This window comes from Talpa europaea (assembly GCF_964194135.1).
Source record: "Talpa europaea genome assembly, chromosome: 11".
In the NCBI taxonomy this organism is placed as follows: Eukaryota; Metazoa; Chordata; class Mammalia; order Eulipotyphla; family Talpidae; genus Talpa; species Talpa europaea.
In genome coordinates this window covers 1,999,073-2,141,665 of record NC_140078.1, presented here as the reverse complement: position 1 = coordinate 2,141,665, position 142,593 = coordinate 1,999,073, and the positions used below count along the sequence as shown (strand labels likewise).

At 52.2% G+C, this 142,593-nt stretch overlaps 3 protein-coding genes across 3 annotated transcripts; 1 reads left to right on the top strand and 2 right to left on the bottom strand.

The window, feature by feature from the left end:
• Positions 1-19,985: 19,985 nt before the first annotated feature.
• ANKRD60 (ankyrin repeat domain 60) lies at positions 19,986-27,698 on the bottom strand (the record flags this gene model as incomplete). The annotated part of the gene is made up of 4 exons (XM_084246604.1): positions 27,563-27,698; positions 23,313-23,443; positions 22,251-22,416; positions 19,986-20,287 (listed from the first exon to the last, which is right to left on the bottom strand). Exons 1-4 carry the CDS (start codon positions 27,675-27,677, stop codon positions 19,986-19,988), a joined length of 714 nt encoding a protein of 237 aa, XP_084102730.1. The 5' UTR covers positions 27,678-27,698.
• Positions 27,699-30,858: 3,160 nt separating this feature from the next.
• On the bottom strand, positions 30,859-91,794 carry LOC311179752 (serine/threonine-protein phosphatase 4 regulatory subunit 1-like; the record flags this gene model as incomplete). The annotated part of the gene is given in 21 exon segments (XM_084247239.1): positions 30,859-31,016; positions 31,814-31,955; positions 34,441-34,575; positions 35,383-35,503; positions 36,890-36,990; positions 37,743-37,904; positions 38,140-38,325; positions 39,141-39,236; positions 41,713-41,894; positions 43,726-44,192; positions 45,281-45,465; positions 45,912-46,070; positions 47,521-47,586; positions 48,387-48,494; positions 56,194-56,340; positions 61,398-61,540; positions 62,786-62,892; positions 69,896-70,028; positions 91,221-91,265; positions 91,409-91,535; positions 91,537-91,794. Coding segments are annotated over 21 exon segments (3,228 nt in total).
• Positions 91,793-134,588, top strand: RAB22A (RAB22A, member RAS oncogene family; the record flags this gene model as incomplete). The annotated part of the gene is made up of 7 exons (XM_084247240.1): positions 91,793-91,828; positions 92,687-92,766; positions 119,252-119,333; positions 127,879-127,950; positions 128,042-128,148; positions 128,747-128,856; positions 134,491-134,588. 7 exons carry the CDS (start codon positions 91,793-91,795, stop codon positions 134,586-134,588), a joined length of 585 nt encoding a protein of 194 aa, XP_084103366.1.
• Positions 134,589-142,593: the final 8,005 nt, after the last annotated feature.

Here is a 142,593-nt window from a genome sequence, read left to right as displayed (position 1 = left end):
CCTCCAACTCTCACCACCTCAGCCTCGCCTCCTCAGGCCCACTCTGCTCTGCTGCTAGGCACAGTCCTGAAGGCCATCATTGCAACAGCGAGGAAGGAAAATCCAGGACAAGTCACAGATAATGTCCCACCAAACCCAGGGGTCACACACGTGTTTCCTGAGGGCTCAGCAACCTGCAGTGTCCACCAGCCTGTGTGGTGCCTGGAGGCGCTTCCCACTGCCTGGTGACAGTGGGGGCCTGACATTTAAGACAGAGGACGCCTCTGAACTGAACCTGGACAAATAGCAATCACTTCTGAATCCATCCTCCAAAAGGTCACCAGACAGACACCCACAGAAAACCCGCCGCCCACCTGCAGGCCGTGCCAGCCACTGCCTCTCTGCCCCTTCTCTCACCCCCACCCCCGGCGTCTGGCTTCCAGAACCTGGCAAGGGTGGAGGCCAAAACCCAGGCCCCTAGGGCCAGAGACAGAGCCCTTGAGTCCTTCGGGAGGGGGTGGGGAGTGAGAGATGCCCCAGTCACTGTCCTCCCCCTTGGGGGACAGGAGGCTACTGGGCCCAGAATCTCCCTGCTGGCTGAGGTCTGATGGCATGGACTGGCCGTCAGGCCTTTCATTGCCCCTGCAGGAGCCCCATGCCCTGCAGAAGGAACCTCTTCAAGAAAGCTTGGCAAGCCTGGACCCTCCCCAACGGGTTCAGAGGCCCCTGTCACTACCTGGCTTTGCAGCCCCTCCCCAGTATGGACGGACAAGGCCCAGGGCTAGAGGCTGGGCCCTGCTCTGCTTCAGAGGGAGGAGGGCATTCAGAGGCCAGGACATGGACCGGGCGTCCTGCCGCCTCGCCCTCCAGAGGGAGAGGGCTCTGCCCGCTTCAGGCTGGGGCAGTGCAGACAGGAGACAAGCACCTGCCGGCTCCGCTAAGGGCCCCTCTGTGGTCAGGACATGGGCCACAAGGGCGACTCTGGCTAGGGATGCCGTCTGTCCTCCACTCCCACTGTCCTGGGCTGGGGGGTCACTGGCCCCCTGGCGAGGCCTTGGGCTAGAACTGGGAGCACCCAGAAGCGGGAGCCTGCGAGATGCTGGCGGGTGGGGTATCGGGTGCTGGGTCCCTGCTGGTGCGGGGGATATGGGTGCAGACACTTCCTGCTCCAGGCCCCAGGGGTGTGGGCCGCCGTGCCCAGGGCTGGCCGCCTCTGCCGGGGGCCACGCACCCTTCGGACCTGTGGGTCTGGAGACTCAATTCAAACCCGAAGAAAAATCGCTGCTTGCTGACATGGAGTCCAGGGCCCCTTCCCCTCAGAGCAGGGCCTGGCTGCCGGGGGTCAGGGGGCAGCGCGAGGGGCCGTCTGCGAGAAGGAGACCGCAGGGGAGGATGCCCCCGCGGGCTGTGGCTGGGAACGCGCGTGCCCACGGCGCCCCCTGCTGGGCAGATACGGACTTGCGGGAGGACCGCGCACCCCGCTTGCTGAGGGCCTGGGGGGGTGCGCGGTGAGGCCAGCGCCCAGCTGGGACACTCCTGTCCCCACTCTCGACCCCCTGCCGGCCTCTGGGGCCGCTGTTCATGCGTCAAAGGAGAGCAGGAGGTGTGTGGATGGAGGGGACCCTGCAAAGTGTACCCGCAAACCAGAAAGAACCAGGCCAGGATGGGGGCGGCCCCAGAAATGCCAACACCCCACCCGAGTGGTTGTGACCCTGGGATCTGCCCTCCCCATGGCGAGTGGGGTCCAAACTCCAAGGGCAAGCCAAGACGCCACTATAGGAGACCATGTTTTAAAACGTCAGCGTCAGTGCGCACAGACCCACGACGAAGGACCCAGCGCGGCTCACCCAGCACGGCCCGCGGGCTGAGCCCAGGTGTCTCTGAAGCTTTGATGTTTTGTTCATCCGCAGCTCTTTGTATTCATTTTGATTTTTTTAATTGCATTAAGACATCACTTGTCTGGGCACCCGGGGGGAGCAGTGCCTGCCTGGCCCCAGTCTCCCACAGCCCACCCCAGGGGTGCACCCACCACACGCAGCATGGCCCCTGGTCTCCCCACTTACACTGAAAGTGAGACCCAGATAACTCAAGCAGTTGGGCTGCGGTGGCCGGGAGGAGAGATGAGGAATCGATCCTGAAGGCCAGGAGGAGAGGCAGCGTGAGCCCCGCCTGCCGCCCCAGGGCTCTGCAACCAGGAGGGAGAGTCCTGTGGGGACAACCCGGCCCCTGGACAGCAAATACCCGAGAAGGGACAGCAGCCTGTGCTGAGTCTGCACCGTGCCTGGCCGGCTCTGCGGCTGGGACACGCGCCCTCACGGCCGGGGACCTCAGGTGCCTGGTCTGGAAATGGGGCCTCGGTGCCCCCAAGGGACACGCCGCTTAGCAGGAGGAAAAATGGACGCTGCTCCCGCCTGGCCCTGAGGAGGCCACCCTCAGCCTGCTGCCCATGGAGAGGCACCCCGAGGGAAGCAGCGGGAGGACTGGCATCCAGGCCCGCCTCCTCCCCAGAGGGTCAGCTCCCGGGCCACTGCGCCCCAGACCCCAGCACACTGACCGGACACGAGCTTTTCACACGGTCGACTGTCATCGCCGGGATTTGTGGCGACAGGAGCCAACCTCACGGACTGCGCTCCCACCTCAGTGGTTTATGAGCTCACGGATGGAATTACAGCTTTGGGGTGCGTAATTGGCCACATGGAAGCCCACATTTTATTTTTATTTATCATTATTGCTAATTATATGGGCGAGCCCTTGTCTCTTAGGGGAGCATATGAATCATCGCCAAGTCATCAGTGCTGAGCTGATCGCCACAGAAAAGAGTCCAGGAACATCTGCCCAGGAGAGGTTTTGTACACACACATGCACGTGTGTGTCACATGAGCACGCACGCACATGCATCTGTAAACAGGGGTGTAACGCAATCAACCCATGCCGGGTCGGCTCATTACCGGGTCTAGCAGCCACGCTGTCTTCATGCTCTCGCTGCTCGTCGCCGCTGGACTCGTCGCGCCCCGCCACTCTCCGCCGCTCTCCTCCGTCCACTTCCCTGCACTCCCCCATGCTCCACACCGCGCCACCACCCGGCTCACCGCTGCGCCGCCCTTATAAGCCTGGCCTCAGCCCAGGGGAGTCCCATCTACCTAGGCCCACACCCCACCCAGGTGCCGCCATCAGGTGTACACTCAGGACCGCAGGGATCTGTCATCCATCCTGATGGCGGGAGGGCAGGAAAGCCTGATGCTTTCCACCTCGCCCTGCAAGGGGTTTGTCTTTCATCTGCCACCTCCAGTCTGCCGGGATCTTGGTGCCCAGGTGCATCGGACAGGCCTTTCATGCTGCAGCGGGGGACCAGGTCCAGGCAGCCCGGCAGGGAGGCAGTAATGGGAACTCCAAGCCCCCCCCACCCCCAGCTTCTCAGCCCAGGTGACCCTATTTCTACAGGACATGCCCTGTGCTCTGGCTGCTCACCCCGTGCCCAGACCCACAGGGGCGCAGGCCCCGTGCTCACGCTCCCAAGGAACAACTCGGTATCCCGTGTGGGTATGAAACCCGGGAGGAAAACAAAGCTGGGGGGCCTGAGAACCCCACGTTCCTTCCAGCACCTCACATGTAGCTCACGCCAGCCCTCTGGTGTCTGTGTCTGGAGCCGATAATGTCCCTTGACCCCCAGTCTCAGCACAGAGGCTTGCTTGGCCCTGAGAAGCCGGGAGTGACCTCACACTCAGCACCTGTCGGTTCTGTCTCCAGCCTCTTTAGAGTCCAGCCGCAGGAGGAGGGTCTGGTCACCCACCGGGGAAGCTGACGAGGTCTGCACGAGAGCCAGGGTCTTGCCATCACCCACAAGGCAGGTCCACTGCCCATTTGGGCAAATAGAACGGTGAGTCCGGAGCCCTCGGTGGATAGTCCAGGCTTTAGCGCTCTCTCGGGGAGCCAGGTACACGGGTGCGGGGCAGGCAGGCAACCAAGCCTCAGCCCCTCCCGAGTCTCCACGCTCTCTCCCTGGGCTCCCGCAGGCGAGCTCTCTTGTGTTGTCTCGTGGGCTCGCCCCGGAGGGGTCCTCTTCACGATGCTGCCGCTGCTGCCTGGAGCCTCGCCTCTGGGCACAGGTGTGAGCATTTACTTGCGCACACCTGTGCTCTTTGGGCACAGGTGTCCAAAATTATAGGTGCATGTGCCCCGCGCCCACGCCCCCAAGCACTCCGCATAGGCTGCAGGTGGTGGCCAGAGAAGCCAGAGTGGGGAGGGGAAAAAAGCCTGACCACTCCATTTACCCCAAAACGGGGGTGTCAAGGATAGCAGGACCCACTGCCCCTTCACCCCCATCTCCCAAGGGAGCCCCTTCAAAATCCAACTCTGTCTGAGAAAGGCTGTCCCCTCCCTAGCGGGGAGGTGAAGGGAGATGACCAAGCAGCAGACATGAAAAGCAGCCAGTTCAGAAAGTCCTCGAACTTCCTCATGAAGCGAAGTGTCTCCTGAATAAAGCCTGCATGTGGACACAGGGGTGACCCGAGTGATGATAGGAAGGTGGCGCTGAATCAGTCAATACACTTAAAAAATAAATTAAAAAAAACTAAGCCGACAAGAAAAACAGTAGTTTTTACCCCTGGGAAAACAAGGTGAGCGAGAGGTGAGAGAGCTCAGAGGTGCTGCTGGCCCAGCAGGAGCGCGGTGGTGCCCCTGGGAACGCTGTAAACACGCCCGGGGACACAAGACTGTCTTAACGCAAAAGGGGGTGGGGTGGGGGCCGGCAGGGAGGAGGAGGGCAGGCGGGAGAGGGGAACCACCGCTGCCAGGGTGAGAGGAACAGCTCCATGAAGGGCCCCCGGGGGTGCCCCCTCACAGGGAACTCGCCTCAGCAGGTCCTGCTCCCCAGGCTGCTGGGATGCCTGGAGCTGGACTGGGATGAGGGAGCTGTGGAGCGGAGGGAGAAGGCGCAGAGCTTGGAGCACAGAGGGGCAGCCCCAAGAAAACCAGCCCGTGAGCGGAGGGCTACCCTGCCAGGCAAGCCCCGGAAAAGTGGCTTTTATTTTTCCTGACAACATGTGAGGAAATCTGTGGCTCTAAGTCAGCTATTATTTTTGATTAAAATATAAATCAATAAACAAGAGTCCCCCCAATTTAGTTCTAAGGAGCTATCTATGGAAATAGCAAGCACTCCATGAGCTATGCAACAAATGAATGAATATTCCATCAAAAGCCACCCAACGAGGTAACAAGGTGCTAGGGTTCAAATTTTTTTTTAAAGATTTATTTATTTATGCATACAAGAGCTGGGGCACAGGCCAGAGGTGTGGCGGGTGAGAGGATTCACCAGAGACAGAGTGGGGGGCAGAACAGGCAGACGGACTGAAATACACTGCTGAGGGGAGCAGCGGGGAGACAGGAGAGGTCTGCTGCACCATGTGGGTAGCTCCCTGGCCGGCCAGGGATCGAACTCGTGCTGCAGAGGCTGCGAATTGCTTCATAGTGTGGTGCTTAACCCCTTGCACCACCAGGGAGGCCCAGCTAGGGTTCAAATTTACACCCACAAGGAAATGCGTTCTGCCAATAACCTGAGGGACCTGGGGCCAGATCCTGCCCTGGTTGGGTGTCCAGATGAGACCCCAGATCCAGATGAGTCCAGCACACACTTGATGGCCTGTGAAACCCTAGCCGAGCAGCTGACCAGCCCCAGGCTCCTGACCTGAGAGCCGTGAGATAATAAATGGGTGTTGTTTTAAGCCACTAATTCCGTGCTAATTTGTTATATGGCGATAGAAAACCAGCTAATGAGCCTATTAAGATCACTTTAAAATGCAATAAAGTGATTGCAGGAAGAACACCATCTCCCACCTGCAGGACAAACGGGGAGACAGCCCTGACGTGCTGCAGATGGGACTCACGACCAGAGGCGGAGCGACAGCCCAGCTGGACTCACAAAGGGACCTGAAGGTGCCCCGTCCCGTCCCGACTTGGGTGATGGTGCTGAGCTCTGGGAAGCGCGTCAGGCCACAGAGGGAGGCCCCAGGGAAGCAACGCACTGACAGACCACTGAGGTGCAAAATGTGGAAGAATTAGCCATATTGCCAGAGGAATTCATGTATCATGTGCACGCTCATTAAATAAACACTAAAAGCAGGCAGCTGATGATTTCACCTACATCCCTGCCAATCTGGTCTCTGCCGTCAAATCTTACCAGAAAATTGGGGAGGCTTGTGTTCTGGGCTCCCACCCATCGAGGCATGGACGGTTCTGTTGTCGATGAAACCATGGCTGTGCATTTCTCCTGTGGGGACAGTGTCACGGAGCTCGGAAGAAGGGCAGTGGGGACATGAAACAGCCACACAAAAGCCAGACCGTCCTTTTCAGATGCCACTGGACAAACAAGTAAAGAACAAAGTTTCCGCCCTAGCGCAGAGACCACGTGCCCCGGAGCTTCCGGACCCCCATGTTCCCTAACGTGGGTGCCCCCAGCTGCTGGGGGCGGAGACACAAAGGTGTCGGCAAAATAGGTTAGAGGCAAGGTGAGAGGAAGAGCAGGTACCCATTGACGTCATCTGACTCCCTGCACCCCCCAAACCCAGCGGGCCCTGGCCCATTCCACGAGCAAGTTGGACTGATGCCGTCTGAGTTGGCTTTCTGTCCTTGCGGCCCAAATGCCCCGAGGACACAGCCTCTGGCCCCGCTTGGACTAGACAGGACGGCATCTCTGGGTGCACTGGACAAGCCAGATTCAAGGCCTCTCATTTCCCGCCCCTCCCCCAAGCCCCTGGCCCTCCGGGGTCCTCCCAGGAGGACAGGAGAGGACACACAGCCACGCATCCTATGGAATGTGGACGTGAAGGTTCGGGCACACGCCCCCACAATTAGCGACGTGAGAGGAACGTGGCGCATCAGAGAGACCGGGCCAGCTGCCAGGAGGGCGGCCTCCCTGCGTGCTCCCTGCCTGGGCCCATCCTGGGTCTGAGCTCCCCCCATGACGGGCCTGGGACGAGGCCGCTGGGGCATCCGGGTTCACCAGCAGAGGGCAGTGATGGCCAGCAGATAGCCAGTCCAGCGCGCGGGCGCTGCTGCCGCCTCGGCTGCAGGAGGGGCTTCCTGGGGCCCAGGGGACTGCAGCATGCCCCTCCCGTGCCCACGGGAAGCGCAGCCCCACCCGCGGCACTCATGGTTCCTGTCTGCAGGAGGAAGCTGGCACCTTCAGAGGCACCTCCAGAGGTTGGGAGGGGTCCCCCAGACCCCTTGGATGTACCCCCAGCAAGAGCAGCATTTGAAGCCAACCCAGACGGAGAGCCTCCGATGAGGGGACCCTTCCACCAGGTGGCAGAGGTGCAGCAGGGAGGAAGGCTGTGCCCCACTCCCCACCCCACCCCACCCCCCGACTCCAGCTCTGACCCCAAGACAGGGAAGCAGCGTGACGGGAGAGCAGTGTGCGGTCTAGACGCCCCCCTTCCTTCCTGACCTCCTTCCCCAGGGGCCTCCTTCCCTGACCTCTGCCCCGCCTCCCCCAGGCCTCTCATTTCCCCACCTCCTGTCTGGACAAGTCCGCCTGACGTCAGCTTTTCCAAGGACCAGAGGCCCAGCCCCTCCCTCAGGCCCCCTGGGCGCCGGTCCCACGGGCCTGATGCCCACATCCACGCTGAATTCACCCGCTCACCTTCCTCGCCCCTGCCTGCCGCCTGCACCCCAACTTAGCGCCTGTCACCCAGGCCTGATCGATGCAGTCCCCATTCTCCCCGCGGGGTCAGCAGGCCCACCCCGGCCCGACAGGACATTGCCCTAAATATGCACAAACCAACGCACTGCCTTTCCACAAAGCACAGCTCCCCTTCCTCGGGCTGGACGACATTTCACCGTTAAGTGTCTGCGGGGTGCCTTGGAAGCAGCCTTATTGAGATACAAGCCGCGTGCCACGAGGCCGGCCCTCTGAAGTGCGGCCAGGCCCCTCCGCATCCCCACAGGCACGAAGCTGCCGCTTGAAGCAGAAAGGGGTAGAATGAGCGCGGGTCTGGCGCAACCGCGGCCGGTCCCCGTCGGGCACCCTCTGTCCTGAGTCCTGACCAGACGGGGCAGGGTTGGGCGAAACGGGAGCCCAGCGCCTGCCGTGCTCATGTCAACGGCTTGGGGTAGTTGGCAGAATGCACACCCTGTTACCCCAACCTCGTGCCCCCAGGACCCCCCCCCCCCCAGCGCCCAGAAGCCGGGGCTGTGTTTTCTGTACTGTGCACGCTCCCTGTCCGTGAGAGCCTAGTGGGTGTGACCTTGGGCCTGGCTCCCTTCCCTTCCCACCATGTCTGGCGGCTCTGACCTGCAGACACCCCCACGAAGATACGAGCTCACGGGGCTGAGTTCGCCCCTGCGCTCTCCCCTCCGGACAGGGCAGACACGGGACAACCAACTGTGAAGCCATGAATCCTTCACTGTGGCTGTGAGGAGAAATGAGGGGTGCTCTGAGGCTGCCGGTGGGGCAGAGGGGGGTGGCCAGCCAGGAGAGGCAGGAAGGGCACCCAGGCGGGGGGAGCAGCGCTTGCCAAGGGCTGAGAAGGAAGGAATAAAGGAACCACATGCCTGACACCCGGAGGGGAGGAGCAGGGCCCAGAGTGAGATCCAGAAAGTTGGGGCAGGGGTTCGGACAGCCCGGGACAGCCCGGCACCATCCTGCGGGAGCTTTGGGAGCTTTCACGCTATCCGAGGAGCACAGGGGAGCACCGCAGCGTGGAAACAGAGACATGTCTCCATGGTTTCTTGAGGAAGATGGAGCTGATGGGGGGAGGCTCTGCAGAGCTGCCGCCAGCGGAGGGGCTGCGGAATGTGGGGGTGAGAGAAAGGAAGGGCAGGTGGGGAGCCCTTCAGAGACAGGCCTGGGGAGTGGCAACAGCCCCGGCCCCCTGGGCTGAGCACCATGGGGTGTCGGTGACCCCAACCTCATTAGCTAATGCTGCTGGGGCTGCTGGGCGGTGACCTTGCCTGCCCCACCGCCCGCCAGGCGGGTGATTTAGAAGGCGTCTGGCCCGCTCCTCTGGCCCTGCCGCCTCGCGCGGCCGTGTCACCAGCAAACGGCGCGCTGTGAAATGATGCTCGGCCCCGGCCGAGGCGTTAGACTTAAATGCTCCCTATAAGCAGCGCGCCCTGCGCCGGCTTTAATTCCAACTGATTTATCTACCCAATTTATTACCAGAGCTCGATCCAATCAATACTGGCTGGGATTCAGCCGGCAGAGGCGTCTGATTTATGCATGCAGACGCTCCGGGGGTGATTTGAGATTCCACTCCTGTGCTGCCAGGCCCCCCCCCAGCCCCCAAATTGATGGGTCTGCCTCGCCGCAGGGGACCAGCACCGGCATCCAAATGACCGACCTCCGAGGAGCCAGCCCTCCCGCCCCGGGCACCCACTTCCTCCGGGGCTGCGTCCAGGCCCCTGGGCTGCCCTGCGCTGGCCCTGACCTCAGGCCTCCCTGGGAAAGAAAAGTTTCACAGAGCGAAGGCCCTGCTCCATAAGGCAGAAACGGGCTCTGGGAAGAGGGGAAACGTGGCCTGTGTGAACTATCGCTTATTCCCGCGGATAGGGTCGAGATGAGATCCTTATCTTTCGCCCTGGACATATAAAAACAGGATGTCGGGGCTTCTTGTTCCCAAGGATTTAGCAAAAACTTTTGCTGGAAAAAAAAGAGGAAAAATAGAAAAAGATGCCAGACAGATTTTTTTTCCTCCAAAAAGGAGGGTCTTGAGGTCTTGCACCGCACGAGGGAGGTCAAGGTCTCCCCTCCTGAACTGGCTCTGGCAGGAGTTCAGCAGAATCACATCCTCCGGTTCTAATCCCGAACTTCCCGGAGGAGGGGCAGCGGGGGGGCTGCTCGATCTATAGCCTTTCTCAAAATAAATCACTGGCAGGTCATGGCAGCAGGGCGTATTAACTATTAAACTCTTGGGATCCTCCATGTTTTTCCCTCCCCCTCTCTGGAAACAGACTTGGAAATGCGCTTCGGCAGAAGAAACCCTTTGAAGAGCGTGAGCCAGTCACCTACTGCTAAATGCCTCAGGGACCAGGTGGCCTCTGTAGATGGTGGCAGGACTGGGTGGAAGGGGCAATAGGGAGTGGTAGGGGCTGAGGCAAGCTGAGGACCGGGGCACGTGCCACTCCACGTCAGTCAAACATCACCTGGAAAGGGGAACTCCAAATTCCAGGGTTCTTGGCCTTCCCAAGGATCTAGTTAGCACGCATAGGCCCATGGGTGTCACGGCCTGTGTCGTGGAAGGACAAGCGTCTGGGTCCAAACTGGTGTCTGATCGATGACTTCAGTGTCACGCCTGAAAGAGGCAGAGTCCATGAGGCCAACCAAAGCTCACTGACCACGAACCCACAGGGAAGAGGCTCTCGGGCCAAATTCAATTTGCATCAAGGTGATTTTTTTCCTTCGTTCTTTTCCCTCGCGGCCCTTCTGGGGGGAACCAAGCCTTTATAGCCTTTCTCCTGTGAGGAGCCGGGGCTCAGGAAGCAGAGCACAACCTGAGCCAATCATGCCTTTGGGGCTTCAGTCTCTTCCTAAGAGGAGGGGAGAGAGCCCAGAGGACGGGGCCGGGAGAGGAAAGGCCTGGAAGAGCAGGGCTGGGAAATGTTTCCGTGAGGAATACAAGTCCCCCCCCCGGGACTCCTGGTGCTTCTCTGCCTAGGAGCAAACATCCCCTTGAAATGGGAGGCCCACATTCTCAGGCCGGAAGGCGGTGGACGTCATAGGACCAGCCTGCACACGGACCAAAACGCGAGAGACCTTTTCAATACAGGGTCATGCAAACTACACCTTGTTTTCCAGGGGCCACACCACACTGGCCAAATGGGCATTTATTGGAGCATCAGTAGCAATAAAAGCCACACGGGGCTGCAACATGTTGGTGTGGCTGCAACATGTTGGCCGTGTGAGCTCCGAGCCCAGCTCCAGGCCTCCCGGGGCCGACCTCCACCTGCCTCGGGAGTGGAACTCACCGCCCAGGCCACCCCCCACCAAGGTCCTCGTTCAGTGCTTCTCCGGCCAGCCCTAGCTCTGCACAGCCATCCCTGCCTCCGGTTCCCAGACATCTCCATCGCTCCCGCGGAGACCCTGGACCACCAGACGCCGGCCGCTCACCCCAGCCCCGCGCCCGACAGCCGGGGATCTTCCCACCCTGTCCCCTACGTGGGGCGCCCGCGGCTGGGGTCATGCTGTCGAGGCTCGGCCAAGCCGCAGCGGGTCTGGGGGAAAGAACACGCCACGTGCCGTTTGTCCCTCATCCCCACTACCCCGCACCCTCCCCCTCGGGCTGTTTTGAGGTCGCTGCTGCAAGCGAGAGTGGGCTGCGTGCCACGTGTCTGGTTCTCCCGGCGGCGGAGCCCGGGTTACTCAGAGCCAGTTACTCTGGCCAAACAGAGCCACAGAGGAAGCAAATACGGCCCAAGTCAGCGTCCCTCGGAGCTAACGGACGTGTTGGACAGGATGAAACTCAGAGTCTCGCTGAGGGGAAAGTGTCGCCCGATCTGAGAATTTGGGCCTGGGCGAGCAGGAGGGGCTGGGCCTGGCCCCACTAGCCGATGGCAGAGCCGGGGACACCAAGCCCACGCGAGGCAGCCCCTCCGGCAGGGTCCGCAAGGACCGGCCCTTCCCGGCCCCTCCACAGGCCTTTCCCCAGAGCCAGCCCCTCTCCCACTGCCTGGTGCCGTCTCCCGGGACAACGACCAGGGCTGCTCTGGAGGGTGGACACGTGGGAGGCTGGGGAAGGGCGGGCGCCCTCTTGAAGGACACCGAGCGGTGAGGGGTCAGGGAGCAGGTGGGGAGGGTCTCCGGGGACCGGCAGGTAAACGCCACGTGAGGGCTCCAAGGGGTCTGCAAACACTCAGGGCCAGACACAGGGCTTTCGCAGCCAGGGGCAAGCCCCGGACACCCCTCGACCTTGTCCCGCACCCCAGCCCCCTGAGGCAGCAGGAGGAGCCGGGCAGGTGGAGGGGAGGAGGACACAGAGGACAGGCCATGCCCGGGGCCACCGACCGCAGGGTCAGCCGTGGGCTGGGGCAGGGGCCGCTGTGGAGATTCACGGCAGCTTTCACGGGGTCTGGTGGACTTGAACTTGCAGAAGTGGCAGCCGCTTGATGCTGGCGAACAGCCAGTGCGAGGGGGCGAGGGTGGCAGGTGAGGGGCAACAGCGGGATGTGATGAAACCGTTTCCCGCCCGCCCCCTGGGCCCCAATGGAGGAAGCCCAGGGCCTGGAGGGGCCCTGGAGCTCGGAGGGCTGGCCCCACACTTGCGGGATGCACGGTGGGGGCGGGAGGCCCCGGCCCCGGGACACGCGTCTGTCAGGGCTCCAAGCTCCAGGCCGGGTTCCTGCTCACAGCAAGCTGGCTGACTCCCCCAACGCCCGTCTCCACCTGGGGGCAGGAATAATAAAACCTCTCGGGGTCCTTACAGGAAGCCGATGAGATATTTTATTACCTTGGCCAAACCGAATCTGATACATTTTTTCCCCCATTATTTAAATACAGCTCTTCACCCTGCGGGAGATCAACCAGGCACAAAATGCACGGCCGTTTGCCCGCAGGTGGACGTAAATCATCCCGTCTTTGAGGTGTAATTTGGTAAAATAGTCACTCCGGTGTGTGTTCATCCCAGCGCCGCCCCTCTGCAGGGCAACGCTGCTGGGGGAGGCACCGCGGGGGGCACGGGGTTCACCAGCCCTGGCCTGGGTGACTCCTGGCTGGGCTGGCCGCAGCGGCCCTGTCTGGGCGACAAGGTCGCCCATGAGCTCTGGACTTGGGAGCGAGGCCCTTGATTTTCCCTCCCCCTTGGGGGTGGGGGGGAGTCAAAAAATGCAATTTGGGTCTCCCCGGTGGCGCAGCGGCTGAGCGCTGGGTTGCGAAGCTGCCCGCGGCCTCTGCGGCGCCGGTTCGATCCCCGGCTGCTCCCCGGCCCCCGGAGGAGGGTCCCACATGGCGCGCAGACCTCTCCTGCCGCCCGCTGCTCCCCTCAGCAGTGTACTTCGGTCCTTCTGCCTGCTCTGCTCCCCGCTCTGGCTCTGGTGAATTCTCTCACCCTCCCGCGCTTCTGACTGTACCCAGTGGTTGCATCAATCAATCAATCAATCAATCTTGTATAAATAAATAAATAAATCTCTTTTAAAAAATGCAATTTATCTGTAAAGCTGCCTGGGGCTTCCCCCCGGCCCTGAAGCCATGCTCCTGAAAGCCCGGGGGACGCCCCTGCGCCAGAGGCCCGCGTTCCCTCCCGCACTGTCCACATCGAGTCCCGTTTGCGACGGTCCACGCTGCGCAGGGACCAGACGGTCTCGGAGATGGCAGGGGAGCCCTCGGGCGGCGCAGTCTGGAAGGGGGAGAAGAAGACTGCACCAAGCAACAGCAGCTGCAGATTGGACCCCCTCCCCGCTTCACCCCGGCACCCCGGGCCGGAGGCGCGAGCGCATCTGCGGTCTCCGGCGGCACCTGGTGGCCGCGCGCCCGAGCACCTGCGGCCGCCGCGCAGCAGCGCCACCTGGCGGGGGCCGCGGAGCCGGCCCGGGAGGCCTGCGGGGGGCGAGGGGGGGGTTCTGCACCCCCGGGGCGCGTGGACGATGGGGCTGGGGGCCCTGATAGGGGCCCAGAGGAGAAAAGGAGTCCGTGGGGAGCGACTGCCTGCTCCTCCTGCATTCCGCACACCTGGCGGCGCCAACATTTTCTGCTTGGCAGGCAGGGGAAGGGGCTTTGGAGAAGTAACAAGGTCACTGCCTCCGGGAAGCCCTCCCAGGCAGGCCGTGCTGCCCTGAGAAGGGAGCGTGCTCGGTAGCACCAGTGCCCGCCAGCTGCACCAAGGCAGGCGCCTCTCTCTCCCCCCCCGAGGCGCTGGGTGACCCCAGCTAGTTGCTGCCCTGTGCTGAGCCTCAGCTTCCTCAGTGAAAAAATGGGGCTTGAACTAGAACATGTTCGGCAACCCTGGGGGAAGGGGGGAGACACCGGGGTCCTGGGTGGCCCCCAAACTTACTGATTCCAGGACCTCTGGAGGTGAACCCCGGATCTAAGCCCTCCCTGGGGCTGGGGCCCACCTGCGTGCACACCCCTGACTTCAGAATCGCTGCAAAGACTAAGTGAGGCCCTCCACGGCCGCTGCTGACCATCGTGGCAGATTTCAGACTCTGGGGAGCTCGGGCGGGGGCTCTTTTCCCTTCTCCTTTCTCGTGTGTGTGTTTTTTAAGAAAAACAAAGCAAAACACCCACAACCGGCCGTTATGGTCCCTGCGCCCTTTCTCCCCACCCCACCTTGGCCACGGGTAACTTCAATTCCGCTATCTCTGCCCACTAGTTTGCTGGTAGTTCTCTTCGTCAACTCGTCTCCCTGGTTTCCTGACATTACGCAGGACGCAGAGCCATCCCACAGTCATCTTCCTGCCCGCGCAGCCCCTCCATCTCGTGCCCGGGCACTCAGCGGGCACTCGGGCGCCCACTCAGCGGGCACTCGGGCGCCTCCGTGGCCTGGCTGCTGTAAATGCCGCTGCACCGCATCTGGTTTTTAAACTGCACACACAAGGCACGCTGGTGAGCAGATCACCTCACGCAGCAGCAGTTCCCCCGGGGATAGACCCCCAAGGGCTGACAGCTGGACTCAAATCCCCACACCCTTGTCCGCAGCTGCAGTACCCACAAGAGCCCGAAGGTGGCGACAACCCCAAGGCCCCTGCTGCCGGGCAGGGGAGTGCCACAGCCCAAGGGGGAAGAAGCACCCAGGGCCCCAGGCTGCAGCCTGGACACACTGCCCAGGGGCAGACGGCCACATGTCGTGTGACTCCGTCCACAGAAATATCCAGAATGGGCAAGTGTGTAGGGACCGGGAGCAGGCTGGCGGCTGTCCAGGCGGAGGAGCAAGAGGACTGGGAGGGGGTGTCAGTGGGCCCCAGGGTTCCTTTAGGGGTGACAGACATGCTCTGACCGGACGGTGGTGACGGGCACGTGACTGCTCACTGGCATCCACCGTGGGTTGTAGACTGTGTGTGTCTTACCACAATTAGGAAGACACGGCGGCGGCAACCACTTGGGGTGTCCGCAGAGACCCCGCCACCCTGACATGAGCACTGCTGAGGGTTCCGGGACCTTTGCGCTCCTTCTTTGGGTTCAAGGGAACTTGATTGCACACTTACAGGATGTGCCTCTTTTTTTAAATCGCAAGTCAGTGAGCCCACACACGTTCCCCGGGCAACTGCTGCTTTTCACTCTCTGACACATCACTGACACCCCCATGGCCAGCCCCGGGCCCGGACAGACAAATTAAGTCATTTTGTCATAGCTGCTAACTGTGCCGCCGGCAGCGTCCCCGGGGGCGCTGAGCACTCCGGCCCTGCCCGAGAACAGCCACCGCGACCCTGCTCGCTCACGTCTCCGTCTGCACCGGGGCTTCGGCTCCACCGCAGGGATTAGCTAAAGTGGGGGAGCAGGGCCGCGTCAGGGCGTCTTGAATCCACGTTGATGGATCATGATCCTGCAGGGGCACAGGGAGGCACAGGGTCCCCTCTGGGGGGGAATCAATCACCACTGTCCCCCACACCCCCACATACATACAAACACGCATGCACACACACACGCGCACACACTCGGGCGCTCATGTGTGGCAACACCAGATGTTAACAGTATTTCTCATTTTTCCATCTGCAAGTTCCCAGTGCACACCAACCCAAGAGGCCATCACACAGACACCCCGATTTGATATGGCCAGAGGGGTGGGTGCCTGGCTGGGCTCTGTGCCTGGCTAGGGAACAGGGCAGGAGTCTGTAGACACCCCCCGCCCCCTGCCCCAGGACGTGGAGAGGGCTCTGGAAACACGTGTGTTTGCACATGCAAGCTGGCAGACAATTTCAAGGGTTCAGGCAGAAAACCCTGTTGGGAGCCCTGAACCCCGAAAGCTGTTCTTGGGTTTCCAGCATGGCGCAGACTGCGGCAGAGCTGACATTTCCAAGGAGCACAAACAGCCGTGTTTTTCTAAATGTTAATGGGTTTCTGTGCCCTCTGCCGGCTGCCGCTGTAGCTCGGTGGCGCTGCAGAGGCCCAGCCCAGCCACTGGAATTTTCCTCTGGCCTCAGAGCTTTCTCTCCCTCTCCTGCAGAACTGGCCCTAGTGTTGGAGGCTCAGAATGACTTTCTGGAGGTTGCTGAGGAAGCCCTCTCCTGAACACCCCAATCAGCAATTTCAGGGAAATTATTTATCTCCCACTTTGGGAATTATTACTTCTGGATGGAGCCTCTTATTGTATAAGGTTTGCTGAAAATATATGAGGTTCTCTGCAAACCGGGGTTGTATCGATTCCTGGCGAGTAAACATTTTAAGCAAATTAAGTGGTGGTAGTAATAACAATAATAATGGCTGCTGGTTTCCAAGTGTCTGCTCTGTGCCAGGCACTTCACACTCCGATGATGACAGGCCAGGCTTCACTGCCCGAGTGCAACGGATAAGAACCTGGGCCCAAGAAACAGCTCGTCGCCCAGCCCCCGGCCGCAAGGCGGCTCAGAGGGGAGTCTCACTGGACTGCCGGGCTGGCCACCGGCCTGGGGTCCTGTGGACACCCAGCACCTCGGTCATCTTTCACCCACAGAACTTGGTTGGATGAAGATGGGGGGACACCAAGTGATGGGGGAAGGAGCTGAGACCCTTGAGGGTGGCAATTTACCCCAAGGTCACAGAACTAGCAAGGAGAAAGGAGCAGCATCCCGGCCTACGAATCCACCACAGACGGGACGACGTTATCAAATCCTAGCAAAATGCCGGTGCCTCCGAAGCCGGCTTGCCCGTGTGTTTTTAAAAGGGAGGTTGTCGAGGTCAAGGAGGTGTTAAGCTATCCTGGGCTAAAGGAGAGGTTTCCCTGTGGGGTGAGAACAAGCAGGAGCCCCTGGAGGAGGAGGAATCACCCCATGATTCCAGGTCATGCAGCGCCAGGGGCCACCGAGGGCCCCAAGAGTCACAGTGGGGTAAACAGGCAGGGGCCTTCGGGTCTGAGGTGGAGAAAGAGGCGGGGGCAGGATCCCAGGTGAGCAGCTAAAACGCAGCAGCTAAAACTCCCAGGTGCTTGGAGAAAAGGCCAAGCACCAAAGGCCTGTGGTTGTGGTCAGCGGGGTCCACAGCGGGTCATTCCGAGTTTCCAGTGAGACACACGGGCAAGACAGTTCGGCCTTTTACAGAAAGAGGTGATAATAATTCATTCCAAGAAGACAAAGGGCACGGGGAGGGGTGGGTGTTGGTCCCAGCAGGGGGTGCCCTTGCCTGGGAGTCTCCTGGCAGCCAAAGTGAGCAGCCAAGGGCCCGCCCCCGCAGGGGTCAGCCTCTGCCCACAGGGAGCTGTCCCGCTCCCCAGAAACCCCCAGTTTCCCAGGACTAGCTTCCAGGCTGACATCAGGCGCCCTGGGGAGCAATGTCCCCGAGGCCCATGGGATGCCATGGCCCAGAGAACTCCAAGGACACCAGCAGCCTTTTCACGAGGTTGCTGAGCTCCAAGGGCCAGGCCACCAGGCTCTCAGTGACCAGACCTGAGGAGACCACAAGAAAGACACCCAAGCATTCTCCCAGGTGCCCACCTCACAAATAGCAATGATGTTAGCCCCTAACATGGCCAAAATGTTCCAGCCAAGCTCCCAGATGAGGAGTCTGGGCAGCCCCTGGGTATGAGGTCCTGCCTCCTGGGTCCTGAGCCCCCGCGGGGCCTCCACCCCACTCTCTCGAGCACTCTCAGCTGCGAGCAGAGAACATGCCCACGGCCACAGGGCAGCGCTGGCCAGTTGCCCTCTGGGGTCTCCACGCTACGCCAGCCACTCTTCCATGCGGGCGCGCGAGAGCACAGCCCCGGGGTGCGCATGAGGCGCGGCCCCGGGAGCTGGACAGCACCCAGCACACTGTCCAGAGCGCGCTTCTGAGAAGCCATCACCGCTGGACCATCGCTGGACTCAGCTAGTTCTTCAAGAACGACCATCGCCAGTCCCTGGACTTGATGTCCCACAAAAGGGTCTGAGAGCACGTGTTTCGAAGCGAGCGCCACCAGCTTGACGCCATTTGTTTTCTGATGGCTCCAAAGTATGACCAAGAAAACCTTCACAATAAATGTTTAATAAAACTTCTACAAGGGGGACCGGGCACGCCAGGGCAGACCCTGTTCTCCTGCTGTGGGCGGCCTGAGGCGGGATGCCACGGCGGAGATGATGGTCAACCAAGAGCCAGGACCCGGGAGTGTCCGCGTGGGCCAGCTGCAGCCGGGACAGTGTCACACGGAGCAAGTGGGTGGCCCAGCCTCTGGCCAGGAGTTTCACTGAATTGAAGACAGGGTGGGGGTGTGCTGGCCCCCAAAACTGGGGGGCGGGTGTCAGGAGGTGGGGCGTCCCTCACAATAAGGACAACTTAGCAATTTTCCTGGCCAACTCTGGACTTTGAGTAATGTCACTTGTTAAGTTAAAAGGGTCCCTCCCCCACATACCTCATTAGCTAAATGAATTGACCCGTTGGATGCGGTTATTTAATGTCTGTTATTGACTTTGGGCGACGTCTGCCAAAAACAAGATCTCGGTTTTGACGGAGTTGAAGTCGAGCTACGTCTTTCCCTGACTATTATTTGTCAAGCAGACTGCTGAGCTGGGCACAGCCACGTCGCGCGAGCGTGAAGGCACATCACCGGCACAGATCTCCTCGCTATGACAGCAGGAAATGCGGCCAATTAATTTAAAAGCCAAATCCTGTTCCTGAGATGTAAGTCGGAAAGAAGGGCAGCCAGGGTACAGTACCACTTCCCATCACTTAAGGAGCGGGCTCCGGAAGTTGTGTCAGCATATAGGGCGTCAGCAAGCAATGGGTCGTGGGGGCTGGAATGGCCCATCCCTATGCAGGCCGGTGAGACCCGCATGGCCTCAGAGTCCTGTGAGACTCAGCTTATGTCTTCACTTTCCTTGTGAAAGGAAGGAAAAGAGTCTGACAATGACAGGCAGTCCCCAGCTGTGCCTCAACCCTCCCCGCTCCTTTTTGCACCAGACCACAATATTAAAAACTTCTGACCAGCACTTAAAAATCAGAGGTTACATAAAAAAGCCAGATTTTTCACTCTGGAAAGCCCTGGAAACATGTAGCAGCTGGCATTCGGCTAGTGGACTTCAGACAGGGCTGTGCACATCTGTTTGCTCCAGTCCCCACCCCTCCCTCTTGTCTCTCGCACTCTCCTCACTCACCTGCTGTAAGGCAGGCCTGGCCCTGAGGATCTGCAGCTTTGGTGAGGTTCAGAGCTATAAGTGGGCACAGACTCGGCCCAAGAGGAAAGACAATGGCTCCCCTAGTTCTAGCAGGAAAAGGTAGAAGCCGGGAGAGGGGGCTGTTTAGACCACTGTGGATGGGACCAAAGCACAGAAGGGGCAGGTGACGCCCTCTTCTGCAAGCTCATTATCATCTTTTACTCCATCTCCTCCAAACCCAGCACCCTACTCCTCACCTTTCCACAAGAGCAACAAACACTCATGTTTGGAGAAGCAAACTTCTCCCCTACTCCTCACCCCAACTCAAGAAGCAGGCCCTTCAAAGGCGGCTCCAGAAAACTTCTGGAACTCACCAGCCGGAGCTTTTAGTTCCATGAGTTTCACAAACAGATCCACAGCCCACACTGCTCACTGCTCACAACCTCCTGGCACCTGCTGGCCCCCACTGCACGTCACAAGGGCGCCATTCCCATCACCACCTGGATTCCAGTGCAGCAGCCGGGCCCCAGAAGGGAGCGCGGGGCCAGGCTCCCTTACCCCAGCAGCATTATTGGGTGCAACACACAAGAGCCCAGATCTCAAGGCTGGCTTGGAGGCCCGCTTGGTCCGTAATGCAGCTAAAGGAACACACACACCTCCTTCCATCCACACCCTCCAAAGCCACTTGCAAACAGGACAGATAATTCAGTATCTGAGTCAGATTCATAGCTGTGTTTTCCTGCCTCCCCACCCACCCAGGGACCGTGGGTTTGAACCCTGAAAAGTTACCCACATGAGCTCTCACATGCAGACACCCCGAGCGGGAGCTAAGTTTTGAGCTTCTTGATGCTGAGCCCAGACTTGGCTTTCTGGAACTCGGTGTCCCTGAGCAGCTGCGACAGGTCCCTCCCCGCCATCTTGGCCTTCCAGTGGAAGAGAAACATGCTGCGCTCGCTGTGCTTGCGGTCCAGCCGGCGGGCCAGGGACAAGGGGCTCTCACCCCTGGCGTCCTTGATGCTGGTGGAGGCCCCGTAGCTGAGCAGCAGGGTGATGCAGTCCAGCCGGCCCATGGCCGCGGCCACGTGCAAGGGCGTCCTGCCCACGGGGGTCTTGCCCAGACAGTTGGCTCCTGTGAGATAAAAGAGCTGGCTGAGGGCAGGCCACCCACCTGGCTGCCAGTCTCAACTGCAGAAACGCGTCCAGGAAGAGAGGCGGGGAGGGGTGTGGGCCGAGAGACGACGGCCTGGGAGAACTGCCACCTGCTCCCCATTCCCTGCACAAGCATGGGGTGGGGGGGATCTCAGACGTCAGCACCCAGCACCACCTGCTGCCGGGAGGGCTGACTCCCCGATGGTGGTCAGGGTCTTTCGAAAATGCCCATCTCACTCCCCCACTGGGGGCCATGTGTTAGGTCTCCCTGCTCTTCATCCCACCTCCCCAGCATCACCCCTCAGACTGCCCCGCCTTGCTCTAATTCTACCAGCCTTCTCTCTTTATCAGCCCTCCATCTGCCTTGCTCCCACATCCTGCCCCAGGCCCTTTGCACACGCTGCTCCTGCAGCTAACCACGCTCTCATAGCTCCCCCCGCCCCCGCCAGGCTCACTTTCTCCTTCCTCAGGTTTGTCCCCCCCACCCCATAGCGGCTCCGCAGACAACGCGTCTGTAGAACATGCTCCACACCGTTGACTGTGCAATCAATGATTGGCGATCACTTCTGACTTCCCTTCATAAACTCCACAGGGCAGAAAGCACTTGCTTGGACGGCTGCTGTTTTCATCCCCAGCACGTAGCACGGAGCCTGCAGAAGACAGGCACTCGGGAAATGACAGACGGCGGGCGGCCTGACTCATGGACAGACATCGCTTCGATTGAATTCCCCCCTGCCTCCTGCAGATGGATGGGCTAATGACAGGTGTCCAATACAGACTTGTTGAATTGAATCAAATTCTGGGTAACAAATATCATGACACAGAAAACAAGGCAATTCAATTACAGGCAGCTGACATTTCGGTAGCCAGTTTTTATGAGCGATGGCTGGTCGGTGAGGGAAAGTTTTAAATAGGTTCTCCTTAGGCCCAGCCGCGGCCCCGGCGCCTCCTCGCAGTGCCTGTCTGCAGAGGACAGAAAACTTGGCAAAGCCAGCTGTAATTTTTTAACGGGTGCTTTCAAATACATCACAGTTCCATCAGAGTGAAAATGACTTTTTATGAGCTTAAAGGACTTCTGGGCTGTGCAAAGCCCATATTTCATCTCACAACAGGCAGGGTGCAGGAATGGCGGGCAGGAAGAAGGAGACAGTCGGGACACCTCTCCCCATCAGGGCAGTGCAGCCGGGGCCCCACCGTGGCGGGGGGGGGGCGCCGTGTGGCAGCCCACGTGTCCTGAGTCGGGTTGGGGTCCAGGTGCAGGTGGGGAAGAGCGGGGTGAACGCAGGAGGCCCGTTGGACTGGGAGATAAGGCCCCGAGGAGCCCCCGAACTATGGGTCTAACCCCATAACACGTTCTTGCTTTTCAGGAGGAGGCTGGGGTCTGGGCTGCGTGAGGCCCGTGGGACCTGACTGGCTTCCCCGTCAGGGAGCCTGCCCCGGGGGTGGGTGCGCACCACAGAGCCCCACTCCTGTGCTCATAGCCCTGGCTGCAGCCTCTGCCTCTGATGACGGGGAGAGAGGTAGAAAGAGCAGAGAGAGGCGGAGAGAGGCCACTCAGCGCGGGAGGTGAAGACGGCTCAGGGTGAGGGTCTCCCGAGGGAAATTCCTAATGCTGGCAGGAGACTGGGGGTCCCGGGGGCGCTGCCAGCTGGGCTCAGGACCCCCACAGACCCTGCGGAGACCCTCCTCCAGCAGTGCTGGCGTGAACAGGTAACCTGGACTATCCCCGGCAGCCAGTGTGCTCAGAAAGATCCAGCCGGGAAGTCCCCCCGGCTGCTCCTGGCCTCATGTCCTGACCAAGTTCTTCTTGAGGTCCAGTCACGAGGGGACAGGGCACCGGCCAGCCGCTTCTCGCACATGCACCCACCCGGGCCTACGGGGCCCTGGGCTGTCCCCAAAGATGCCCCAACTCCTCAGCGGACGCCACAGGCTCGCAGAATTACCCTTTTCTAGAAGGTACTGCACAGTTTCCAAGTGGCCTCTGTGGGAAGAGACGTACAAGGCCACGAAGGCTCGCTGGGCTATCCATCTGCGCCACTGGCCCTCTTCAAAGTGCCGTGAGTTGGCCGTTCGGAAATAGGAGCCCTCGACCACACCAAGCCCGCAGAGCTGGGGAGACATGAGGCGGGGGTGAGCGTGTCTCAGATGCAGGCCCACCTGAGCGGCTGCATCCTCCCCAGGGGTCTGCCCCCCCTCCAAGGCCAGTGCCGGGCACACACCCCGGCCACCACCAGCCCCCCAGGAGGGCAGGGAGGACACTGCAAGCTCAAACACGTCCAGGAAACATGGATTTACAGCAGCAGCCTCAGCGGCAGGAAGCTCTTCCTGCCCTTGTTTTGAAGCGAGAAGAGCTTTTCTGGGTGTCAGAGGAAGATGGTGGTGGCTGCTAAGGAAGACACCAGCCCCCCGACACGGCCTCCCCGTGGGGAGTTCGCTGTTGTGGAGACCTGACGGGCTCTGACCTTCCGATCTATTTCTGTGCCCATTGTCTCTGTCAACTTTGGAACCCGCCAGACTCGGCTGACGGACGAACGACCGTCATCTGGCGCTGAGGAAGGCTCCGCGTCCGAGCCTGGGGACGGGGGCGTCCAGAAGCCGGACGGCCACTGCGGGGGCAGCGGGGAGCAGCACAGTCAGGGGCCCGGTCAGGAGGCCCCTGTCCAGAGTGGAGGGCCAGACACTCCCGACTCACAGCTCCTCACTCACGGTTAAATCGGAAGCTGAGTTTCCAACTTTATAAAACAGACACGTGGTCGATGCCCATCCTCAGGCAGGGGTGAGTGGGCGCCAGTTACGGGCAAGGGAGCTCAGCGAAACCTTGACCCCAAAGCAGGTGTGAAGCTAGCCCCACGCCTGACCACAGGGCAGAAGTCCTTGTGTCTTTTTCCCTGCTCTGAAACTTTTACTCAAATTTTTGCACAAAAGACTAAGTGAGCCCCCCCAAGCTGCCACCACCATTTACAGTTGCTCCGTGAAGCAGGGGTCCACTCTGAGAAATGTGAGACCTTAGCAGGATCCCCTTCCACGGCCGCCATGACCAGCTCTGTCCATCCATCATAGTGCCAGACGCACAGAGAGATAACTCCGCCAGGAACCACGTCATGAAACTTGAGCGTAGTGTCATCCATCAATATTCCTAGGGGGGATAATTGTTTTCTTTAGAACAATGGGCATCGAAGATAAACCAGTACAATGGGTAAGTTAAGCGAGCCCCTGGCCTTGGCATCCTCCACCAAGACCATTTTGGAACATGGAGTGCTGACCCCCGCGGGGGGCTCTGCTAGTGTCCGTGTGGAGCTGCGAGTGCTCTTTAGAAAATGAATTTGGCCGCACTCGCAGAGAAGCTGAACCGCCCCCCTCAAACATGGCAACCATTTGTAAAGCTCTGCAATTATAACTTCTCCCGCTGCGAAAAATTACATGACTCAGTAAAGTCATTTTATGAGGCAAACTCTAGAAACAGAGCTACCTCAACCCTGCAGCCACCATTCATCAGACATGCACACGTCGGCGTCAAGCTCAAACACTGACTCTAGTTCTGCTGTCGTCACTTGGCTAAAGAAGTGACAACGACAAACATGCACTGGACCCTTCCAAATCAGCGTTGGTCCCCCTGGGCACCCTTGACCCTGGGACTGGAAAGTTCTGGGCATTCTCGGAGGTTGAAGGTGGCCCTGCTCCCCGCCCGCAGCTGCCAGAGGACCTGAACCTAGGGATGCCCGTCACGAATGTCCCCAGGCATTGTCAGCTGGTTCTGGGGACAGGCTCCCCCCAGGTGAGCATCTGGTGCAGGTGTAACCGCCACAACCTTGACATTATCTGTGAGTGGGCCTTGGGGTGTTGGGACGCCTCTGGCTATCCGCCGATCTCGGGAGAGGTTAGCTCTCCGGGGAAGGCCGTCAGGACCAGATGGGGTCAGAGGACATTTTAAGGAGAGGAAGTTGTGATATTTAGTTTCCCCTCCTGAACACGCACCCATTTTATTGCTCGCTCACCCGTCCTCTTGCTCAAGAACAACTGAATAATTTGCGGCCTCCTCAAGCAAAACACCGTGGGAAGCCTCGGCTTGCCCAGGTTGGATGATCGAACTGCCTGGGTTTCCGGAGTGGGTTTCTGGAGCTTTCTGGTTTCACGAGGAGTGACCTCTGCCTGGCTGGACCTGACCCCCCCTCTGGGCTCCACGGCCCCCTGGGTGATCAGAATCTGCGGGTGGGGACGCCAGCAGGGGACAGCGATTCCCTCGCAGACCCATCAACCAGGGCGGAACACAGAGGATAGTGGGTCGGGGTGTAAGTGCGACCACTCGGCGTCCCTGCAGGTGCCAGGGAACCTTCCCGCAACGGCCCGGGGCTTGGACAAACGTCATCCTCACCAGCACCTGGATGGCTGGGGCTGACGCCGGACAAGCTCGGCAAGCTTCACACACATTCTCGGGGGGCGCCTCCCCGGCCAGCCTGGCGGTGGGGAGGGCGACAGCGCTGATGATTTGTAGGCAGAAGCCCACGTCCCCTCCGCGTGGCCGCTCCTGTGCCAGCGGCGGGCGCGAGGCCGCACCTGCCGGGCGCTAAGTGCTGCGGAGCGATGGTGACATCGGTGTGGAGTCGCCCGCCGCTTCCTTTCCCACTTAGCTTTCTTGGATTTATTGCTCAGCCACAGCTCATCAGTGAAAATAAATGAACAGACGGGGTGCCAGACCACTGTCGCTCGGGAGAAGTAATTTTCAAATGACTCCTTTTGGAACTCACCCCGCCCTCGCCGGCTCAGCTCGGCTTTTAAACTTGGTAACTACACAGCGGGCGCGAGATGCCTCTTTCCCAGCAAAGTCTCAACATGCACACCCGGCCCCCACCCCAGCAGCTTTCAGAGGCTCCTCAGAGCAAAAGCAGCGTGTCAGGGAAGAGCTGAACCCCGTTCTGAGACGGCCTCCGCCGGCAGCTCCCCCGGGCGCCGCTGTCTCGGGGTGGTGCCGAGGTCCAGAGCGCACCGCTGGAGGAGCGGGGACACCCCGCCAGACCTCTGGCTGCGCTCAGCCCTGCGGCCATCCGCAGCGCCCCTGCAGTGGCGTAGCTCACACGCCCCGCTGCAACCCACAGAGCTTATCCCAGCTTCCTTTGCTCCGAGTGTTTTTGTGTTGATTTCAAGCGGGTGGGGACAGGCTGGAGCCCAGGGCTCTGATCCCGTCCTTATATCCTCAATAGTGTAGGGCTCGCAGGGATGGGGCCGACAGCCCGGTGCTCAGGCTGGGGGAGGAGAGGGGTGGAGAGCCCAGACTGGCTCTAGTCCTGCCCTCCCTGGGGTGCCTGCCACGTGGGTTTGGTCTGGATAGGGGGCCCCGGGGCCCTGACCAAGCCCTAGTGAGCTCTGGGTGCTGGGCTCCAACTCCAGCTGGGCTAGCACTGAGTTCCTGGCATGGACAAGGACACAGCCTGAGATTCGGGGTTCTGATACGGACTGGGTTAGTGCCAACATTCGGGGTTCAAGTGTGGATAGGATTTGCTTTGAGATGTGAGGTCCTGACAAAGGCAGTTTGCTTTGGATTTGGGGTTCTGATGAAGGCAAGGTTTGCTTTCTGTTTGGGAGTCCTGGTATGGGAAGGGTCTGTTCTGGGGGGTGGAGTCCTTGTGTGGGCAGGACTTGTTTGGGGGTTTGGGATTCTGTGTGGCCCTAGGTAGTGTGGCACCCGGGGCTGAGGAATTGAACAGATCTGTCCTAGGATTTGGGGTCTTGATGGGAATAGATTTTGCCCCAAGATTTGGGGTCCCAATATAGGCAGAGTTTGGTCTAGAATTTGGGGTTCCAGTGTAAGTTTGGCCAAAAGATTGGGGTTTCAAATACAAGGAAAGTTGGCTTTGAGTTCTGGGGTCCTCATGTAGGCTAATTTTAAACTTTGGCTTCCTTACATGGGTACAGTCAGCTGAAACCTTGCAGTGCTGATGTAAACGCAGTTTCTATGGAGATCTAGGGTTTGGATATGGAGAGATTTGACTTGCATTTTGGGGTCAAGCTGTGGGCAGATTTTATCTCAAGCTTTGGAGCCCTTCTGAGGACTTTGCGTGGGGCTCGGGCTCAGGTGTCGTCATGGTGAGCTTGGAAACTGGCTTTCAGGTGTGGGAACCGAGTTGGCTTTGAATTTTGGGGTCCAGATGCAAGAAGAATTCATTATGGGGTCTGACATCCTCATGTAGACAGAGTTGGCTGAAGAATTGGGTACAAATACACAAGTAGCTAGAGATTGGGGGCTCAAAATTGGGCACGTCTGCTCTAGAATTTATGGTCCATAGCTGGGCAGGGTCTGCTCTGGGAGCTGGGGTTCGGATCTGGGCAGGGTCTGCTGGGAGCCGGGATTCTGTTGCCAGCAGAGTCAGGTCGGGGATTTGAGGTTCAGCTGGGCATGGTTTGCATAGAGACATGAGGGGGGCAGGGCAGTGTGTTTCCTGCTTTAGTGTCTGGAGTGGAAACAATGGCAGGTAGATCTGGGGTTCTGATGGTCACAAGGTTAGCCTGGGGATTTGGGGTTCAGTCCTTGGGGGCCAGAGCTTGGTCTGGGTCATGAAGTGGGCAGGTATATTCTGGACACAGTTGCTGACAGACGGGGGCATCTGAGGGAGTCAGAGTGAGCCCGGGGACCTGTGGTCAGTCTCCGGCAGGCAGGTGGGACCTGGGTGGGCAGAGTCCACGTGGGGCACGGGTGTCCTTGTGTGGACGTGGCAGGTGGAGGACAGGAGCTTCTGCTGTCCAGCGCAGCATGGGGGTTGATGTGTGCTCTGAGTTGGGGGCCCTAAGGAAGGCAAGGAGGCCGGCCCCCCGTTGTGGGTTTCTGCTGAGCACAGGCTGGTTTCGGGCTTGCAGTCTTGTGGGGACACTGCTGGCTCGGGAACTGGTTCCCGAAGCAGACTTTGGGGGGCAGGGGTTCTGGGCTTCCGGGTGTCCTGCTGCGGCAGTCCTGGGATTTGGTCTCCTGACAGGATTTTCAGGCTGGCCAGCCCCGTGTGGAGCTGACTCTGCGACCCCACACCCTACTGTGGCAGGATTTGTTTCGGTTGGGGACCGGCTGTGGACGGGGGTTGCCTGGAGATTGGAGGACTCGCGTGAACCCCTTTTGTCTGGGGCTGGGAAGTCCCTACATGGCCAGGGTTTGCTTTCCCCTCCGGGGTTCCCAGGGGCTTGGGGCTTGACATCTGGGGGTCCTCCTGCGAGCTGGCGTCCCTGGGGGGGCCAAGGGCCAGGTGGGGAGGGCGGGCGGGGCAGGGGCCACCTTGGTCCAGGTACTGGAGCCTCTGCAGGTTGGAGGGGATGCCCGCGAGCAGGTCCAGCTCCTCCTTGAGCTCCCGCACGGTCATGTCCCGGCGGCAGTCGGTCACTCGGAACATCTCGCCGGTGTCCTCCAGCAGCACCCGCACGGGGAACGCCCGGGGGGCCCAGTCGGGCGCCAGGCTCCCCGCCGGCGGGGCTCCGGCCGCCCGCAGGTCCCGGTCGCCGGCCCGGGCCGGGGTCCGCTCGGGCCCGGGCCGAGGTTCCTGCGCGCTGGGCCGGGCCGCGGGGTCAGCGCCCGCCCGCCGCTCCGCGCGCCGCATGGGCTCGGCTCGGCCCGCGTCCCGGGGGGCCCCCCCAGCCCCCCGCCTGCGTCATCGTCCCCGCCCCCCCGGGAACAAAGGCCAGAGGCCAGGGGAGCCGCAGCGAGGGGCCGAGGGGCAGGGCCGGCGCTGCTGGAAACAAGCGGAGATTGACGGCCCCGCCGCCCCCCAGCGCCCCCCCAGCGCCCGCAGAGGCCGCCCCCCACCCCGCGGGCGCCCCCCCCGACCCCCCGCCCGCAGCCCCTCCGCGGAGCCGCCTCCCCGCGTGGGCGCCGGCCGCGACCCCCTCTGGTCACCCCGGGGCGCAGCCCCCGAACCCCGGGCGAGGCTCGGCGACCCCTCGCGGCTTCGTCTTCGGGGCGCCACGATGTGCGGCCCGGGGCCGGGCTAGAGCCGTGTTCGTAGCGGGAGTGAAAGAACCAGCCCCGCGGGAGGCGACCCCCCCAGCCCTGGGCCCCCCACGCGGGCTCGGGGGCCGGACCCCGAGGACGTGCCGCGCGTGCAAGGCCCGCGGCTGTGACTCAGGGGGAGCGCGGGGCGTCAACCCCCGCGGCGGGGCGGGTGTCCGTGTGGTCCACGGTCAGGTCCCCTTTCCGGGGGGCTCTGGGGACACCCCGAGGGGCAGCCCGTGTCAGAGCGCCGCCAGCGCCGGCTCCGGGGGCGCACAGGTGGGGGGCGGGCGGGGGGGCGCCCCGCGGGCTCGGGGCACGCTGAGCTGCGGACACGCCGCGGGGCCAGACCCGCCCCTGCCGGGCAGACGCCGCGTCGGGCGGACACCTGAGCTGAGATGATGCACCGGGGCCTGAGCTGAGATGATGCACCGGGGCCTGGGCTGAGATGATGCACCGGGGCCTGAGCTGAGATGATGCACCGGGGCCTGGGCTGAGATGATGCACCGGGGCCTGAGCTGAGATGATGCACCCGGGCCTGAGCTGAGATGATGCACCGGGGCCTGAGCTGAGATGATGCACCGGGGCCTGAGCTGAGATGATGCACCCGGGCCTGAGCTGAGATGATGCACCGGGGCCTGAGCTGAGATGATGCACCGGGGCCTGAGCTGAGATGATGCACCGGGGCCTGAGCTGAGATGATGCACCGGGGCTGAGATGATGCACCGGGGCTGAGATGATGCACCGGGGCCTGAGCTGAGATGATGCACCGGGGCCTCGCGGGCGTCCACGGCAAGTTGGCTCCACCACGCGGACGCGGACGCGGACCCGCCCCAGGAGGGACAGACGCGGGTATTTTTCCCTCAATGGAGAATGAAGCGCTGCCCAGCACAGGGGCCCCGCTGGGAGCTGCTGCTTTGCTGCCGGACCAAGACCTTAACAACGTGCTCATCTCAGTGTGCGGGCAAAAAAAATTTTTTTTCAATGCTTGTTCCTGAAGCAAAACAGTAACCCCATCCAGTCACCTCAGGCAAGCGCTGAAGACAAGCTGGACTGATTTTTTTTTTTTTTTTTAATTATGTTGCCGCAATTGATGAAGTGGCTCTGCGCTGAAGTTCCCGAAACGCGACTCTGGGTCCCAAGTTACAGTTTCTCACACATGGACCTTATTTTCTTTGGCACGGTGCGGATTCCTTCCTTTCTTTTTAAAGAACCAGCTCAGTGGAATCTGGGGGAGGGGAAACATCCTGTATACCAGGAAATTCAATATATAGCTCAGAAATTTTATTTTTTAAAAAAAGAAAGAAAAAACTGAGAAGAAAAAGCTCCAAGGGAAGAATGGACGCCCCGACGTGCCCTTTGCGACGGGCCCGCGGGCCCCAACCCGCTGCTCCTTCCTTCCCCGGCCCCTGCCACGGGGGTATAAAAAAAAGAAACGGGAAAAATAACATGAGCAGGCGTGCGTGTGCAGAATTTAATCCAATATTTATAGAGCCTTGAAGTATTCATTAATGAAAAAACCTGTTTACATTCTAGAACCTCTTAGTCGAAATTCTGAAAGCACAAAATCTAATTTGTGTCCCCAAGTCAGCCCGAAGGGTACTGTAACCACCCCCAAACCCCAGGGCTGTGGGGGCAGGTGTGCAGGCAGATTAGGGGGACGGTCTCCGTCTTCTGCTACAATCCTAACACATCAGGGACGGTCGCGCACCCCTCGCATCTCCCTCCATCTCCCTCCCAAGCTCGGCAACGCGCGACACCCGCACAAGAGTGAAAATGCTCCCGGCTTCACGCCTGCGTCCCCGTCAGCACACATCCATCGTCGTGCACACAGCCCCGCGGGGAGTGGGGGGGTCGCGTGCCCCAGGGAACGTTCCGAGTACGGCTCATAACAAAAGTACAATATTAGAAAGACCGCCATAAATCATTCTTTAGTAGATTTCTTTGACTATCACATTTTTCAAAAGTAAACAAATCCAGCTCTATTTGCAGCCACTCAAAGGAGAGCATAAATTTAAATGATGTATTTGTTCTGTTCACTGATAGGAGGCTAATATTACATTAATATATTTTCTTCCTGTCAAGAGTTATTTACACATGTACAGTATTTCAGTTAAAAATAAAATATAATGCCATAAACTATATTTTATCAGAAAGTATAAGGGAAGCCAAAGATGCAAGTCTATTAAAGACTTAACGCTTCTAATAAACTACTTTATTGCGGGAGAGGCTAACGAATATCGTCTGTAATAGAAAACAAACTTCCCGAGGGCCCCTGCGGCTCGAGGGGCACCCATCCGCGGGCAGCCCTCCCCAGCCACACCCTGCACAGGCTCCCGGGCGCACCCGCTGGCTCTGGGGGCAGCAGCGGGAGCAGGAAGCGCAGCACAGGCCGGCCCTGGCACTGCTGCCGGGGCCCCGGCTGCCTGCACGACGAGGGAAGGGGACCTGGGGTACACGGAACGACGGTTCAGCGAGCCTGAGGTCCGTCCCCCCTCTGCGGGCATGATGGCAATCAGCCCCTCTGGCTGTGGCAGACAAGAGGCGGCCAGCACGAAATGACCAGATGGTGAGTGACCGCACGGCGGTTAATGCTGTTTTTCTAGCACAGCAGTGTCCGTCGTATTCCGCCGTTTGGGTTCTAGGGTGGCAAAAAATGAAACGTCTTGGTCCCGGTCTGACTGCAGAGCTAAGACGGTCTCTTCAACGACTTCAAGATGAGGGTTCCCGGCATTTCTAAAATACGCTGAAGGGAGAAAACACATTTCAATCCCATGTGCCACGCACTGTGCTCCAAATCGTAACTTGAGTTGTTGGGTTTTTTACACCACGTCGCAGGACAACAGATCATTTCTCATAGCATAACCAAATACACAAGGCCTTTGAAATGATAAAATTGCCTTCATCAAGGGTAGTTTCTAAATCTGAAAGAGAGACTCTCGAGAAACTATGAATATTTTTCAGAATTAAGAAGCTATTAACATAATCTTTTCTTCTCTTTGGTACAAAAGGACTGGCAAGGTGTGGGACATGGGGTGGCAAGAGCAAGTGGCAAAAAAAATGTGCACGGCTCTTCAGGGCCCGGGGCGAGTGTTGTCCGCACTTGGGGGTACACACCAGCGAGCCGAGGGGCACGTCTGCAGGAAGTCCTGTGTGCGCTCCCAGTAATTGTCTGGGTTGGGTTATACGTGTTTTCTTACTGACTACAAAGTAATAGGACTAACTTCTAATCCGAATTAGGGCTTAAAGCTGCTTATGTCATAGCTCAAAATCTACAAAAGTTTCCTTCGTTTCTAGAAGACTAAGTAATATTTGGCATTAAAGTATGTTTATTAAATGTAAGAACTGAACTACATTCATTTCCTGAGCTATTTTTACATAATATAAAATATGCATAAAAGCGAATCTATCGATTTCTGTACCAAACCTTAAGTGTGCTCTCCCACAACGTGCGTTCCCCGAACCAAAAGAATGAGCAGTGCTGCCTTCAGTGAGTGAGGTTTACAGGTACAAGTTCAGAAAAACGGCCACATGGCCACATACCCTTTTCCAGGAGCGTCTGCCTCAGAGCCTTGGCGAGCAGAACCCTGACGTTTGGGACGGGGTCCGACGCCAGGCTCAGAAGGTTGGGGAGTAAGTGTTCGACAAACTGGCTCACGGGGATGCACTCGGCGCTCACCACCGCCTGCGGAGAGGAAGCCACAGCCAAAGAATTGACACCGTCAGCAGGCAGTAGCGTGTTTTTCTTAAACTGACACTTCTGTCACTCCTAAGAAATCATTTCAGGATGCGCTGGTCTGAGGTAGAGGGGTGTGTGTGTGTGTGTGTGAATTTCAAACTCTGAATCACTGAATTGAATCAGCACAGCTAATGCTTTATGATTCATTAGGATGCTCTGGGCTACCAGGGGGGCCTTGATGGTGGAGGAAGCAGAGGTGCAGGTCTAGGTTTGAAAAGCTGGCCTCTGAGAAGTGGCGCCTCCTCTCTGGGTCTCAGTGTCCTGGTGTGTCCAGTGGAGAAGTGTCGGGGACGGCAGGTCACTTAGGCAGTCTAGTTAGCGCCTGCTGAGAATAGGAGCCCTCATCTCCATGACCCTCAGGCTCTGGGGGCAGGGGCCACGCCTGCTACATCTCAGCCCCAGCCCTGTGAACACCTGTAGCACCCCAGCCTTTGCCCCGCGCTCCTGTCCCAGTCACCAGAATTCTCTCAGTTAACCCTCGCAGCTGCTCTTGCCGTCGGGATTAGCCTCATTTCACGGAGAAGGAAGTGCTGGTCTTGAGACCAGCAAGCAGCACCATGGAGAGGCCAAGTCAGGCCCATGGGCCCTAAATCCCAGCTCCCTGCTGCGGATAACAACTGCAGAGGCAATTTAGAAGGCATGTCCCGGCAATTTGCAGCAACATGGATGGCGCTGGAAGGGATCATGCTCAGCGACATAAGCCAAAAAGAAAAAGAAAAATACCGGCTGGTCTCACTCATAGCAGGAATCTAGAAAACTTAAATAAGGGACCAGGAAAATGAATAACTATAAGAAAGTGAAAATCAGAATCAACAAAAAACTATGAACCAGAGACACTTTTGGGGGGGGTGGGGGACGGGAGGGGAGGGATTGGGATCAGAATGGGGTTTGCAATTATATGGGGAATATAAAAATAAAATTTATTATTAAAAAAAAAAAAATAGAAGGCATGTCCCGGTGCCCTGCGAGGTGACCTGGGTGAGTCAGCCCACGAAGGCCTCGGGCACAGAAGCCAGGCACGTGACTCGGAGGAGGCGTGGCGCCGGGGCCTCCAGGAGGCAGCAGGATCGGCCATGCGTGGAGAGGGCCAGTCTCCCAGGCTGGCTATGTGAATAATCAGCAGCGTGACCCCAAGGCTGTCCTCCTGGCTGAGTAGCCTCTCCTTTTGTGTTACGGTGGGCTTTCTAAATCTCTAACAATTAATTAGTGAAAGCCAAAAGCTGTAAAAACGCAATGATTTTTCTTCAACAAAATTAGTTGGTATCTTTTCCTTTAGTTGCATCATGGATTTTCTAAATCTCGGATAAATAATGAAAAAATAAAAGCAAAATCATTTCATTGACTCTTTCTCCACAAAATGAGGTGAATGGTACATTGGCTTCTTCAGAAAACGCTGCAGCCTGGGCCTGTGGCTTGAGAGTGGGGTTCTCTGGCTGCCAGAGCTGCACTTCTCAGACTGGGTAGCCAAAGCACCCCTGTGATGCCCCTCCTGCCCTACAGGGGGCGCTGGTGAACGCTCTGTGAGGACCAGTTATTAGGGAGCAGGGAGCGTAAAGGGGCTTTGGAGCCTGGAGCCAGCTGATGTCTAATCCTGGCTTTCAGTGCTGTTGGCACAGCTGGGTGGGGTTCGGGGGGATTCACTATCCCAACCCCTCCACCTTTGTATACACTTGGAGAGATGCACAATGAAAAGTGAAAACCTTTCAAGAAGCACACTAGCAGCAAAAAAAAAAAAAAAAAAAAGTATGGCTTTACATTTCCTGTGCGATCTCAGCAAGACACTTCACCTTTCTGAGCTTCAACAGCTTCATCTTTAAAAAAAAGCCTGACCTAGAAGTCGATGGGTCCGCCAAGCACAATCAGTGGAGGGTCCTATTACTGAGGACAAGATGTACGAGGAGATGCCTGGCACACAGAAGTTTCAGGAGACAGCAGCTGTCACCCCCAGGCCCACACGTCCTCCATGTGAAGGTGGTGCACAGGCAAGGAGACCCAAGGAGCTGCAGGGGCTGCCACGGACTTCACTCGGAGGAGACCGGGTAGCCCCCCCAACCCACTGCTCTGTTCTTCACCCACCTTCCCTCCAAAACGGCAGGCTGTGGGGAAGGAGGGGCGGCGGGGGGGGGGGGGGGGAGGGGAGTAAACGGACCCCTGGAGAGGGTGTGAGGGCTGCAGGACTCCAGGCCTGGCCACCCGCCCTCACCAGGCAGAAGAGCTTGCTCACTCAGGCTCCGGAGCCCAGAGCATGCTGGGCACACAGCAGCAGGAGCTTAGTCAGTATCTAAGGGGGGACTCAGTCCAGGCAAGTCATTTCGCCCCACGGGCTTGGCCACAACCTCCCCAAGTTCCTGCAAGTCCCCAGGGGGTGCACCGGCCACCGACACCTGGAACATGTCCGCCACGGGGGCAAGGCCCCACAGGTCATGCTAACCTGACAAATGAAAGCGAAGGCTTGTCTTCCAACCCACTTGGAGCAGTGCCGGAAGCGCAGGATGAGCTCATTGATGCAGTCCAAGCCCAGGGCACTCTCGCGGTGGGAAGAGAACTTCTGCAGAATCGCCACGACCTGTGAAAACATCAAGAGCGCCACGGAAGAGCCGCCATCTATTTGAATTATGAACACGGCTCTACACGGCAACTAGACATTTTTATGCACCTTCCACCTTTAAAATGAATTTATAAGGAGGAGAGAAGTAATTTTTGTCATGGTAATCATTAGAACACAGAGAAAAAGGATGTTTAAAAATATGGCCATACCCATACACATACACTCACATAAAACCCTTCATAAAAATGAAATTTTAAAAGGGACTGACATTAGAAAAATACATTATTAATCTTAAGGTTCCAAAGTTTAGAGAATGTCCCTTTGCCTAATAACTAAATCATTACCTTTCAGAACATGTCATTTTCATAAAATTTTAATACCATCAGAGCACCTCAGTAAATCAATATTTTCCAATGAGATCCCCCCTGCAGGATTCAGCCGGCACAAGCCCACATCAATCCGGATCAGCTTGTCCAGGCTGGCGCTTCTGCGCATCAAACACTTCTCCACAAAACCAAGCTGTGGAGTAAATCCAACCCGTTTAAGACGAAACACTAAGGTGCTGCTGAAAGGGTCCATGCAGGGGGGATTTATGCACACCCTCCTCCAACCACACGGCCTTCTACATCCAGAATAGATGCATAAATACATAACCATCAGCTGCAGCGGTTACCTGGGTCCTGATTGCAAAATTTAAGAGCCGGTTTCAGGGGTAAACTGACAAATTCAGTCCCCCCCAAAAAACAATATCACAGGACTGAACATGGAAGACACATAAATACCCCTGTTTCCAAAACTCACAAAGCGAGACGGCGCGGGCCTTACTAGTCTGGCGGCGACCCCGCGGACCTGGGACACCCTGTCCGCGCACAGCGTCAGCGCGATCTGCATCAAATGCTCGTGGACGTCGCCGGGGTCGTAGAGCTCCAGGAGCAGGATCAGCTGTCTGCGGCGGGAAATCAGAAACTGGTTTTGGGGGGCACCACACCGTGTTCACCTCTCTTCGCCCTCACCTCGGGGCCCGGACAGCAGCCGGCTGGGGCGCGGCCGGGCACCTGGGGGGCTGCGCGGCGGGTGGGGCGAGCCCCCAGTCCTCATCCCACGCACACATCAAACAAGAAGGAAATAAATTAAACTTTGTAAAGCAGGCCGAGGAATTTATGGACGGGGATTTAATACTTTCCTCCGGCCGCGAGCTGGAAAGGACACGCACCCCGCAGCCGGGTGGGGGGGGCCGGGCCCGGGGCCGCTGGAGCTGCAAATTGGATTTTCCGCGTTCGCGGGCGGCCTCGGGGCGCCGGCCCGGGGGACCCCGCGGGGCCCAGCCGGGTGGGGCGACGCGCCGGGCCTCCCCTTCCCTCCCCCCCGCCCCGCGGGGCCCCCAAGGCGCGGGCAGGGCGCGGGGGAGAGCGGCCGGTGGCACCGGCACGGGGAGGGGAGAGGAGATTGGGGGGCGGCCGGGGGGGGGGGTGACTCGGTGCCGCGGCGCGGGCTCAGCGGCCCCGGCCCCGTAACCGCGGCCGGCGGGAGACAGCCGGCCCGGCCCGGCCCGGCCCGGCCCGATCCCGCCGGGCCCAGCCCGTCCCGCCGGGCCGCGGGCCGCTAGAGGGCGCGCCGAGCGCGCGGGAGACGCGTCCGGCCCGCGCCCGGGTCTCCGGCAGCGCCGGGGTCAGACCGAGCCGCGGCCACCTTTCGGGGCGCCCGCACCCGCCCCAGTCTCGCCCGCACGGCGCGAGGCCCGGGGGCCGGTCTCGGCGAGGCTCCTCGGGGAGCCGCGGAAAGTGAGCCCCAGCCGCGCGGGCGTGCGTCCCGCGGGTGAAACCCGAGACCCCTGCGCCCCGCGCGCCCTGCAGGTGGGGCGCGAGGCCCTGCGGGGGCCGGGTCGGGCGCGGCCACCCCGGGGCGCTCTCCTCGGACAGCCGCGGGGGAGACCTTTTGTCTCTCCCCGGGGCGCGATTTCCCGCGGACCCCGCGCCCGCGAGCAGGCCGTGCGCAGAGGGCTCCGGGGAGCTGCGGCAACCGATTGAAAGGGAAATATTGAAGCGCGGGTGATTCATCTTTTATCTGGTTCGAATAAATCAGCTCTCGGAACAGCAGCCACTCCGGTTCCGAGTGCCTCCAGCCCGCCTCCACCGAAACCGAGTGTCTCCCGGGGACTGTGGTGTTTGTGCTTAGGGCTTTGGAATTCCCTTTATCCCTTAATAAAAACATGATCTCTTCATCCAAAAGAACACTATTACTGCTGGCCCTAGAAATCAATTATAAGGCAGGGAAATTAAAAATTATTCCCTCTGAATTTGCCTTCTCATTTCCCCAAACAGGTTCTACTTACTCTGCTAGTTCATACCGAAACCTCCAGTTCCTGCTGTTATCGGTCACTACAAATTCTTGAAGCTGATAAAGATATTCTCTCCTCTGGTCTTCATGAAGCAACTATTTTTCAAAAAATGTATATATAAATATCAATGTAGCACCCCCCACCCCCAACGCTCCCACACACTCGCTGTTTCAGGCCCGACACCGTGGCAGGCAGAGGGGCTGCTCCCCCGACCCCCACGGCCACCGCGGTGCCCTTGACTGACACCCAGTGCGACCCTGAACGCCCGCCACCGCGTCCCTGGCTAGCACATGCGCTGGTATACTTCTAGATGCCCTCTGGCTCTTGCTTCTTTCATAATTTCCTGCCTTAAATAAAGCAAAAACAAGTCTGTGTGTGCTCAGAAGATGAAGCCACCGCTGCTTCCCCGGAGAGGCACAGCCCCGGGGCCCTGGGGGCAGCAGGCCGTGGGCGCCCCCCCCCCCAGTGTCAGTGCGAATGACTGGTATCTCTAGGTCAATGTGAAGCTCTCATGTTTACTAATTATTTAGGAGGAAAAAAGGCAAGAAGGGAAGCAGCAGCACCTTGCAGAGGAGACCCCTTCCCGCAGGGCTCCCCCGGCGGGCCCACAGCCACACCAGAGGCCTGGGCTACGGCCTCCCCCACCCCCAGAACCTGGATTCTAAGAGTGGCGGCTCGGGAGGGGAGCTACCAAAACATTTACCCACCATGGGGAGACCCCCCCGGGAGTGCCCGGACCGCACGTGTCCACTGGGCAAACCCAGCCGGGCCCTTTTTTGCCCCCACCGATACTTCTCTCCAGGGTTTTAAGAAATTGCCTGGTTTTGCTTTTAATCCTTTTTCCTACCTTTAGGAAATCATACAGGTGCTTAAGAACCCCTATTCGCACTTCATCCAGGTCCTTTAAAAATCCGTTGAAGATGGGTACCAGGTCAGCGGCTGTTAACTGATCCCCGAGAATCACGGCCAGCTCGTGGATGGAGAAGGCAAGGGTCCGACGCACCTTCCACTGGGGGCACACAGCACACATGTCACATGCAGCAATGCAAGTCCACATCAGCAAGAGTGCAAGAGGCCTTTCTAGAGCAGACTGGGCACGCAGGTGCTGGCCACTGAAAGCCTGATCTCATCAGAGACCAGAGACCAGCATCCACGCCGGACAGCCGTCAAGCTTCGCCGCTGCTTCCTGCGCCTTCCTGATTGGGAGACCCACCTCCCTGTGCACGTCTGGAAAGTCCACATACCTGCACATCGGAAGCCAGCGTCTCATACGTGTCTTTCAAGCAGTGCCAATTCTGCCTGCCCAGCGTGAGCGCCACCCCCGGGAGGCTGTAGGCACAGTGCTTGGCTATGTCTGTGTCCACGGTCTGGGCGCGCGCAGGATCGGTCATGGACACGTACTGGTCCAGCAGGGGCTGAGGAATGACGTCCTGTGGCATGGGGGGAGAAACAGGCTGTCACGCAGTAGGGGTGGAGGCCGCTCAGGGCAAACCGGGGGGAACAGCAGAGCAGAATGCTCAGCGGCACGGGAGACCCTCCAGAAGCTATAGGCTTCCTATTGGCAGGCACCTGATTATCCAGGAAGTGAGCTTTCAGCGGGGACTGGAGGTAAAGCAACGCTCATGCTCATCTTTCGTAAGTCTGTCCTACCCGTGATGTCCTAGAGAACAGTCTGGAATCAAAGGCTGACCAGTCTAGGCAGAGGGCCCTTAAGAACAGGCACTGCCTTCTCTGGTCTCACAAGCAGCCTGGCCCCTAACTTGGACTGTTACCACCGTTTCCCAACTGATGGACTGCTTACTCTGCTTCCTAAGACAGCCCGCTCCCTGTACCTCAGTAAGGTCAAAGGGGCACAATCATTTGATGGTTTAAGGAAATGTGGGTAGCACAAGGAGCCAATCCGTGAGGCGGGGCAAAGCCAAACGTGGCTCAATGAAAGACCAAAAACCTTCCAGGGGAAAAAAGCAAAATGACTTGCATACATGTTAACACAGAGATGTCAAATTCTCTCATTTGATTTGCTTTATTAAAATACTATTCTAGATTGTTCAGAAAACTCTAGAGACTATTTTAGACTGCACTTTAAGTTAGAGAGGAAACATTAGTAACCCAGATTGTGAACTAAGATATGTCATAAATATTGATGGAAGAAAAATATTTGATTTTCAATGGCCATTCTTAAATTTAATTCCAGAAAATGTACAGTTTGGAGCTGCTTTTTTTTTTCCCCCCCCAAGAAACAAACCTGCAATTTGGATTTATTCTCCTCAATCAGGATGGGGTCAGGTCCCTGCGTGGTCTCCACACAGCCACTGGGGCCGCCTCGGGGCTGGCCTGGATCCTGCAGAGGGGGTCGGGCAGGTCACTGACTTGCCGCAGAGGAGTGAGCTGAGCCACCACCCCCACTGCTCCCCACTCCTGAGAACCCGCTTCAAGGCCAGAGGTGATCCAGGGACCAAGAGAAGAGCTTCCCTCCCAGTCCACTGCGCCTCCCCAGACACTACAGCATACATCTGCACAGCTAATGTGGCGCTGTCTAGGCCAGTCATTGTGAGAGCCAGAGCCACCGTGTAATTCCAAGATGGCGGGAGGAACTTCCACAAGGATGAGGCTCAGGTGAGGAGCACCGCCCACTAGGCTCTGCAGTCACTGTTCTGACTGGCCCCAAGCTCAGTCAGGACCGGCACTCCCAGGTGGTCTCCAGCTGGAGGCAGAGCACTCCAGAAGGCAGGGTGTGGCTTGCATGGAATAGTGACAAACCCCGCTTTTCCTGGGAACCGGAGGTTGCAGCAATGCTGGGTGGAGGGAGGGTGGAGAGGCAGGCGGAAGACCCATTTAATTTGAGTGAAGAGATGCAGCTGACACAGAAGTGTTTACTCAGAAAGCTGATTCTCAGTTTTCACTTGTGCAAACACTAGTAATGTCTGCTGATGAACTCTCCATTAGGTTAACAATTAAAATGAGCGAGAACATTCAGCGGTGACATATTGGTCTCTGATCATTGATTAGCATTAGCTGAGATGGACCTGACCTTCTTCTTCAACCATAACATGGATTTCCGACTTGCACTGGAAATGTCACACTGTCTGCCAGCTCAATGGATCCTGACAAATCAGCTCAATAGATGATCCGGGAAAGTCGATTAATACACCAATAGATGCTTGGCTGCCCCGAGACACACCACCAGAACCTTCAATTCCCAGCCCTTTCCCTGAAATGTGCTGCTTATTTTAATAGAGAACATAATAAAACAGAAATATTTTGGTATGATAACCTAAGACCTCAATTTCTCTGAGTTAATAAATTCCCATGTATTAATAAATAATAAATCATCAATATTTTTGCAGGAATTACTTTAGTTCAAAAGTCTTCAGTGCAGTGGGGATGGGCAGCACTTACCCCAGCCTTATTAAGGCTCAAGTCAAGCACCCCAAGTCAAGGTCACCCCAGCCAGCACAGTGAGGTCACCTGGAAAAGCCACCTGGCAGGAACAGGTGCTCCTTCCACGGGGCGTTTCGGGACTAAGACAGCCGAGCCTGCGTGCCAGGGTCAAGGCCAAGGCCAAGTGCACCCCCAGCCTCCCACCTCTGTCCTCATCCAGAGAGAGGACAACGCCTTGGGTTTGAGTTTTTTGACTTTCCTTTCCTCCTCCTTCTTGTGCACCTGGACACATCCTGACCCACCCCGCTGGGACGTGAGGAATGGGCTGTGCATTCAAGTGCCTGCGCCCGGGTCAGCACCCAACGGCGGAGCCGAGTCCCTCAGCCCCATCATTCTAGGAGCCGGCACCAAGGCATGGGCTCTCCTGTGTTTTTCCCTCTCACGTCTGTTATAGGACAAGGCAGCCCCGTAGGGCCGCAGCACCGGCTGAGCCAGCAGCACAGTCCAGGTAGCGGGCAAGGATGTGAGTTTTCTTGCTAATATTTTCAAAACCGGCAACTAGGACATCATCTTGTGTCTTACTAATCAAAGGCAGCATTACCAAACTCACACACTTTACCGCCAGACCCTGACCATCTTTGCTTTATTTTGCTACATTGGAACAGGCCAAAGTAGCAGAGGAAGTGACAAATTAGTTCGACTGGTAAAATCAAGTTAGAGACTGTGTGACTGGAGCAAGTGCTGGCCTGCGAGCTGAGGATGAGGAGCTGAAGAGACCGTTCCCCGGGGCACCGGGAAAGGAGCCGGCCCATGCCCTCAACGTCAGGCTCACGGGCCTCTCCCAGAGTCTGCGTCTCTACTAAGGCGCCCGTAAAAAGCTCCAGCCCAACTCAGCCCAAGCACAAGTTCAGCAGAAATGAGGAAGGCCGGGAAGCCTCAACCACCAAAAAGCTAGAAAGCTTTGGAGAGACTGGAAGGGAGGGAGAAGTCAGGGCCCGCCCAGACTGCGGGGTCTAGACCGCAGAACAGAAAGAGGTGAGCACCACAGGAGACGCCGTGGAAAGGGGCTCTGCCATGGGGGCTGGAGGCCGGGAGCACCCCGAGGCCTCTGCCAAACCCCTCCCCGTGCTCTTCAGAGCGGGAAACAGCTATGAGCAGGGCGCGGAGGGTTACGGGGCTGACCCCCAGCTCCCGTCCTCTTAGGGGAACAGGGAGGAGGGAAGGCACTTTTTGGTCTCCCCACTCCCGTTTTTGTGGAGGAGAATCAGGGTTATCAATCACCTGATTGATTGGTTGTCTAGTTATCCAAAACATGACCTTAAGAATAAAATTAAATTCACCATTTATCATCTCTGCCGGGATATATTAATAAAAGAAAAGGCAGCCTGGTGATTTCTGTCACGTCCTCGGTGGCTGAGGGACAGGCACACACTTACTGTGCTTTGCAATGCCCTGGCCCCGGAGAGCCCGTCCAGGGAGGGTGCGGCCATGGGCCCGTCGGGGCTAGGGCTGGGGTCCGAGGCGCTGGCTCCGCGGGGCCCTCCCGGCGTGCACACGGGCTCGCTCACAGAGTCCAGCTGGGCAGCTCTCAGGGCAGCTGACAATACCTGGACTTGAGCTGCCAGAAGAGAAGTTCAGGAATGTTAATGACTCACTTGGCTGGAGGGGATTCAGTGTAGGGGCCCCCCAACAGGACAGCCAGCCGGGGGCTCAGGGAACAGTGCTCACAGCTCGCGTTCTAGGCCCCAGAGCCAGCTCTCCGTGAGGAGGGGACATTCCCGGCCATTAACTTGAAGTAATCCCTAGTCGTGCACAGAGCTGCAAACCGGAACTCAAAAGCCACCCTCAGCAACTTGACGCCATCGTGTGTCACAGGAAGACAAGGCCGTGGCCTTGAAGGATGCCACGCAGGGGGCCATTGCCTGGGTGAGGGGCTGATGCTCCCTTCACACAGCAGGGCCACCCTCGGGCGCACGCATAGGCGAGGACCGAGCCATCCATATGCACAAGATGAGTGAGGCTCCGCCGAGCCCCAAGGACGGCTCATCCTTTCTGCCCCCGGCACGAATGTTTGAGACCCTCCCAACAGCAAAGACGACATATTTCACATGCCCTTCTGGAAAAACAGATTGATGCTTCCCTGTCTTCAACCTCCCCGCACACACGCGCACACACACCTTCCTGCATCCCGTTTTCTGAGTTCAATTTAACAGGCCCGGGGACTCAGTAAGTCCAGAACGCATAGGGGTTTCTCTACTGCCCAGGGCCAGGGTCCACCCCACAGTGAAGCAACCAGGCCCTTCCAGACACATCCAGTCCACAAATACCTGATGTGACTCTCCTGGGGGCCCAGATCCCCTGGGCCTGGTAAAAGCTGTGGGGCCTCCTCACAGAGAAATGGTCACCCATGCAGATGCAGATGTCACCAAGCCTGGCCTCCGCACACACCACTGTGTTCCCTCACGGTCTTCAGATACCAGGCCAAGTGTCCCCTGCTCTGCAAGGTCCCCTCACAGACATTTCCTCCATGCCCAGGAAGGACTGGTTTCCTGCCCTGTGCTTCCAAGGCTGGCCATGCCCACGATGACGCCAGCCCTTGCCACGCCAGACACTGGGGTCCGCAGCCCCCTCAACCAGACGCTGAGGGCCTCACGCCCCAGTCTAGGTCCCTGCCTGGAGGCCAGTCCAGCTTCAGAAGCGCTTCCCCACGCAGACTCTGTCTGCGGCCATTAGGAGCGACATGTTGCGCGCACTCACTCCCCCACAAACACCGACTTAATTGCCTTTATAAATTTAAAGACAAAGCATAATCGCAGGGCTAACTGGATTTTCACATCTCCTTTCCCGAAAGCTTCACAAATCTTTGCCCAGCAACAGCAGCCAGTGGTGTTTTTTCCAATTTTCCCCAACTAAAGGATGAATACAAATAGAGCGCTGTTTAGAGAAAGCAGCGGCGTGATAATGGGTATGGATCGCAGGGCCCAGCTCCCAGATCAGCTGCTCAGTGGGCGCCCTAGTCATAAAATGACAAATACCCCCAAGAATAAGTTGTACTTTTCCTTGCTGTATGAAGACAGGAACCTTAAAGTTTAGCTAAGGGCAGAGTTAATAGGGCCCACAAGGAGCACCATTACCCTGACTGTCCGTGCGCAAAGAGGGCATAATGATGTGGGATGATGGAACTGTCCACAGAGCTAATCAGATCCCCACTGCTACAGATAAGCCCACAAACTAGCAGCTCTTATGAGAACTGACTTCAGAGCTGCAAAACCAGAGGCAGAGTCCTGGCAGGCACCTCACCGCCAACTCCCTGCTGGTCTGGCTACAGGGAAGCCTGGGGGCGGTGGGTGTGTGTGTGGGGCGGAGGGGTGAGTCCCCACAGGTGCCCAGCATAACATAGGTGAGCACACACCTGCAGCACAGCTCAGGCCTGCCCAATGGGCATTTACCTTGAACGTCCGGGTTGTTGATAATATGCTCCTGCAAACTCTCCAGGACTTTCTGAATCTCTCTCCTGGCCACACAGTGACTGTGCACAGCTTCGGGTCGGCCAGCACTCTCCTCCTGCGGCCCGGCCTCGCTCAGCAACAGCTCTAAGTCCTTGCTTATATCAGGGAGAGGAGTTCGCCAATAAAGGAAATTATTGAATGTATCCTCTGGCCCCCCTGGGCAGGCGCAGGAATCTGGCCCAGGCTGGCTTTCGACGGGGAGATTTTTAAGATGAATGTCAGGAAGCTGTGAGATGGCACTGGCCTCTGGGGACAGCCTGGTCAACCCAGCTCCTGCCAGGACAGAGTCTGCCACTGGATTTTCCGGTAGGCCGAGAGAGGAGCTGCTGATGGGCAGGACAGAGCTGGTTTTGGCCGAGGCACCTTCTGCGGACAGGCCCGGCTCTGTGTGCACTGGTTTTGGTGAACTAGGTTAAATTGAGGAAAGTAAACTTTTAGCACCATGGATAAGACTGGAAATCGGATGGTAAACATGAGGCCCACATCCGGCAAAGCCTGGTCCTCCTCATCCCATGGCCCCCGACCTCGGGCCTCCCCTCTGTGTGTCTCCCAGGGCCAGAAGGTAATGACCTCATAGGAGGATAAGAGCCCCAATCAAGTCCCCTCTGCCCCACTGGGAGTATTATGTGCACTGAAAATAGCACAGTAAAAGTTCAGCCAATCGCTCCATTCTATTCAAGTGGTGAATTAGCCCAGGCTTCTGCTGAGACACCTTCAGTACAAAGACTTCCTGCACTTACTGCTCGTTAGCACCTCCACCAGGGGGCAGGCATTAGAAAATAAATGGTGCCAAGGCTGGAAGTGCTGGCTAGTTGTTAACCACTTGATGAGGTAGGTGGGTGCACACTGGTCGGAAGTATGGCAGAAACTCAATGAATTTGGATGGAAAATGATGGCGGGAAGGAGGCACCAATCTTTAAAAGGATTTGTATTATCTGGGATGTAAATGACTCACGCTCCCAGCCCTGAACAATATTAACGATGGAGAAACACTTAGAAACTACTCCAATCGGTCTGCTGAGTATGGGCCATCATCCTCAGAGAAAAGATGTGAAAAAATACCCAAGACTGATCACTAGAATGTACTAGAAAAACGGCAGGGTCTACTAAAAGTGGGTGAGGACTCAGCCTCTGTGTGCTTGAAAGAGTCCATGTAACTGGGAGACTTCACATTTTTCCCTAAGTAAATGATCCAAAGAACTTCATTAATCAAAAGTAAGAGAAAAATTTCTTTATAGGTTATTTAATCACTACTCTCTGAATATTTTATCTGAATTTAGGAGACACAGTAGCTTCATTATTTATAACCCAGTCATCATGTTTCAAAATCATTATTGCAATTACTTTTTGCTTCTTTACATAATTAAAGCTCTAATATTCCATCTTGCCCAGAAGGTCACTGTTACTAAAAGTCCAGACAAGATAATTGCTAGAATGTTCGGCAGATGCTTGAGGTGACACGGGGATCCTGGTAATTATCCTGGCCAGGGCTTACCGGGTTGAGGCAGAGTTACCACTCTGGCCCGCACGGGGTGACCGGCGGGAGAAGTCGGCCTCCAGATCCCGAGCGGGCGGGCGAATGCTCAGGGTGCCGTCTTCTCGAACGTACAGGCCAGCCCTGGAGGGGTTTGCAAAGGTGGAAATGAAGGGGCCAAGGGACTGGAAGGCAGCTTGGCGCACCTGAAACCAGAGAGAAGAGCGCTGAGCAGGGCTGGGCCGGGCGGGACCCCAGGCTGAACACCGCGCCAGCTGGCAGCCGCGCAGCGTTTCCTCACGTCCAGAGAAACGGGTCTCCACAGAAAAAGGGGAACTCTGGCACCATCATGCTGTTTTCCTCTCCCAGAATATTAACTAATTCCACACAAGAATTCCCGACCTTGCGGAGCATCTGAACAGACTCCTTGGTGGCCCCAGGCATGTTATGACAGTACCAGAAAAGGGAGCAATCCACAGTCAGTTTCTTCCGTGTGGATTCTCATTTTTACAGTGTTCAGTCACCACAATGCCAGAGCCGAGCCACTTGCCTAAGACACACCAAGGCTGCTGAGATTCAGGGGCCCCAGCCCCCAGGTGGAAAGACAAGACCAGTCACCAGCCCCGACGCCAGCCCCGGCCTCCGCGCTTACCCATCGACAGGGGTCGCCGATGAGTCTGATGAAGAGAGGCGACAGCTGGCTTCTGCGCACCTCGGGGGACGTGCTGTAGGACACGGCCATGAAGCACTCGGCACAGGCCTTGCGCATCCCCCAGACATTGTCCGAACAGAGCTCAAAAAACTTTGGGATCTGCCAAAGCAAACAAAATCATGCTACTCAAACTCGGGTGCCCGGAGGAAGGGCAGAATCTGCTCCAGTGACACGAAGGCACAGCTGCGAGTGATCAAGTGTGAGTTCACGTTTCATGTGTTACTTGGTATGACTGGTAGGTTATTTGGGGGCCTGGGACACTCAGATATTTTCCATATGAATGAACGGTAATGGCTCCCTCGCTTTACGCCACTCTGGCTTACGAACCATTTCGGCAGAAGTTCCTCTTTCAGATAGCGGGGGAGGAACCTGTACTGAATCATCGTGCTGTTCACCTGACACTGATATACAGTTATATATCAATTATACTTCAGTGATGTTTTTTAATAAGGCTTTTTATATCCTTACGTAAAACAGTCAGCCTAAAATGTCCCACAGATGAGGATCGATGGCCATGGAAATATCCACTCCAGAAAGCTGAGTGTGCTGGTCACCGTCATTCTTCCTTCAAATACCTTATGTAGAAGATGCCATTCACCATGTGTTCAAAGCGACAGCCCGTTATAGATTATTTTGGGTTCAGAACTACCTTGACTCGGCTTATATCTTAAATAAAGTGAACATCTGAACTGAAATTAAAAAATCGATATAAAGATTATACTTCTGTAGGTCAAGTCTCAGCCACATAAGGAGTCCAGCCTGCAGAACAGAGCAGCTAGCGGGTGGCTAGTGCGCACCACTGGCCCACGCCCAGGGCTGGGTGGCCTGGGAACCAAGCAGGGCCAGTGGGGTAAAGAGGCTGTGGGGCCTGGGGAGGGGCGGGCTCACTCCCGTGGGCGCAGGAAGAGCCTGCCAGAGGTAGAGTTGAGCTGGGTCTCCAGGGGGAGTTGGAACCCCCGGGTTGTGAAGACCCCAAGAAAGGAGCAGTGAAGTCACAAGGGGCAGAAGAAAGGTGTTGCTTGCACGAGGGGAGGCTCTCGCCTGCTGGACCCCAGGATCACCAGGGGGTCTGTCAGAAATACAGAGTGCAGCCCCCCAGAGGGCCTGCCCCCAGTGATTCAGATGCCTGGTCAAAGGGGAGACCCACCCAGGCCAGAATTCGAGGAAAGGGAAGGATGTGGCAAGGCCAAGAAAGGTCTGGATTTTTATCCTGCAAACCAAGAAAAAAAATCCCTCTGGTTTTAGAGCCCACACGTGAGGTGACAGAGCAGTATGGCTAGCAGTATCCTTAGAGAGAATGGCTTAGCCCAAGAGAGGGGCAGGGCAACTTGACTCTGAAGATCAACAGCAAACGCCTGCAGGAGGCTTCTCGTCCACTCCACAGGTCTGTGCCGGACACCCGGGGAAATCCTTAGCTTCACAAGCCAGGAAATTTGAAATCGATGCATGCAATATTGAGCAGCAGACTCACAAGCACAACATTTTACACTGGTTTTACAAGCACACTAAGAGGTGCATCAGCAATGACAACTGGCAGAGCCGTACGTACCAAAAATTTTTCTGTGGCTTCTTGTCCAACGGCGTGACAGATATCTCCAAAATTTGTAGCACACACCTTAAAATGGCAAAAGGCATAGCCATTATTCTCAGCTTTCTCTGTCTCTTAACAAACTGTGAACTCTAGCAAGGGGGGAACTGGAGAGTGATCACCCCAGTCAGGCAGCTAACAAACACGGACCAGGCCCCACCACCCAGGAGCCCCCCCTGCATCGGGAACAAAAGATTTGCAACAGGGCACCCGACTCTAGGAGCGTCTGGCTCCTAACCGATCTCAGTACGTATTACATTCGGTGAGCAGTGGAGCAAAAGGGACCATTAACTTCCTCTGCGTGGTAAGTAAGACCCTTTCCGCCCGAGCGTCAGGAGGACAGAGCAGAGGGAAGCTGGTGGTTACCCAGCAAGGGGGAAGCGGGGGATGTCTAGGGAGGGGGTCTGACTGCCCCCAAAAGGAAGGATCTGACAACCAAATGACCAGCAACTTTAAAAGGAAAGGGCGTGGCGCTGGAAGGTGCAGTAAAGATGCGAGGTTTCTGGAGCAAATCACCCCAGATAATGAAAGACTCTGCTCATCTCATCAACGGCATCTAAGCTCAAGCCAGCGCGGCCCCATCAGTTGCCTCCTGCACCTGAGAGCAACAGGTGTGTTCGCACGGGGCCTCATCTCCAGGTCTCTCTCTGTTCATCTCCTAATCGCAGCAAGACGGGCAACACCATCCACACACTTTCCTCACACAGTGCACGTGGGCACATTTTTCTCTCAGGCTGTGTCTACTGAGAAAGTCCAGACACCTTAACAGAATCGACTCTGAATTTAAGCCCTTGCATTTGTTAAGTTTTGAAACTCGATGCTCCCACCTTCCGAACTTGAAAGAGCTTCCCGTCCACACACAGCTCACAGAATCGCGGGAGGAGCAGGCGCTCGACTGTGCCCTCACTCAGCACGGAAGCCAGTCTGCAGATTATCTACAAGGAACAAGAAACTCAGGGTCACTCACGAGACCAAACCGTGAGTCTCACGCACCAGCTAGATTCCAAAACCCAACATTCAAAATATTGCCAAAATACCCAAGAAGCAAAAAAAGAGAGAAGGTCTTCTTTTGAGTTTTGGCAGGTTATACAACAGAAGGCCAGCATTTCTCAAGTTCTACTCGGACGGTCCACGCAAACCTTAGGATTCACCATGCACCAGGTACTGCGTGCACCCAATACATAAACAGTTTATGCACATGAACCCCACTGCACTCTCCCCAAACCCTATGACAGGGGGATTATACAGCCTCACTTTTCTAGGTGAAGAAACTAACACTCGAGTAGGGTAGGTGGTGTGACTGCAACCATGTAGGAATGCAACAAGACACACAGGGATAGCTGGACAAAATGCACAAAGTGACTTGCAGGCGCTGGGAGTCATCACGCGCTGGCAAAAATGATGGGGAACAGACGCTTGAGAGAAGGGAACCTCAAAGGGTAAGTGCACACTGCCGGTGCTCGTTTGCCCAAGGGCACCCGCCACTCTGCGTGGCTGAGCAGCCCAGTGAGGCCTCAAGCATGAGTTGGAGAAGCCAGAGGACTGAGGCTGAGGCCCCGAGCAGCAGGAGAGAAGGGTGCAGAAACCCTAGCAAGAAAGGAGGGAGCCAAGGAAGGGACAGCCGCAAGTCTCTGATTACTCCAGCTCCGCTCCGCAGCTGACCTCTGAACAGTGCAAGCACCAGGAGATGGTGAGAGCCTCCGAGAAAAGACTGAAGGAACCTAGTGGCTTCAGGGCTGACTACTGCAGGGGAAACAGAAGCTGAACAGCTGGTCAGCTCAGAGGAACATAACAGAACCCAGAAGCTCTACAGCGTTTCATCAAGAAGATACACTAAACAATAAAAAAAGCACAGACATAAGAAGGAATAGGAAAATGTGACCCACATTCAAGAAAAACACCAGCAATGGAAATAAAACCACAGAAGAGATGGAGATTGAAATTAGCAGACTTTAAAAGGACTTTAAAGCAGTTATTATAAATACCCTCAAGAACTGAAAGGAAAATGGGTCATAATGAATAAACAAATAGAACTCACCAAAAAAAAAACAAAAAGGAAATTATAGAAAAGAACCAAGATTTCAGGTAACAGCTCAGTAGCTTGGTGAGATTTACCTTCTTGCAGATAACAAATTATAGAATCTTGAGAGAAAAATATAAAAAACCAGTTGAGAGGACTGGCGTGCAATCGAAAGGCAGGAACTGGCGGGAAGGTTCTCCTTAACAGACAGGCCGCAATGGAAGAGATTTGCAAGAAAGGTCCAAGATCTGTTTAGATCTGTGGCTGACAGCTAAACTATACTCGTGGGGGCTGAAGGGGGAGGGACCTCAGGGGATCCAGCAAGAAAGCACTGCCAGAAGCTTTAAACAAGCTGAGCAGAGGAATAAGGTGCCAACTGCCAGGAAGGAGAAGCTAGCAGTCAGAGATCAGGCAAGATAACTGCTAAGTCACTTTAGAGAAATGTAACAGAATCTAGTGCCTCTGCCATGTGCAAATGATGTTTGGTGTTCAATCAAAGTTAACTATAGATTTGTTAACAGGAAAGGGGGCGGGGGGGAGGGAACCAGTCAGTGGGATAAACACTAAGATGATCCAAATATTGAGCCTACAGACACTTTAAAAGGAGTAATCACAAATATATTGAGGAAAATCTCTGCATAAAATAGAACATATAGGGAAGTTCTGTATCATGGAGATATAGAAGCCTTTAAAAAAATGTCATCTGTAAATTCTAGAGCTGCAAAGCTTAAAAACTGGGGAAAAAAACGATGTTAAGGCCCAACAACAGATAAGAGATGACCAAAAGTCATTGAACTTATAGATCAATAAAAATTATCAAATCTGAACCTCAGAGAGAAAAAGATTAAAAAAAAAATTAACAAGCAGGACCTCAAGGACCTGAGGGACAACACTGGGTGCCCCACGTAAGCATAAAGACAGCCATGTGCTCCGCACCCAGGCAGAAAGGGAAGAACAGGATGGAAAACAGTGCCCAAAGGCACAGCAGTCAGGAGTTGAGCGAGCACCGGGGTGGGGGTGGAATGATGAGGATGGCCTGCAGGAAATGCCTGGACAGCAGTTGGAGAAGCCACAGACTTCCCTGGGAGGGAGCAGAAGCACTGCTGGTTTCTCAAGGGAAAACGAGGAGGACCGAAGCCTTCGGGAGCACCTTTCCAGTGCCGCAAGAACAAGCAAATCTATCAGTTCCCAATTCTGATTCCACTAAAACTACCCCTCAGAAAGGATGGCAAAAATACAGACATTTTCAGACAAACAAACAGGAGAGATTCTGTCATCAACAACCACGTGACAAAAAGTTCAGCAGGAAATTCTTCAGGCTGAGGATGGAAAGGCAGCCAGGAAAGGAGGACTAGAGAGCAAAAAGGTAAAAATGGGGGCACAGAAAGCTGCATGTTTTCCCTTAACTTCTTCAAAAGATATTGCTCAAATCAAAATTAGAGGGCTATTATTGGCAGGTTCCCATGAGTGGCTGTGAATGGAAATGCATTGTCGCAAGGTGCTGTATTTTTAAAACTCTTCAACGGTGGTATTAAAATGTACTACTAAGAAATACTCAGGCCAAAAGAAGGCAAGACAGAATTCAAAGAGGTACCTAAACAGATGAGACCAAAGGAAAACAATAAAAGGGCAAAATCCCAATATGTCAATAATTGCATTAAATATAAATGGACTAAACAATCCAATTAAAAGGCAGCAAATGCTAGGTTGCATACAGCAGCAAGAACAAGGTTACGGTAGCAAAAGCAAGTGCACTTTGAGCGTAAAGACATGAAAGGTTGAGAGTGAAAGGACATAAGCAAATGGGTGACGGCACACAGCAAGCAGAAGAGCACAGGCGGCCAGGAGACTCAGATTATAGCCAGAGATAAAGAAAGTCAACTCTTAATAAATGTGTCAATACATCACAAAGACACAGACACCAAATGTGAGCCTTAAATGCTTAAAATGGAAAGGAGGTAGGCGTAAAGATATTAAACTTCCTCTTTAAGAAGCCAGGAAAACACAAGTCAATTGAATTCAACAGAAGGAAGGAAATAATAAACAGCAGAAATCCATGGAAAAGAAAATAAGCAATAAAGAATCAACAAAGCCAAAAATTGGTTCTTCGAAAATATTAATAAAACGGGTAACTCCTTAGCAAGACTGATGAACAAAGGGAAAGAAAAAAACACAAATTACCAATTCTTAGGGGCATTAAAGGGATAAGGGAATACTGTAAACAACTTTATTGTGAGAAATTAATGTAAATGAAATTAATAAATTCCCTAAAATACATAATTTACCCAGTGACGCAGATGAAAGGACAAATTTGAACCACCTCATATCTGAATTGAATCTACTCTCAAAAACTATCTTATAAAGAAAACTCTAAGACAAGAGGCTTTACTGGTGAGTTCCAACAAATATTTAAGGGAAAAATAACACCAATCTTAAACAAAATCTTTCAGAAAATAGAAAAGCAGGGAATACTACCCAACTCATTTTTGAGACCAGAATAACCCTGATTCTAAAACCTGACAAAAACATAATAGAAAAAGAAAATTGCCTACAATAGTCCTCTTGAATATAGATGTGAAAATCTTCAACATAAACCTTACCAGGTGAAGGGGCTCTACACAGCACAGGGCTGACAAGCCCCGCGCGCGCTGTGGGGCCTGCAGGGAGCATGCTGACAAGTGTACTTACATTGTGTCAGAGTAGAGCCCCCTTTATACTTCGGGGCGAGGGTGGGGGGGAACCTGACAGACACCCCCTCCATCTACCAAGTCGCAGCTGCCAGAGAGAACCGGAGCAGGGCCAGGACAGACAGAAGTGATGGCCTCCGAGGACACGCGAGGACAGAGCACCACCCACGCGGATTTTGCAAGAAATGCAGAACAGCTATCTCCAACAGGCCCCGGGACATCCAGAATGAACTAGCCTAGAACATGTCAGCCTCACAAAAATCAAAGAGAGGCCCAGGCCTGAGAGACCTGCAGCTGGTGGTCCCAGGTAGGACCTCGGACAAACGACAATATTTGAGCAGGAACTGGGGATGAGATGGTTAGTATAAAATCAGTGTTAAATTTCTTGATTCTGATCAATGTACTGTGGTTGTTTAAGAGAGAGATTCCTTTTTTCTAGAACTATACACGGAAGTATTTAGGAGTGAAGAGCACATTGTCTCCAATTGGCTCAGGAAGAATACACATGGATGTGTACGTACATGTGCGCATGCACACACGCACACATGCGGGGACAGGAAGATGGGCGTGTGGTGCTAAACCACATACACTACTGACGCAGCACGGTACACTGGAGTTCATATTCCTCTTCCTGCAACTTTCCTGCAAGTTTGAAATGAAAACAAAATGAAAAATTACCCAACAAGGTTATTTCTGCTCCTCCCACGACACTGCCTCTTACAACAGAGGAAGGTCCCGCCTCAGCAGCCCACGGCTGTGCTGTCTGGACTCTGCACGCAGCAGACAAGGGGAATGAATCCCACCTGGAAATGGGGGGCGGGGAGGAGGTCACCCCACACAAATGAAGAGAAGGCCATGTTTTCCAAACCGAGGGAGGGACACATATTTCTGCCTAGCAGAGTCGCCCAGAGCGACAGTGACAATAAATGAGGGCATGAGGCTTCTGTATCCAGGGTAACAGGCGACTGAGGGGTTCCCAGCATCTCCATGCATCCTCTCCAGCTGCAGACCCGCACGACCTCACGACTGCCCGCATGAAACAAGCCCACGCTCATTAGGAGCCGGCACACCGAGGGTCCAGGCTACGCTCCCGGGGGCCGACGCGCCCATGCAGGGACTATCTTCCCTCAGTTGCTGAGAGTCAACTCTTCTCTTTAACCATGGCTTCTTAAATAAATGCACAAATAAAAATGAGCTTAAAAAAAAGGAATGACGACAAAAAATGAGGAAGCCTTAACGTGCAAACGTGTTTGGAGAGAAAAACAGGCTTCTGACAATTAATTATATTCTCAGAAGGCTAATGGCCTTTCTGTGAACAAGAGGAATTATAATTGGTCTCCAGTGGCCTGTTTACACTGTCCAGATATAATTATGGGGTACAGCTCTTCCAGTTTTTACCGATTCATTCATTCAACAGCTAACATTTATTTAGTGCTGACTCTGGGCCTGGTATTATGCTGGGTGTCCAGGGCACAGACACCGCAGCCCGGGGGTCAGATGCACCCCATCTTCTAGGGCAGGTGAACAAAGTTCCCAATTCAACTGCTAAGTGACAGAAGCTAGATGTGACCCGGCCCGCAAGGAGAGGGCCACCAAAACTGCCCGGCACGTGGAGAAAGACTCCCCGAACATAACGTGTGTGGATGTGTGTGAAAAAGCGAGACATGAGACATGTGGGGGAAGGGGCCGCATGTGATGTGCCCTAATAGTCAAGTACAATGCCAGGCCAGGCCTAGATGGTGCTCTCTGATTTTCCTCATTGTGTGTGCACCAGGGTCCAGCCCCGAGTCAACCAATGTTACCTTCCAGAGAGAATCAGAAGTCTGGTGGACAGTCCCCCTCCTGTCTGAGGAGGCGCCTCCTCAGGTGTCCCGAGAGCTGTGTGCAGGCGCAGGGTGGTGGGGCGGGGTCTCGGCCCATGCTGCGAGGAGGACCCCAAACACAGGGGCACATCCCAGTTTGCGTCTGTCCTCCATCACCTCCTCCCAAAGACAAGCTGTTTTGGGTGTCGCTCACACCCAGCTAAGCAGGGACCCTGCCCTCCTTGTGGAGTCTGCTAAGTTACACGTGGCCTTTTCCTTGAATGAAATCCACTGTCCACTCACACTGCCATTTCCCAACTAAAAAGAAAACTGGCCGGGGGACCTAGGGAGAGGGCCCAGGCACCCGGTCTCCACCTCCAGGGGAGGAAGACCCGACAGCTCCTGAGTTGGACCACAGCACACGTGGGCCAGACAAACACCTCACATCTGGCTCCCAGCAATGCTCCCTGGAAAAAGAAGTGCAGCTCCTCACCACCCTGTTAATGCGGATGTACGTGGAGGGGAGGGCCACTTCTGTTCTTTGCAGCCACCTTTAAAGCTTATACACTCGAGTGATGGGACAAGCAACTCACTTTGAATGAAAAATATAATTTATGTGAACTAATTTGTTCTGCAAGTGATTTGTGGAGACAGCTTTCTGAAGGCTGGTTATATTTTCCAAATATTTTTAACAACAACAACTGAAAAAAAAAAAAAAAGCCACACACAAAAGAAGAATGTTGCCGACAAGAATGGAATGGTTGGAAACCAAACAAAATAGAAAGCATACCAACATGTCTCTAGCATTATTTTTCACCGTATTATCAGTCTGTAGGGAGAAGATATTTGGTTGTCAGTTGTAACCCTGGAAACTCGCCTAACCAACTTTCAAACAAAAAGAGCTCGTTGGCCAAGTCCACTGCTCCATTGCCAAATACCCGGCTAAATGAGATTACCCGGGTTCATTCTGCAAAATAGATTTAAATTTTTATAGGAAACCTGAAATTCATAAAAGAACCCTGGAGAATTTGAATTTTAATGAGCAATTATTCTTCGGCCTGATTCATCTTATAAACATATGGAATATGCAAAAATTAAATTCGTTTGAAAAGCTAGACCTTTAACTCATAGTTAAGGAAAACTCTGACATCTAAGCAGAATAATTGCCAAATGTTCCGGTGCAGCAATACAGCTTTTTAGCTCCGTGTGTATGATGCTTCCACACTTTAAAAAAGAAAAGAATTCCTTCCCCGAATGTTGTTCTTTCCCAGCCAAGAAACAACTACCATCCACATCTTCTGTGCTCACGGCGAGGCTCATGGTTGAGGGCAGCCCCGTGCGTGGGAGGTGGCGCCAGGGTGAGTAGGAGGCCGGGGTCTGCGGGCAGCACTGGCAGCTGCACTGGCTGGTCCACAACAGCCTGGGAGACAGGATTCCAGGAACAAGGAGAAGGCCTTGTTTTACAATCAACTCACAGAGGGCACAGAAGCTCAAAAACACGAGGACCCGCAATATTGGCCACCGAAGACAGAAGCGCTCTAGCACGAATGCAGGTCCCCTGATGGTGGGCCTCGTGCCGATGTCAGCACAGACGCGTGGACACAGGATTTCCCAAGCCGCTGTCCACATTTGGGCCACATTTGTATTCTGAAGGGCAATCGTTATCTAAGTGACTCTCATTTGCTTACTCGTCTGCTTAAGTCTTGTCCTAATCAATAAACACACATCTAGCTTCTTTTTGATTTTCCAATTACCCCCTAAAATCACTGTATCAGATTAATCTGGTATCAGACTAAGCTCATCACTTTGGAAATAAAGCCTGTGATCCAAGCAGGTTCAAGAACTTATCCACAAGTCAGCACCACACCCAGAGGGCGTCTTGGCTGCCTCAGCTCTGCCCAATCTGATTGCCCAGGCTTTGCCTCTTCCAGGTGCTGGGATCTAAGGACAATCCCGTAGAAAGTGCACTCGGCGCAGGCATGGACTTCCATGGGCCACACCACCGGCTTCCTTGTTTATGGGAACAGTGCTGGCCGAGGCTGAGCACACGTGGGACTCTGGATCCTGCCCACACCACCTGGGGACAGTCCCCCAGGCGTGGGTATCATCCCCTACACAGACTTACGTTCACGGCTTCTGCTTTATATTCATCATCACTGTCGGGGGCAGAGAGTGCCAGCAGGATCGGACATATTTTATTTTCAATATCATGCTGGAAAATTAGATCCTGTTCCAGAAGAACCAAGAGCACTTCCTGACTCGATTTTCTAACCTAAAAAGGAAAAAAGGCAGCAGGTGGAATATAGAATGAATGAAGGGCCCTCGCTATCAAGAGCAAATCCCCGCAGCACACTGGCTGGGGCCTGCCCACCTCCCCATGGGCAGCCGGGACACACAGGTCGGTCTGCTGGTCCTGGGATTCCTCTTTCTCAGAGGCCTCAGAGCAGGCCCCTCCCCCTGCTCACTCACCTCCCATGGTTCCTCTCTCCTCCCTGAACCCCAATAAGGTCAGGTACCCATCTGTACCTAACTGGGCCCCACGATTTACTTCACAACCCACATCCAGATGTGCGCGAGCACACACCTGCATTTAGGAACTTTGCTCCGTGTGACTGCATACTACATTCTGTTTCCCCACTGCGGGGAGGAAATGTGGAGCGCAGGGGCCAGGTCTGATTTGTCCTTTGCCCCCCAGGTCACCCTCAGCTTGGGCGCCACTGTGTGTCACACCCTGTGTGACGCTCTGCTAGGACCTGTGGAGGAGTGGGTGACAGGGTGGGCATGTGCCCTCCACACGCAAGGCACTGGGCAGCTCGGGCTTAGCAGACCCCCACACCTGAGGCTCAGAGAATTCTGGTGGCAGTGCAGGCACCCAGAGCAGAGCCTGAGGCACGACCCTGCAAGGACAACGAAGTTGCAGGAGTAGGGCCCGCTGTTTCCTAAGAACACAGAGAGTGGCACCCCAAAAGCTGAATAGAGAACATTTGGGGGGAGATGAAAGCACAAGAACTCCCAAAGCAGGGAGCGACGCAGTTGTCACTGTGGTAGTGAGGCCCAGGAGCAGCGGCCCGGAAGCCGTGAAGCTGGTGGCGGGCGGAAGGCAAGTCAGCAGAGGCCAGGAGGAGGCCCCCATTCAAGTTTCCCAACAGGCAACAGGATGGAAACAGCACTTCAGAAACACCATGGGGCAGGGAGTGAGCCGCAGGCAGGTCAGCAAGGACGGCTGCAGGGGCCCTGCGGAGGCACCAGGGCAGGCACGGGGGTGGGCGTGGAGGCTGACGAGGAGTCAGGCCCTCGCCGAGGGCCCCACTCACAGCACCTGGTGGTGAGGAGAGGAAGACGGTGCCCGGGAGCAGAAGGGAGGCCCTGGCGGCGCCACTCCCACATGCAACTTTGCCCAAAGGAGGAATCTTCACTCATCGGGGACCCCCGGGCACCTCCAGCCACCTACCCCGCAGGTGTCTGGCCAGCGAGGCCGAGAGTGACAGGAAGAACAGGAGAGGAGAGGCCACGAGACAGAGCGGAGGCCCCGCTCGGGCGAGAGGGGCCAGCTAAGGCTGCGGTGGGCGTGACGGGGACAGCGGCCCAGGAAGGACAGAGGCTGTGCCTGGGTTTGAAGAACGCCCAGTCAGACGTGACTTCACTCAGTTCCATGTTCAAAGAGGAGAGCAATGGAGAAGGAGCAGACTCAAGACGCTCGTGTGTGTCACAGAAAAAAAGGCAACAGGCCTGAGCCTCCCGGGTGGCGGAGGTGGGAGGAGGAGGGTGTCGACGGCTCCCAGGCGGTGGCTCTGGGACGGGCGTGAGGAAGGCTGAGACAGGATGAAGATTGAAGGCCTCTATTTTCTCTGGGAAGTAGAAGGCAAGGTCACCTGCGTGGTGCGAGGCAGAGCGAGGTGAAGAGGCTTGATGAAAGCGGCGAAGGTCTAAAAGAACTGCCAAGGATAATGTGAAAAGCAGCTGATGAGGGACAAGTAAAAGGATTGCCAAGCAGCGCTGCAAGTCGCGCTGTGATTGGAATCCATAAATTTGCAATGGCACCAATCAATGCCTGGTGGGTCCCCCCACCGCCCCGCAGGCCCAGGATGGAGGAGGCCAGCAGGCGGCCAGGCGCGCGGAGCCCGCAAGGCAGAAGCACTGTCAAAGGGGCAGGGATGGGCCTGAACAGGTGGGAGGAGCAAGGGAGCAGCCAGGAGGCCCGATGGGCACAGACCGTGGGCACAGGGCTCTCATAGCCTCCAGGCAGGCTCAGGGCTGCAGGAGACACAGAAGGCAAGTGGGGTGAGAGCAGGGAAGGCTATCTTTGGGACAGAGGGGCAGCGTGGTTCTGAAGACACCTGGGCAGGTGCAGGGTCCAGGTAGGGGTGGCTGCCCCAGAAGCAGCTTGGGCTAAGGGGGCAGGGTGGCGGCCACACAGGCCAGCCCTCGGCAGCACGGGCCAAGCCTCAGGCACCGAGCAAGGACTGCGATCAAAACCAGAGCGCCCACCCCCGCCTTCCTGGGACCAGGTGGATGGCAATGACCGTGGCAAAGCTAAGGGAGGGTAAACCCCCTGACACAGGGCATCTCCTTTTCAAGACCGTGTCCAAAAGAAATAGAAAAAGCAGCTGCATCTGGTCTGACGCTGGCTGCTCCACCGCGCAGAAGTGTGGAGAGCGGCCCGAGCACCCACACAATGGAACCCATGGAGACCGAGCGGGTGAAGTGTCTGCGGCACGCAGATGAGCCTTCTGGAGCAGAAAATCCACCCCACTCATCTCTTTATCCCTAGCACAAGCACCGTGCTTGGCTCGCCGCGGCGGGCACTCAGAAGCTGTCGGAATAAATGAACGAACGGGAGAAATTACACCTCGAGATAATTAGACCGACACGGGGGGAGGGGTGTGAGCACCTCAAAAGCAAGATGTAAAAATAATCAGAGGATGATGTCAGGAGAGTGGAGACAGGGTGGCTTTTTCCTTTATTGGATCCTGTCACACTAACAGTTAAAAAGGACATCTGCTCCTTTAAAGCTTGGGTTAAGAGGAAGAGAAGCCAACATTTTAGAGTTTCTTAAAAATAACAGTAAAGAAAAACATGGTACACCATGAAAAAGGACAGAGCCATTTACTTTAGTGAAAACCCATCTCCAAATAAACTGAGGCACGGCTGTTGGCCGCAACAGTGCTAAAGTGGCAAATAGCAATAACTTAAGTGCCCCCCCCACGAGGGACGCCACATCTCCCCAGAGAGTGCTGGGTCGCTGGACGCGCCCCTGGATGGCTCTGGACGACCCGGGCACCCCGGGCAGCGGGTCAAGCAGGGCATGGAGCAGCAGGGAGGGTGGGGTGCCACCTGCTCCATCCCCCTAGAGTTGTGTGAAGTGTGTGGCCCTTCCAAAGGTCAGACGAACCCAAACCAACAAAAACCAGTTTCCTATGTGTGTGTGGGGGGGTGGAAGTGTGGAAATCAGACCTCTCAAATGCACTTTCACAGATTTGACTTTGGAATCAAGTAATAACTTTTTAAATAGCTCTAAGTCTAAATTAAATCAAAATGCAAATGCTAAAGTCATTCATAAAAACAAAACACAACGAGCCTGACTGTGTATCAAGTTGGCAGCTGAGCCAGAGAGAGAAGGGTCGACGCGAGTGGCTTCAGAGCACAGTAATACCAAGGAGACAGCGCCTCAGCGGGAGCGAGCCCCAAGGAGGGACTGCGAAGAAATCTGGACGATACTAAGCAGCCCCCACACCATTAGTAGTAACACTGATGTTTTAATGTGGACATACACACAACACACACCAACGTTATTAAGAAGCAAGACTTGTCTCGTGTAATAAAAAATACATCTATAAACTCAAATAAGTAAAAGCCTCATCATCTGAAATTTCAGTTGAAAATATCAACATAAACTCACAGGGAATTTTTATTGTTTTAAGACAAAAAATTGCTGTCACCAGAGCAATGGCTCTCCAGGTGGCAATGGGTACCCCTAGAACCACGTCCTTGTGCCCGCATAAAGGAAACCGGCTGACCAGGGAGAGGCGAGCCGGCAGAGCCATCCAGGCGGGTGGGAAGACTCAGGAGCCACCCTGAAGGGCTCCCAGGGCGAGAGCGGGGACGGTCTGCTCAGCAGAAGGAATGATGATGACTGGGGATTAAAATGTACCCAATGGGTGAAAATCCAGTAGTTCATAATAATACTCATAATAAGCAAGTTTTTAAACCGAATTGGCAATCTTTGCAGATTATAGCAAGGTCACCAACTCGGTATTCGGGAAATTGGCGAACGGGAGAAGGGGGAGTATCTGTCCTGTCTTTCCTACTCCGCCAGCAGGCTTTCAAGGGGGACCAAGGAGCCGAAGGGAAGTTCTTCATAGAATTCCAGCTGCCAAGCTAACGAGGAGTGACAGGGTCAGCGTGTCACAGTCTGCAGCCCATGAGGCCATCCTGGGGGTGGACAGACAGCGGCCGTCCACGGAGGCACACAGGCTGAACGGGCGAGACTGAGGAGACTTGGGCCAGTGGCCAAACCGCGGGGTCCCCCAACGGCCACGGCAGGAAAGGACAGTCCCACTGAGAAGTATTCCCCGAAGATACCACAATCTACGTGTCACGGGGCCTCCAGACCCGACACCCGTGCGGAGGGAACAGAGAGACCCGCCAGGGACGCCGCGGGGCCCCATCAGCCAGATCTAAGTGTGGGAAGTTCTGAAAGACGAACCCGGTGTCCTCGACAAGCAGCCAGGAGGAGCGAAAGCCATAGTTAAAAGGAAGAGAGAGTGAAAAGGCAGAGCAACCGAACGTAAGGTGAGGGTCTGTGAGGACTCTGGTGTGACCAGACGGTCTGCAAAACACCAGGCTGTTGGGAAAGCAGACAATGGTCAGCTCCAAAGGGACGTAAAGGACGTGCTACCCGCTGGGGCACACGCGACGCCAGGCCTCCTGTAGTGGGCGCGTTTCTCAGAGAGCAACACTGAAGCGTTCGCAGCTGACATGAGCAGAGTCTGGGAACCGCTCTCACCTGGGAAGGCGAACGAAAGAGGACGGTCAGACGTCCATGGCGCAGAAGCTGCGCGAAGACCACTGGCCGTGCGTTCAAATAGTCTCTCTACTGCCATGTGTGTGTGAAAATTTCCATAATAAACAGTTTAAAAAAAGAGACAAACAGCTCAAGACAATAAGGACAAGGGGTGTGTGTCTCCCTACAGTGAGCGGAGGAACTGGGGACAGAGGCCTTTTGTTCTCGAATAAATGAACTCAAAGGACCGGCCCTGAATCACGGACACCGGCTAGCGTGTGACCGGAGGGATCTGCATGGAGAGCTCAAGAGCCCGGTCTCCAGACCTGATTGTTTGGGTCCGCGAGGCAGCGTACAACAATAGGCGTGAGGTGCTCGGACAGCAGCAGCGGAAAATCTGATCTGTTTTCTTGTAAAAAGATGGCGACAGGAGGGATCTGCTCCACCAGCTCAGTCCGCACCGTGGGCTCTGCAGTGGCGGAAAATAAAAAAGAATTACATTAAGGCTAAGTCGAGCATCTGATATAGTTTACACGGATAGTTTCTAGCTTTTCTCACTAAAATACTTCATCAAGGAAATTAGACAAATGCAGTTTAAAAATCATTTCCCATTTAGAGTATTTATGCTACAGACAGGTTTAAAAAGCTAATAAGCTATACAGCAATATAAAAACATGGAAAGAAGAGCGGATGACAAGTCTATTACAACAAGCCATATATAAATCGAGGCGGGAGCAGGAGTCTGCGTGCTGGGCCAGCGTCCAAAAGCCATTACAACTAATGGCATATATGCCAGACCTATGGGTTGGGCTTATTTCAATTCTAGCCAGAACATATACATTATAAATAATGCTTTCATAAATGCACTCCCCCGCAATCCACGCATCCCAATTATTTCTAAGAAGGCAAAGCATTAAACAAAAGAGCGGCTCTAACTCCAATATACCACATTAAATTTAACACAAATATATAATTGCTTCAGCACTGTAAATGGTGGCTCATCTACAAAGAGAATCCATTTAAGGACTCAAAACATCCACTTGGGCCTTTTTAAAAGCGTTGTGTCATATTCATACGAATGTTTTAAACTAATATAAGAGCTATATGGAAGGCTCATTTTTACATTTTCATTTTAAAATGATCAAGCCCTACAGCAAACCTAAGATTTCCAAAACTTTCCAAAGCTGCTGACCAGTCATTATAAACGCGGGGCGGGGGGGGGGGGTGCACAGCAGCCAGTACTGCACCCCCGTCCACCCTGAGGGGGAGGGGGGCAGCGTCACAGCATCTACCGTGACCGCAGTATGCGTTCCTTCCAGAACAGCAATCAAGGAGGAGGAGAAAGAGAAAGGAAAATCAAGAGTAGCCCACAAAGATCACAGGTGAGGGAAACTGATGCCTGGGGCTGTTCTGACCGGAGGCCCTCTTCTGATTCGGTGTCTCTTAGCAACAAGGTCCGACAACACTCGCGACACACAACAGGCCTAACTGCCAGGGCAAACGGCATCCACGCCACTCTGGCGTGGCCACTCTGACTTTCCCAAAACAAGGATAACTGGATGCCAAAAGAGACGCCCATTCTTCATGACGATCTTCATGAAGATATATCGATTAATAAATGGGCATTTTTCACATTTAGTAAAATCACAGGTCACAGGCGCTGTCTTGAACACACACAAGTAAGACAACGAAAGCATGCGCTCCTTTGGCAAACCTGGATCTTCAGACAGTCTGAGCACGATCTCCATGACCGTCAGGAAGTCCTCCTCGCTGTGGCTGAAGTCCCGGAAGATGTCCAGGAGGCCACGGGCGATGATCTGGCTGTGGAGACAAGAAGAGGCCTGTGCAGCGACGGGCAGCAGGGACAGCCGCCAGGCGCTGCCAGGAACCGGGGACACGACCTGAAGCAAGGGGCATCGGTGGCTGCTGTCGAGGGGTAGAGACCGCCCCACAAGGCCCAGGGGTGGACATTCCAATGGGGCCAGGATCCTACAGGAATGGGGCCTGTCCTCCAGCCCGGCTGTCCAGGGAGGTCAAACATACACTCCAGACGAGGCGACGGAAACCCTTTCCCTCTCTGAAGGATTCTTCAGGCTGAGAGACTGAGAAGAGTGGCCCCCTGACCGTGTGTGGGGGGCGGAATTAAGTGACCCTTCCCTGCAAGAGAGCCCCAAAGGGGCATCTCAATGACGGAATGACTGCCCCCACCAGGTGACAAGAGCAGCTCTCTGGCTGCTTACCCACCCCATAACGTGACACCCCAAATATCCCCAGACATCCCTGGAGGTCCACTGGGGGCAGGTCTCCCCTGGTGGAGAACCACTACCCAGAGGATACTAGAGGGAGGCGGAGGGGACTCCACAATCTCTGCAACTCAGTCGCACATCTAAGAAGTCACATGGAGGAACCGTGCTAGAAAAGCTAAAGCTATGATACCCCGTGCTGCCAAGACAGGAGAACAAAACCCACATCACTGGAGGGAACACAAAACAGGGCAAGGGATTTGGGAAACAAGTTGGCAGTTTCTTGATAAAGCTGAACAGCAATTCCCTCGTAGGTATTTACCCAAATGAAATGAAAACGTATGTCCACACACAGACCTGGACACGCATGCTCACATTACCCCAGTCACAACAGCCACAAAACGCTAAACCCCCGTGGGGGAACACACAGAGAGAACACGGAAAATCCAGCTCGTGGAATACTACTCAGCCACAAAAAAGAATGAACTATGGTAACAAGGAACAAAGTCCAAATGCATTCTTCTAAGTAGAAAAAGTTAGGCTGCAAAGACTATATACAATTCTAAAAAAGGCAAACCCTCAGCATCAAGGCTGCCTGGGGTGGGGGGAGGGAGGCACTGACCACAGGGGGCAAGCGAGGACCTCGTTGGGGTGATGGAAATGCTCAAACCCAATGGAGGGGCGGCTGCGTGCCTTCAGTCACCCAAACTACACTCACTAGCCAGACACTAAGTGGGTGAATCTTACCGCATAAACTACACTTCATAAAGCCATTTTCATCAGAGATGCTGCTGGAGGGAACAGCAGCCCACCACGGAGGGGCTACGGGGGTCTGGGGCCCCAGCGTGCGCACAGGCTGGCGCTCCCGGAAAGCCCCTTGGAGCGATGGCAAGGAGCCCTGCCCACTGCCTGGCCCCGCTGGGTAGCTGACAGCCAGCAGCAGCACACGTCGCTTCTGGGGCGGCAGCAGAACGGCCAACACCGAACCCTGCCCAGATACATGGAAAGGAAGGTTAGAAATGTGGGGTTCAAAGAGGCGGTCTGTTGCCCCAGCACACGATGGGAAGAAATCCATCAACTCCACTCACTCCAAGGCCTGTCCCAGAGAGCCCTACCCCACCCCCGGCATGAAAGCTCCTGGTCTGGCAGCCAGGAGGTTTGGGGAAGTCGAAACAGACGCTGCAGAGACCCTGATTACATTTCGCCTGACCACATTCCTGTTCAGCCTCCCCTGGGAAATCAAGCAACTACAATCCCCAATCTGCTTCTAGGGCCACAGAACAGAGACAGATCTGCGTCCACTCAAGTGGTCCCCCAGGGCCCTGCCCCATTAGGGGAAGCGAGGAAAAGGCTGTGGGGAAAGGCTCTGAGCCGAAACAAGTCCACCGCAGTGAACTGGGAACAGGCAGGAGCTGCATCCTAACACACATGCTGTCTGTGCAGGGAAACACACAGCCCTGTTAGAGACGCACGGCGCAAACGCACACATGCTTTGGAGCAGCATTTTGGGAAGCCTGGCCGCTTCCTTGGCATGAGCCGGAGCGGTCAGAAAGGCTGAGGCCGGGACAGTGTGGGCCTTGACTGCACGCCTGGGCTGTGTCACCCCCACAAGAGCAGAGAACAAGGGGCTGCCTTGGAGAGGCGTGAGGAGGAGGAAGCCGGGCCCGGTACTCCAAGCCCCAGCACACGGTCACCGGTGCTCCCATGTAAGCGGAGGGTTACCCCGGCCACCCACAGCCCATGGGAGAGCGACACCTAGTAACTGCAGACACACCACATGCTGGCACACGATAAGAGCCTCGCCACAGCTTCTGAGTTTGAAAGATGCCCACGACACATTAAACTAAAAAACAGGTTGCAGAATTTTATATACAGCATGAGCCCATTTCTTAACACAAATCATATCATCATGTGCACGCACGTGCAGGAGAGGCACACGCGAACAGTCATGGGCACAGGGACTCGGGAAAGTCTGGAAATGTGCACTGCTCCGACGTGCAACCAAGACTGAGAAGAGGGGAAGGACACTCACTACTGAATTCCCGAAACTGCTAAGCACTGTGATAAGAATGTGTTACCTTTGTGAAGTGTTTAAAACAGGAAGACAGAGCAGGGCTCTACGTTGCACGCCCGTGTTCCCCAGAAATGTAGCCAGAGAGCAAGGCCTTGGGTCCCCGCACGCTCGTGTGGCGCAGAGCTCCAGCCCAGGGCAGCAGCTGGGACAGAGATGAGCGAGCTCCAGGCCCTGCCCTGGCAGAGCTCGCAGCCCAGGAACCGGCCCCAACGAGGACGCACAGCGACAGGCCCTCGTGCTTTAAAGAGGTATGTGGAGAAGCCAGCCAGGACGACGGGCATGAACATGAGGGAAGCAGGCGAGGCAGGAGCTGTGAGGACAGTACTCCTGCAGCCAGGACCGTCATCAGGATTCAAAGTAAGTGTGACGGAAGAATCTTCTGTAAGGGCCAGGCGTGCAAGGGGAGGGAAGGGATACGGCAGCTCCACTTGCTGCTCCGTTTATCCGTCAGCCTCAAAAACAAAAGTCTATCGATGAAAAGTGATGTGAAGAAAAGTGATGTGAAAATAAAAGTGATGTGAAGACTTTTCGGCCAAAGGAAAGCTGTGCGGACTGCTGCAAGAGGTCTTGTACTAACACATACTGTTAAAGGAGGTTCCTGGAAGCAACAGGGTGCCTGACGAAAACAGGTGTTTTACAGAAAGAGGTGAAACAGCACGTTAATGGTGAAGATGGTGGAAAATATGTTTCTTTTTTTTTTTTTTTAAAGATTTATTTATTTATGCATACAAGAGCTGGGGTACAGGCCAGAGATGCAGGGGGTGAGAAGATCCACCAGTGACAGAGAGGGGAACAGAACGGGCAGACTGACTGAAATATGCTGCTGAGAGGATCAGTGGGCAAGACAGGAGAGGTCCGCCTCACCATGTGGGTTTCTCCCTGGCTGGCTGGGGATCGAACTCGGGCTGCAGAGGCTGTGGATTGCTTCATAGTGCGGTGCTCAATCCCTTGCGCCACCAGGGAGGCCCAGAAAATATGTTTCTTAATTCTAATTACATGAAAAGGCAGTTGACTAACACAAATGCAGCAGCCTTCTCTGTCCTGCACAATCTGCAAAGTGGAATCATTCTGGAACACACTGTGTTAAAGAAGTATTTTATAATCCTTAGAAGTATTTTATAATCCTGAGAATAACCAGTAAAAACTTCTAGAAAGGTGTGCAACTAATATGCTAATAGCAAGTGGAGAGCAAAATTACCTTTAAAGTTCACTTAATTTTTCCTAAAAAGTCAGGAAAAAAAGGAAATCAACAAGAAGAGTTGACACAAACAGAAAACAAGAAGCAAGATGGTGCTTATATCAAACCACAGCAGCAGCAGCTGCTAATGTACCTGTGCGAAACATTCAAATGAAAAGACAAGAATGTCAAACTGGAGGAGAAAGCAAGATCCAATTAAATGCCCTCAACAACAAACACGCTTTCACTATAAGACAGACATCGGCTAAAAAACAAAAGCACCAGCAAAAATACACCATATAAACACCAACCAAAAGAAAGCTGCGCACATACAACATCAGAAAAAGGAATACTACCTCTTTAGAAAAAAGGGATAAAGAGGGACATTACACGGCGACAAAGAGATCGATTTATTCCGGACAGAACAATATTAAATGTGCAGGCAGCCAGCAACACAGCTTCAAGAGACAAAGAAATAACTGAACTAGAAAACAACTGAACAGAACTGCAAGGAAGAGAGATCCAGAATTACAGTTGCAGAGTCCACATTCCTCTCTCGGTAATTGACAGAACACGTCTGCAGAAGATAAATTAGGATATGGAGGACCTGAGCGATGCTTTCAGCTGGTCCTAATTGACATTTATAAGCTCCACTGGAGAGCACATTCTCTTCAGGCACGCATGGAAGAGTACCCAAGTCAGAGCAGACTCGGAGCCATAAAACCAATCTCATCAAGTTGATAACAGGAAAAATAATAAAAGCTATGTTCTCTGACCACAGAAGACTCGCACTAAGACTCAAACAACAGAGAGATACTGGAAAATCTTCACATATTTGTAAATTGAACAACACATTTCTAAATAACTCACTGTTCAAAGAAGAAACTGCTATAGAGGTTAAAAATAATTTACATTAAAGGAAATAAAAACATTACATATCAAAACCTGAGGATACAGAGACTATAATACTTAGGTACCTACAGTACTTTCTAATTCTTTTTTTTTTAAAGATTTATTTATTGGGGCCTCCCCTGGTGGTGCAGCAGGTTGAGCACAGCGCTGTGAAGCTGTCTGCAGCCTCTGCAGTGCTGGTTTGATCCCGGCCGGCAGGCGAGAATCCCACATGGCACAGCAGACCTTTCCTGTCTCCCCTGCTGCTTCCCCTCAGAGGTGTATTTCAGTCAGTCTGCCTGTTCTGTTCCCCACTCTGTCTCTGGTGAATCCTTTCACCCTCCCGCGCATCTGGCCTGTACCCTGGTTCTTGTATGCATGAATAAATAAAATCTAAAAAAAGAAGAGATTTATTTATGCATGCAAGAGCAGGAGGTGGTGTGTGTGTGGGGGGGGGGGGAGTGAGAGGATTCACCAGAGACAGAGTGGGGAGCAGAACAGGCAGATTGACCGAAATACACTGCTGAGGGGAGCAGCGGGCGAGGCGGGAGAGGTCTGCTGCGCCATGTGGACAGCTCCCTGGCCGGGGATCGAATTCATGCTGCAGTGGCTGCCAATGCGTCATAATGCTGTGACTTAACCCCTTGCGCCACCAGGGAAGCCCACTTTCTAATTCTTAATAGCAATCTTACAGGGGAAAATGCAGATGCTATGAAAGAAAGTGAAAAAAATAAAGAATTAAACATTCCTTAAAGGAAACAAGAAAAAGAAGAGCAATTAAAGTCCCCCAAAAAAGTTTCAAGGAAGAAAACACTACCAGTTAGAACAGAAATAACTGAACTGGAAAACACGTAATAAGAAAGTAAGTTAAAACTTGACTCCCCAAAATAACAAATAAACTTGGTGATACACTGGTAAGAATTATCTAGTGGGGGGAAAAGCAATAATAACCAATAACAAGGTGGAAATGGTGCCATACTACACATTTCACAGACAACAGAAAGAAAAATTCCATTCTCCAACACACGATTAAGTAGCGGATCTGAGCGATGCTTGCCCGACTGCCAAAACTATTAGAATGCAAGCTGGCGAGGATTTTACAATGACAGAGTCCAATGCCCGAGCCCGCTTAACAAATCCACTCAGTGGTCACATCTCTTAAAGCAGGACAAGCTTCCTGATACTGCTTCCTGACGTTGTGTGATAAACAGCACAGAAAACAACATAAGAAGTATGGTCAAAATAAAAAGTAAAGCAGAATCTAATCAAGCCTCCAACTCTGAATCATTAGGTAGCTACCTAATGAAGTGTGTGAACTCTGCATGATGATTCAAAGTTTAGAAGCACTTCAGGGCCTCCCTGGTGGCACAAGGGATTAAGACGCAGATATGAAGCTGTCCACAGACACTGCAGCACGATTTCAATCCCCGGGCAGGGAGCTTCCCACATGGCGCAGCAGACCTCTCCTGTCTCCCCGCTGCTCCCCTCAGCAGTGGATTTCAGTCAGTCTGCCTGTTCTGTTCCCCACTCTGTCTCTGGTGGGTCCTCTCACCTTCCACACCTCTGGCCTGTACCTCAGCTCTTGTATGCATAAATAAATAATCTTTAAAAAAAAAATAAACAGGCACTTCACAAAAGGAAGCACAGGGGTCCAGCAGCATAGGGGAAGGTGTACAAGTTCGTAAATGAGGAAAATGTAAATCAAGCCACAAAACAGCAGCGTCATGCCAGTGGCGCTGCACCACCAGACTGGCTAACACCCTCAAATCCAACAATACCAGCTGACAGGGAAGATGTAGGGCAGTGGGGGACGTTCAGAGGCCAGGCCAGAGACGGTGGGTTCATGGGCGATAAGGCACAGCTGACAGCCGGGGTGAGAGAGGGAGCACCCAAGCCCCAGGCCAGGGCAAGGAGGAAGACTCCCTCCTGCTACGGAGGGAAGGATGCTTCCAGGCTCAGCTAAGTTTGGGCAGGGCAGAGACTGAAAGTGGTGCTTCAGTTTCTGCTTTTTTCATGAAATAGGAGTCAAGGTCGTCCCTGGAAGCAGGGCGCACAGTGTGAGCTGAGCCGAGTCCTGCCAGCACCATCAGGCGCGACCGTGGCATGGGGCTGGGCACAGCCCAGAGCCAAGCTGAGCGGGCGCGGCCCAGTTAAGTGATGCGTTTTACTTCCCTGCGTGCTGCAAGGGCAAGAAAGCCAGTTAGCCACCCTAATTATTTAAACACCATTAAACTTCATCACCATTTCCTTCCCGGCTTGCCAGGTGGTCAGTAAAACGGTAACAAGAATTATGGAGCAGCCCCATAAAACGGTGCTGCGCCGACAGCATCCCAGCCTCCTGGAGACAGCCTGTCCCCAAGTCAGCCCCGAGCCCTCGAAGCTGTCACAGAGAAGTGGCTCCAGGTCAGCCTGCTCAGGAGGGAGGTCTGGCGCGCTTACCGGTTGAAGATGTTGTCGCTGAAAGCGTACTTTTCCAGGCGACTGAGTGGAGACAGGTTTTCCTGGCCCGGAATGTCCAAGAAGGCCGTAACCCTCATGCTGTCGCAATCTGGACCGTAGTCTTCAAATCCATCTAAAGGGAAGAGGGGGTCACACTCATAAACGTGCATCACCTGCAACCACCCACACGGGCAAAGGTGCAGCCTGCACAGCTTTCCAGCCCTTTCAGCCGATGCCCCGGAACACCGCCCGCCAGACAACTCATCTGACACGCGGAGGCAGGTTTGACGCCCAAGAGAAAGGCTGCCAAGGCCCGAGTCACGCAGAAGAGCCGAATGACCTCCTGGGAGTGCCGTCTGTCTGGGGCGCGAGCCCCCTCTAACCACGGTGGCTGGAGTGCCATCCTCAGGAGCGGCCAACAAAGCAGCTCACCCTTGGAAGAGGCTGTGGAGTTCTGGTCAAACAGGCTTAAAGTGGTCACAAGGAAACTAAGTTGGACAGCACCAGCAAGACCCTGACAGTCAGTGGTCCGTATCTTGTCCTGAGTCCTGCAGCTTCATCTATCCCCCGACATCCCCTCCTGTTGACCCCCCCACACCACACACACCCACAGCAACCCCCAACACCTCCTCCACGGGACGCCCAACACCTCCTCCACGGGACGCCCAACAGGCTCCTCCATACTCACTCAGGTCCAAAGTGAGCCAGCTGCTTCCTCCGAGAGGCAGCTCCCCCATGGAGAAGGGCAGGCACCGCGGCCCCCTCTGCACAGGGGAGCTGAGCACCAGAGCTGAGTCCAACACCCCAATGGAATAAATCCCCCAACTATTACTTTCCAGCTGTGTGACTAAAGAAAGTGACTTATCCTGTCTGCACGTCCATTTTCCCATATGTGGGGTGGTACTAAAGCCCCCCTAACCCTCAGGACTCTGGGACGAGCGGGCTTGGGCATGTCAAAACCTGCAGGGTCAGTCCTTGACCCGGCCAACCCTCTCCCTGGCCACCACCCTGCACATTTGGGCTGCGGGGTGCGGACGCCTCTCTGTCCCTGGCACTGAAGTAGCTGGGCAAAGAGCACGGCGCGTGTGCACAGGCTGGCTGGCAGGAAAACCAGCGTTCACTGGGGCGGCCGTCAGTGAGGGTTTAAAGGAAGAGATGCCAAGTTTGTGTCTAGGTGGTTGTTACTCTTTGAAATGCTAACCACTTTATTTTCTCAATTCTTTTAAGTTAGTAATTAGAGTTTATTAAAAATTTACACCATGTAAGAGTTACTCCAAGAGGTTTCATAAAGCATGACGACACACTGGGGAGGACAGGTGAGACAGCTAAACCCCTCCCTTCGCTGCAGGACCCTGGTGGGAAGCAAGCAGCCACCTGCACCTCAGCTGAGCCCCAGCCGCTCTCCCCGGGCAGCTCAGGCCCAAAGGCACCCGCAGCCGCCAAGCCCTGGATATTCACGGGCACCGCGGACCTGGCCTGGGGTTGATTTCAAAATACAAGGCTTAAAGCAGTGGTTTCTGGGCCTCCCCAGGGGCGCAGTGGTAGAGCTTTGGGTTGCGAAACTGCCCGCATCTCACTGGTTCGATCCCGGCCACTGGCGAGGGTTCCACATGGCGCGCAGACCTCTCCTGCCGCCCGCTGCTCCCCTCAGCAGTGTATTTCGTCAGTCTTCCTGCTCTGCTCTCCCCTCTGGCTCTGGTGAGTCCTCTCACCCTCCCGCGCTTCTGACTGTACCCAGTGCTGGTACAAATAAATAAATAAATCTTAAAAAAAAAATAAAATAAAGCAGTGGTTCCTATATTTTGGCAGGGGGGGGGTGCACAAGGGAGGTGTCACAGGCAGCTCTGGAGTTGAAGATGCACGCGCGTGCACACACACACACACAGCAGATCCAAAGGAAATACCAGACACCCTTCAAAAACTCGGTTTATCAGAGAACTAAGGAACTTAGCAATTAGTTCTACGAAAGATAAGTTATTATTGGGAAATATTAATGATTCTGTTCCACTAACCATATAAAACTATGCTACCACATACAAGGAAATAAAAGCTATTAGTCATAAAATATTGAAAAATAGCTCATCCTTACTGGTTACTTCCTATAAGCCAAGAACTGTACTATGAGCTTTCTGTAGCAGAAGTTCATTAACTCTTGACAAAAACCTTATTATTTCCACACTTCTGTTAAGGAAAGTGAAGTTTGGAGAGATTAAGAAAGTTGCCTGAGGTCATAGGGCTGGGGGAGACGGTCTGAGCTGAGCACGGCCCCCCGACATGGCACAGGCTGCCCTGCAGAGGGGACATGCTCTGGTGTCATCTTCAAAGACATCCCACCCACCGCCCTGTCTGGGCCCTGGGCCTCACTGTGGCCCTCACTTGGTGCTTCAAATGCACCCAAATCCTCATCTCACTGATAGCGAGTGCTGTTCCCAGCGTGGGGAAGGAAGACTATGGCGTGGGGAGAAATGGAAAGGTGACGTTGCACCAACAAAGAAAAAGGGTCGGGACCAACCAAAAGATGGGTAAATATAAATAACCTTCCTTTCCTCCTTTTATGAAAGCTCTTTAAAATACCTGGTTACTAAAGCAAAAACTATGACTATGTGCTATTGAGTTTATGGCCTATACAGAAGGAAAATAGCAATAAGGCAAGAAAATAAAAGGCATAACAGATTAGAAAGGAAAAACTTGTCTTTACTCACAAACAGGGTTAGACGATCCTAACAAAACTACCAAGAATCCACTAGAACTGAGTGAGTTGTGCAAGATCACAGGCTACATACAGGTAAAGATAAAAAAGCAGTTGTAGCATATTAGTAACACACAACTGGGTGATAAAATTTTTACAATGCCATTTCTGATAGCATCAAAAATATGAAATACTTAGGGTTAAATTTAACAAAATATGTGCAAATTCTGCAATGAGAGAAAGCTTTAAAGAAATTTAAACACAGAATTATAGCAAGGGACACTGAAAGGGAGGCTATATACTGTGGAGGCCCAGGGTATGTGGGAAATCTCTGTGCCTGCCACTCAGTTTTGCCTGGAACCTAAAACTGCTCTACAAAACTAAAATCTATTTTTTAAGAGATAATAAGAACTATTATTTATTGAATTCTTTTTTTTTGGAATTTTTTCTTATTTTATGTATTTTTTACATCATTTTTCATTTTTGCACAATGTATGCATTTTCATCATGGTTATAGTCCCCATACAATCCTCACCCCCCTTGTTTTCATCCTGCTCCCTCCCCCATCCCCATATTGTATCTCTGGTTTTTAGTTGCTTGTTGATTTTGATTTTGACTTTATTATAATTAGGTTTTTTCCCAGTCCCTTATTTAGGTTTTCAAAATTCCTGCTATGAATGAGACCATCTGATATTTTTCTTTTTCTTTCTGGCTTATTTCACTAAGTATAAAGTCTATTTTTAAGAAATAGTTATACCATTTTCATGGATCAGCAGACTGAATATTGTTAAGGCACTGATTCTTGCCAAAATTGCCTTTTAATTCAATGTAATCCCAATCAAAGCCCCAGCAATTAATTCTTTAGAAATCAATAGGCTGGCTCTAAATTTATCTGGAAATGCCGAGGTCTTAGAAGAGCCAAAACAACTTGGAAAAAGAAAGCAAAGTGGGATGACTCACGACTTCAAGATTTACTATCAAGACTCTGTGATAGTGGCTTCAGGACAAACACATAGATTAATGGAACATGAGAGAGAATCCATAAATAGATCCACAAATCTAAGGCCAATTAATTTTTTACAAAGGCACCAAGGTAATTCAATTCAGCAAACGGAGCAAGGATAACTGAATAAACACGTAGGGGAAATGAACCTTGGTCCTTACTGCATATAAAATAATTAACTCCAAATAGATTATAGACATAAATTCACAACACAAAATGACAAAACTTCTAGAAGAAAATATAGGAGAAAAATCTTTGTGCTCTTTGGTTAGGCAGAGATTCCTTAGAAAGCACAAAAAGCATGTGGCCCAAGAGGAAATACTGATGAATCAAACCACCAAAATGGAGAACTTGGGTTCTGCAAAATGCATTCTTGAGAAAATGGAACACTGAGGCACAGCCTGGAGAGATAATATTTGCTAAATACATATTTGATAAAGGATCTGTATCCAGGATGTATCCAGGATGAAGAAGTGCTACAGCTCATTATTAAACATGGGCAAAAGGCCCCCATAGATGCTCACCAAACAAAGTACATGAATGACCCACTCAAAGGAAAGGGTGTGGCTGTCGTTAGTGATGGACAGGGAGCCCGGCAACGTCCACTAAAGCCACAGGGGAAAGTGCCAGTGCCCACGAGGATGAGGAACCTTTTAACCTACCACTACTCGCCCCATGGACATGATCCAAGTGGAGCTCATTCCTGACTGGTGGAAATGAGAATGGCACAGCTACTAATGTGGCCTGGCAGTTTCCTAAAAAATAAATACACACTTAACCATCTGACCAGCCATCCCGCTCTGGGGCACTTACCCAAGAGAAACGCAAGCTTGTTGTTATTCCTCAGCTCCCATTTTCATGCTCATAGCAGCTTGACTCACAACAGCCCCCAACTGGAAATAACCAAAATATCTACTAACTGCTGAGGGGATAAGCCTAATGCTGCACACAACGGCTGCTTCTCAACAATGACAAGGAGCTAACTGCTGACACGCAACAACTAGAGGCATCTCAGAAGTTTCCGCCAAGTGAGAGAAGCTGACGGTGATTCTGTGAGCTGGAGTCATGAGAGGTTTCATTCTGCATTACTGTGCTCATGTGACATTCTAGAAAAGACAAAAAGCACAATAAGTTACACAGGCCAGGGGCTGCCTGGGATCAAGAGCGGAGACCGTGGGTTGGCCAGTGAGTGTGACTTTGGTGTGGGAAATAGTCTTCTCCCTTGCCTGGGGTCACAAACACTACACACTTGTTAAAAGTGGGGAATTTTATTGTATATAAATGACATTTCAATAAAGGTGACTTTAAGAAAAAGTAAGATGAGAAGCCAATCGTCCAGTCTTTTGAAGACTCTTCCCAAACAAGGACTTGCAAAGGCTAGAAATCTACTGGGCAAGATACTAGCAATGCCCTGAGGAAAAAATCCCTTAAGATTATAGAATCCCTTGGCTCTGACTGATTCCACATTTATGGGGTGACCTTGTGATCTTTGCAAACTCCAATTCGGACACAGAGAATGCGGCACACCGATGAGGCCTCAGGGAGATGGATGGTCTAAAAGGTATGCAAGAATGGGTGTGAAAATGGCCAGGCCACGTAATGCTTGTTGGCGCAGCCCTAGCTGCCCCTGAATGGTGTGGAAAAAACCCTACAAGTACTTACTCCAGGCTTAGTGCAAAGAGAAGCGACTGCTCTTTGAACCGGGACATCTTAGCCTTCCAGGCCAATGTTCCTCTCACTGTAACAAATACCCTGACATTCTGATGTCTACTCCAACATCAGTCCCCATTCTCCATCCCCACCATTACACCCTGACCTTGTGTCACACAGAGAGGAGTACAGGCTTGCACAGCTGCGCCCAAACCCTAGTGCTGGGGTTTCCAACAGCTTATGGTGGAGCGGAAGAGAAAGGAGCCCTCTCCCACCAAGAACAACAAAAGTAGGTAAAACAATTTAAAACACAGACGACAGGAAGGACATACCGATCTCAGAAGACAGAACTCAAGTGAGAGCAGTCAGCAGAGGTCACGCCTATGGTGAACATTTCACACACCGATGCAGGGCGAGGGCCCAGATTTCTGATGCCCACGTGGAGATGAAAGATACGGGCAATAAATGTGAAACCAAGCCCCGATACAGGGCAGTAGGGGCGTGGACTAAGGTCATGGTGCGGGGTCGGGGGGGAGGGCAAGGGCGGTTCGTCTTGAGAAGGCAACACCCCGGCCTGCACAACCCGCTCTCGAAGAGTCCAGGCTGACAACGCCTGTGACGAGCAGGGGCCCGGCTGCTCACTGACAGGATGCTTGCTGTCTTTCCCGGCATCCCAGCAGACGCAGACAAGAAGAGACCTCCTCGACGTGCCACTTCCTAGAACAATCCCTGCTGATAAGAAGGCAGTTAAAAAAAAAACTCAGACTATACGTGGTGGGTGACAGGTCACCATGAGGAAGATTAGCTGACTCAACAAATGAGAATTACTATCCCATGATTAGAAATAAAAGTCTGAAATAGACTATCAAATAATTACGCAATGAGTTGGATTTAAAAAATAGCTACAATAGTGAAAGACAGTGGGGTGGGAAGAACAGGCACAAGGCACACTTGAAAAGGAACCAAGTATAAGTGAAAAATAAAAATAATTTAATTAAAAATATAGTACTCATGACTCAACAAAAACAAAATAAATAATCCAGTCAAGAAACGGGCAGAAAAACTTAAAAGACATTTGTCCAAAGAGGAAATGCAAATGGCCAACAGGCATATGAAAAAATGTTCAACATCCCTTTTAATCAGGGAAATGCAAATCAAAACCACACTGAGATACCATCTTACACCAGTGAGAATGGCACATATCAAAAAAACAAGCAACAACAAATGTTGGTGAGGATGTGGTGAAAAAGGAACTCTCCTGCACTGCTGGTGGGAGTGCAAACTGGTCCAACCACTGTGGAAAGCTGTCTGGAGGTTCCTCAGTCTACTAAAAATGGAGCTACCATATGACCCAGCAATTCCACTACTAAGGATCTACTCAAAGGACGTAGAAACATTGATTCCAAAGAACACCTGTACCCTATGTTTATTGCAGCACTGTTTACAATAGGGAAAACCTGGAAACAGCCCAAATGCCCAAAAACAGAGGTCTGGATCAAGATGTGGTACATGTACACAATGGAATGTTACTCAGCAATCAAAAAAGATAAACTCATGCCATTCGCAGCAATGTGGATGGAGCCAGAAGGAATGATGCTCAGTGAAATAAGCCAGAAGGAAAAAGAAAAATAGCGGATGGTTTCACTTATAGCAGGAATATAGGGGAACCCAATAAGACATCAGTGTAAAAAAATAGTAACAATACAAAACACAGCAAAGCAAAAATGGACAATGATAAACCAGAGACGTCCTGCAGGGGAGGAGGAGGGAGAGGGATCAGAGGGAGGCAGGGAGGAGCACAGGGGACCGAGGTGATGGTGCACGGGGGCCTTGGGGAAGGAAACTCTATGGGGACTGCACCTGACCGGGGCGGTGGGGGAAGCAAATATTGTTTAAAAATGAACAATGATGTAAAAAAATAAAAAATAAATAAAAATTTTGAAAAATATATATAGTACTGACTTAAATCGCACTGTGGCCCCAGCTCAGGACAGAGCCGGTGAGCTGAAGACCGACCTGACAAATCACAAAGAACAGACACGCTAGGAGCTGGAAAACACTGCGCAGCACTGCAGGCAGATGAGGAATGGAATGGTGAGTTCTGAGATGAGTCCGCGAGGAATTCCAGAAGGAAGGATTAGCGAAAAAGGGATGAGGCACTATTCAATGAGACAATGGCTCACAATTTTTCAAAGTGAGAAAAAAAATGAATATTCAATTCAAAGAAGTACAAATCCTCAAACAAGTGACTGAGGGATTTGAACCAGGTGCCTTGAACACCAGGGGCAAAGAAAAGCATCCAGAGGAAAACTAGAGACCAAATCCCAGGTCTCTCAGCGCATAATTGCCAACCGGGCAGGCGGGCGGGTGCCTGGGTAGGAACACCTGATCTAACACCCGCAGCACCCCTACAAGGCTGTGAAGTATGTAACTGTGGGCAAGGATCACACCTCAGTGATTCTGTTGCTCCGCTGAAAAAGGGCCATTGCTGTAGTGTAGACGACAGGATGTCAGATACTCGCACTGGCAGTCACGCAGCACCCAACTCACAGGAGCATTTTGAACACTGCCGCTGTTGTCGTTACCATTAACCGAGCAGCTGATATCCCCAATATTGCATATGTTCCTATCACCACAGCCACTAGAAGCGAAGTGGGGGGCCCCTGAAGGGGGTCCCCAGGAAGGAAACCATGGAGAAGAGCCTCTGGATTAGACTTACCCACACTCCGGCATGTGGGACAAACTCCTCAGCACTGCGCGGGCGGGAGAGGGTGAGACTAAGATGGGGACCCCATCCATGGCAAGGGGCAGAGGGGAGAGGCGTGGGCTTGACCTCAGTCAACTTAAATGCTACCAAAATAAAACAAAACAAAGAAATCAACACTGTCTGGAGGCAGGGAGCAGAACCCAGAGATTTATAGATTCATAAGATCCAGGCCACATTCAATGTCACCAAGTAAATGAAGAGACAGGAATGAGCTGAGGGAGGAAATCAAAACAGATTGATTCAAGGGAGGGAGGCGGGCAGGGGCAGTGCTGGAATTACAGACAAGGATTTTAAGGCAATTGTTAAAAAATGTTTGTGGCTGCAAAGGAAAAATAACCTGCAGTGAACGGTTAATAGAAGGGACCTCAGGCAAAGAAAATGGCGCCAAAAATCTAGATCTGACACCATCTCTGAAATTCAGAAATTCACCGAGAAGACTAAACACAATGGAGAAGATAAAATAATGGTCCAAATCCCCCAAACCTGCTGGGAGGAATGCATGCCCATAATGCAGGGCCCTGCAGGCCCCAGGAAACACACAGAGAACCACCCCACGCCCTGGTTTCTCTTTGGATCATATAAATCTTTCGCCTTTTACTAAAGAAGACCACACCCAGGTCACATCACAGCCAAGGTGCCGATAAGCAAAGATGACAATCTGGAGAGCAGCAGAGAGAAGCAAACCCACCACACACACACACCCTGTCCCCCAAAACACAGCAGACACCCCCAGCCTCGGCTAAGAGAAGAAACGTCCGTGGGACTCGACCTCCAGTCGCAGCCTTCAGAAACAAAGACGAAGTAAGGATGTGTGAGCTGAAGAAAAACAAAGCCCTAGGAACTTGTGTCTCACAGGCCCTGCTGAGCACAGCAAACCAAGGACCACCACGGGAAATGCTGCAAGTTCTGCGGCCGCAGAGGGAAGGTGCCGTTCCTTCAGAGGAGTCAAGAGCAGTGGACGAGGAGAACATGCGAGTGAATTGCTCAAAAAACATCTCTTAATGTCCTCAAAGAATATCTGATGGTCTAGAGCAGGACACAGCAAAAGCTCCAGCTTTGCGTAGTGGCGTTTACAATTCGACCAGATACACCTGATATAAAATTTTAACAATATAAGAAGGTAGAGTTTCTGCATTTCAAAGGGAGGGGTGCACAGGAGACAGGGTGACCTTGTCTCTGCCTCTGCGGCCGGAGGCAGGGCCAGGTAGGCGCCCGCTGCAGAGATCAGGCCCCTGAGAATCTGGTCTCAGTACCAGGGCTGAATGCGTGAGCATCCAGCAGGCCTCATCTTCCTCTTTAATACAGAGCAGGTCTCACGTTCAGAATCTTCTGCAGACCATGTCTATCTAGAATTTAATAATGTTATTTTCTGTCTTATGATACTTCGGTTAAGTTTCATTTTGATCAACTGACACAAGTTTTCCAAAACGTGCTTAAGTAAAAGTTATTTAATGTAAGAAAAAATACAGGCACTATTCAGATGAAGCAAAGATAGGAAAAGTCACATGCAAATAGGTGACTTCTGAAAAACACTGGTCTGGTGTAATCCAAGGAAAACAGCATCATGTCCACATGCGGAAAATAGTGCTTTTGTTCAAGTACTGAAAATCTGGTATTTTGACACACACACCTTTCCCTCTGGATGAACGTGCTGGTCCCTTCAAAATTAGAAAAACCCTGCTTGAATACCGACATTGTTCCTATTTACCTGTGAAGGATGGATTCAATTTTGTGAAGTCGGAAAAACACCAGCGTTCACTACAACGAACAGGCACAGGAGTCCGGCTCCCCATTCCACAGCGTGAGCAGAACAGCCAGCGTCGGCAGCCGTGTCAAACGTGAAGGTGTCTGACCCGTCCCGTGATTGATCGCTTCTTCCCATGACACTTTAATGGGTTTTTTTACGAAGTCTTCAAAGACAAGCTAAATCAGCCAACAGCTGAACTGCGCCAGGCCCAGCTCTCCCCAGCTCTGCACCACCAAGGCGTTCACGCTGCTGTGGGCACCATGCTGGCAGCTGGTCCAGCCCTGGCCTCTACCCACCCAATGCCAGGAGGACCCTCTCCCCAAGCTCCCACAAACTTCTCCAGAAATTGTCATGTGTCCCTGGTCAATAAGCTCCGAAAAACTGAAAGTCAGATCAGGTGGTGTCACGTGAGCAGCTGGGAGGGAGAGGGTTCGGGTCACAGCATGGGGCACGCTCGCCTCCCCTCCATCATGGCTGTCACTTCCCCAACCAGCTCAGGCAGCGGCATCCCATGGGCTTCCACCTGCCTCCAACTCTCCTCCCAGGACATCCCTGGTCATGAGGAGTCCTCTCCTTTCCTCCCTAAACCCTCTGCCAATTCATCCTCTCAAGAGGTCCCCCTGGAACACCTGACTTTGAAACTGCAAGCCCCCACCTGCACCCCACCTTACCCTGACCTGTGTCTCGTTTCCCCAGAGAACTTAGCGCTTTCTAACATACTCCTTACTGCCTGTGCTCACCACATATCAGCTGGTCTGCGTCCCCACCCCCACCACAACATCGAGGGCAGAAACCCTCAACGGGCTCATTCCCCTGCCCGGTACATGGCAGGTGCGCCGCAGGAGCTGCCGCGGGAGAGAGGGAGAGGGAGCAGACAATAAAGATCTGCCAAGCTAGCTTGCTGTGCCCAGCAGTGGGAGTAACATAAAAAATGACTCCTGCTCTCAAAAAGAATTTTCTAGAATTGACGTTTCTAGACTGCTGGGAAGGAATGTTGCCCAGCGAATTCCCAGGAAGGAGGTGATGAGTCTTATGCGGTGACATCCCCAGCAGTCACCCTTCCTGAGACACAAGTCCAGGCCACACGTGAACAGCAGGAACCTAAGTGTTCAAGTCAGAAATGATTCATAAAATAGCACAGACATAATTAATCCTTGTTGAAATTTTTTCCATTGCCTATCCTTAAAACTGGAAAAAAAAAAAATCACCAATTCCATTCACAACAGCTTAGTATAACACAAAAACTAGCCTTCTTGGCTCAATTCAAAACATAAAACCACCCTGGATAGAGACTGACTTCACTTGCTGTCTGCGCCATGGGGAGCTCCTGGGCTGCAGTGGCTCCCAAGAGTGTGCCACACGTCGTAGGTCCACCTGCGAGGCATGCAGGACATCACTCACATGTCAGCAAAATGATTATTTAAAGCTGGCAAAGCGCAGTGGGGAGGGTCTGGGAGAAATGCTGGGTAGAGTTACAGGCTGGTGGCCTCTCCCACTTCCCTTAGGCCCACGGCTGCCCGGAGCTACACACCCAAGTGCCACCGCACTTCCTAGAACTGCAAGCCTGTACCTGCAGCTCTGCTGCATGACAGTCAAGTCCACACACTCAGTTTACAAGCCACAGCTGACAAGCCCACAAATCCAAGCTTACAAGCCCAGCTGATCAGCAAAAAGATGCACAGCTCATGCCTACCATTCACCCGGACCAGAGCCTCCAAAAAGCAGCAGCCCTGAGCTCACACAAATGGGGCTGGTCCTCCTTGCTAAGGTCCTGCTCAGTTCCCACAGTATCAACAGAAGCTTCCTACCCTTAGACCCCATGCTTATGACTACGCAAAAAATAAAAACAACAAAAAACACTAGAAACCTTCCGTATTGAAAGGCCTGCTAGAGAAAACATTTCTGGAAGGTACAACTCCAAGAAACAAAGGATGTGTCCTCCTCTCTGCTAACCAGCCCCTGGTGGGTTACCTGCCAAAGACCACCAACATGGCCAGCACGTCGGCCCCTTAACACCGATCGGGGCGCAGCACCTACTGCCCTTACCCGCAGCCCATGCGTCCATCCCCAGGTCAGGATTGGGCTTCAAGCAGGCTAAGCATGCACTCACGTTTAAGTGCAATGTGGGTGAATGTGTTTACAGATTTCAAATACAGTAGATAAAATAAATAAAATGAGAGAAAGAAACTGCAGAGGTCATTTCACATCAAGAAAAGGACCAGGGGGCCTCCCCGGTGGCGCAGCGGTTGAGCGCTGGGTTGCAAAGCTGCCCACAGCCTCTGCGGCGCCGGTTCGATCCCCGGCTGCTCCCCGGCCACAGGAGGAGGGTCCCACATGGCGCGCAGACCTCTCCTGCCGCCCGCTGCTCCCCTCAGCAGTGGACTTCGGTCCTTCTGCCTGCTCTGCTCCCCACTCTGGCTCTGGTGAATTCTCTCACCCTCCCACGCTTCTGACTGTACCCAGTGCATGTATAAACAAAAAACAAACAAACAAATAAATAAAAACATGCCTCTATAAAAAAAAAAAATTCTAAAAAAAAAAAAAGAAAAGAAAAGGACCAGGGCCTCCCTGGTGGCGCAGCGGGTTGAGCGCCGCATTATGAAGCTGTCCGCAGCCTCCGCAGCGTGGGTTCGATCCCGGATCCCGGCCGGCCAGGGAGAAACCCACATGGCGCAGCAGACCTCTCCTATCTCGCCCGCTGCTCCCCTCAGCAGTGTATTTTCGTCAGTCTGCCTGTTCTGTTCCCCACTCTGTCTCTGGTGAGTCCTCTCACCCCCGCATCTCTGGCCTGTACCCCAGCTCTTGTATGCATAAATAAATCTTGAAAGAAAAAAAAAAAAAAGGACCAAAAGACTTTGTGTAAAAACAGAAGGCCAGGTACCAGCATGCCCCACACAGGCTCCCTCCCTGCGTGAGGACGATTCAGTGTTCACCAGAGTACTGGCAGCTCAAAGATGAGAGAGACCAGGCTCCTGGATGTCAACACCTCCCAAGGGACAAAGATGCCACAGGCAGAGCCACTCATAATACCCTGGAGGCAAGAACCACAGACTCCAGGTGCCAACCGCCCTGGGAGGACAACAGTTCTGCTGGGAAGAAAAGAGATGCTTCCCTGGAGCAGTGACCCTCTGGGCAGGGGGCGAAGACCCAGCAGGAGCTAACTCACCACCTAGGAAGAGAGAGAGGGTCTGGGAAGGGGAAATGAATGTTCCAGAACACAGGGACAGTAGACACTGAGTGTCTGCTGCCTTCAAGTGGATCTGAGAAGCCAGAAATTTCACACGAAGCCACCAAATCCCGACTGAGTGGCCACACTAGAATTAGTTTTAAGTGTAAAGGTGAGAAAAAATAAACACAATAAAACATACCCAATGAGACCCCTTTATTGGCCCAGACATGAACAGAGGTAGCGATGGAGGCAGAATGTTACAGCACGTCTACCCAGGCAAGCATTTTCATCAAGAATCCCTTCTCCAGGCACTGCCAGTATTTACGACTCTCCATTCGACATGTCATCCTGTCACTATAACTCTAGGTGAGATACACCACCCTGGGCCAGCCCAATTATCCACACCATCCAATACTCTGGCTCCGGCACTAGGGACACTGCCCTGCAGAACACGGCAGACGTGCCCCGCCGAGTCCCACGGCCTCGGGGGCTTCAGGAGAGGGGCTGACGGTGCCCGAGGAGCTCAGCCTGACTCACGAAATGTGCACTTCACAAACAAATCCAGAAGAATGAATTCATGGAGAACCGGCGTAATTGATCATTTTTCAGAGTTTCCATTAGCCACTCTTCAATGAACAACAACTAAGTTTGTGTAAGGCCTTACACGATTTGGGGAGAACCACAGCCAACCATCCATGGGCGTATTATTTAAAGTGGTTTCATTCTTCTTGCTAATGGGCTCAGAGTCCTAAGGCACATTCCTAAGTCAGGACTATTTCTAACAGCTAGACCAAACCCTCCACCCGTCTGAAACGGAACGGATTCTTCGCTGGCTTCTGGGGGAGGGAGGGGCACTGGCCCCCCACACACTGCAGGTCCTTGTTGACTTAACTAAATTTCAACAGCAAGCCGCACGGGCAGACTTTCTCTCTATAAATGCCACTCCGGAACAAGACCCGTGCTGATTTATGAGCTCGAGTATGCACGGCCCGGCCAATGCATAATGTTTCATATTGCAAATCTTTGAGGGCTACTGATGGTTATTACTTGCACTGCGCAATGGGTTGGTTGAAAAGACCCACTTAATTCATGAGCAGCCGTCTTTTCTACACCATGCATACATGGAAATTCCTCTGTGATTTGTGGCTTTAATCACAGGCTCCAAAACCTGTCATTATTTATGACACTGACTTTCACACTGACGGTCAACAGGAAACATTTACTTGGGTTGCCCGGTGGGGGAGAAGAGCTGCGGCCCAGAGCCACCCAGCACTCTCTTCCACAGCACGGTCTCCATTTCCCGAGACCCACCGGCTGGAGACAGACTTGGAGCAGGTGAGGGTGAGCAAGAGTCTGTCTACACGGTCGTCAGAAATGGAACTGTAACACTTGAAACACAGTGACTTCTGCAGTCAGACTTGAGGTAGATTCAAAAGAAAACCAACAGTCTTGGGGTGACTTCACGTTTGTGGGGGGGTCTCTGCTTTCCTACTGTTGAAAACCTTTGAGATGACCAAGCAATGCTGACCAGCACAACGGTGGCCCCCCTCCTTCTGGGAGAAGCTCCGGCCACGCCCCAGACCGCACCCCACAGCCAGCACGTGCCTGGAATGCAGTGGCGACCCCACGGATGACCACGAGGCACTCGGCCACAGGCCACCCGCCTTGCAGGGCTTTCCCAGCCCATGCAGGCCAGGTCTGCTCAGGGGCTGTCTTCAGACTGTTCCCATGAGGTGACCGAAGACCCCCTAAGTACCAAAGCCCCACAGACCAGCTTCAGTCCTCCCCTCTATGGCAAGTGGCACAAATAAGCACCCCAAACAAAACCCTGTGTGTTCCGCAAGCTCATGCTGCCCAGGAATCCCTCACCTTTACTTCCTTTTTCTGACACCCTCTCCTGCTGCGTCATCCACTCCCCCATCACTCAGGACTCCGAAATCAAATCCGGTCAGAACCCTGCTCGAGAGCCCCCCAGAGACTGCTCCTGGCGTTTTGGATTATGCCACCAGGACCCTGTTAGCACCTCGAAAATAACCTCCTAAGGAACCACAAGTCCCCCCGTCTTCCTCACCCTGGAGAGCAAGCGGTTCCCCCTTCTACTGTGCCAGCCATGGTGACCCTTGGGAGGGTGAGCCCCCACCTCACGCCGTGCCTCAGGGCAGATCACACCCACCTGGGAGACGGCCTCACCTCCAGCCACACCTGAACTGGTCTCCCTCGCTCTGCTGACTTGCTGAAGGTCTCCGCAGCCCCCTGACACTGAGCCTTCCGCTGAGGGTGCCACGAGAGCAGAAATGGGTTGTTTTCATCACCTCTGTCTACGGGCCTCGTGCAGTGCCTGGGACTTAGGAGGCCCTTAATATCTATACGTGGATGAGGAGACAAGTCCTCACAATGGCTCAGGGCATGACTTCTGCACCTCTGCCACCCAATCTCTTATTGTGTGGGCAAGTTCCTGAGCCTTTCTGTGCCCCTTGAGAGCCTCACGCAGCAATAAAATAGAGTAAAAAATAACTGCCTCTCGGGTTAAGTCTAATCCTGCAGTCTGAGCCCCCCCCTCCACACACACAGCACCCTCATCTCTAGTGTCACTCAAGTGTACCTGGGAGCACATTGGCCCGCCTGGAATTTGCACGGTCTTCCTCGGGCTGACCTTACCCAGCAGCGCCTCCCCTCCTACTCCTGGCTACAGGAGTCTCCATCTTCTGCCTAAGCCCCCAGTTCTGTGCCATCTCTAAGCATCACCACCACCACCACCACCACACCCCCCCACCCCCGCAGACAGCATGGCTGGGTGGAGGCCCAGGCACACTCGTTCCTCCGGCCCCAGCCCCTCCCGCAAGCTGGCCCCTCAAAGGAGCTGGAGAAGCGTCTGTTCTCCACGGGTGAATGACTTTCCAAGGTGGAAAGTCTCGCCCTCATCTTATTCCCACCCTCCATCAACAGCCCCCCCCCCCCCCAACACAGAGGGTTAAGACTACGTGGCTTTAAAGTCAAAACTACTTTCTCTTTCATGAGCTAGATCTTGTTGCACAATTTCTGTTTATGAGATATAAGCAACTTCACATTCTCTTTTTAAACAGACAATTTCAGGGACTCGCTGACGTTCACCTGTTTGTTTCCCAGGAGATGGAAAACTCCAAGCAACAAAGGTAAACCGCGTTAGGACAAACAGGGCGGGAGGTGGGGGGGAGCAGCTGATTCGACTTGCACTGCTCTGACTCAAGGTCCTGCCACCCTCATCCTCCGGAAGGAAAGAGGCACAAGTTGTTTGGTTTGGGGGCTTTTTTAATATTTTTTTTTTAAATGAAGTACTTTTTTCTTCCATCGTTGTTATTCTGGGCCAGTACATGACTTCACCACTCAGGTGCGGTCCCCGTAGCTCTCCCAGCACCAAAGCACCCAGTCTATTGCCACAGTCCCTTCAGGCACCAGTTTTTATCCCAACACACCAACAAAAAAGACCTGAAGATCGAGTGCATTGTCAAGGGTGAGTCAACAGAGCAGAGGTGATGCTAGCGAACAGCGCCGCTCCCAAACCAAACCTGGAGTGAAAGACAGCACGTCGGCTGGGCTCGGCCAACGGCCACTCACAGGCGCTGGGGAATGAAACCGGGCTCCGTTCACACGCTGCCTGTGTTCTGTGGACCCAGCTGCCCCAGGCCTGCCCGGAAGGGCTGCAAAGGCAGAGGCGGCGGCGGAGCCGGAGACCTCCTGGGCCACAAGCCTAAAATATTTACTATCCGATCGGTGACAGGAGAAAAGTGCCCATGTCTGTCTCAGAGACCAGCTTGACATCGGGATGCTACTCTGCTTCCCGGGAGGAGTATGCCCAAGGAGTGCCTGGCCCTGTGCAAACTTTTTCACTCGGCAGGCAGGTTTTTATGCTTTTATTTAATTGAAAGCCTTTGATTCAAGTTTACATGATTGTTCAGAGAAAAAGTTCAATGGTGTAGTTTACAGATCAAATTATTAGATTCTCTGCTTTGGAGACACACTGGTTAGACTCGCGTCCTTGAACAAAACACTTTTTACAAACCTGGAACCAAGTGGCAGGTGACATGAATGCTTGTGCTCTGGAGGGTGTCTTTTATTCAAGCTTGAACACCCCTACGCCTCCAGCATTCCAACGTGAAGAGTCTGTCTATGGTCCTGGCTTAGCGAATCCTATTTTCAACAACAGTCCAGACACCATCTGTTGGCCCTTATCTTTGATCATCAATAGAAGAACACCCTCTTCTAACTTCTCTCTGAATACCTCCTCAAAACTAAACATCTGAAAGGCAATACACTGCTCCCCAGATACTAATGGAGTCTATGAGTCAGAGTTTTCAAAGCTAAATTAATCTTACAATAACTTTGCATCCAACTTCAGAATTGAAATCTAACTTTCCAACTCTTGGGCAGACACTGGGTGATACATGAAACCTCTGTCTCAATTTTTTAAAACTTAGTCTTATGGGTATTTTTGAACATATGCAACATAAAACCCCACGTTCCCAGGAACCAGCTTTAACAAGGGTCAATTTCCATCTATCTGCCATTTTCTATCTACCCTCCCCTTCCCAACTCTGTGTTTGTTTATTGTTTGTTATAGTATTTAGCAGGCCTCACATGTCAAATACCTTCACCTATAAATACTTGTTTCTGTTCGACAGGGCCCTTCTCCTTCCCACAAAACTGTGACACCACTATCATATCCAACAAAACTAATAATAATTCTTAATATAATCTAATATGCAGTCCAAGTTCAATTCTCCCCAACTGTCTCAATAATGTCTTTTCATAGCTGGTTTGTTCAGCTAAGGATTCAAATATGACCACATATTGTATTTTGTAGCCAGGTCGCTTAGGTCTTTTTATATCTGCAGCAGATTCTTTTTTTTTTTAACCTACCGCTGGCATGCATTTAAATTCAAATTGGCTAAGCATGCTTTGCCAAGAGGAATACCTCTTCAACCTCCACAGGCTGTAAGCAAATCCAGACCTTTGAGATCCTGCAAGTCCCAGTGGCACAGACTCATCCAGCCCCCGCACATTCCACCTGCACAGGGACCAATGTGCCAGGTGGTCGCACACATGATCTGCTGTCAAGAGAAAGAATTTCGATTGCTTCAGCAGGCTAATTCTCTAAAATTAAATCTCGTCTGTGCTGTGATGGCCTGAGGACTCTTAAATGATTTTAAAAACAAGGCATCCATTCATTATGGCTTCTTTTTGAAGTTAGCCAAATTTAATCAAGAATCACAAAGTAAATCACACAAGCCTCGTAATCCATTAGTGTTACCAGTAACAACATTAATTGAGCACCTAGATCATGCAGGGCATTGAGTTATAAAAAGGTGACCCATGTCCCTACCCATGCGAGTTGCAGGCTAAATGGAGTGGGAATTGCAGGCTAGATGGAGTGGTTGTCGTGTCATGGAGACGCGCCAACCTAAGGGGAACAAAGACACAAAGAGCCACCCAAACCAGTCTCCATGCTCCAGACATTGGAATAAGAATATTTGTGAGGTTGATGTGGGGGGCACGGGAGTATAAGAAGAGTCAGCAGGAGCAGAGTTTGACTGCCATCTCCATCCTTCATGAGCTGTGCCAAAATGGCTAAATTATTTAACCTCTCTGAGTCTAAGTTTCATCATTTGTAAATAAGGAATAATCCAACCTACCTCTCAGAGCAGCAGCTGTTAACACTGAATCAAAAGATCTTTCATGAGAGCCTAGCAATGAAGATGATGAAAATCACAGTAATAAAATCACTGGCTATGGGCCTCCCTTGTGGCAGAGAGAGTAAGTCTCAGTGCTATCACTGCTGAGGCTTGAGTTTGATCCCCAGCCAAAGAGCTACCCACAGGGCGCAGCAGACCTCTCCTGTCTTTCCACTGCCCCCCTCAGCAGTACATTTCAGTAGATCCACCTGTTCTGTTCCCCACTCTGTCTCTGGTGAATCCTCTCACCCCTCCCAATCACCTCTGGCCTGCACCCCAGTTCCTGTATGCATAAATAAGAATAAATCTTTAAAAGACAAATCATTGACTATATAGTACTACACCAAACATATCTTTGTGTATTACCTTATTTAACCCTCACATCAGTCCTACGAGGTATCTTCCATTCTCATGCTGTTTTCCAGATGAAGAAACTGACTGATTGATCTGGTCAAGCTGACACAGATCAAGGCAGGAAGTGGGTTACAGGACCTTAGAGTTCTGGCTGTCAATCATGGCATGTCTCTCATACACCACCACAGAAAGGGGGAAAGTTGGGGCCCAAGGGCGGGCGGACAGGCTCTCCTATTAAGGACATTGAATGAATTCTTTTGTAAAGTCATTAGCCTCCACCCCATCAAAACAGGAAGCCCCAGAAGGATCCCAAAGTTGCCTGCCCCAGGCATGAGTATGTTTGGAGTGATGATGGCAGCTGACTTCTTTACTGGGGCAAGCCCTCAGCCATTTGCAAAAGAGTACATAAGGCCTTCCTTCTGTGTTACAAGTCTAAAACACCCAACACTCGCTCATATAGGGCCCAAGTGACATCACTATTTTTTCCTACGTAATCTCTTACCTCTCTTTTGTACTTATACACAGAACAGACCATTAAGAAGCTTGCCCCCAGGAAAGAGGTCCGAATGTCTGTGGCCATGAAGCATTGAGAAGCCCAGCCTGGCCCAGTGGGAAAGGCACGTGGATGAGAACCAGGACCTGGCCAGAAACCCGCATCCCTGCCACCCACATGAGCAGAGCCATTCTGGGCCTTCCTGCTTCCCCAGAGTTCAACTGATAAGACAATAAGCTTCTGTATCACCTAGTCCACCCACAGAATTCTTAGAAAGAATAAAATGCTAATGGCTTCAGTCAGTGAGTTTTGGGGTGGTTTGCCGGATAACTGTTACCAGTCAGAAATCAGCTTTTCTAGTCAGGTGAAACATGAAATCTAGAATGAGAGGCACCTTCACTGTTGTCTGACAAGAGAAAGGTTACATTCCTTCCTTTCCAGCATGCCCGCTGGCTCAGCCAGTCTGGGAAGTGGGGCCCACGCTGTACCTGGCTCAGCAGAATAAATATTAATGATCATATTAACAGTGACAACAGTAGCAGCTAACATTTACCAAATGTTTACTATGTATGAAGATTTGCACTAAACTTTTCATTTATTTACGTTCACTAAAGTCTCCTGGAGGGAAAAAAATGCCTTTTGAGGTGAGCCACTATTATGCCCACTTCATGCCACTACTGAGGAGGCCGCTGAGGCTCCTGGTAGCTCAGTGTCTTGGCCAGGCTCACTCAGCCAGGAGATAGTGCACAGGGCTTCACCTTCTGGACACTGGATTCCAGAACCCACGTTCCTAGCCACCAGCTTGCACTGTCCCTTCACCGGTCATCCACTTGCATTAAGTTGTCTCCCTCTAGAAGAGCTGGCCTGGAAAGGATTTAAAACTGTGCCCAAACCATGGTTAGTTTTCAATAAACACCAACTCTTGATTATCAGGAAACTTGTAGATGGGGAAGGCAAGAGCATTGACCTTAATGTGAGTGTCCAACAAGTACCCCTGGGTCTGCTGGTTTTCTGTTTACACATCTGAGTCCCTGGGAGGTGAGTGCCAGGGCAGCTGTGTCTGCTTCTAGCCCATGTTTGCAGGTCCAGGGTTTTGCACATCGCCTGGTCCAGCACAAACAGGTGCTCAAGAAAGGTTTGCTGTATGGAAAGGAAACGCTTCATTTCCAGGATGACATCTGCCCCGCCATCACCCCTTAATGTGATTCCAACCAAAAGGAGAAGGCCAAAAGGGACAAGAGGCCCACCCATGAAAGCCGAGCACCCAGGGGCTCCTCGGGATAAGACATGGAGCTCGGACAACTGAGATGTCTGTGCAACTCTATGGCAAGCCACAGGCAGAGCAGGGACGCCCAACTTCCCAGCAACCTGAAAAGTCCCACGGAGAGGTGGGAGCTCCCCCCCAAAGTGGCCTCCCCTCCTCCCACCCCAAACACGGACTATCCCTCCAGCCCTCTCGTCCCACGATAGTCTGAAGAGGATGAAGAGAAAGAAAATGACAGGGAGTCCCAAGTTTCCCAACAACAACAAAAATCTACACACACACCCCCCAAATCTGTGCTCCCCATCCTCAGCCAGCCCCGCCCCAGAGGAGGGACCGCCACGAGTGACGATGGCAGTTGAGGGGACCGCTCTTCTGGCCCCAACTTGGAGGACCGAGCCTGTAGCTCCCCATTCACGTTCCGTGGACCCCTCACTGACTGGGAGGCCCCAGGGAGGGGCGGGGCGCCCCAACTGTTACTTACAGTCGTCTAAGTCATCCTGCAAGTCCACAAAGTACAGGGGGATCTCTGAAAACCAAGAGACACACCGAGTTACGGGGGGCCGAGGCGGGCGGGCTCGATGGCGGGCCGGGGTCCCCCGCCTCGCGGGGTGGTCCCGGCGGGGGGAGGGGGAGGGGACGCCCGGACCCCGGGGGCCCGGCCCCACTCACCCGCCATCTTGGGATGGGCCTGGAGGCGGGGCCGCGCGCGGGGGCGGGGCCTGGGCGGGGCCTCGGGCGCCAGGCCCCGCCCCGAGGCGAAGGTGGCGGCCGAGGTGGGCGGGGAGGTCAGGTGACCCGGCCGGCGTCTCAAGATGGCGGCGGCGGCGGCGCCTGGGAGGCCGCGGCCGCGTACCGGCTGCTGAGGCGGGCCCCGCGCGGCTGGCGGCCGACGAGCCGGGCCGAGAGCCGGCGAGCGGGCGGCCGCCGCGTCTGTGCGCCCCGCAGCCGGGGCCGGGCCGAGCGGCGGCGGCGCCGGGGGATGCTCGTGCTGGGCCCGGCCTCTCCCTCCTCAACTTAGGGCGGCGGCGGGCCCGCGCCCCCGGCTCCCGGGCCATGGCGCTGAGGGAGCTCAAAGTGTGTCTGCTGGGGGTGAGTGACGGACGTGAGGGGCCGCGGGAGGGGGGCGGGCCGACGACCCGGGCGCCCCGGCCCCCGAGCGGGACGGCGCCCCCCCTCCCGCCGACCCCCGCCCGCCGGGCCGGGGCACCCCGCGCTCCCTGCGGACGGGCCGGCGCGCGCGGGACCCCCTCCCTGCCCCCTCCCTGGCGCCCGGGGGGCTTCCCGCCCCTCAGTCTCCCCGCGTCGGGGCTGAGAGTCGCCCTTAAATAGTTTCCGCCCAACTTCCCGGGGTACCACTCGGAGCTGGCCGAGTCTTCGAGGGGAGGGAGCCAGGCGCGGGGTCGCGCGGGCCCCGCCGGGGGTCTGAGCCGCTGGGGCCGCCCGCCAGCTCCTCGCGGAGTTGCTCTGCAAAGTAACTTTTCCGGGGGGTGCGGGGGGACCTCGGGTCGGGAAGCGCCTCAGGCCAGCTTGAAGCTACAGCTCCCTGTCTTGAGGCGCAGCCCTGCGCTTCGAGCCTGGCCTCCTGCTCGGCTGCCGCTTTTGGGACCGCAGGGGATCCCGCAGCTGGTCTCCCCAGGTGGGGTGGAGCCGGCCGGGGTGCGGGAGGGACCGCCCGAAGCCGAGCCAGAGTGCAGAGTTAGCTGGTGCTGGTTAAAAAGCAAGTGGGTTCCTCACTTTTCACACTAAGCAGAGACTTGGAGGCTTTCAGAATGTCCTGAAAGAAGTTTCCCCATTACCCCCACCGAGTTTTGTGAAAACTTCCTTTGCATCCTTTACCTTCTAAAATGTATCGATGTCGGGAGTTTTCTAAAGTCCTGAACTTTTGCTGTAGGTAGTTTGTGTCTCTCAGCGGGAAAACCTTCTCTTACCCACCTCATTCTCTTTCAGGATACAGGTGTAGGGAAATCGAGTATCGTGTGGCGTTTCGTGGAAGACAGTTTTGATCCAAACATCAACCCAACCATAGGGTAAGAGATTAAGTTTGTTGAATTTACATCTCAAGGTGCATTGAAAGTTCTTCCAAGTCAGGAGTGTGTTACAGGCCTTGGCGACTCCATTTTACACAGTCATGGATTCCGAGAGGCTGGTTCCCATCATCTCTGGAAAGACTTGAAAAAGTACAGTGAGGATTGGTGGCTTGGTGGGAACTTTAGCTTTTAATTTGTAAGGAGCAAAAATTCAAAATGAAAATGTGGATTCAAGTTGTATTTACTATAAGAACATACACAGAACCTTTAATCTATAAACAACAGCAATTACACCTTGAAATAAGACCAAAGAACACATCCTAATAACATCCTTTCAGTCACAGCAACTAAAAAAAAAATGCATGGATTGTTTTAGTTCTTCATGAAATCTTGCCGTTCTAACATTTTGAACCCTTTTCACACATTCCCACACTGGTAGTAATAATGGGTTAATTAATGTTGAAGTGTAAGATTTTTTTCGGCTGTTTCCTTGGATAAGTGAAATTGGCTATAAGCTTTTGATTCAGTGAGAAAACTTTTCAGGGCATTAAATCTCATAAATACAAATACTTTCGTGTGAGAAATTAGTTTTATAGGCTTCATACTATGTTACACTTGTAAAACTAAATGGCTGCTATGCTGTTTTTATTGCAAACTTCCAATCAAATGGTTTCTTCCACTTAAAAAAAAATTCTCTTCTGCCTAGCAGAGAAGTATTTTGTAACATGCACATACTCCTTTCAAAGTGTAGAGATGAAGCCACTATTCCTCTCTGAAATTCAAATGCTTTTCACTGTCCTCCAGGAAAGAACTAGGTATGTCCACATGTTGAAAGAGTGACCTCATCCTCAGGGCCTGCCTGTCGGTACCTCTGTGGGAAAGTGAAGAGACAGGAAAGGATAGCTAGTGTGCTGGTGACTCAGTGAGTGACACAATTCACCCTGAATCAGAGCCCAGGGCCCAGCGGCACCTCAGTTAGAAGTGTTGTCTCAGAGTAAAAGAGAGAAAAGCAGCGGGCCTACCTCCGAGGCCTGCCCATCCTGCCAGATTCTGCCCTCCTCAGCCTGATCTCTTCACTAGTAGTCTTGGTTCTCATCTCACAGGGCAGGCTACAAGGACTTCCACTTACTTCCTAACTTTCACCTTTACTTGTTTCTTTTTCTACCTCAGCAAGTTTCTTCCTTCGTGAGCAACTCCCACCCCTACCTCTGGTACTCCCCTTTCTGCCCTAGCCCTGTTGTCTTGTCATAGCACACATGCTCCTGAGTACCTACCCCATTAAGACAGTAATGTTCCCCATGCTAGCCTTGGCAATCATGGAACTCTCGAAAGAGAAGTTAGCACTTCCTCAATTGCTGCTCTCTCTTCAACCCACAGTTGTCTCAGTTTCACACCCACCATCTCACCAAAGCTGCCTTCCCTAGGAACCCACTTCCATCTAATTGCTAAAACCTTTGCTGTTCTTTCATTGAGTGCCTACCATGTGCTAGGGTCTAGACAAGGAGCTGGTGATTTAGACCAAGGGTCAGCCAACTGTGATTCTTTGGCCCACCTCCTGTTTTTGTAAATAAAGTTTTATCGAAACAGTCATTACTGTCTCAGCTGCTTTGGGGCTGCAGTGACAGAGTTGAATAGTTCTATGGCCTGATAAGCCTACAAAGCCACTTCGGCCCTTTTCAAAAAAAGTTTGCTAAGTCACTCCCTACCGTCATGAACCTTACCTACAAGAAAAGATGTTGTCTATCCTTGATGTACAGGGAATGCTTTATTTGACTGTGTTCAAAGGAGAACTGTGGAGTGCTGTGAGCATGTACTAGGGACCTGACCTAGACCTAAGGGAATGATTGATTCTTAAGGGAATCAATGGAGGTGTGAAAAAGCACTTAGTGGCCCTGGCATTTAAATATTGAGAGTGAGTGAGTCATACTTCAATAAGAAGTTTAATAAAAAAAGGTAAGTTTTTAAGGAGTAGAGGTCTGGAGGGCCTGGACTAGCACAAGGACCTGGGGAATGGCACGGAGGGGACAGGGCGTGCTGGAGGAGCTGTCAGAGGCTGGAGTGTATGGAGGACCAAGAGCAAAGTGGGAGGGTGCCCAGGTGCCTGGTCAGGCAGTAGGACCACGGCCTGGAGATCAGGGCAGGCTCTGACCCCACTTAGCAGACGCCGTCATCTTCCCTCACACACTCATGTTGGTGACCATACTGTCTCACTGATCTCTCCTGGCCTCCCTGTTCAACTGCGTGTCCTCACCAAGCTGTGTCCTAGCTCCGTGTCCTGTCTTCCCTCCCGCAGCCCAACTGGACCCAGGGACGGGAGACTCAGCCAGTTCTCCAGCCTTTCTCCTCAGGGCCAGATGCAGGTTTCCAGCCTGTGATTTAGACCACCTGCCTGGCAGAGCTCGTGTTTCTCCCTACTTGGCCCGTGTTATGGTAGGGGGAGGGATACACGCATGGACTTAACTCAAGGCCTTGACCGTCTGCTGCCTGAGAGATGACTGAGCCCCTGGGCGGGGAGCTCTTGGGTGCACTCGCCTCCTGGGGCTGCTGGGAGGATCGGCGACAAGGATGTGCACAGGAAGTGTGCGGTTTAGGCGGTTGGTGCTCCCGTGATGACTACCTGCCACTTGTCATTACACCCTCTCCACCTCCTGCCCCACTCCCTCAGCCCTGATGGCATCCATTCTGCCCAGTCCCTGCGACTAGGGCCCTCTTCCTCCCCACCCCATAGCTCTAAGCCTCACCCTGGCTTCCCCGTCTGTTGCATCAGTTTCATAGCCGATCACCCTGCTGCCTTCCCCCCACTTTAATCAGGTCCTGGTGCTGCAGCTGGAGCTGTAAAGATGAGCCTGCCGCCTTGCGGAAGCCCATGGCAGAGAAGACCTTTCCAGTCTAAATCTGCCTCCTCTCGCCCTGCTCCCTCCAGCCTGCCCTGCTCCAGTCTCACTCCTTCCCTGCAGCATGTCCACCCACTCCCCGTCCTGGGAGCTTCACTCCTGCTGCTCCTCGTAGGAGGCCTTTCTCGTCCTTGTCCCCTGGGGAGTTCCTGTTTGCGTGTCAAAACTCATGTATCCTGTTAGCCCCTCTGGAAGCTGCAAGTGCCAGTGCAGACGGGCCAGGCAAGAGCGTAAGCAGGGGAGCGGCGCAGGTGGAAACGTGGGCTCTTGGGTGAGCACGGCCCCGTGTCCTGCCTTCCCGCACCTGACGCCCCTTTCGCTCGCCTCTTGGCACTTGCCTTCAGTCTCCATCTGGTTCCTTACCCCTTGACTTCCCTTTTATGCTCGTACCAGCTTTATTCTCTTCCATATTGTCTGCGCTTGGCTCCAGTCACACGTGGCCTCAGGAGGCATTTAGAGCAGGGACGGCATACCTGTGGCCCTACCCCCACAGCACTCGTACTCTGGAGCACACTTGGCCCCCGCCCAGTCCCCACTGCAGTGAGCCGTGGGCACCAGTGGGCGCACACCCTAGTCCTCAAGTGTGCTGGGTAAAAAAGACTCATCAATTATATGTAAGTCCCCACCTCTAGCGCCAGGTTCTCACCAAGCTCCTGATCCGTGGATTCCGTGAACAGCAAGACCTATACCTGGGAGGGCTCCTGGGACTCTGTGTGTGGCGACTGAGCTCCTGAGTGCCTCCAGAAACTTGACCTTGGCTGCCCTTCCACAGACCCTGAGGGAAAGCCATGAACTAGAACGCCCTCAGTTACTTGGGCCAGCAGCCTGCTACCCTTCTCACATCCCTCTGGCCCTCCTCTCCCTGGTCCAGTGGAGTTGCTATCCCCTGTCCAGCCCTCTTCAGCAGCCCTTTGTCCCCATCGTGGTTGTTGGCTCCTGGCTGTTCATCTCCCCAGCGGCGGTACAGATACAGATTTTGCCTCCTACCAGCTCATTCGCTCCATCCTGTCCCCTCATCACCAGTGCCAGGCAGGGCAGCTCCACATCGTCAGGAAAATTTCAGGAAATAATGTGATTAAAATGCTTAACACAGTGTCAGGAAGACTAGGGCTCAATACAGGGTAGTTCCTAGTCTTTCAAAATATTTTAAAAAAAAATTTAATGTCTTAAAATTATTTTTCTCAAAATAATTTGTATGTGGTTTTCAAAACACGGAAAAGTGTTCCCAGGCTTATGTAGCAAGGTTAACGGTCCCTGGTCCACTGTGCCCCATGAGGCCGCCACTGTTGACCGGCGCCTGGCCTGCCTGTTTCTTCCTGCAGGCCCACACTGCTCGTTCTCTGCCCCCCTCGTTCCCGCCCCAGCGTGAGGCACTCGGTGGTCTTTGGAGAATGGAGACTTCACCTTCCTCCCCCGTTGCTCTGGGCGCAGGTCCCGAGCCTCCCCTTAGTGTCCCAGAGTGTCTGTGTGAATGCGGCTTTCCAGCACATGGGCGCCACATCCAGGCCCTGGCACCCGGTTGCTCTGTGGCCCGGAGCACGTTACTCAAACTCTGTCACTGCTTTGGCACATTTGGCATTTATTAGTTCATCTAATTATAGAGTTGTGAGAACTGAGTTAAAACATGTACACGTCACTGGAATGATACTGGGCATGTGGTGCACATTTGTTACTTCCTAGCAATGCTTGTAAACTCATGTTTATAACTTTGTGTAGATGGCATTGGGCAGCATGTGCCGCTTTGTACCTGCTCTCTTCAGTCAGACATTGTGAGGTTCAGCCGTTTTGGTGAAATTGTTAGGAGAAAAGGATGTCCTGAGCAAACTCCATACAGGCTTTGTGGACTCCACTCCCACTCCATGAATACACTGGGAACTACAAATCCCATGATCACCAAAGGGAGGGTTGCGAGGACCTGAGGGTGGAGTTAAGCAGCCATGTTCTCTGTTTGGGTATTTAACCAGCCATGTGAGCAGGAGTGGGCCTCTTGGCCACACAGCGCTTGGTCTTGGTGGGTCATTGGGATTCTAAGTCAGCCGAACAGGTAGGATGCATTTATGAATTTATCTCCCTCTTTTTCTCCCTGAGTTATTCATTTCTTCATTTCCCCTTCCCTTGTAAGTAAACCTTTTATTAACCTTTTGTGTGTGCCTGCAGTTTAGCATTAATAAGTCCCTTTTAAGCGTGTGGGTGAGGACCCAGTCAGGCAACCCATTTCATATCAGGGTTGCTCTGTAACAAAATTAGCCATCCGTCCTCTCCCAGTGGCCCACTGGGGGCCCCCCTCGGCATGCTCACCCTTTGTGCAGGGCATTGCTCATAGTTTGGGCTGTTGATAGTCACCCTCTGCGTGCATTCTCATGACCGAGCATGCACACTTTTCTGGGGGGGTGTGTTTATCTCCGGCAGTGGAGTTCCTGGTTCAGAGAAAATATGCTTCTTCAACTGAGCGGAGCCCATGTGGGGCCTCCTCGCCACGGGGGAGCCCCACCGCATCTCTTCTCGGGGTGTGCTGCCCGTCTTTCCTTGCGCCCAGTGAGAAAATGCCGCATCGGGTGCGGACACTTTTTCATGTTTATTGACCATTTGGAGATCAGCTTTTATAAAGTTGCCAGTTTAAAAATCTTGTTCTTTTTTTCTAGGCGGTACTGGTCTTATAGCGGGCGGACGTGTGATTTCTTGGTTGGTTCTCAGTGGTGAGATATTTTCTCCCACTCTGTGGCCAGCCTTTTCATTCCCTGAAAGGGTCTTTTAGTGAACACTTGTTACTTTCGATGTGATCCATTTGATCAATTTTTTCCCAGTGGTGAGTGCTTTTTACCACTGTGTTTAAGAAATTTTGATTGAAGTCATGGAAACATTTTCCTGTTATCTTACAGAAACTGTTTTGCTTTTCAGATTTAGAGCTAATATTTAACTGGAAGTCATTTATAAAACAGAGATGAAGCTGTTGGTTTTTTGGGGTTTGTTATTATTTCCAAGAACCTTATCCAGTAGTCCTGGCCCCTTTTAAGACCACCCCTACCCTACTACTCAGTCCTCAAGCATCGTTGTCAGCAATTGAGCTTCTGTATTTAGGAAGCATCTGTGGACGTTTTCTTATACTCCATTAGTCTGTGTTTCTGACTGCCTGTCCTGAAGCACAGTGTCCATGCAGTAACACTCACCCGGTCTCTACGCCTTTTCTTTCTTCGCTTGCCAGTGCTGTGTGGAGAAGTAGGAAGAGCAGACACCTCATCCCTAGTCTGAGCGGGGCAGCAAAGGCTGTCAGTGGCGAGGCCCCCTGTGTTTATAGGGACCCATTATTAGGGTGAGAATTTACTTATCAGTCGGGTTTTCTTTTTCTTAAATCAGAAATTATGTTGAATTCTGTCAGGTAGATTTTTAAAACTTGAGCTGTTCATTTGCTTTTGCTTTTTCAGTCCTAAAATAATGAGTTATGACAAGTGACACTAAAATAGTAAACCAATGTTGTGTTCCTAGGATAAACTTCACGTGGTTATTATGCCTTTTTTAGTACATTATTGGACTTCACTTGCTAGCATTTGCTAAGAGTTTTGTGCTTATAGTTTCCTGTGATATCTGTCTCTACCTTTGCTACTGAGGCCTCATCAAATGAGTTGGGAAGTGTCTTCTCTTCGGCAAGACTTTGCATAGAATTGGTATTATTTCTTCCCTAGAGGTTTGGTATAATTCACAAGTGAAACCATCTGAGCATGGAGTGTTCATCAAAAAATCACAATTACAGATTCAGTTTCCTTAGTAGGCAAAGGTCTGCCTGCTTCTCCCGAGGGTACTTGGGTGGTTTGTGTCTCTCAAGGAGCTTGTCTTTGTGTCCCTGTTTTCAGTGAGTTGGTGTAAAGTTTCTAATGTGCTGTTACAGCCCTTTTAAGGTGTTAGGTCTGTCCAGCTATATGTTGATGGATTTTAATGTTTTCTAGAGATCAGGGTGTTTTTTTTTTATCTCAATATTTGTTTTCTATGTCTATGGCTTTTGCTTTTATCTCCAGTGTTTCCCTTCCTTTGCTTAGTCTGTTCTTTTCTTTTTAGCTTTTTAAGGTGGAGATTTAGTTTATTGATTTTTCCAGAAATTTTTTTCCTTTCCAGTTTAAATCTCATTGTGTCCAAGAACATATGCCCTGTTATTCCAAACCTTCTCTGCCTGGCATTTGTTTTCCCTCCAAGAATATGGTCTTTATGAGTGTCCCGTGCACAGACTGTGCCATGCTGCTGCCGTGTGGCTCCCGCATAGGAGCTCAGTCAGCTTGGTCAGTAGCACTGCGCGTGTCTTCTGTGCCTTCCTGTTTTTCTTTCTCGTTTATACTGAAGAGTATTTGAAATCTGCCCCCCTTTAAAGATGTGCCTGTTTAGTTTCTCTGTTTAGTTCAATCAGTTTTTGCTTCATGTATTTTGAAACTTGTCCTGTTGAGTATCTGCCCGTCGCGTTACACGTCGGCTCGATCGCAGTCCCCTGTCACCTTCATGGGTGTTTCTCTTTTCCTGGCAAGAGGCCTTTTCTCAGTGCGGGCTCCTCAGCGCTCTGCTGGTTGTGCTTGCCTCCTTCCCCACTTTTCCGTTTCCCTGCTTCTGTCATGTTTAAAGCAGCTTCTTGTCGACATCACTGAGTCCTGCTTTCACAGCGAACCTGACCATCTGCATCTGAGTTGGAGGGTTAGAGGTGCAGCGCAGTTACTCCTCACACGTGTGGTTTCGTTTCAATCTTAGTTGAAATGTGAAGTTCACTTCCTCAGTCACACTAGTCATCCTTCAGGCCTCATCATAGATAGTTCTGGTGTAAAACATTTGATGTACAAAAACTGTCAGTGAGGTTTGGGTTGAATCCCCCATCTTGCTCCACCTCCACTGTTGGTTATAGCACCAACAAACCACCTGTTTGTTTTATTATTTTAGTGGTGGCTCTATGGTTTGCACAGACATTGTCAGTTTATCAGCCCAATGACAAATAATGTCTTACTTCTGTACCTTATAAAATCCACAGTGCACTTACTATTTTTTGCCTTAACAATGGTTTTTTAAATTAACTATTAGTCTTTTTTCTCTGTCCTTGCTCCAGTATCATAGTGCCGTCATGTCTGTGTGTGGGTCCCGTTTCTTACTGCCCAGTGCTGAGTCTGTGTCACTGGTCCAGACCGTGTTGGCCGTCCATGATGCGTCCCCTCTCCACCTAAGTACGAGCGGCCGTCACCCTCGGACTGGCCTGGAGACAGTCGGCAGCTTTTGGGTGTTGAATCTTCTGCTGCGTGAGCGCGGTTCCTCTTGCGCTGACCGGGCTGCTCTTTCCTGGTGATGTTCTGCTCGGTGGGGTGCGCAGCTTTCCTTCCAGTTTATTCAGGAGGTTTGATGTTTTAATGTAGTTTTATGCTACTCATCTGCTAAATGGCATTGCTTTGAAATGTTTTTATTCCTACTCCTTAGACTTTTTATTTCTTACTTTATTGAGTCGAGCAGACTCCGCTAGTGTTTAGACCAGCGACACTAGGCGATCTTACTCTGATCTTCGCAGCAGCGCTTTCACTATCATTTCATTAGCAATAGGTTTTTGTACAAACCCTAGCACATTGCAGGAGTAGCCTTTTATTGTTTTCTGGCATCATTTTTCACATGGCTTAGCAGCAGGTTTTCAAAAATCTACCTGCATCTTGTGGATTGATCCCGTAATTATTCTCCTTTTTATTCTTCACATGGTAAGTTACATTGTTGGAGTCAATCAACGTAGGTTGTAATAGGTTATTCTTTTAATTTATCGCTGACTTTAGGTTGCTGTTATTTTGTAGGGTTTTGGTGTATATTTGTGAGATTGCCATGTAATACTCTCTTACACATGTCGAGTTCAGTATCAAGTACAATGTCTTATAAAACTAATTGGGAAAATGTTCCTGTCAATGAATCTGTGAAATTGCTCCTGTTTATTCCTGAAGTGAGTAGTAAAATTCATGAGTGACACCATCTGGGCTTCACATTGTCCTTGGGAAGAGTTTGAGGAATCAGTTTCTTCCATAGTTGTAAGATTATTTGTATTAAGATTTTCTATTTTTTTCTTGCCTTGTTTTGATAGATTGGGTTTTGTGTATTCTTAAAAGGACCGTGAGGCCTTCCTATACCTCTTCCAGCCTACTGACACAAGGAGGCTGGGCCCCTCTCAGCATCCCTCCTGCATTTGCCTTGGGGGCCTGACACTGTGTCTGCCCAGCTTCCGGCTTCTGCTCCTCAGACCAGTGCGTGTTCTCTTTCTGACTCCTTAAGGCAGGTGATTATTCCACTGATTTTCAGTCTTTCACTTCGGTTGCATTCCTTCTGTTTTATAAGACCTGAGCCATGACTTGATCCAATGAGGTTTATAGATCACAACTCCATTATCGTTCTATTCACAATACCTTCTACTGTGGCTTCCTCTTTGATGCACGTGTCGTTTAGATGTGTTCCTTAGCTTCCAGACATAGAGGAATTTCTCGTTAACGTTTTGTGAATAATCACTGGCATCACTGTGCTCAGGTAGGAACACACTTTGTGTGATTGAAGTCCTTTCGCACCTCATACCATTTGCTGTGTGACTCAGCCCATGCTGGTTTTGGTAAATATTGCATCTGTACTGGAAGAGAAGCTCAGCAGATGTCTGGGAGTGGAATTAGAGCAGGGTTATTAATCATGTAGTTCCCTTCCACGGTCACCCTTGCTGGTGTCCCTCTCCTCCTGGAACCCAGTTACTAAGAGAAGCGAGTTAAAATCTCCCACTAGGGCTATGTATTCGGCTGCTTATCCATTTCTCCTGTCAGTTTTGCTTTCCTGTTTTGCAGCTACGTTAAGCACCTACAAATGTAGAATTTCTTTCACCTTGCTGATAATGCAAACCTTCTAACATTCTGGAATCCACTTGTTAGCTCGGGCTGCATTTTGCCTTGAAGTCTATAATTTGTCTTCCCGCTAGAACAACAGTTTCCTTTGCTCAGTATTTTACAGCGTGTCTTTTTCTCATTCTTCGTTTTTGTTTTTTTAACTTTTCTGTCTCTATATTTTAGATGGTTTCTTGTAACTAGCTTACAAATTAATTTTGATAAAGTATATACTCCATAACATACAGTCCCCACCCTAACCAAGATCCAGAAATTTCCATCATCTCAGAAGTTGCCTTCTGTGAGTCCTACTCCTCAAGCAACTGTGGCCGTCTCAGCCACTACAGACTGATTTGCCTGTCCTTGACCTTCCCGTGAATGAAGTAATACAGGACTTATTCTCTAGGCCCGGTTTCCTGGAGAGTCACCCTCATGTTGCCTCCATCATTGTCCTCTTGCCCCCTTTTTTTATGGTGACTCATTGTCTCCTACATGAATAGACCATCATGTGTCCCTTCTGGCTAGACATGGGTTGTTTTCTGTTTTTGTCAATTAGCAATAGAGGTACTAGGAATATTCTTTTACAACTCTGTGAATGTAGGTTTTCATACCCTTCGGATAACTAGTCAAGAACAGAATTTCTCATTCATGGGATAGGTGCAGACTTACTTTCAAATGCTTCAGAATAAACTCTATACATGTAACTTATCTCTAAATTGAAAAGTGTTTCAAGTTTATTTTAAAAAGTTAGCACTTCAGTGTAAAGAAAGACATTAAAAGACAAATGGCTTCCTGCCCCCCCACCCCATGTCATTAAAAGACAACTGGCTGTTCGATATAAAACATGTCACCCCTGCTTAGGCTCTAAGAGCCCGGCCACCTCCCTCTCCCATTGGGAACCCATTACTTAGGTCAGCTTCTGGGCCTCCTGCCCCTCCCCCGTGAATACCCACCTGCTGGGCCTACCTAGTAGCAGCTTTGACATTAATTATTCACAGCAGGAATAATGAAGAACAAAAGTAATTTCTTTTACACATATTTACCATTTTCCTTGTTCTTCATTCCTTCCTATAGAATTGAGTTTTTGCCTGATGTAATTTTTCTTCTTCTCAGACTTTTTTTAGCATTTCATGTGCTCGGCACTAATAACGACAATCCTCAGTTTTTATCTGAAATGTCTGTATTGAATCCTTACTCTCTTGAAGGATATGTTTGCTAGATAGAGATTTCTGGGTTGCTTTCTTCTCCTCTCCCCAACCCCGCCTCTTTGCGAATGATGATTCGGTATTTGTACATTTGGTGACACGATCACCATATAAGTCTAGTTAACATCTTTCACCACATATAGTCACAGAATTCTTTTATGAGAGCTTATGAGAGCTACACTCTTAGCAACTTTCAAATGTACAAGAGAGTGTTATTAGCTGTAGTCAACGTGCGGTACATGACATGGGTGAAATGGGTGACGATGGCCAAAACATACAAACTTGCAGTCATATATAAGTCCTCACAGTATGACAGTTGACTTTCTTTCAGCTTTTTATTTTTTTAAATTTTTTTTAAAGACTTTATTTATTTTTATACAAGAACCGGGGTACAGGACAGATGCGCGGGAGGGTGAGAGGATTTACCAGAGACAGAGCAGGGAACAGAACAGGCAGATGGCCCGAAATACACTGCCGAGGGGAGCAGCGGGCAGGACAGGAGAGGTCTGCTTCGCCATGTAGGATTCTCACCAGCTGGCCAGGATCGAACCCGCGCTGCAGAGGCTGCGGACAGCTTCATAGTGCGGCGCTCAACCGCCTGCGCCACCAGGGAGGCCCTCTTTCAGCTTTTTAAAATATATTATTCTGTTGTGTTCTGGCCTCCATGGTATCTGCGGAGTAGCCTGTCACATCCTTAATGTTGGTCCCCTGTCGTTAATGTATCTCTTTGTTATCTGACTGCTTCTAAGGTCTATTCTTTATCTTTTGATTTAAGTAATTTACTGTGATATGCGAGGTGACTAATATGCTTTTGGTTCACTGAGTTTCAGAATGCAACTCCTTTGGACATTTTCTGCTATTATTTCTTTACATATGTTTTTCTGCCCCACCCCTTGCTCCACCTGTGGGATTCCAGTCACACTGTCAAATATGTTTCACCGGTGACTGATGGAGGCCTGAGCTCTTTTTCCATCTTATTTTCTCTGTTCTTAGGAACATTTTATTTCTATTGATCTGTCTTTACATTTATTCGATCCCTTCTCCTACTATCTGCTCAGCACATCCAGTCTATTTTTTATGCTTTATAGATATATATGTGTGTGTGTGTGTGTGTATAATGTGTATGTAATACATATACATAGCATGTGCAGAAACATGACAGAAAACAAAGGGGACAGGCTGGGATATGTTTTATGAAAATACCTACTTTCAGAAAGATGACTGAACAGAAAAGTAATAACTTGCTTTGATGGCGGGGCTGGGTATCATTGTTTATTGATTCTAGACCTGCAGTTGTTGCATTGTGGAGTTCCATTTCAACTTTTTTAATTTTAATTTGTTTTAATATACCATTATCATCTAATTTATTTTTTTTCATTTCATATGTATCCTTAATTCTGGAATTTGCTTTTGGTTCCTTTTTATATTTTATATGCTCAGATTCCCCATCTGTTTGCTCAGTATAACTTTCTCTTAAAATTCTGCTTGTATTCATAATAGCTACTTTTAAAGTTCATGTCTGCTAATTCCAACATCTAGATCTACTCAGGATCAGTTGCTACTGATTTACTCTTTTTCCTCTTCAGTCATATTTCTTTGCCTATCTAGTGATATTTTTATTGTATCCTGGACACTGGGATGTGTGGCCAAGATAGTAGATTGTCTTATCTTCTGCTGAGGAGTGCTGAGTTTTGTTTTAGCAGGAAGTTAAGTTATGGACTAATCACCTAGATCTTAAGGACACTTGATTTTACATTCGATTAGGGGGTTTTGTGGCAGTGTTGCCTTTAGCCTGGTGGCACATCCTTACTCCTGGATATAAGCTCTCCTTGTAAGGTGTGACCAGTCTGGATTTTCACTGTAGCTGGCGGGATTCCACCTCCCACCGCTCAACCCTGTGGTTGTGGCTCCCGCATCTCCGCTCTCCCTCCGTACTGCTGCCCTTGGAGTCCCCTGGGACCAAAGCAGTGTGGGGGTCAACTGCACAGCTGCCTCTATAGTGCCTGCCTTCCCTGCACATCTCCTGCGGCTCCTGCTGCCAGCCACGCAGGGAGCGGTAGACCTGTCCCCACCAGCAGCACTAGTTTTCTGTGGACAAGGCGGCGAGGGCGTTGCCCTGCAAGCTGCTAGGACCACTCATTACCGATGTGTGTATGTTTAAACCTACAATTTTACACTTTGCTTTTTATTTACCCTGTCCTATGTTTTTTGGATTGGACTTTGTTTTTAACGCATGTTTCCCTTTGTTGTCTGGGTAATTACACATTCCTTTATTATTACTTAAGTGTTTACTATAGAAATTACCTTATGCATCTTGACTTGTGTCTAATATCAATTACTTTCATCCAGCAATGCAGGGATCTTGGATCCGATGTCTCTGCCCTCTGCCAGCTTTGCTTAGAGTGCGCTCTAGCCCACTGCGTTCGCCCTTACAGACACGTTCTCCTGCGTCGTCAGCGCCCTTCGGGCTCCTCCCCACGCCACTCCTTCCGTGGCTTCCTGTCCCTCCCCATCCTCTGACTCGCCAGCTGGGCGTGGTTATTAAATACTTTTGTATTTCCTTTCATATACTCTACTATAGTTGGGATGTCTGAAAAGAGAACATTTTTCCTCTGTTTTTTAATTGACCTTTTGTTTACTTACAATAAAATGTGTAGTTCAATGAATTCTTCCCTTGTACTTGCATATGCCTCGTCAGTAGTTTTTCCATTACCTCTGAAAGCTCCCTTCCTAGTGTCGCCGTCCCTACCACACCGACAGGTGTTCTGGCACCTGGAACCATAGAGTAGATCTGTTTGTTTCTAAACTTCATGTAACTGGAAGGGAAAAGTGATTCTTTAAGGAATTAATGTAAATGGAATCATATGTCTGTAGTTTCTTCTTATGGCTCGGTAGGATCTGTGGTATGACTGTAACGTTTTGTTCATCCAGTCGCATGATAGTGGACACGTAAAGGGAGTCTGGCTTTGAGCTAGTAAAGGCAAAGCTCCCGTGGAGGTCTTTACGCAGCTAGCTGAGGTGGAATGTCCGGAGAGCAGGCATATCTTAGCACACACCGATTCCCTGGGTCAGAAGTTCAGGAGCAGCTTAGTTGGTCATGCTGGCCCCTACCACAGGGACCGCGCCCCAGGGCTGCTGGAACCTGGGAACCATCTGCCTCATTCTGAGCAGTCCCTGCGGGGCCCATGAGGAAAGAAAGCCACGGTGTCCTGGGGACCTCCCCCCGCGTGACAGGTGATGTCCCCTGGCTTCATTGCAGGAGGGCCTGCGCAGGGACATAATCTGGGAGTGAGCACCCATGGGCCATCCTGGTGCCTGATGGCACCATCGCTCTGAGGCCCCTGTGACTTGTGAGCGGCGGCCCTTTTCCAGAACGGCCGCATCCTCTTTCCCAGCCACCAGCAGTACTTTACAGGCCTGTTTGCACCACATATTCACCAAGAGCTGTTTCTAATTTTAGCTATTTAGGCGGGTCCTAATCTTTTTCAAAGTCTAATGTCATTGTATAGAGAATCCTATTGTCTGACTTTGAAAATATTCATCCCATTTTCTCAGGCTGCACGTGTGTTTTCATGGAGTCAGGTGACGGTCTGGTCGCGGTCTTGCCATTAATGCGTCATTTTCCCTCTAACTGCCTTCATTTCCTTTTTAGTCTTTGGATTTTAGTATTCTTACTTTGATGTGTATAGGTGAGGTTTTCATTATATTTATCCTGCTTGGGTTCAGAGTATTTCTTTAAACTGTGGTTTGATGTCTTTCAAGTTGGAAAATTCTCAACCATTATCTCTTCAATGTTACTTTAGCTCCATTTTCTCTCTTTACATTCTCAGACTACTGTTACTTGGAGTTTGGAATTCTTTTTCATTTTTTTCTAGGTCTCAACTCTTCCATATTTCCCCTCAATTATTTCCCCTCCGTGCTTCAGTCCAGGCATTTTCTTCCAGCCCTTCATCCAGTTTTTGAATTGTTCTCCAAGCAATTCTCATACTGATTTTAAAGCTGTCCAAGTTCTGCCTTCAGTGATCTTTCTGAAGTTCAAGTATCCAGTTGGTTTTGTTTTGCCTGCCTTTTCTCTGCTGAAATTGTTAGTTTTGTTTTTATTTTCTTAAACTTACTAAGCAGAATTTTAAGCAGAGCGTTAGAAGTTCGTGTCCAGTGATAGAATTGGCTGTTCTCCACGCGGGGCGCTGATTCTGCCTGTGTGTGTAAGAACTCTCAGTGTGAGCTGAGAGAGAAAGGTGTCTGCCGACAGGTCCTTTCTCTGGGTCACCCATGTCTCTTTCCGTCGCGCTTTATCTTGAGTGTGGTCGCGTTGTTATATGCACATCCTTGTGTGTGTGTGTTGTAATCACATACCGTTGCTTATTAAAATTTCACAAATAACGCGGAGGGTCAAGATCAGGGTCAGCAAACCTGTAACCCAAGAGCCAGCGCTGGTTGCGGGAGTCCACACGCGCGTTGTGTGTGAGCGCCGCAGCAGAAGCCACCACCCGCTCGACTGTCCTCGCTCACTCGTGGCCCTTTCCAGGAAGTGTTTGCCAACTCCTGCTCTGCGCACTTTCCTCCAAACACGCAATCCTGTCCCCACTGCAGCCTCTTCCTTGCTGGTGAGGGAAAGTTCAGACTACGGCGGCCCCATCCCAGCAGGCCCGCCTCCTTCCTCCCGACCCTCATCCCGCACCTGGAACTCTGGCCCCGGGTCATGGCCTGCCGCCCTCCACCCTCTCCACGGGCTTACAGTTCTGGTCTTTTCTGAGGCGCACACGACTGCAGACTGTGCCTGCTCACGTCCACCCTGGCAGCGGAGATCAGTCATACTGTGTCCTCCTTCTGGAAGCCCTTCCTGAATAGAGTGAACTTTGTTCTCTTTTTTTTGCCAGCTAGCCGTGACTGTACTCTAGTTTCTAACTTCAGAGCCTCCTCTTCCAGGGCTCCACCCCATTCCACCACACAATTTTTGGAAATTTTAGCATCAGTTCATGAATGGCCAAATATAATCCGTGCCTTTTCCTGTTGTGTTTGTCCTCCCTTTGCAGGTCCCTGCCGTTATCTTGACAGCTTCCTGCAGAGCCTCTTGTTTCCTGGATAAGTTCCAAAAGTTCTGCCTCTCCCACAACCGCCCCTTAGGCTGTCCTCCTTTTTCTCTTGCCCAGCCCAGGTCTCCACCTGTAAAATCTTAAAGCAGAGAGGCTTTCTTCCACAGTCCTGTCTCTTCCTCGGTGTTTTCATTCACACTGTAGCCTGCAGGGCCACCTGTCTCCAGTGACTCCATGGGGACACCTGCCACCGAACTCCTCTTCCCACCCGCCATCCCCAAAGACTTTCTCCTGCTTGTCAGTGAGGGGACAGTCAGCAGCACGTTCCTCCCAGCGTGAACTGGTGCAGCCGCTGCGAGGGGTAAGCGGTGCCGATGATGTGCCTGTTGTAGACTTCGTGTGATAATCCTTAAAGCAACCCTGTGTGCTTTCCAGTTCAGATATAAAAAGTCACAAGAGACTGTTACTCTCATTCCCAAAACAAAGCAAGCAAGATACGTCTTTAGAAGCCTGCGAAACAGCGGAACTCACCGAGTGACCTGAGAGCGCTAGATCTCGGAGGGGCTCCCCGCAGGAACCCTGCCTTCAGGGCCACAGGGTGTCAGCAGCCGCGTCTCAGGACCCAGGAGTGAAACTGGAAAGCAAAGAGAATTCCTCAAAGTCATGGTCGCATTTATTGATTTCCCCCTTGGCCTCTAGTCAGCTGTTAAGCGCCTCTGCTAAGGTCAGCAGAAGGAATCCAGACTGAAGCGGAAAGGGGAGAAGAGTTGATGCGAGGATGACAGCTCTGTCTGCAGTCTGCACGGTCTCACTGTGCCCTGTCTGTGCACACGGTTCTCCTGCACCGTGTGTGTGGGCTTTTCCCACACCAGCACCATTGCTCTCCAGCTCTCCAGACCCCTTCTGGGTATCCTTCAGTTCAGCTCAGCTCTGACACTTGCTCCCCAGTGACATAGGACTCCCTAAGTTCAAGGTTCCAGCCCACAAAACACCTACACTTCAGGTGCCAGTCGCCAGCAGTAAACACCCAAGGTACCCAAACTTCTGTCTGACTTGCACACGTATGCGCACGCACACACACCGCTTTCAGGTTGGTGATTTGCTAGAACACCTCACAACTCAGGAACATACTTTACTAATATTGAGTGGTTTACTAAGAAGGATCTTACAAATGAACAGCCAGATGAACAGATACAGGGGGTGAAGTCTAGAAGGCTCTCAAATGTAGGAACTTGGGATGTGCCAGAAGCTCTCTGAAGCCCATCCTTAAGGTATTTTTATGGAAGTTTAATTACTGGGCATGGCTGATTGAATTACTGGATTTTGCCCTAAGGATCTTCCAAGAGTCACCTCATTTAGCAGAGGACACACCTATCACTAGAAAATTCCAAGAGATAAAGGACTCTGTCAGGACCCAACAACAGAGTCCAAATATGTTTTTATTAATGCCACACTCACACATACATGATCGGCATCCCAGAAAAACAAGAGAAAGAGAATAGAACAAAAAATAATACCAAAGATAAAACGCCAGGAGCTTTGCAAAACTGACAGGAGTGATCAATACACAAGTCGGCGACGTCCTCAGACTTAGGCTGCGTTTAGAGCCCTCCACGGCCACTGGTGCTCTAGTCAGACTGCTGTAAGCAAAGATCAAGTCAGGTCTGCAGAGCAGTCTGCGGGGGTAGAAAAGTCACACGTGTGTGCCAGAGTGATAGTGACTAAATGCCACATGGCTACTGTCACCGTGTCCTGCGAAGGCAGGGTTCCTGCAGCAGCCCTCGCCGCTCCCTGCCAGCCCCTGCTGGTCCTGGTGACAGCGAGTGCCCCCTCTACCTGGGGCAGGCCCCGCCCTATTCCTGCAGACAGCACAGGCAAGGATGCTGCTTTCTTGCCAGTGGCTCATGCCCTCTAAGGTCCCGCTCACGTAGCCAGTGAGAATACTGGCTTCTCCACAAGCCACAGAGGTCAGAGGGCAGTGATGAGGGGAGGAGGGTCTACCTGCCAGCAAGAATTCTTAGCCAGCAAAACTTTCTTCAAAAGCAGAGGTAAAATAAAGACACTCCCAGGCAGATAAAAGCTGAGAGAGTTTGCCTCCAGCAGATCCAGGTCATAAATACACAAAGGACTATTAGTTCTTAAAACAGTTGTTTGTATTATTGTGTCCATAACATGCATAAGTTAAATTCAAGCCAACAAGAGCACAGTGGGTGGAAGAGGGCACATGAAATTAGACTGTTATTTGGTCTTACATTGTTGGTGAAATGATACCATGTTACATAAAAATAGACCAAAATTTAAAGATTCCTGTGGTAATCTCTAAGGCAGCCATTGAAAATTGCATGCACACACACACAAAGAAGTGCAGCTCATAATTAAATACAGGATTTCAGACAGAATTTAAAAAATTGTGATTTATTCCAAAGAGGTCAAGAAAAGGAAGAGCAGAGAAGCAAGCAAATACCAAATTGGAAAATTTAAAACCAAGCATATCACTCATTACCCTGAAGGTCCGCTCTCATTTTCAGCATTTACATTTTTCATAGTCTCCACAGGGCACGCTGCATCTCTCCTTTCAGCCTGCGATGTCTGTGAGAGTGACCTGTGGGGCAGTCTTGCTGGCTCCCCATCTCTGTGCTGTCCCCTGTTGCGCTGGGCACATGCTCCCGGGCAGTGTTGAATAGCTCTGCTAAGAGAGGACACCCTGCTTTGCTCCTCGGGCCAAGATTGAAGAATGACAGCCAGAACGCTGGCGAGAAGGTGGAACTGCTAGAACTGCATATGCTTCTGCGGGGCATGTAGATGGTGTGGCTGCTTAGAGGGGTCTTCTGTTTCCTATCAAGTTAACCGTGCATCCACCCTGTGACCCAGCAATTCAGACATTAGGAATCCACGATACAGTAATAAGAATTAGCTACTAAATAATACTGATGAATTTAAAGAACATTGTTAAATGAAAGAAGCTAGATGCACTATTTTATGATTCCTTTCACATGAAATCCAACAACAATGAAAACTAACCTATGAAATATAAGTAGAAAATGGTTGACCTGGAGTACTTGCAAGAATTAACCAGAAATGGGGATGAGGGGGCTTTGTGGAGTTACGGGAATGGCCAGCCTTGTTTGGAGCAGTAGCTACACACGACTTTAAAGTCAAAACTCAGAGAATTGAAAACCTAGGCTCCGCATTTTATTGTATGTTTGTTAATTATTCTATAATAAAGATTATGAGATTTGTTAAAGCCCTTTGTTATAGATACTGAGTTATTCCTAGAATCCAGATGAGAGAACTGAGTCAAGAGAAGGTGAAGACTCGCCCCGTGTACACAGTTGGTGACAGAACTAATCAGCAGACCTGGGGAGTGTAGCCCAGCCCGCAGCTCAGCCCGCGGCCATGGCCTTTTCCCTGCGGCCCCACAGATAACTCCCATACGTCTCAGTCAACAGGGTCAGTTGTGCAAGGTTATTAATTGCAGCATTGCTGACGAGTAGGAGTCTAGGATATAAATTACAGTACAGTCGTGTAATACGGCGGGGAAAGCCAGATGAGGAAACTGTATATGCTGGTGTTGGGTGATCTCTGGGTGCAGGGGAGTGGGAAGTCAGAGCTGTGCAGTGCGTGCGAGCCTCTGGGCCACAGTGAGTAAAGGAGGGTGCGGGGGGGAGCTGAGCGTGCCTGTGGAGGCCCGAGCTGCAGGTTTTGCCAGCGGAGACCTAAGAAGCGGATGAGAGCGGGTCCCAGGGAGAGGACAGGAGTGGCTGGGAGCACGGGCAGGAGGCAGCTGCTTCCGCGTGTGCCTGTTGTGTGCATTTTGGGTAATGAAGCGTGTGAATGTCTTACCTACTGGAGAAATTAATGAATACAATTACAATTTGGAAATGACTGAAATAACTCATCGCACACATAGTCGCCTGTGCCGCCGGAAGTTGCAGCGGACTTCCAGAGCTCTCCTGCTCCCCCACACCAGCTAGGCCCCTGCAGTTGGGCGTGTCAGCCTCCAAGGGTCCCTCTCCGTATGTCCAGCCCACCCTGCCTCCCTCCAAGAGGGCTTCAGGTCGTTTCAGGCCTTGCTTGCCTTGTGTCCCTCCATCGCGTCCGTGTTCCTGCAGTCCTCAGTGCACCCCGGTTTTTGCCTGCACGCCCATTTCCACTTCTGCCCTGGAAGGTTCTCACGAAAGGAGAGCTGTGTCGCTCATGCAGGGTTTCTCAGGGGACTGGTATCTGGCAGAGGGACCCCAAAGTCTTTTTGCCTGCTTCCAGAACGCGCCTCTGAAACCGGGCTGGTGACAGCATCCCTGCCTTTTCCCCACCCCGAGTTGCCTTTCCCGAAACATCGCCTGTGAGATGACGGGATGGCGCAGACAGTCCAAGTTCGTATTATTCAGCTTCTTCTCATCTCTGAGGAGAAATAAAACCAGTCCGTGAAACCTGGGGGCGGGGGGGGCAGTTATTTTACCAATATGGTCGCTCAGACCAGTCTATTTAAAAGTTTATAGGTGCGTGAATTTTTACAGCAGTCGGAAGCAGTGCAGGTGGGACACAGGTCTGGCAGAAACGGTGACAGTGGAGCCCTGGCCACTGGGGAGGTGCTGACTTACAGGAAATGGGGCCTCCACAGAGCAGATGGAGCGTTCGGGCAGCGACTCTTCCCTGCCTGCCTGGCGCTTCCCTGCTTCTCGCTCTACCCTGTCTACGCTGGCAGAGCCACCCGACTCCTCTGCGTGCCCCCAACCTGGCCTTGTTCCTGCTGTTTCTCTTTAGGGACCGTGACCCCGTCATGGGCCCTGTGCCCTTCTGCTGGGCAGAACCCGCTTTAACATCTGGACTCAGCTCTGGCTTCCCCTCTTCCCTGAAGTCCTCCTGGTGTGCAGGTTCCCCGGGTGCTGGACCTGTCACATGCGCTTGTGGCCCACGGAGGGAAGGAAGGCTGGTTACTTCACAGCTCCCTCCGTCAGAAGCTGGGAATCAGGGGCTGGCCCAGCTGGTTTCTTCCAGTCGCTGTGAGGGGCCATCCATTTCCTTTTTCACACTTGGAGACGGCCTTGACTTGCCCCGACTTTCCCGCCTGCAGGGCACAGCACAGCCTCCCCTTCTACCTGGGGGTCACCTTTTTCCCTCACACCTCCTGGCCCTCTCACAAGGACCCTCGGGGTGACATTGGGCCCTCCCAGATAATCCAGGACCCTGTCAAAAGATTCTTAACCTTATCATACCTGCAAGGTCCCTTTGGCCATGAAAGGTAACTTCCTCACGGGCTTTGGGCTTAGGAGTGTACCCCTCTGTGGCCCCTGAGCTCCCCATTCCTCTGGGCGCCAAGTGTTGGCTCTCCCTCTGTGCCTCGCCCACTGTCCACTGTGCCGTGGGCATTGCACGTCTGCCTGACCATGTCTGCTCACCTCCCCCCACGAGCCTCCCTGAAGCGGGGATGGGGCCGCGCTCGTCCTGCAGGTGATGTCTTGCAGAGGCAGTGGCCAGGTGTTTGAGGGGTGGGACATGGCACAGCTGTGCTTTCAGGGATGGGCTCTGGGCCGTGGGAGTGGGCAGCACTATCTCTGCCCCTGCTCTGCCTTGTCGGCAAAAAGGTGAAGAATCGGGCCCGCCCTGAGGTTCACGGGATGGGCTGAACAGGGCCACACGTGTGGCGCTAAGACAGTCACAAGCCTGACAGCCACAAACACTTGCAGTGCATTTGCTTTCATGGTGATGTGCGCAGTGGTATGTTATGTAAGATTAGTAAGCTATTTACTACCTTTTTTTTATTTTTCATGTGTGAGGAGATGTTTTTCTTGATTTCAAATCTTTTCCCAAACGTTCTTGAATAACATTACTATAGAGAATACCTATGGGATTGCTTGTGAGGAACCTGGACCTGTGGAGCCAAGTTGTGTCGTGTGCCCCTGTGGCTTCAGTGGGTGCTGGCTGCGTGGGAAAAAGTACCCTTTGAATCGCTGGCCTGAGAGATGGTAGAGCCGAGGCAAGGGGTGGAGATGCGTGTGACTCTGGAGACCGGGAGTAGCTGCGTGTGCAGAGACACGCCAGACTTCTGGATCTTGGAATCCGTGGTAAAACAGGACAGGCTTGCCTCTCTAGCTCTCCTGAGCCCACCCTCAGCTCACCCGAAGGCCCGCAGTAGCTTTCCTGCGCCTTCGGTGCCCATCTCTCGCCCGGGTGCTGTCCCGTGTGTAACCTGAGGCCCGCGCGTGTGTGGACTGAGTGGAATGGCGGTCCTTCCTTTTAAAACATGGCGAGCTGTTCATCCTCAAGAGGCACCACACACCAGGGAAGGCATCCCTGCCCACAAGCCACTCCAGGGAAGGGGCTTGAAGCCAGGAGAGGTGCAGGAATGCAGCGCCAGGGCGCGCCCGCGTCGAGACAGGAGCAGGGCCTGTGCGGCCAAGGAAGTGAGACTCGGAACAACTGGCTGCAGGTGTTTTCATTGGGAACACGTACCCTGGCCAGAGATCGTGACTACTTGGCGTGCATGAAAGTCATATTTTTAGGATGTCATGAGAAATGGAGAAGTATATGAAAGGCATTCTAGCTTTAGGAAATAATGCTAGTAGGGATTTTAGATTAAAGAGGTAATAAGATCTGCCTAGCAGAGTGAAGAGAGATGGTTTAGCAGTGAAAAATAAGGTTATCAGACAAGTAAATGGCAGCCTGGAAAATAAAAATGTATCATTTGGATGGCAAGAAGCCACTGCCTGTTTTTCAAAAACCAAGATATTGAAGTCATCACCCCCTCCACATCATTTAGCTGGACCGTAAAAGAGCCATCCTGGAATTCCCGTGACCGGGGGCGGCGGGGGGATGGCAGGCGTCCTGCTCAGAGATTAGGGTCCAATTTATGGATATACTGCAGAGGGTGAGGTTCAAGTGTAGATTAAATACAAAATGAAGCACCAGACAGCTCTGCAAAATTGGAAGCAAGTAACAGAGGGCAAAGGATAGTGGTGACTGACTCGTCGATGTCCCGTCGAGGGGCGTGGCCCTGCTGCAGCCCTGGAACTGAGGCTGTGGTGAGATGAACCTGTCCTCGCCCTGTGACATGTGAGGTGGTAACAGAGCAGCTAGATGTGTGGTTAAGCTAACCCCGCTGAGCTTTAGAAAAACTGCAGTCCTCAGCAGATAAAAAGATGGAAGGAAAAAAACGTGCAGCTGTGGGGAGGAATTCGTTCAGGAGAGCCCTGCAGGAGGCCTCCACCCCAGGACTGGCCCAGAACGCCCTGCAGACCACTTGGGAGAGACTGTGGGTAACGCCCCCCGGGTGTGGTGTCAACCACTGCCGGCCCAACTGAAGGCTGGTGCTGAGGGGAGGAAATGGCGCTTACAGGTGTGGTAGGCCAAGATGCCAGGCTCGTGAAAGTCAGCAGAGACACCAGTAGGACCAAGAGCCCTGGGGGGTCGGGGCTTGGGGGGCAGAGGTGAGGGGTGCGGTCACATTAGCACAGCCCCCGCAGTGGGGCCTGGGGGTGGGGAAGTGCCGCTTCGAAAAATCCATGACGCACCCCAAGTTGTTCCTTAGGCAGAATTCCAAAAGTGTGAGGGAGGGGACATGGTGATGGTTCGCGGCAGCTCCTGGGCCCCTGAGCCTGTGGACCCGCATTGGGGTGGGAGCTGGGGACTGAACTGTGCTACAAGGGGGCACCCCCGTGCTCCCTGCCCTTCAGTAGCGGTGTTAACTTTATGCTTGGGGAAGGGTGACACGAGCACACCCTGGAAGTCACAGAAAGCAGAGTAGCTTGTGGGCAACACAGTGAATGCCTTGTCAGAATTCTAGGATAGCAAGGCGGAAGGCGAGATGGACCTTCTAACAGAGGAGGAAGCATAGCCAGGCCCTCGAGCTCCGCTTCTCAACAGGTAGTTTTTTTAACCCATAAATAAGCCATTCAGTCATTACGCAGATGTGGGAATGGGTGGCGGCAGGACAAAATGGGGTAGTGTGCGTGTTGTGGACAGAAGTCGGGGTGGGGTACTGCCTGGCCTGGGTAAACCATGCTGGTTTCTGTGGCCCTTGGCAATTGATCTATGGCTTGAAAAATAAGGATGATTTCGCCATGAGAAAGCCAGTGGGATGGCATTCGGTGGGGAGGTACGGTCACTACGAAGGCAGGAACAGGAATGAGTAGAAGGTTTTGCGACTGGGAGGAAGAGACCAGTTTCAGATGGCAGCAGCCCAGGCCTGAGGGAAGGAGAAACCAGTGTGACTCAAAGTTTTTTTCTCAAGTTGGAGGGTTGGCTGGTGAACACGTCGGGTGTGGGGGGGTGTTTTTCCTAAGAGGGTAAAACAAGCTGTTGTGCAAAAAGCGAGGGCAGCAGGAAGGACAGGGAGCTGGGCCTGACCATGAGCCTGGGGTCCCTGCTGGCGCTGGGCTGGACGGGCAGGCCCACCAAGGTAGGCATCGCCACACGGCCCCGCTGTCCAAGAGACAGCGGGGATTTCTCTGGGTGGTGAGCTGGAAGGACAGACGCAGGCACAGACGGCGTGCAGTGTGATGCCGGCCGAACACCCTGACGCAGACCCGGAGGAGCGTGCTGTGGGAGCGTCAGTGTGGGCAGGCAGGAGGCGTGCGGAGGGCCCGCGGTGAGGGGTGGGAAGGCACGTCCATGGCGTCTCACTTGCTGTTTTGTCTTCCTCCTGTCATGAGTCGGTGCTTCCCTTACCGGGGAAACGTTGACGGGTAGGCTGATCCTGTAATGAAACGTTTCCTTTTAATTGTTGCCTGTACCTTTCTCAGCTTTTTGTCCACTTGAAGCATATTTCTTCTGTCCTTTGAGCGGCCGAGATGGATGCCTGGATGCATCGCCTCTCTTAACAGGCCTCTGCCGGCGCCTGATGTCACCCCTAAATGGAGCGCCCCTGCCGTAATTGATGGACAGCTGAGCTGTGAGCTTTTAGGACTAATTGTAAAGTCTAAACTAAAACACTTCCTGGAGCTGTCTTTAAATAACAATACTAGCACCTTGCGCAGGTATAGTGCTTTACAGCTCGCCGAGCACTTTCACATACGTTACATCACTTAATCTCCACAATAAACAAGGCTTTTGAACACTTAGGTCTTTCCTGAGTGAGAAATCACGCCACGCATTGAGTGAATCACGGTGCATCGCCCAAGCTTGTCATACAGCAACCATTTATCGAGCAGCTTCTATGCATGAAGCACTTCACTGAGGATACCGAGGGGTACAAGTCCAGCAAATAAATACCCAGTACAGCGTACCTGTCCAGTGGATGTGATCCTGCTTCCTACCTCGCTCTCCCTTCCTCATCACACTCACTTACTGTGGAGGCTGCTTGCTGAGCCATAAATCTATATCTGAACTGCCAGGAATTCACCCTATCAGACTTTAAGGTTCTCAAAGTAAGGATTCTGATACTTACATAATCAGTGATTGTTAGAAAGTTAGTCTACTAATTTCAGCTCAGGATTTTTTGACAATCACATCTCCTGTTGAGTCTTTCAGCCTGCTGGAAGGGTCTAGCCATTGAGTTCCTTGTCCTGATTGGGATGACTGGAGTAGGATTCCAAGTTACCCCGTGGCCCTTGGCTCCAGAAGGCTTATTATCTACTACATGATCCTCTCTGGGTCCTGAGCCAGGGAGTGTGAAGAAGGGCACTGGGAGACAAAAGACTCTCCAAGCGGGAGCTAGCGTTCTGGGTGATGGGGAGTAGATGGTAGCACTGAGGCTGTAGCCAGGCCCCAGGGCAGGACTTCTGAACCTTTGTCCAAGAGCCTCGGGTGCCCAGGCATGTGCGCGGGCCGCCATGCCTCCTCAGGTTCTCCAGAAAATGTGGGACTCCCAAAACAGTAGTAACTCCTCCCTCCAAAGCCCCCAGAGCAGAGTGCCTTGCGGTGGGCGATGTGGACTGCAGCCACCACCCCCCTCCCATCGTGGACTGGTCAGCCCCTGAGGTCTGATGCGTGGCCTGTTGGTGCAAATGGGGGTGGGGGGTGTTGTGTTCTAGCTGAAACACAGCCGGCCCCTAGGACGTGGCTTGTCCCTCTGCCTTCCTTGCTCCTTGTTTGTCATCTTAATTTTATTGACGCTGGTGTCAGCTGTTTGTGTGGTCGTGTGGTTTGGGAATGGGGGAGATCAAATCCAAATGGCCTATTTATTAGTATGCTCATTTCCTAGACACAGTTTCTAGAATGTTTTCCCATAATACCATCTTTTTAAATAACAACTTCCATATTTTACAAAGGACGCTAATGTCTGCATCATCAAACTGTCTCTCGGCTCTTCGATATGGAACATAAGCGGTCACAGCTGAAGAGCTCGCCCTTCTTTGTGTTGAGCAGGTGTTTTACTTTGACACGGGATATGCAACCAGCACCTGAGCCTCCCAGGAATACTCGAGAGAGGGCCTCAGTTAGGACAATGTGGAGCGGGAGTAGGCGTGTTATCCATAGTTAGGTCTAGGTAATGCTTCCGACTGGGGCTGGCAACCTGCTTAAAATAATTGTGTTCTGATCATTTAGGTCTCTCTTTATAGGGCATCTTTTATGACCAAGACTGTCCAGTACCAAAATGAGCTACATAAATTCCTAATCTGGGATACAGCTGGACAAGAACGAGTAAGTCACCCTTTAATTTACTATGTGTTTTTCTGAGGCCCAAGTTAAAGCGCCAACTCAGCTGTCGACGTCCCTGTCATTTCACGTTACTCACTGCTCTTCTGTGCGCCGGAGACACATTTATTTCCATTTGCGTAGGCCAGCCTTTTTCTTTTCAATTAGAGCCGCAAAGTCCACTGATGGAGAAAGTGATAATGGGCACTGAGGGCATTTTTATACTTTTAGTGTCTTAAAGTAAATGCAGACTAACAGGCCTGATCAAGTCCCACTCAGAGCATTGTATGTAATTTGGGGCTCCCGCCTCCAGAAAGATATAAAAGGATGAGTTGTGAGAGGGGAGAGTTAAGCACATCTCATTTATAGCCGCCTTTTAAAAGCTAAAGAGGGAACTTTACAGCATATAAAGTTTGAGATTTAAGTGAAATGGATGAGCTAACAGAGTGCCCTGCAACGGGAACTTAATAAAGGCCTGACAATGGAGTTGTCCGAGGTGGCTGTCTGCCTCAGGGAGTGCCTGGGCCTGAGCAGGGCCTGGCCACGGCACCGCGGCACAGAATGGGGGCTGGAAGCCCCCGCCACATTGGACTGGGGTAGGGAGGCAGGGAACAGACGCTGGCCTGATCCCTCATTTTCCCTCTGGGCCCTGAGCCTGACTTCCCTGTTGAGGTGCGCCTGGCAGCCGCTCCATTACTCAACTGCTGTTTAATTTTGTTTTCAAGCAGTACTATCAAAACAGAACATCTGATGGATGCCCGGTGCTATCTTAAGCTCCTAAAAGTGTTCCAGAAGTAACCAGGAGAGATAGTCTGTCGTCACGGCCTTATCTCAGGCAGCGTAGATACTGTGCGTGGCGTAAAATCTGACAAGCATCCCAGACAAGTGGAGGGAAACAAAATAGCGTGACCCGTCCTAGGCGAACACCATGACCAGCACAGACTGAGCGCCTGCGGTTTGCTCCCTTGGTGTCTGCTGGGCTTTTTAAAGCCTGACGGCATGCCCTGTGCCCAGTGGTCCCTGCGCTCTGTCTCCCCACCCCTCCTTGCTGCCGGCCACCTAGAGTGGGACACTGAGGACAACCAGACCTTGGCTGACCGGCACACACCCATCCTTCAGAAGCACGCCTGCCCACAGGGTCTTCTGCATATATCTCGGGATGCAGCCCCTGCAGCTCATCATGCGAGTGACATGCATGCCTTTTCACTGAACCCCAGTTTGAGGTACCCCTTCGTATACTTGATGCTACCACAAAGCCCTCCTATAACATAGACTTGGGTCTGCTCTGAATCAGATTATCCTGGTGTCTGCTGTCTCTTTGTCTACACCATAAAGAATATTACCCAGGGTCTGTGCCTCTTTCCCACTGCTGCCAGAGTAGCAGGGCTCTGCTAGGTTCTGTAATTAGTCGCTTTGCCTGCTTCTGTTTTCCCAGTTCTACTTGATTCTACATCAGGAATCATCACTCTGAAATGCAGATCTGCCCCACCCGACCCAGAGCACGGTCGCTTACCCAGCTGGCACAGGGAATGTAAATGAAGCAGGCAGGCAGGTGAGGGGGCAGAATAACTGCCTACTATGGGGCCCTGTGGAGAGACCATTGGGAAAAGCGCCAACTGGTGAGCTCACGCTGCAGCCCTTGCCGGCGGGCTGGGGCACAGGCCCAGGTGGCCAGATCTCAGTGTTTAAGAAAAGCCAGACACCTGGCGGCTGATCTCAGGTAGTTTGAGCTGCTGTGGGGACCACACGGGTCACATCTGAGCTGTGCTGACCACCTGTGGTCCACCTCGAGGCCCCAGGCATGCCAGCCCTGCGAGGTGCGCCTGTCTCCCCTCCTCCTCTCCCTTGTCCTTTGTTGACGTGAGCCTTCCCAGTGCCCAGTGGACAGCAGCTCCTGCCCAGGGGCTGCTGCAACCTAAAAAAACACATCTGTGGCCTTCCACACTCTCCTCCAATGGCACCTCGGGGCTTTCTGCTCCCCCTGCTGCGCTCACCTACATGCCGGCAGGCAGTGCATCCCTGGGGCTCGAACCCCAATCTAGAGCTCATCCTGCCTCCTCTGCTCCATCTGTGTGTTCTGACAGCTGCATCTTCTAAATAGACCTCAGTCCTCACTTCTCTCCAGCTTTCCTACCAGCTCTCAGCTCTTGAACTCTCCCCTGGGTTTCCTGGAGCCTTTTCGCTCTTCCAGCGCCACTGCCCTGTCACTTCCCCTCCCTCACAGGACACAGAGCAATCTTTGGAAAATGTAAATCTGACTCTGTTAACTTCTGTCAAATATCCACAGCTCTCCTCGGAGTAGCCAACTACACCTTGGCCGACAGAACCCTGCAAGGCCTGTGTAACCCGCTCTCCTTGGTGCCCTCCTGCTCTGTCCCCTTGCCCTCCCAGTGCTCGCCCACCGGCCATGCTCAGGGCCTTGCCTCTTAGCCACACATGCCTTCTTCCGCTGTGGGACTCTCTTCCCTCTACTTGTGCTGGCTCCTTCCCCACCTTTTGGTCTCAGGCTAAATATCACAAACCCCCAGGCATTTTCCCTGGCCCCCACATACCTCAGAGGACCCCAGTTCCTTCTCCATCACTACCCCTTAGTCGTTTTCCGTAAGACCCCCATTGCAAGATGTGGTCTGATTTCAGTCCCAGGCCTTTATGGACTGCCTCTCCCTGCAGAGTGCACTCTCGAGGGCTGGGACCCTGGGTCCCTGCTGGGCCTGTGTGCCTGGCACGTGCCTGGGGTGATGTCAACCCTCGGTGTTGATGGAACCAGTTAGTAGATGGGCCCTTCACTGCCCTTATCCCTGGAGTGTCCCGTTTCCTTCCTTGTCCACCCTCTGGTAGACTGTGATCTCCTGGGGGCAGGGTGTCTCGTGCCTGAGCTCTCAGCCCCTGGCACCTGGTTTTGATGCCAGTGCATGAACGTGAGCTGCTGGCCCGCCAACTTGGGCTCAGATAAGGAAGGATAGATTCTCCACCTGCTTTCACCATGTGAGTATTGCATGCCTCAAACGATACATTTCTGGCGTTTGCATCTTTATTATTCAGTGCCCTGTAGTAATGCGAGGCACCACACAACCAGAAGTCACCATAAAATGAAAGAAAGCCTTTTTTAATGAACTGCCCACACAGACATCCTCTCACTGCCCCTCAGAGCTGTCACCGAATGTAGTTTTGACAGACGGGTTGTCTGTGGATGGGCCAATGGCAGTTGATTGCACTGATCTCACTCAGTCGGTGAAGGTGACTTTGGAGAACTTCTCAAATGCCACGCAAAGCCACTGATGGTAAGGATCTTGTTAAATTAAAGGAAGAGAACAAGACTGATCAGGATGATGATAAAAGTGCTTCAGTGATTTGTGTGTCAAAGGGTTGAGAGGCATAGGGAAAACTGATGGCGCCTTCAAATATTTTTGTAAAAATTACCCTTTCTGTGATAGGACCAGGAGAATCGAACATGAAATGAAGGATCATGTGTTGTGTTAGCATGTAGTTTTATCAGGAAAATTGCAGTCGGGTTATCAGTCAGCTTTGATTCAGTGTTCATTCAGGAAACCTAACTCCTGATTGCAGTATCTCCCTGTTTTCAAACAGCCAGTTGAATGAAACTTGTTTTCATAATTTCACATTTATTGTCTCAAGATAGGCCCTTTGTCAGATCGTTTTGTCCCTGTTTGCTGTCCTGAGTGAGTTCATTTTTAGTGACCTTCCCACCTGTCCCCGTCACTGACAGCCCTCCAGCAGCAGCAGGGGACGGACTGGCACCCTGCACGCACGCGTGACACAAATGCACCATAAACATTGCGACAGCAATTCAGTGCTTGCATTCAGACTGTGGAGACGAGCTTCCTGACCACGGTCTGTGGATACTGCTCCCGTCCTTAGCGCTCGTGCGCCAGAATGGCTATCCCCCAGTTGGAGCCCTCACTCATCGTCCAGGGCCATGGAAGGACTTGTTCCGTCTTTCAAGTCAGAGTGGAGTGAGGTGGCATCTAGACCGGGGCTCCACGCTGCAGGCCCACAGGCCAAATTCAGCCTGCAGCTTGGCTATCTAAAGTTGTATTGGAACACAAGCACGCTTGCTTAGGTATCGTCTGTGGCTTCTTTCAGTCCCCGGTAATAGAAGTGAGTAGTTGCAACAGATATCCTATGACCCACAGAGCCTAAAAATGTTTGCTATCTGGCCCTTTCCAAGGAAAGTTTACCAACCCCTGATTAGAGCCAGGCTTGGAGCAAAGAGGTGCTGGCGTCATTTGAGTCTGTTCACAAGCTGGCACTTCTCTTTCTTTATACTAGAAGAACTTCGAAAGAGTTTCGGTGTCAGTAATGGTGGAGTGCCAGCAAAGGGTTAATTCCCCCTCAGGCGACAGTTATGGCTAAGTAAACTCTGGACATAAAGAACCAGCTAAAGGCACTGCCAAGCAGCCAGCGCCCCTAGACTGAAAAGGTAGCTACATTGGGGAGACTCACATTTTTTTAACTACCTCAGGGACACTCCCCAGTCCCTGCAGCCCAGGACTCAAGCAGGAAGCTCATCTTTCTAGCACCCAGTATTGGAGGACAGAGCTCAGGGCCACTGGCGCAGCTGGGGAAAGAGGAGACAAATCGCAGAAGAGATGGCTCTGATGAGCAGGGAAGCCACCAAACCCAGATGGTTCAAATATGTTCGGAGACATAAAGATGAAGTATCTTATCTGCCTAACCACAGATGGAGAACTCACGCAGAGCAGACACTAACCATCAAATGGAAATTCTAGAACTGAAGACTGTAATGGCTAAAATGAAAACCCACTGGATGGGCCACGGAACTAACCAAGAAAGGATTGGGAAAATCCACACCGCCTCAGCATCACAGGAACCAAGTCCAACAGTCTAACTCATGTAACTGGAGCAGAAAGGGGGGAGGGGAAGCGGCGCAGATAAAAGCCTGCTCTGAGAAAGAAGGGCTGAAAACCTCCCAAATTTGGTGGACTATATCAATTCACAAATCCAAGAAGCTACGGAAACACTTAAGTAGAAAGAGAAGCACATCTAGGCCCAGCGTGGTCACACTGCGGAGAGCTGCAGAGAGAGACGGGGAGCCAGCCCGGGGCGCGGGGTGCGGATTGAAGCTGGACCCGGCAGAAGTAGCGCAGGCCAGGAGACAGTAGGAGCCCCAGCCTGCCAAAAACAAAACTAGCTTTCAGACATGAAATTTTGTTTTAGAAAAACAAAAGCTGAGAGGATTCAGCAGCAGTTCCAGAGTTTTTCAGGGAGAGGGGACGTGCCACCCAGGGGCAACTCATGTCCACAGGAAGAAGTAATAACCACTGGAGATGGTGAATCTAAACGTCTATTTTTTCTTCTTAGTTAAAAGATTATTGGGTATTTAATGCAAAAATTATAACATCAAATTGTATGGTTTACAGTATATGTACATTAAAGCGCCAGGGGTCTATGTATTTGTGGGTTAAAGCACCAGGGACAGTAGGCTCAAGAGGATTAGACACGCGGAGGTTCTGGTCTTTTACGTGAGGGCATGCATTTTCTTTTTTTCTTTTTTTTTTTTCTTTTTTATGTAGAGGCATGTTTTATTTATTTATTTGTTTGTTTGTTTTTGTTTATACATGCACTGGGTACAGTCAGAAGTGCGGGAGGGTGAGAGAATTCACCAGAGTCAGAGCCGGGAGCAGAGCAGGCAGAAGGACCGAAGTCCACTGCTGAGGGGAGCAGCGGGCGGCAGGAGAGGTCTGCTCGCCGTGTGGGACCCTCCTCCGGTGGCCGGGGAGCAGCCGGGGGTCGAACCGGCGCCACAGAGGCCGCGGGCAGCTTCGCAACCCAGCGCTCAACCGCTGCGCCACCGGGGAGGCCCAGAGGGCTTGCATTTTAAACTCCAAGTAGACTCTGGAAAAAACCTACGGTGGCTATAAAAATCTTTGCAAGAAGATTGAATTAAATCATCAGTGAGCAGATTATTAAAAGTCTATGTTAAAAGCATTCAGTTAATGCAAAAAAGGAGAGAAAAGTAAGAACGGGTTTTTTGTTTTTTTTTTTTTTAAAGATTTATTTATTTATTTATTTATTTATTTATCTATCTATCTATTTATTTATTTATTTATACAAGCACTGGGTACAGTCAGAAGCACGGGAGGGTGAGAGAATTCACCAGAGCCAGAGTGGGGAGCAGAACAGGCAGACTGACAAAGTACACTGCTGAGGGGAGCAGCGGGCGGCAGGAGAGGTCTGCACGCCATGCGGGACCCTCCTCCGGTGGCCGGGGAGCAGCCGGGGGTCGAACCGGCGCCACAGAGGCCGCGGGCAGCTTCGCAACCCAGCGCTCAACCGCTGCGCCACCGGGGAGGCCCAAGAACGGGATTTTTTTAAGTGAAACACACATGAAACAAACAGCAAAAAGGCTGCCTGAGACCGGCGAGTACGAGGGCGTGGAGGGCTGACCATCCCACTTAAAAGGCAGAGGCAGTCGGGTTGGAGAGAGGATGGAAAATGATGTTCTGTGCAGAGCAGAAGCAAAAGAAAACCACTGTGGTTACATGACTACAGCGAACCTGCCGGGAGTCGGGCTTGTCACCAGAGCCAGGGAGAGGCTTGCTGGTGCTTCGGGAAACTGCTGGTGTTGATGGAGCTGTCTTCTGTCTTGGGGGCATTTACCTGGTGAGATGCATAACACATTTGTTTCTTTCCAGATGTAAGGTGTTTTATCAAACTTAACATCTTTGCATTTCTCTGTGGATTTTCTCTTACACATTTAAATGCAAAAAATAACCCAATGGGTGCATTCTGGAAGTTAAGGACACCCGTGGGGTGGCTCCCCTGTGGTGTGCTTCCCTTCCTGCAGTGCTTTCCTTTCTCTTTTCCTTTTAAAATACCTGTATAATGTCCTCATTGAGCCGGAATTTTGCTCAGAGTTAGGTATCTAAAGTACTTGACTTATGTTTCCTGGCTGCCACTCTTCTCAGAAACATCCACTCGCTAGAACCTTGTTTTCTAGAGTCACAGACGTCTCGGCCACAGTAACCACAGGCGGCTGTGCAGCCCTGACCCCATGTGAGCTGTTCAGTAGTAGCAGAACTGGAGGCTGGGTCTGCTTAGGAATCTCACCATTGTCATCTTCCTGCAAGATGTTAAGATTCTTGCCTTTACGGATCTGTTTAATGCATTGTTTTACTATATTTCTCTAGATCCTGCTTACCTTTTTTTAGGAAGTAACATTACATTAAACATGAGATAAGTCTCAGGTGTGCATCCTCTGAAGGTGTGTATTTACCTGTAGTGGTTTTTGTTTTTGTGTGTGTATGTGTGTTTTTTTGTTTTTTTGGTTTTTTTGTTTGTTTGTTTTTTTTCTAAAACTTCACCCCAGGGCGGGGATCTTTCTCACAAAAGCCAGTAATACATCCTGTGTCTGAGCAGCTGGGCCTGGCGTTTAGTTCAGCATCACCCCACACTTATGTTCTTACTCATTTATCACCAGTCCTTGCTTAGGCTCCAGAGACAGGATGGCGTGCAGGTCACACGTGCCCTGTCCCTCACGGGGTGTCCAGTCAGAGTGCCTCTTTCCTTTGTGAAGCTCATGTTCCTGTGAGAGTGTAATGGCCAAAGGCTAACCGTGCCAGCTAGGAAATTGCAGGCTCTGGCTCTGCATGGGGCGGGCACTGTGCTCCAGATGCTCTTGGTGGGGGAGGCGGGGAGGGTGCTGGAGTCCGCCTGCCGACAGAGCGCATGGAGTGCAGGGGTGTCGCATCTCAGGGAGGGGCCGGGTATCAGAGTCAGAGATCAAGTGTAGGTAAAATTCTTGTCTGTAAACGTCAGCGCGTCGTGTTCACAGAGTGAGAAGCTCCCTCCAGCACACACATGTGCTGGGCCCAGGCTGCGCAGGAAAGAGCTTCACATTCTCCCTCTCATGCTCATGAGGAAGGGCTCTCCCCAACCTCCCCTTGCTATTTAAATCATTGTTCCAGTCCCCTTCCCTCTCTTTCCTCCCACTTACTCATCAGGGTGAGGGGGTGGGGGCGAAGGAGCAGCCTACGCCCAGTCAAAGTCTGGAGACATGTACTGCACTGGGGAGCTGCCCCACGCGGGAGATTTCAGAGAAGCTAGTTACACACTCATCCAAGTAGGGACTGTAAATGTAAGCTCATTTCCGGGGTGCAATTTGTCTTTACGACACCCAAATGCAGCCGCTTCTCTGGAGAACTATTTACAGCATTACTTTTATCTCCTTGATAGTTTGGGAAGCCAAAGTTTAAAGGACTATTGAACGAATGAATTTGGGTGTTATAACATCGAGCCCAATTAAAAAGCCTTTTAAACTTAAACAGTTGTTTGTAGCACCATAGTTAATTCCTGGAAAACCGTGTTCTGAGCCATCTTCTGAAATGCACTTACTTCAGTGTTCCATTAAAAGTGTTGCCTGGGGTAGTCACTGATTCATTTGCTTGAAAGCATCGTGCCATCTCCTTTGGCGTAAGAGAGTCCCTTCGTGCAAGGATCATTGGCTGAAAAGTCTAACAAAAGACACATCTAACCCATTTGCCCATTTGTTGTTTGCCCTTCTCCGCAGTTCCGTGCCCTGGCGCCCATGTACTACCGGGGCTCGGCGGCCGCTATCATCGTGTACGACATCACGAAGGAGGTAAGCCCCGGCTCTGCTCGTTAGCCTCTTTTGAAAGGTCTCCTTGGGTTGCTTAGGTCTCCAGTCGCTTCCTTCCCCTTCTGTGTTCCAGGAAACATTTTCAACATTAAAGAACTGGGTAAAAGAGCTTCGCCAGCATGGCCCCCCCAACATAGTCGTTGCCATCGCGGGGAATAAGTGTGATCTCATCGATGTCAGGTGAGTCGCCAGAACAGGAGGTGACGACACTGCCAGTTATGTGTTCCTATTCTTACTGAACAGAGTTCCATGTGAGAATCTTGATTTTATGTTCTCTCTGACGTTGAAAAATTCCTTTTTACAGTGTGGCTGGGTCCTGAAGTTTCAAACTAAAGCGAAGATTCCGAGCATTTAGGTCTAGTTAGGTAATCTATGCAGGCAGGCGTGTGACTGGCTTAAGTACTGGTTGCATCGTACGCGACATTGTCTGAGATCAGCCTAGCCCACGGTGCCCCGACATGGCCTGCTTGCATAGGGAAAGCATATTTTAAGGAAGGCACATTTTTTGGCCATTTCTTTGGACTACTTCCGTGATTCCCACAGCAAGGACTGCTTCTGGGGTGAAGAACCCCCTGCAGTCTGGGGCTTTCCCTGGCATGTCGTGCAAGTAGCGTGGAGTGTTGTCTTGTCTTGTTTAACCACTGAAGCGGTGTCATCGGGAGGATCATGTCGGGACTCAGTGACTGGCCATTATGACATCCCCTGTCATCCTGAGTCTGCTTAATTACTGGATAGGTGAGGATGACATTAAGACCTGATCTGCGTTGTTGCCTTCCAGAGAAGTCATGGAGAGAGATGCTAAGGACTACGCTGATTCCATCCACGCAATTTTTGTAGAGACCAGCGCAAAAAACGCGATAAACATAAATGAACTCTTTATAGAAATCAGTGAGTATCTCTTGCCTCATTTTCCACAGGGTTTCCTCTATGCAGAGCAACTTAAAAGAGAATTATTCTGCCAAGTAAAATACCTACCTCATCTGGAATAGTCTAGTCTCTGATATTGTTCTCAGAGGAATGAGATTTGAGAATGTCAGTGTGGCAGCCAGTTTCATATCCTTGTAATTGCTGGAGAGCTGCTGCCTGATGACTGCAGCTCTTCTCGAATGCTGCTGCTGAATAAATAATGCGCAGGGCATGGAGGTCCTGGGAGCTGTCATCCCTCCTGCCTCCTCTCTTCAAATGTGTTTCAATTAGTTGTCCAGAGTCATTGAAAATGAACAAAATAAATAAAGGGAAATGAAATGCTTGTGTAATTCCACTGTAAGAAAACCCTCAAAAATTAATACTCGAAGTAAAAGGGGAGCCCTCCTCCCCACCCCCACCCCCATCCCTTTCCAGAGGTCTCGATGTGATGATGCTAGATGAGCAAGAGGCTGCTGCCAGCCCCTTTGGGGTCCTCTACAGATCATATCTATGCTTATGCATTTTATTCAGTTTCATCAAAATATTTACTGAGGACAGTTCCAGGCTCAGGGGAGGCAGCGGCGGTGAACAAGATGGGCAAGGCGAGGCCCTTTCATTCCTGGAGCGCCAGTACTTCAGGAGATGCCTGACAGTGAGCACAAAAATAAGGAAGATCCTTTCAGATGCTGAGGTGTGATAGGAAGAAAATAATGTCTGTGGTCAGAAAAGGCCTCTGAGGAGGAGGCACTAGAGCAGAGACCCCAGGGAGCTGCTGTGCAAGTGACTCCAGTGCCCCGGACGTGTCAGGAGCCCGTGTGGAGTGAGCTGGCATCAGCCACCTTGGACAGAGTCCTTAAAAGTCCAGGCCGCTGAAGCTGGACATACTCTTGGTAGCACAGAGGAGCGGGCAGGAGCAGGGGGTGGCCACAAGTGGGACAAACCACCCAAAGGGGCAGAAGGGGGTAGAAAGCCCACATGACCCCCACAGTGGGCAAGCTGGGGCCCAGCTCCAGTGGTTGGGGCCACGCTGCGGTATTAGCCCCTGACCGGGAACCGCTGGGTTACTTTTGTTTTCATGTTTCGTGTTCTCCCATGTTTATTCAAAGACCCCGAGGTCTGTCACCTGTCCCGTCGTGCAGAGCTGGCCGCTAGTCCCAGTGTTTTCAGCGATCTTCGTGGGCCACCAGACCCTTGCCGCCGGATGTGGCCCTGGACTGCCTGCCTGGCAGCCTCCAGTCCATGCCCTTCCTTTCAACCTGAGCAAGTCGAGCTCTTACTGTTTTCCCAGGTGGTAAATGCATCTGCTACCCAGATGCATTCTTGACCAGCAACAGAAGGCCAGACAAGAATTTTCCACTTTTTTTTTTTTTTTTTTTTTTTTAAGAAAAGCATTTATGGCATTTAGTGAACCTCCATGTGGTCTCAAACTACCAGGGCGCAGCACACACACACCACCCCCCCACCTTAATGTCACCTCAGCTCTTCCACTGAAGAGCTTGGCCTTGGTGATGCAGGCCGCTTCAGGACCTTCCCGTCCCCCTCCCCGGGGCGTCGCAGGGGCCCAGCTGCACCACGTCCATGACGGGCGGTTCCAGTCTTGTTTTCTGCAGCGTTTACCCGAGTGCAGTCTCTTACCAAGGTCCATGGTTTATCAAGATCGGCATCGGGCAGGTGCTGCAGCGTGCCAGTGCCTCGTACTAGCTCTCCCGAAGTGGCCTGGGTGGTATCTGTTGAAGCTAGTGGTGATGCCTGCCGCCAGCTGGGTGGTCCCTGGGTCCCCGGGTGCTGGCCAGCGAGGCCATGATTCACCTGCCTCAGTGAGCTGTACACACTAACTTTTATGTAAGGACTTTCATAGTTGGTAGAGTTCACAACCTTCCTGTTTTTAAGATCATAAAGATTAGAAAAACGTCTATGTAGATTGAGTTTATTGTTTACTGGGTGCTATAAAATTGCATTAGCAGAAAGCTAATTTTTTAAGAAAATTTGATACACATACATGAAAGTGCTCGTGTCAGAAGCATAAAGGTCAAGAGATTTTCACAAACCACGGCCACTGCTGTACGTCTCATTCAGATCAAGATCTAGCAGCACCCAGAAACCCTCCCCCTGGCGCCCCCCAGCGACTGCTGTCCTGACTGCTAAACCATGGACCTTGGTAAGAGACTGCGCTCGGGTAAACGCTGCAGAAAACCAGACTGGAGCCGCCGTCATGGACGTGGTGCAGCTGGGCCCCTGCGACGCCCCGGGGAGGGGGACGGGAAGGTCCTGAAGCGGCCTGCATCCCAAGGCCAAGCTCTTCAGTGGAAGAGCTGAGGTGACATTAAGGTGGGGGGGGTGGTGTGCTGTGCCTCTTCGAATCTGTTTTTGTACTTCATATTTTTCTAAACATACTTAACACGGCATGATGTTTCTTACATGTCAGGATTTGTTCTCATGGGGCTGTGTGTGTCAGAACCCGGAGCGGGGAGAACACCTACAGTGTGGCTATCCCTATGTGGGAGGGCATTCGGGTAGTTGTTTCCCTTCACACCTCCTCCCTGTCGTCCACACCTCTGTGAGCGCACCTCGTGCCGGTGCCCTCCACCCGTGTGTCTCTGTGGCAGGCGTTTCCACCCAGGGGTAAAGTGACTCAGTCTGGTTGGCACATGTACAATGAGTTTTCTGCCCCTCAGTCTTTGTGGTGGAGCTCTCCCCACCCCAAGGTAGTCATTACCTGCATTTCTGTGAGTTCCTGAGGTGAGCTCCTTTCTGGATATTTATGTTCACAGATTATCTGGATATCTTCTTTTGTAAAGTTTTGCTGCCATTGAGTTACCTGCCTGTTTCTTAATCCTGAATGTGAGTCTGTTGTTGATTGTATTGGAAACATCTCCTCTGTGGCTTGACAGTCATTTTTGAACCAATTCCTTTGATGAAGTAGAAATAATTTTTTTTAATCTTAATATAATCCAATTAACACAGTCTTTATTTTTCTTGATGGTTAGCACTTTGAGCTCCTCTCAAAGAAGCCATTGCCTGTTCCCAGTCTCCAAGATGTTCTCTGCTTCTAGAAACATTTCAGACATCTCTGTGCTGCTGGCTCTGTTTTTTCCCACATCCATTTATTGAGAAATATGCAATGATTAGAAGCGTCAGTAAAGCTTCTAAGTTAATTATAGTGTCCAGTACTTGTAGGACCTGCTGGGGGATTCTTGCTAGCTGTGCAGACAACATGCTGGGTGCTGCCCACCCAACTTGCTGACCCCCTCAATATGCTGGCACCTCCAGTGTAGAGAGTTGGCAGATTCCATCTCAGCCTTGTTTGTTTTGCTTTGTATTGTTTTTAGTAGATTATTTTTTATTGAGGTAAAGTTGGTTTGCAATGCTATATATGTTTTAGGTTTATAAAGTCAGGAATCTTCAAATGTATGTTACCACACCATGCCCACTGCCAAGTAGCCAAATGCTCTCCACCCATTCATGCCAAAAAGTGCTTGTGTTAGTTCCTTCCGTGTCTTCAGAATACCCTGGGCCAGGTGTTATGCTGAATAGAGACTGGAAGTCAGAGATGGGGAAATGGGGCCTCTCCCTCCAAGGGCTTAGGCCCCAGTTTGAGGGATGTAGTTGCATAAAACAACACAGTGGCATGCTCTGGTGCCCTGATTGTGCAGGTGTTGTTGGAGAGACTTGGAAGTGGGGAGGTGTCGGGAAAGCCTTTGCTCCGGAAGCAGCCGGGAGTTACCAGCAGGGTGGATGGTGAGTGATTTAAGGTTCTGTCGAAATTGACTCTATGCCTCACAGAGCAGTGAAGCGAAACCCGTTCATTCTCGTGCTCCGTTGGCAGAATAAAGTGGCTCGGCCTCTTCAGAGAGCAATTTGGCAGCATCTCTCAAAATTTATTTTCTTCTTATTTTATACATTTTTTACATCATTTTTCATTTTTGCACAATGTATGCATTTTCATCTTGGTTATAGTCCCCTACAATTCCCACCCCCTCTTGCTTTGATCCTCTTCCCGCCTCCCCACACCCCCGTAGTGTGTCTCTGGTTTAAAGTTGCTTGTTGATTTTGATTTTGACTTTATTATGATTAGTCTCTTTCCTGGTCCCTTATTTAGGTTTTCTAGATTCCTGCTATGAGTGAGACCATCCGGTATTTTTCTTTTTCTTTCTGGCTTATTTCGCTGAGCATGATCCCTTCCAGCGCCATCCATGTTGCTGCAAATGGCATGAGTTTATCTTTTTTGAATGCTGAGTAATATTCCATGGTGTACATGGACCACATCTTCTTGATCCAGTCATCCATTTTGGGCATTTGGGCTGTTTCCACAGCTTAGCAGTTGTAAATAGTGCTGCTATAAACATAGGGGTGCAGGTGCCCTTTTGAATTAATGATTCTGTGTCCTTTGGGTAAATACCTAGGAGTGGAATTGCTGGATCCTATGGAAGCTCCATGTTTAGTAGGTCCAGAAATCTCCACACAGCTCTCCATAGTGGTTGGACCAGTTTGCACTCCCACCAGCAGTGCAGGAGAGTTCCTTTTTCTCCACATCCTCGCCAACATTTGTTGTTGCTAGTTTTTTTAACATGTGCCATTCTCACTGGTGTAAGATGGTATCTCATGGTAGTTTTGATTTGCATTTCCCTGATTACAAGCGATATTGAACATTTTTTCATATGCCTGTTGGCCATTTGCATTTTCTCTTTGGAGAAGTTTCTTTTAGCTCTTCTGCCCATTTTTTAACTGGATTATTTACTTTGTTTTTGTTGAGAGCTCTCAAAATTTAAATTGCACGTCCTTCTTGTGTTCTTGCTAGAATACAGTGTGTGTGGTATAAATACCCAGGAGGAGTATAGCATGGCCTAGCTCTTCCACTCCTGCTAATTTATCCTACACATTCTCTCATAAGTTCACAAAGATGGGTTTTTGCATCATTAATAATATCAAAATATTGGAAACAAAGTAAATATCCATCATCTGGGGAGTGGGGAAGGATTGTAGCATACCATCCCCATCCTGCACAGCATCACAGAACTAGGGAAAAGGACGCAGTTGCTCCCCAACTTCTGCATCAGTGTGGTCCCCAGGGCAGGTGGTATGAGAGCAGCCGGTGGGACGAGGGGAGGGATGTGTGGCCTCGGCCCGTCCACGCACCGCCTCTGGAAGGGAGGTTCCTGCCACCAGACGAGGGGACAGGCAGGCTTCACCATGGGCACATACAGCGTAGTTTTTTTTCTTTTTTTAAACTTTCACTAAATGCTTGCAATAGTCTTGTTTGGAAAACGATTAGGTCTGGAACAGAAATAGGATGTTAGTGGGAAAACTGATGGCATCTGACAGAAGTCTGGAGTTCCCGTTCATGGTGATGTGCCCATGTGAAATTCTGCGCTTTGACAGATGCCCCATGGAACACCCAGCCTCATCTCAACATTAGGGGACGGCGGGGGGGGGGGGGTGTATACGGCAGCTCTCTCTTACTTCTGCAACTTTTCCTAAATCCCAAATTAAGTTTATTCAGCCTTTTTTTTTTATAATGAAACCTGTCCACTTGCATTTGCAAAGCTGTTGTGTCTGTGCATGAACAGATTTGGAAAGTTAACCTTCCTTCCCTTCCCTCCTCTCCCCTTGCTTTAGGCCGGAGAATCCCCTCCACTGACACCAACCCGCCGTCTGGTGGCAAGGGCTTCAAGCTCCGCAGACAGCCGTCAGAGCCCAGGCGAAGCTGCTGTTGACCGTGCCGTGGCCTCCAGCCCCAATGGCGAAGTAGGTGGTCCTGAGGGTTACCAGGAGGGCTGGGGGCCCGGCCACCAGGTTTCGGCTAGCCGGTCTTGGGTCTTCTCTCGTGCAAAAGGGATTCGCAGACATTGACCAGTTCCGTTTCCTCTTTGAAGACTGCAGCAGTGATACTTCAGTCTGTGGACTGGTATCATGTACAGACTCTCTGGTGTACAAAGGGACTACATCATTGGCTTTTGACCTTGCTGAAAAGGAATGCAGGATTGTATGACTGGTAGGATTAAATTGTTGAGGAGTTTTGTAATCAAGATTTTACGTAACATTTGTAAAGGGAAAATTAGCACTTTTGTGGTTCTTGAGGGAAAAAAAGACCTTGTGGAAAGAGATCATTTCCTTGGTTCCCATCACCACTGTTACTAGGAGTCTTGTCATTTAAAATATGGTAGGCCGTCACAAGCAGGGGAATGGCGATCACTATTTAAAGTTAAAGTGGGTTATTTATAGGCCTGATGGAAATGACTTCATCCCACCATCTCTAAAGCACTTTCCATTGAATGCGTCATCCTGGAGCGCACGCAGTGAGTTAGCAGCAGCAGCAGCAGCAGCAGCAGCAGTGGCGGCAAAGCACAGTGTCCCCAGTGCTGCAACCCGACCCTGCCACACAGGTGCCCCCACGCATGCTGTTGGCACCTTTCAGATACACTCTTATGACCAAGGTGGTGGCAGAGAAGCTGCCTAGACTAAACTGGATTGCATATGTTTAAATGGATCTGCAATGGCTTTAGAAAGGAGGTGAGGAAAGTAAAAGAAGCGCTGTAAATGCTGTCAATTTTTTATTTAATCCAAATATTTTGGTGGGGAAAACAGTTATCTGTTGCTTAGCATATGTAAAGTTGTAGTCTGTATTTATGAGACCACTGCTTAAAGATTATAAATTATGTAAATATATGAATAAATTCTGTCTCATGCAACCCTCCATTTAATCACCCACGCAGTCTGGAGGCCGGGGGAGTCTTCACGGCACGCTGACGCGGGGCTGGCCGCAGGCACCAGAGCACTGAGCTCACAGTCTTAAAAGATTTCTCTGCCTGCCTTCTGCCTGTCCTCCCTCCAGATCCCATATGGAAACCATAATAAAGACATGTGCCACTTTGAGAGCCTGGCTAGCCCTTCCTCGCCTCAGGGTGAGCGCTTCAGCTCCACTCAAATCATTTACCTGCTCTGGGTGATAAGTTGCTTTTAGCTATTAGGGCAACCTCAGACCAACTGTTCTACGAGAGCTTTCCTTGTTAGCAATTTAGCTTATCTCTCCCTCCCTTTATTTTCCTCTGCCTCTGTTAGTGGATAACACTCTTTTCCCTCAGGGAGCCTAATGAGGTTTTTAATATAATCTAAAAATAAAGCACTGAAGTGAAGTTGGTGAAAATTTGTTCCTGGTCTAATTTGGCACCCTTCCAACCTGAGTATTGTAAGGGAAGGAAATTTACAAGATTAAATAGGAAATGAAACGGCTTGAATTTCAAACTAAGTGGTATTTTCAGAGCTATCCTTAAATCCAGCAGTGGAAACTTTTAAAAATAATTGTTGCTTCTTTATGCCCCCCACTTGATATGGATGGATTTTAATGGGAAGATTATAACTCAGATTAAGTAGAAAGCGATTCCCTTTTCCCTGGCGTCTGTCTTAAGCCTTTAAAATTGCTTATCCTCTTGCTGGAGTCGCCGCTGCAGCTAGTAAAAGTTCTGCCTGGCTCTGCCCCAGCGTATGTGTGCACTCCAACCCCAGCTTCCTCTTCCTCCCCGCTGCCGGCAGCAGGCTTCCAGGAAAACGGGCGCTCCCAGGGGCGGGGCTCTTCCCACAGAAAGATGTTTGATTTTATTTCACACACAGCCAGAGCCATCAGGGCATCTGGCCACTGCCTTGTGTGTCCCGAGATTGCCACTCCCAGGCCTCTGTCTCCACGACGACAAAATAAAAACAGAGGTTGCTTGACTCACTACCCAAGAGGCACTGGAAGCATTTGTGACCCTGGCTGTCTTATCTCACCCAAAAGAAGATGCCAATAGGTGACCTTCACTTTTCTTCCACCACCCATCAGTCAGTGTGATGCCTCAAGGCCTCAGGACTCAGGGGACGGTGGGTGCACCACTCACCTCCAGGCCGCCCCAGTGCGTGTTGTCAAGAGCAGGTGCTGCGGGGTCAGCCCCATCCGGGCTCCGCTGCCCTCCGCAGCTGCTTCTCTGGGTGACTTCTTACTCCCTCCACCAGCAGAGGCCAGTTCTGTGGGGTTAGAGCCTCCAGCTTTATTCACAGGACCAGTGGCATAGGGCTCGTGCAGCACCACCGCACTCGGTGTGTTTCTGGGGTCTGTCTTGAGAATGCCCACAGCTGCCCCTCTTGTGTCTACTGCTGGCCAGCACGCCGTGTCTCTGCCCGTCATCCAGACTCGGCCAAAGTGGAGAAAAAGGCTTTTCACTGATGTTGTCTGTGCCTGAAATGCAAAGAGGAATAGTAAAGTCAGGAGCAGTGTTTTGTTTTGAATCCATTTGGGTCGTTAGCCTGCCGAGCAGGGACCTCACACACGGCCGTGCACGCCTGTTTCTCACCCTGAGGGGAGGGTAGATCTCAAGGGAGCTGAGTGGTAGCCCACTGTGAGATCTCTGGTCCCTCAGGATGTAGGGCTGTCTGAAAATGAGGCTGGACTGACAAGAGAGAGACACTTCACTGGCTCCTCGCAGAGGCCGGAGTGGCTCTTTGCAGGTGTCAGCCCAGTGACCATGGCTCCAGAACTCTCCTTTCTCACAAGTGTTTTTCTGATTCTGTGAGAACTAATTAACTATCATTTGGTGATTAAAAGAACATAAAGTAAGAGTATGATTAAGTGCCCTTCATTGGAAGCTCTTTAGGAAGGGCTGGGGGGAGCCCTTGAGAGCCCGCTGGCCGCGGGCACACCCCCATTCCCCGCTGCTCCACCATGGCAGCCAGGACAGTCCTTTCGCACAGCCCCAAAGTGTCCGCCTCCCAGAGTGCCTCCCTGTCCTCTTGGTGGGCTGGGTCCTTCGTGAGGGTCTCAGTTTTCATTACTTTGGAATATGCAAAGGGAAAGAAGGGCACATTTAATTTCAGGACTTTTCTCGAAGTCTTGGATGTATTTCTTTTCTGTCCTCAAGAAAACAGGCCCAGGAGGCCTTCTGAATCAGACTCTGGGAGACACAGTGGTGGCGGCGTCCCCAGAGCTGCCCACCCCGAATGTCTGTTTGGAGTGGTGTCGTGTTCAGACGGGCAGGCCTGGTGCCAATCGCATTGGCGTTGGCTGGCGCACCAGCCCCGGGGCTTGCAAATCACTAGCTCCCGGCCTCGACGCAGCTCGCATGTCCCTAGAGTGAGGTACAGAACGGATTCTGTCGATTCCTGATAGCATTTTTTCACTCATTTTTCAGAACACACTGAGAACACAGTTCATGGCCCCCCAGTCTGTAAGGGTCATGCACGGGTCCCCTGCACCCTCAGCTGTCTCTGCAAGCGCCCGTGGAAGTAATGAGCATCCTTCCTTCGGGGGAAGAGCTCCTGCATATCTTTGCTCTGGTCTGTGCTGGGTACCTGCTTCAGGATATTTGGGGAGAAAGGGTAGCCCACCAACTCAGCCAGCTCTCACCTAAACTCACGAAGCTATGGATACTCCTCCTAACTCTGTAGTGAGCGTTGCAGGACAGCGCTGGGCTGGACAGTGTGACCCTGTAAAAAGTCCTGATTTTAAGTTGTTTAAAGGGACGGGCAGCAATGCTGCTGCTGACTGGCTTCAGGAAAGAATCTGCCTCCTTTAATGGTTAGTATTTTTTTAAAGGAAGAAATGAAATCACCTCCAAGGGCAAAGCAGCATGCTGTGCCTGCCGGCAGGCAGCTTACTCCACCAAAAAATTTAAAGGTGATTTAAGGTGATGTTTAGGAGATTTGCTTTAACTCTTTGGGACTATGATTAAAAATCGTCCAGGTGACAGATTTAAACCAGAGATAAACATGATACTGTATAGTTTTAGAAAAGGAAGGTGGGGGTGGAACCAAGGGCTGAAAGAAACCACCGCTGCCCGTTTCTCTTGACAGCAGAGTTTCTTGTCTTGACTTCCGGTAATGGAAATCCAGGCAATGTGATTATCCAGTTTGCAAGAAACATGAATGGAATTCTGGGGGCATTTGTCCTGTTTTATGTGCAAATGGAAATCTAAAAAACATTAGAAGGGTGTTATTACATTTTTTAGGAGCCCCCACTTTTTCCATCTAAGGGAAAGGTAAGTGAGAGACCTTTCGGGATGAAGTTTCGTTAGACATAATGAAGAAAGTGAATAAATAGAACCAAGGCTCCCCAGATTTCTCGGTTTGTCCTTTAGGGTTCTCTCAGCATATAAGAAAATTATTTACTTTGCAGACCTGGAAGGACTCAGTGGCATAAATCAGCTTTAATATGATGGTCTGAACCATCAGGAGTGACTGATATCGGCGTTCTTTCCTTCTGGAGTGGCATCCGTTCTAGATATTTTAGACTTTAAAACAAAAGGGTTCAGAAGCTTGATGAAAAGAAAACCCTTAAACCTTCCATCTTGTCCTCTCTTTACATCGAGCACTTCAGACGTAAGATGAGGCTGTGCCATCAGCAGATTCTGCGGTTAAAACCATGGAGTCTTAACAAGTCTCGCAAAAATTGCTTACTTTATTGCCAGTTCATTTTCAGATCTGCGTGGTGCCCAGTGCCTCATCAAAGTGCTTTATAACTGAAACCAACAAAACTCTGGGTAGCTTTCCACGAACAGAAATTCAAGTGCCAAGAATTCGGCCAACTAATGGGAAGTCCTAAGACAGTAATGATTTTCATAAAGAGCCTCCTTTAATTAGCAGTTTTAAACGGTAGACCTTAACGTTCTCCTTAATCAGGCAGCAGAAACAAAACATGCCACTTTTGATGCCATTCCTTGATTCGGGAACTGTAGTGTCTGGGGACGGAGACTGTCACGCAGCACTTCAGAGTCGTCTCTAAAGGGCCACGATCTTTACTCAGAACTGAGATAGAGGGTCCAGGAAGCACCCACAGCATCTTTCGTCCACTTGTGGACGGCTGAGGGGGTGGACAGCACACAGCAGTGCTGACCTCCCTCTGGAACTTGACCCTACAATCACTTCTCCATTCATTTTTTCCATTAAGTTTATACTTAATCGCTTTTACCCCTGGAAAATTTCTGAAGGCAGACCCTGAATTTGTGACCCTCCGCTCACTTTGCAAAAGAGGTGATTACAGAGTTTATGAAACTTCCCCTTCGTATGGGCAGGGCACACGCTGTCAGAGTGACTAGTCGATCACACCCGGGGAAAATTATCGCAGCCCACTGGACGGAGCGACTGATTGCTGGCTCAATTGTCAAACCATTTGTTGTATTGTGCAGACCGAGCTTTACTGCCCTGGAAAAGATTTTTCTTCCTTTCATCCAGCTCACTCTTTCCATCATTTCACTTTATGAGTCACTCACATAATTGTCCATCATGCCTTGGGCCTTCTTAAGAACTGACGTCTCTGATCGGAGCAGACCTCTTGCCTTATTTCTCTTCTCATTTTGTGTGTATGTGGGGGAGGGGGGCTCTCCCTTAAAGACGCACGGTCCTAGCCACCTCCTCAGTGCACACCCCACTGCCTCCCACGCTGCCTTAAGGGACCGCAGGGTAGGGCTTTGCCCCACATTCGGCCGGGGGAGCGGGACAGAGCCCGCCCTGTCAGACAACACAAGAGCTGACCTTAGTGTTTGCAGAGAAGAGGCAGCACTAGCTTTCAGAGGCTGCGTGACCGTGTGACAGAATGTTCTTTTACCATTGCTTATGAGCTAGGGTAGGTGCCGGAACTTCACTTAGTTCATAGTAGCGCACTTGTTACAGTTTGTAAAAATCCAAGTCCAGTTTTGAGGCGAAACAGCTACGGTGAACCTAGACATTGAAAGAAAAACAGCTAAGCCTTCCTACCAGCAATTCCGATTTCTCCCAAGAACGCCATGCCTTTTCAAGACCTGATACAAGGAGTAAGATACTTGTGCCTTTTTATGGTAGCCTCCGTTAGGGGAAAATGTCAAAGCAAGTTGCTCACACTTTCGGTTGCTTGGTAGCTCTGTAAACCCAGATGTTTAGCCATGGCTTTAGCGCATGACCCACCACTGATGACTTGTGATGAGATGTTGTGATGATGGTTGCTGAGCTCGTGTGACTGTTCGAAGACTTTTATTTTTTCAGTCTTAACCTTGGGCTGGACCTGAGTCTCTAAACCTGTGATGTCTGTGTTGTTTGTAGACAAAAGAAAAACTACATCTTTTGATTTTTCTTGTAAGATTTTTTTTTTTTCTTTTTATATTTAGACTGGTAGTAGATAGTTTGCAAGTGGTGGCTGATTTGGCAGACTTTTAAACTTCGTTGTTTTAGTTTGAATATTCTAGGACAAACTTTCATAGAGTATAACTTGCTCAATCACTACAAAATTTGTTCTGTTGTAAAAGGGTGTAAACATTTTGTTAATAAAATGCTCTGTTTACAAACACATGTATTTGCCTTTTAAGCTATTGTGATATTATTCATCACGCATTGTTCTTAACCAAATATTCTGAAGTCATTCCAAAATGATTTTTGAAAACCAAAGAACCAGAACTGGAGAGATACATCTGGTGCGTAGCCTGGTATTCATATTAGCCTTGATCCAAGTCATGTCGGTTGATTCAGCCTCCTGGGCGTCCTGCCTCTCCCTCTTGCCTAACTCCTCCCTCTTGGAGTCCTGGGGTCCTTAGGATGGAGGGCGGGGCGGCAGGCAGGCCTGCAAAGCTGGTAGGGGCTGCGCCTTCTGCCCCTCAAGGGAGGAAAAGCCAGGGGTCGTGGTTCATGGCAGAAAAGCTTCCATTATTTGGACAGATTCATTGGAGGTGCCAGGATTTCCATCCTCACTTTAACCCTGGCACCCCCTCCATGGTACCCCTCCGTGGCACCCCCTCCGTGGCATCCTTTGCCTCCAGAAGCACAACTTCACCTTAGTGCCTTCTCTTTGATATCCCTCTGAGGAAGAAGTGCTTTTGTCCGTGTGGTCGTGTTCAAATGAGGAAACTAGAGCCAGAGAGAGAGACCTTTCTAGGCCGTGTGACCCTGGACAAGCCCCTCACCCCTCTGAGTTTTTGTCATCTGTAAAATGGGAGGGTCACAGAAGCTGCCACATGTCTGCTTTGGCCAGACACGTATGTAACTGGCAGGTGGCACGGCATCGATAGAGTTAGCTCTCACAGAATCCGCTAGGCAAAGTGTCTCCCTTACCTGATTCTGTTAAAATCGCTATTTGTCCTTCGTCTGGTTTCTGCCTTTTCTCCTCGAAGTATACCATGTGCTGAAAGTGCCGTCAACCTTGTGGGCAGCTCAGTACATTTTCCAGGGGCGTCCCCACATGCCCACCCTCCACCAGAAACAGGGTGTTCCTCCCGCTCCAGAAGCCCACCTCGGGCCCTGCAGCCACCGCCCGTTAGCTCGCAGCACAGGCCAGTCCTGCCTGGTTCTGCAGCCACACACCTGCCCGTGCCCCAGCCCAGCCGCCTGTGGTCTTCCGTGGTGTGATGGGCTTTGCTGTCGCGCCCACGTCTGAGAGCCTTTCTATAAGGCTTGGACGCTAGTGGACACATGTCCATGGGACCGACACCTAGGGCCAAATGACCGGCTCACGAGCAAGGCTTCCGTTTGAAATGGGCCTGTTTTGCTTGAGCGGCTGTTTTGCAAAGTAGCACATTGACGCAACTGCCCCCACGGTGTCAGAACCACAGGGCTCTGCGTTCTGGCCCATGGCCGTCCCGCGTCCACCTGTGCGTACTGGCCTCGCGTGGGGACAGCGCCTTCCTACCCAGCGTCTCTGGGAGGGAGTCTGTCCTCAGGACCAACCCTCTAGTTATAGACCCGCAGCCTGAGCCGACGGGGAGGGTGGCAGGTGCCCGGTGTGGTGGGAAG